General features: G+C 34.9%; 13 protein-coding genes and 1 long non-coding RNA gene across 27 annotated transcripts in view; 8 read left to right on the top strand and 6 right to left on the bottom strand.

Annotated features, from left to right (window-relative positions):
* Positions 1–6,982, bottom strand: part of LOC130818257 (DNA mismatch repair protein MSH5) — a 17,497-nt gene extending 10,515 nt beyond the window's left edge. For 4 of the 10 annotated variants that reach the window (XR_009043946.1, XR_009043945.1, XR_009043944.1 and 1 more), the window contains exons 1-15: positions 6,726–6,982; positions 5,959–5,990; positions 5,206–5,297; positions 4,923–5,003; positions 4,777–4,849; positions 3,865–3,928; positions 2,832–2,986; positions 2,596–2,697; positions 2,489–2,516; positions 2,373–2,404; positions 2,230–2,287; positions 1,600–1,686; positions 1,313–1,369; positions 822–923; positions 679–723 (exon numbers count right to left, since the gene is read on the bottom strand). Coding sequence is in view for 7 of the 10 variants with exons in the window: in XM_057684358.1 (XP_057540341.1) it covers positions 679–723; positions 822–923; positions 1,313–1,369; positions 1,600–1,686; positions 2,230–2,287; positions 2,373–2,404; positions 2,489–2,516; positions 2,596–2,697; positions 2,832–2,986; positions 3,865–3,928; positions 4,777–4,849; positions 4,923–5,003; positions 5,206–5,297; positions 5,959–5,990; positions 6,726–6,770 (1,053 nt within the window). In the remaining 3 variants the exon portion in view is untranslated. The remainder of the gene's footprint in view (positions 1–678; positions 724–821; positions 924–1,312; positions 1,370–1,599; positions 1,687–2,229; positions 2,288–2,372; positions 2,405–2,488; positions 2,517–2,595; positions 2,698–2,831; positions 2,987–3,864; positions 3,929–4,776; positions 4,850–4,922; positions 5,004–5,205; positions 5,298–5,958; positions 5,991–6,725) is intronic. The other 6 variants (XM_057684359.1, XM_057684362.1, XM_057684363.1 and 3 more) reach the window with 6 other exon arrangements.
* Positions 6,983–12,727: 5,745 nt separating this feature from the next.
* LOC130818694 (uncharacterized) lies at positions 12,728–14,303 on the top strand. The gene is made up of 4 exons (XM_057684853.1): positions 12,728–13,013; positions 13,062–13,268; positions 13,413–14,074; positions 14,205–14,303. Exons 1-4 carry the CDS (start codon positions 12,728–12,730, stop codon positions 14,301–14,303), a joined length of 1,254 nt encoding a protein of 417 aa, XP_057540836.1.
* Positions 14,304–23,122: 8,819 nt separating this feature from the next.
* On the top strand, positions 23,123–33,023 carry LOC130818262 (uncharacterized). The gene is made up of 14 exons (XM_057684370.1): positions 23,123–23,414; positions 23,634–23,707; positions 25,105–25,305; positions 26,183–26,277; positions 26,567–26,760; positions 26,880–27,061; positions 27,527–27,871; positions 28,075–28,139; positions 28,893–28,941; positions 29,058–29,208; positions 30,078–30,162; positions 30,243–30,312; positions 30,407–30,547; positions 32,451–33,023. The coding sequence occupies exons 1-14, from the start codon at positions 23,315–23,317 to the stop codon at positions 32,772–32,774; spliced, it is 2,076 nt and encodes a 691-aa protein (XP_057540353.1). The 5' UTR covers positions 23,123–23,314; the 3' UTR covers positions 32,775–33,023.
* Positions 33,024–34,685: 1,662 nt separating this feature from the next.
* LOC130818695 (glycine-rich cell wall structural protein-like) lies at positions 34,686–35,369 on the top strand. The gene has a single exon (XM_057684854.1). It carries the CDS (start codon positions 34,686–34,688, stop codon positions 35,367–35,369), a length of 684 nt encoding a protein of 227 aa, XP_057540837.1.
* A 1,421-nt stretch (positions 35,370–36,790) lies between these two features.
* On the top strand, positions 36,791–43,381 carry LOC130818279 (dihydrolipoyllysine-residue succinyltransferase component of 2-oxoglutarate dehydrogenase complex 2, mitochondrial). Its single transcript, XM_057684394.1, has 15 exons — positions 36,791–36,977; positions 37,082–37,148; positions 37,258–37,323; positions 39,974–40,034; positions 40,121–40,148; positions 40,488–40,555; positions 40,640–40,714; positions 40,799–40,854; positions 40,951–40,995; positions 41,099–41,347; positions 41,458–41,552; positions 41,788–41,878; positions 41,994–42,104; positions 42,314–42,508; positions 42,814–43,381. The coding sequence occupies exons 2-15, from the start codon at positions 37,104–37,106 to the stop codon at positions 43,003–43,005; spliced, it is 1,377 nt and encodes a 458-aa protein (XP_057540377.1). The 5' UTR covers positions 36,791–36,977; positions 37,082–37,103; the 3' UTR covers positions 43,006–43,381.
* A 5,940-nt stretch (positions 43,382–49,321) lies between these two features.
* Positions 49,322–62,946, bottom strand: LOC130818308 (uncharacterized). Of its 2 annotated transcripts, XR_009043947.1 has the most exons (10): positions 62,617–62,946; positions 62,456–62,527; positions 60,906–60,995; positions 54,405–54,447; positions 53,231–53,337; positions 51,507–51,602; positions 50,920–51,110; positions 50,762–50,831; positions 50,549–50,667; positions 49,322–49,789 (listed from the first exon to the last, which is right to left on the bottom strand). XR_009043947.1 is itself a non-coding variant. In XM_057684433.1 (9 exons), exons 1-9 carry the CDS (start codon positions 62,800–62,802, stop codon positions 49,679–49,681), a joined length of 966 nt encoding a protein of 321 aa, XP_057540416.1. In that variant the 5' UTR covers positions 62,803–62,944; the 3' UTR covers positions 49,322–49,678. The 2 variants fall into 2 exon arrangements, 1 of the variants encoding a protein (XP_057540416.1); XM_057684433.1 differs by lacking the exon at positions 50,549–50,667 and having other exon boundaries at positions 62,617–62,944.
* Positions 62,947–63,533: 587 nt separating this feature from the next.
* On the bottom strand, positions 63,534–74,046 carry LOC130818255 (1,4-alpha-glucan-branching enzyme 3, chloroplastic/amyloplastic). Of its 3 annotated transcripts, none has more exons than XM_057684354.1 (21): positions 73,602–74,046; positions 73,423–73,494; positions 72,760–72,824; positions 71,546–72,220; positions 70,479–70,651; positions 70,277–70,366; positions 69,802–69,877; positions 69,579–69,686; positions 68,314–68,404; positions 68,101–68,202; positions 67,629–67,731; positions 66,994–67,131; positions 66,820–66,891; positions 66,601–66,705; positions 66,393–66,470; positions 66,205–66,315; positions 66,028–66,108; positions 65,495–65,599; positions 64,459–64,544; positions 64,305–64,359; positions 63,534–64,010 (listed from the first exon to the last, which is right to left on the bottom strand). In XM_057684354.1, the coding sequence occupies exons 1-21, from the start codon at positions 73,871–73,873 to the stop codon at positions 63,978–63,980; spliced, it is 2,691 nt and encodes an 896-aa protein (XP_057540337.1). In that variant the 5' UTR covers positions 73,874–74,046; the 3' UTR covers positions 63,534–63,977. The 3 variants fall into 3 exon arrangements, with proteins under 3 accessions (XP_057540337.1, XP_057540339.1, XP_057540338.1); XM_057684356.1 differs by having other exon boundaries at positions 73,642–73,782; XM_057684355.1 differs by lacking the exon at positions 66,028–66,108 and having other exon boundaries at positions 73,602–74,014.
* A 367-nt stretch (positions 74,047–74,413) lies between these two features.
* Positions 74,414–79,530, bottom strand: LOC130818315 (uncharacterized). The gene is made up of 7 exons (XM_057684442.1): positions 79,270–79,530; positions 79,116–79,182; positions 77,237–77,283; positions 77,069–77,156; positions 75,400–75,533; positions 74,869–74,967; positions 74,414–74,694 (listed from the first exon to the last, which is right to left on the bottom strand). Exons 1-7 carry the CDS (start codon positions 79,489–79,491, stop codon positions 74,617–74,619), a joined length of 735 nt encoding a protein of 244 aa, XP_057540425.1. The 5' UTR covers positions 79,492–79,530; the 3' UTR covers positions 74,414–74,616.
* Positions 79,531–85,993: 6,463 nt separating this feature from the next.
* Positions 85,994–88,731, bottom strand: LOC130818338 (uncharacterized). Its single transcript, XR_009043949.1, has 3 exons — positions 88,059–88,731; positions 87,176–87,249; positions 85,994–86,756 (listed from the first exon to the last, which is right to left on the bottom strand). It is a non-coding gene; the product is annotated as an uncharacterized LOC130818338 (long non-coding RNA).
* A 2,529-nt stretch (positions 88,732–91,260) lies between these two features.
* LOC130818696 (stigma-specific STIG1-like protein 4) lies at positions 91,261–91,791 on the top strand. Its single transcript, XM_057684855.1, has one exon. It carries the CDS (start codon positions 91,261–91,263, stop codon positions 91,789–91,791), a length of 531 nt encoding a protein of 176 aa, XP_057540838.1.
* A 2,105-nt stretch (positions 91,792–93,896) lies between these two features.
* Positions 93,897–98,197, top strand: LOC130818697 (endoglucanase 11-like; the record flags this gene model as incomplete). The annotated part of the gene is made up of 5 exons (XM_057684856.1): positions 93,897–94,067; positions 95,484–95,696; positions 96,407–96,607; positions 96,708–96,962; positions 97,556–98,197. Coding segments are annotated over 5 exons (1,482 nt in total), but the record flags the coding sequence as incomplete, so codon positions are not given.
* Positions 98,198–98,985: 788 nt separating this feature from the next.
* LOC130818283 (chaperone protein dnaJ GFA2, mitochondrial) lies at positions 98,986–111,184 on the top strand. The gene is made up of 17 exons (XM_057684399.1): positions 98,986–99,305; positions 99,604–99,697; positions 99,807–99,881; positions 101,411–101,493; positions 101,701–101,784; positions 101,873–101,911; positions 103,057–103,158; positions 104,866–104,995; positions 105,082–105,146; positions 105,234–105,308; positions 105,399–105,471; positions 107,839–107,930; positions 108,013–108,084; positions 109,523–109,579; positions 109,666–109,714; positions 110,619–110,685; positions 110,826–111,184. Exons 1-17 carry the CDS (start codon positions 99,213–99,215, stop codon positions 110,920–110,922), a joined length of 1,347 nt encoding a protein of 448 aa, XP_057540382.1. The 5' UTR covers positions 98,986–99,212; the 3' UTR covers positions 110,923–111,184.
* Positions 111,185–112,265: 1,081 nt separating this feature from the next.
* On the top strand, positions 112,266–116,577 carry LOC130818273 (uncharacterized). The gene is made up of 16 exons (XM_057684388.1): positions 112,266–112,486; positions 112,591–112,721; positions 112,934–113,042; positions 113,164–113,228; positions 113,446–113,484; positions 113,731–113,827; positions 113,907–113,991; positions 114,079–114,142; positions 114,217–114,293; positions 114,510–114,591; positions 114,736–114,812; positions 114,896–114,980; positions 115,076–115,144; positions 115,243–115,310; positions 115,400–115,448; positions 116,052–116,577. Exons 1-16 carry the CDS (start codon positions 112,420–112,422, stop codon positions 116,403–116,405), a joined length of 1,518 nt encoding a protein of 505 aa, XP_057540371.1. The 5' UTR covers positions 112,266–112,419; the 3' UTR covers positions 116,406–116,577.
* Positions 116,578–117,157: 580 nt separating this feature from the next.
* LOC130818267 (mitogen-activated protein kinase kinase 3) lies at positions 117,158–122,791 on the bottom strand. Of its 2 annotated transcripts, none has more exons than XM_057684380.1 (10): positions 122,649–122,791; positions 121,288–121,441; positions 120,952–121,206; positions 120,566–120,784; positions 120,154–120,291; positions 119,902–120,069; positions 119,602–119,715; positions 118,544–118,651; positions 118,096–118,190; positions 117,158–118,000 (listed from the first exon to the last, which is right to left on the bottom strand). In XM_057684380.1, the coding sequence occupies exons 1-10, from the start codon at positions 122,711–122,713 to the stop codon at positions 117,631–117,633; spliced, it is 1,686 nt and encodes a 561-aa protein (XP_057540363.1). In that variant the 5' UTR covers positions 122,714–122,791; the 3' UTR covers positions 117,158–117,630. The 2 variants fall into 2 exon arrangements, with proteins under 2 accessions (XP_057540363.1, XP_057540364.1); XM_057684381.1 differs by having other exon boundaries at positions 117,162–118,000; positions 121,288–121,475; positions 122,649–122,788.
* Between the last annotated feature and the right edge of the window lie 7,225 nt (positions 122,792–130,016).

The following is a 130,016-nucleotide window of genomic DNA, read 5'->3' on the forward strand; positions in this document are numbered from 1 at the left end:
AAACTTCAGATAGTATCTAAGTTGATGATCTTCAACAATAATAAACTTGATTCAGATGATAAAACAATCATATCAAAACTAAGGACCATAAGCAACACTTTAAAATGAATTACACTCAAGTAGAGCATGTAGGACAGCATATTTTTGCAGCTTTAGCCCCTAAATTGAAAGTGATAATTAATAATTCAGGGGTCACTTATTTGAAGATAAAATAGTAAGGAATGCTGATAGCTCCCATCAGCTTATTGCTTATTAGAGTACTCAATTGCGATGAAATGAGTATCCCAATGATGTTGTAGACCAGTTCTAGGCAAGGAGCAATTAGCAATTGTAGAAAAAGTGTGTAAGATTAGCGTGATTTGTAATTGCATGTAATGTGAAACTGCATTAATAGTAACCTAAAATGATTGCAATAACATGCTTTCAAAAGGCTTGTCGCTTTCCAAAAATGAGTCAAAGAACTATCCAATGTCTTTAAATAATTTTCTGATTCCTTTTCTCATTTCCTCATCCTTTTATTTATACTAATTTCCTCGGCTTATTAATTTTCCAAGCTAACTAATTACTATAAATACCCCTTCAATGCCTGCCTTACAAGTTACATCAGAATGAATTGGCTAGATCTGTGGTTAAATAATAAATAAGCATGAAGTTAGGAAGGAACTATGACAGTATAACCAGCTCATCAATATAGGAGAGCTCCGTTGTAATGCATAAAGCCACCTGAAACAAGTGAGACCAATAAAAAAGGATAAGACTTGTCACATCTGGTCAGCATCTAATGCACAAAAGAGAACATAAAAAACACAAGGATTTGGTACCTTATCAATGAAATCCAAATTAAAATAATTGACATGATCCTTTAAACTTTCAGACACGCCTACTTCAAATACCGTCTTCAGGTGGAGGAGGGAAGAAAGACTCTGGAGCAGAATGTAAACGAATATGCTATTCACAATAGGCTTGATACACGTACACACAAGATGTGGAAAAAAGGTTAAGAGAAACCGCAAAAGATAATCAGGTGTTTCATGTGGACAAAATTGAGTAAAAATACTTCACCACTCCAATAAGCCAGAGCTGTATATTGCTGCATTTGTAAAATTTGTAACAGACTAGAGCACTATCAAACATGATTTTGATACGAAAGAACAGCCTACTTAGTGGACACAGAAACTCTGAATTGTTTTGCAGTCAGAGAAATAACGTCAAAATCATATACCTCAAGTTTGTAAAACGTTAGCGTCTGACTAGACTCTTAGATAGTATGTACAAGTGATAAAAGCATGACAGAAATTTTAAATGAACTGACCTTTAGAAAAGCTGTCCAGTCACTGGTTGTGCATACAGAGCTTGGGGAATTGAATTTCTTCCATTAATCAAACATAATATGCATTATTACAACGATAAATTGATGAAAATATTTTTGAAGTAAACACTACAATGAATAATGGATATTGATAACACAGCAGTTGAAGTTATTATATATGCATGCGACTCTCTTTGGCCACTGCAACAATTGTTAGACACATAAATGGACTAAAAGTAAAGTTACAATATAGCAATGAAAAGCAACAAAAGAGGATTACATAGCATTACCTTGAGTATGTAAGGTACATCTTTTATGAATTTAAGTGTTCCACGTAAAGATGCCATAAGTTCTCCCGAATATAAGAAAAATGATATCTTTACACATTAAGAAACATCAAAAAGCTGTGTAGTTAATGCAATACAATGGTTAGAAAGTTCCCTGGCAACTTTTGGACTTAAGGAAGTTTTGTTGAACCAAAAAAAGCAACAATTTATCTATGATTTCAACAGAAAGAAATTACAAAAATATTCTCCCACGACTTCTCCCCATTATCTGAAGGATGACGATGAAGATCACAATTCAATTATACCACTCTTTGTTTCCCTTCTGAAATGCAAGTGGAAGCAAGGAATCAAGTATGCTATTTCTCATCACTCCTACATCATACTAATGCAGTGCACATATATTGATTAACATAGGAGCTCAATATTTTGTTTTAAAACCAAATTCACTAAAGTTGTTCTATCTGCAAGTATGTCAAAAAGAATTTCAATCTATAAAAAAGGAGCCAAAAAGAAGATAAATATTGTAAGCTTTTATTCAATATTTGCACTTAGAAGAACATAGACAAGAATAAGTAAAAAGGCATGATATTAACAGTCTAAAGTGCATTCAAATGTCAGGTAGCAGTAGGATACAGCATCAAGCCGACTGTTAAGGGTTTCCAGGTCGAGTATGGGTCGGATGAACCAGGTTCTGCACATTCATACCCAGCTTACATGAGTTTTTTAGTAACAAAGCATTGCAGTCGGTGAGTCACAAAATTATCAGCGTACATTACCTCAGAAGGCGTCGACCCATTGGCGTGACACACTGAGAAGAAAAAACAATCAAACCAAAAGGCAAAATACACTGCTCAAGGAAAAAAGAGGCTGAAGAAAAGATGATATTATGTACCTTGTTCATCATTCCAAAGACAGAGAACCTATAATCAAAGAAGACTGCTTAAAAGCTTAAGAAGCCAAAAAGGTACAAAAATAAATGATGCAACCGGAGAAACACACCCTTCTTTCGCTCGACCGATTCCCATATGGCTGGGATGTTTGTCTACATGGAAAATTTGTAATGCCTCATGTGCTGCGGCATCCAGTTTCAGAAATTTGTTTCTATCCTTGTTAAGTAAACATTTGGGCAAAGAACTCCAACATAGGTAGACACCAAATTATCCTCTAATATATAGCACAGGAAAGGACCATGACTTTGGCCCTTAGGATCCTCTTCTCAACAAGTTGAAGGATACAATGAAACCTCAGTTAGACAATCGATAGAAATTGATGCATCACCATACTCTTTTGGTTCAATGGTATCTATAATTCTTTCGTTCTCCAAAATTGCGAGAAGGCTCCCACTAGCACGAACTTGGACTTCGCTTGCAATATCCATCATAGAACTAAGCTGAAACGAACCGAAAATGAAATTCTCAAAACAAGAAAGACTATTTCCAAACCAATGTACTTTACAAATTCCATAAATTTCATGGAAGAAAAGCAACCGAGAGTTAATAAAAAAAAAAGTAATAAAATGAAAAATACAGCACAAAAGTTTTGAAATTTTTACTGGTCAAACAGTAATGCACAAAACAGAAATATAATTTCAGAGAAGGGAAGAAAAAGAAAATGAAGGGAAAGAAAGAATTGTGCATTATTGCAAAAATAAATATGAAAATGAGAACAAGACAAAGATGATCTTTAGAAAAGTAGGGAGATATCTGGTGAAGTACACATTTTGCTTGTGACTTATAATTTATAAGAAACCTATAGACACTATCGGATCCAGCTAATGGATTTTCCCTCTAAATAGTATGATCATTGACAAAAATTTTCTTAGTTGTAGATTAGTACCCCCTTTGTCCCCCTGATTTTACCCCCTCTCCTTTTTTGGCAATGGTCCCTCTCCTTTTAATCTCATCCAGAAACTTATACTCTATCTCCATCTTAACCACGCATTTCTATCATCTACTTGTTTTTGTCTCATTCTCCAACTCAATATTCCTTTTTACTAAATTTCACCCATTTTACAACTTGTGCAAATGGGAGGGACGGAGGGAGTATTAGATAAAGCCGTAAAGTTGGGTCTTTATTAACGACGATCTCCACATTGATTTGTTTTGGTCCATTTAGTCGACTCCATATTGTTAGAATTAAGGTTTTTGTGTTGTTGACTGTTGAGTCTCAATACTTCAGAAATTTCTTCAATAATGCATTCTTACTACCACTTTAAATTGATCTGAAAAAACATTGTGCCACGTGTAACTGCCAGAAGGGGGGACTTACAAAGGCAATCCTCTCCTTTACGTTTAAACCATCATCCATCTCTGAAACTCTCAGATACATCAATCTGCAAATTTCATAAGACACATCAAGTTTAGTGGGTAAAGGGGTGGATTGAAAAGAAATATAACTCCTCGCTTATCACCTTATCGTTGACCTCAATAATAGTACATTTAATATCTAAGACCCTCATATTCTATAAGCTTCTATAATAACAAACCAATAATCTATTTGTAAAGCCTGAAGTTCCAAGCATCTGTTATAAATGCGTCTTTTTTTCTTTTGTTCTTTTTTGTTTTTGTCTCTTGTGATAGATGCTTCTTACTCCTAGACATATCACTTAACTGGGACATGCTGATTAACAAACCACAACCACAGACTCCCTTCAAATCAGTAATAAGATACATATTTTGCTTAATCTTCGCTTGGCATTTCATATTCATCTCAGCAAGACATCCACTAGAATTGCATGGAGATGGAAAGAACAGAACTCCCCAGGACCCCTATTCACACTATGTCTGAAGAAGCGAGAATATCATATTAGATTAACTTTATTTTCACTATAGGAAAAATAACATCCCAAAATTTGCACAGCATAAGTTTCACTCTTCCCATTTTAGATTGTGCATTAACCCCTAGTCGTTAAGTGAAAAAACCCCCTTTCCATATCAAAGTAAAGATAATTTCTTGGACAGGGCCTGTTCGATAAAATTCAATCAACTAAAGGTCAGAAAAAAAGATTTATAGTTTACCATACCCTCACAAAGTTTAAGCACCAAAGCCAATTGTCACTAGTGCAAGAAGATAGCTAAGCATATTCATGATGATTTCTTACTCTGGACTCTGAAGATAATTCAAAATTCAATAACCCAAAAGTATCCAAGAAGTGTGCAACTATAACGAGAGATTACACACCTATGCCAAGCTTGTTCATAGCTAAATATTGAACTTTTCATAACTTTCACTGTAGGAGAAAAGTTTATTCCATCTACAATATATCAAAGACAAAATGAGCTCAAATGCTTGACAGCTTTATGTGAATTAAGAGTTACGCCGTATACCACTTCGCTGTAATGCAGATAAAAGTGATTCTTCAGTTTTTGTGCTGGTGTAAATAATCAATGGTTGTGCTTGATATTTCACTGAAAGATTAACACAAATCGATTAGCACATACTAGAGTTACATTGAACTCAAAGATCCAGCAATGACATGATAATTTAAAAAGTAAAGGCAGAGGTGTATCTGCATGTTCCGACTTACAGTACCTCAGTAGACCCTTTAGATAATAAAAATTCACAAAAACATGTAAATATTAGCTAAGAAGATTATATTATAATTCATACCTAGATCAATTAATGGATAATCTGCACCATCCTCCCAAATTTCTAGCACACTAAGTTGACGAATGCTACAATCATAATACGAAACTCCAACTCTGCCATAAAATGATAACCATCAATAAGTTATAAAAAAATTGCTCTTATTTACAATCTTCTAGATTCCTTCAATGAGTGATCATCACTCACTACCAGTCCCACGCCCGAATAAAGGAGGCGGTGAGCAATGGGTTTGTGTAACACCTCGGCATCTCAGCCGCATCGGACCATCAATGACTATCCATAAAGGCTGTAGACTGGCCCCACAGGCCAAAACATTCCTTTCAGCGCACTTTGACCTCACCCGTGCGTACCCAAGAAAACTTACCAAGAGGTCACCCATCCTAAGATCGCTCCCCACCTAGCACACTTAACTTTGGAGTTCTTATCAAAAGAGTAATTTCCCAGGGAAGTTTTCTCGGGATTGCGCTGAAAGGACTTGTGTTAATCTATGGAGCCAGTCTACAACTTCCGTGGGTAGTCGCCAGTGATCCGATGGGGTCGGGGTGTTACATTTTGTGGCAACGAATTCCGTAAAACCAAGTCACATATCATGATTCATGATTCATGAACAGTAGCTTGGCCCCAATCCTTTGGATTTAAGGATTTGGCATTGTTGTTTTTGTTGTAGGCATAAAAAACTACACCAAAACTACAAAATGCAATATCCACTTTTCTTTAGCAAAACGAAAAAATGGATAGAAACTAAAGGATGTGTACCTATGACCATGCATGACACAGGCCATGTACACCTGCATTGAAAATTGATTTGTTCAGAACATCACAGTTCATAAAAGAACAAAAGAATAAAAGAATTGACTGCACAGCTACTCAATTTATATATTTGATATCGTTATATTGCTATTTATAGCAATCCTTGTGTTCTATAATTTCTTTTCTGCAAACTGTGTTTAAAAATTTTCAAGGTAGTTTCTCCTAAACTTATTGTTGAAGGCCTCACACCACGAAAGATACTTCTCATGAAAAAAATAAAAGGTAATTTTACCAGACAACACTGAAGTTCTCCAGAAGTAACTTCTGTCAAATTGTCACATTCCTCAAGTTCAAACACCAAATTATAAACAAATAAATAGATACAGCCAACACTCGATTAATGAGAAAATCTTCTTTTATAAACGGTTCTTAGTATATCACTGTATTTTAGTTACTTCATCCGTTTGGTTTATCAAAGAAGCCACAATTTACAACCAAATTTCAACATCTTCTTATAACATAAAGTAAAATACACAAATAGATAGATTACAGGAACCACTTGATTCTGAGCAAATCTTTCTTGCAACGAATGAAGAATCTCACTATATATGAGTTACTACATTCGTTTGGTTGATAAAAAATTCCACGATTTCGCAATTATATGAAAATAGAAGTCACGGTAAATTTGAGTCCGACAATCGTAAAATTTGAACTATATGATACAATTAATTGTTTGTAATAACATCTCAGAAAATGAATTTGGAGCTATTAACTGAAACCTGAGATTCAAATTCAGTTTCGTCGACTTCCTCTTCCATTGTAGAGTGCGATGAAGATGAATATACTAAGACAACGAGTGAAGAACAGTACAACTCAGAGAGAACCGACTAAACTCTTCAAATAAATTGTAGAAGCAGTTAAAAAAAAAGGTCAGTGGCCTAAGCTCGCATTCGTTGAAAACTTCATAGCATTAGGTGCACCATGTGGGTGTTGTTAGACGGCCATCTACATGAGCGAGGATGTGGCATTTGAACGTAAAAATAAATTCGAGATCAAAATAATTTGACGGGTGAGAATGAGAATTGACTGGTATTTGATAGTTGTCAGCTGATTGAATGAATTGATATGACTAATTAAATTTATTAGTTGGTTTGACCAGCTGATTGTAAATAGTATTTAAGAGCAGCTTATTTAAAATTAGGTTATTCATGATAATAAGTTGTTTAAATCAACTTATTCATTTGCCTGACACTTGATTGAATGAATTGATTTGATTAATTGAATTTGTCAGCTGGTTTGACCAGCTGATTTTGAATACGCAGTTTAAAACAGCTTGTTCAAATTAGCTTATTCATAATAATAAGTTATTTCAATTAGCTAATTACTAAACACTCGAATAAAATGGTTGGACCACGCAATTATCTATCTATTTATTTTAAAATAAGCTAAAATTATCTCTAAACTCTTTTGCCAACACCTATAAGATCTATCAAGATGGTGAGACCTCTTTATTGCTTAAAAACCACGCTCAACATCCAAGAGGAAATGTTTTCATTGCATGATTTGCTTTTTTATAAATAACTAACATGATTTGCTAAACATTGACATCTATATATGGAACTTTTTACCAAAGTAATGTGGAAATCATTAACGACATTGTCTATGTAACACTAGTGAGTGGTTTATTTATTTATTTTTATTTTATTTATCATTGTCTACAATTGTTGATAGTATGAACAATTCTATTTAATGAACCGCCCACATAGTTAAAGGTCAAGTGTTTATGATATTATATTGATATGATTTATTTTCTTTTGATTTAAATATGTGTTGGTACTTTTATTTACTATATATTTTCATTTAAATACGGACACAAATCATTATTGATTACTTAAATGGTATTAAAAATCATCAAAATTCATGATACTTGATCACAATCCTCGCCTTGATGGCGCTTCCAATGGCACGGCCGCACAGAAGTCAATGAGCAGCGTCATTGGCTCCCAACCCAACAACTTGATCTTAGTTGGGAGGTTTCATATGTAGGAGTCTATTTTCCATTACCTGAACGGCTAAACATGAGAAAATATAATTTTACAATTGCAGTTACTCTTATGAGAGACCATTTTAAAATAAGAAGTTTAATTTTTTTTTAATTTGTATTAATTGGGCTATTTAGCCCATATATTTAATGCATCTCTCAGAGACCATCTCTTACAAAAATTTGTGTTATAATTGACTTATCATTAAAAATTTAGTTTCGCAATTAGCCACTTTCACAAGAATGTTATTTGCAGACATTTTGAGGTTTTCTCATCATAGTATGATGATCTTGGGACAATAATGTTGTGAATTGTTACAATTAGAGGTGTTCAATTTGGTGAAATAGGAGCAAGTCTTTCCATGTTACGATTTAGTTAAAATAAATATCTTAACATGGGAGAGGATTGGGGATGGTAATAAATCTCGGCCCCGCCCTGTATTCAAGGATCTAGATCTATTTTGACAAGTTGGATACCTATATTTTTTATACCTTGTCGGATCTGAATTCGAGTTCATATTAAATATACGAATCTGAGTTTGAATCTCAAAACCAAATGAGACATTTAGAGGGAATAAGAGAAAGTATAATAATCTATTATGTCAAGATTAGGGGTGTCCAATAGGCCGGAAAAAGGTCGGGTCAAGCTAAGACAAATATGGGTTGAGTTGGATAAAGGCCTTTAAACTTAATACGGGCTTTACCCGGCTCAAGCCGGTCACTTTTTATTACTAAAAATTATTAAAATCTATATGGATCAATTTGTAATAATTAAATTATCACCTGTAATAAATAAATTGTAGAAAAGTTAATAATCCTCTTTAAAATAATTAAATTATCTATCTGCTATTTATAAAGACTTGTTTTCGACCCTAGCTAAGCTCCTTTATAGTTCGCTTCATTTTTATTATAGTAGAACTCGTTTTCGATTCAACTCATTTTCAATTCAACCCTTCCAAAATTTTTTCTGTCATGGTACTGTTTTTTAATTAATTTATTTATTTAATAATTAGCATCATGTTACCAAAATACCCTTTGACCTTTTCTGTTGACCTTGACTTTCGGTTAATGGGCTTTTTGTTGAATGTCCCATCCTCCTTGAATGGCCCATGAGCTACTCACTTCCAGATGCCCTAATTTCCCTCCAGAATAATAACCACCTGTTTGACTCAACTTCCCACTCACCCACATTCTTTGATAATCCTTCTTCCAAGGTAGATAACTGCCCACTATCTTCCACTTTCCTTCATAACCACCAGCTGCTGCCCATTACTCCCATGATCTTCCACCTTTCCTCTCTGAAGTAACTTCCTCCTTCACACATTATAAATAGGGACAACCATCAGAGGGGAGAGGACATCTGAAATAGCTTTCCTAGTATCCTTGCTTACATTACTTCCTTAGCCTTCCCAAACACTAGCATTAGCACTAATAATCCCAATCCCGACCTTCCTTCTTGCATTCATTCTACAATCTGTCATTCATTAATTTCCGATTTACGTTCTGACTTGAGCGTCGGAGGGGTTTTCCGGGAGATCACCCCCCGGACAAGGCTAACGTGTTGTGTTGCAGGAATTCAGGTCGCTTCCTCTCATAAGTCTCTTCTCTTGATCACACTTCTACTTATCTCCAGGTATTTCAAGTGTATCCCACTTCCTCGTTTCATCACCGAAACAGTTTGGCGCCGTCTGTGGGGAGCGTACAAGAAGTCATGGCTCCCAAGAAAAACCCGACTCAAACCGCCACCGTGCATAGCACAGATGCAAACACTTTAGCGGGTCACGCTAATAATCAAGCCGTGACTCGCCGTGATCTGGACATGCTAGCGCGAAATCTCACGGCCGCGTTCTCTGAACAACTCCGCGCCGTCATAAACAATACCCCTACTCAACAACGAGTACTGGAAGACATGGCGAACCAAATAAAGAACTTAGAGGAACGAATCGAGCCCCGTCAAGAGATACCAAAATCTCATGAATCTCAAGATGGGAACTCGAGGACTTCCCATTCCAGTAGACGCAATAAAAATAGGCGGGAAAGGTCCAGAACTTACCCGCACCATAGCAAGACAGATACACGAGATGACGAATCCAAAACCGCCACTCCAGATGCCCGAACCTTTCTAGAGAGCAAAAAGCGAAAGACGTCTGAGAGCGTCCAATCCCTGGTAGATAAAAGAAGGGAGGAAAGGAAGAAGGCGCAACTCGCCGGGTCTAGCCGTCCCCTCACTCCCACTTCCATACCGCGGAATGAGGCCGACAAGAGTGTCCTTCCTGAAGAGCCCATATCATTAGTCTCTCCCCTGGCCATGGAGATACTGAATACTCCCAATCCCGGGAAAATAAAGGTACCGAATATGGCTGCTTTCGATGGCACGTCATGCCCGCAGGAGCACCTGACGGCGTATAAGAATCTTATGTTGTTGTACACCACCAACTCATCGTTATGGTGTAAGTTCTTTCCAACTACTCTTACAGGAGTAGCTTTGACATGGTACACCTCCCTTCCCGGAGGAAGCATCCACAACTTTGCCCAACTAGAGGGCAAGTTCTTGGGCCACTTTATAGCCTCAAGAAGGCAGGAGAAATCAAACTTCCACCTGCTTAGTGTCACTCAATTGGAAGGAGAGTCCATATCCTCATATCTTAAGAAGTTCCATGAGGCAGTGCTGGAAGTGACTGATTTGGAGGAGTCAGTTGCCCTAAACGCCCTAATCAACGGAATGAAGGCCCAACGGCTGAAGTTCCAGTTGGTTGAAAGTCAAGTAAAGACGTACGCAGAGGCCATGAAACAATGCCAAAGTTATGTCACGGCCTCAGAGATATGTCAAGCACATGATCCGAAAAGGCGAAAATTTGAGAAAAAAGATGTCGGGCCCCCCCATCAATCCTCACGAAACAGGGAGGAGCATTCTTCGAGGAGAGAGAAGAATTACATGCCGCGTCGTCCTATACCGCCATCTGATATGGGACCTCCACGAGCCCGACACGTATATGTTACAGAAGGAGAAACTAGGACACGGAATCTGGGAGATGGAGGAAACGACCCCATATTCAATCGAAACAGGAGGGACATTTTCTTCGCTGTTCGAGATCAATTGCCAGCTCCACCTCCAGTTACCACCCCCTCTGATAGGCGCAACTATAATCTGTGGTGTGATTACCACAAAGAGCACGGCCATACTCTGGCACAATGCCGCGAACTAAAGCGCATCTTGCATCAGTTGGTTGACGAGGGAAAACTGTCCAGGTTCCTCAACAGGAGGGGTTATGATGCTGGATGAGAAGGGGAAAGGAGGCCATGGCAACAGAAACGCCGATCCCCCAAGAGGAACGAAGCCAGACGCGAAAGTTCCGACACTCAAGGAACTATCAACATGATTTTTGGGGGATACACTGAGGAATATCCCACTATCCGCGCGGCAAAAAACAGCGTCCACACTTTGCTGAAAGGACCTCCCATGGCCGCATCTAAGGGACCGGTCATGAAGTTCGATGCCACGACCTCCCAACCGCTGCAACAACCCCATACCGACCCCCTGGTGGTCACTCTTAAAATCGGGCAAATGAAAGTCAGACGGGTGCTGGTAGATACGGGAAGCACGGCTGATCTTATTACAATGGAGTGCTTGAGAAAGATGAAGTTCGAGGAAAAGCACTTACAACCTCTAGACAAACCATTGATTGGGTTTGGAGGGAGTCAGGTCATTCCGTTGGGCACGATCATTCTCCCCGTACGGGTAGGGGAAAGAAGTGAAAGCCGGACCATGCCCATACGGTTCACAGTGGTCGATCTCAACTTCCCCTACAATGCTATCATGGGGCTCCCACTCATTAATAAGATCAAGGCAGCAATCTTTCCCCATCAACTCTTGCTGCAATTCGAGACAGATAATGGACAAGTTGGCATTCTCAAGGGAGACCAAGTGACGGCTCGCCAATGCCTCGTCAACACCCTGAAGCGCGGGTCTTCCGAGACATCTGCAAAAAGAAAAAGGGAAGACAATGTCCCAGCTGTCATGAGCGTGTACAAGGAAAATCTCAGCACGCATGAAAGGCCTCGCCCCATAGAACGATACGAGGAAGTAGACATGTTCGAGGGGAAACAAATCAAGGTAGGGAAAGATCTTCCTAGCACGGTCAAACAGGACATAGTGGCCACCATTGTTGAGTTCCGCGACGTCTTTGCTTTTTGCACGGAAGAAATGCCTGGCATCCCTACCGGTGTTGCGTATCATAAACTTGACATCAAACCAGGCTATAAACCCATAAAACAAAAGCTACGACATCAAGGAAGAGAGCGGACTGAGGCCGCCAAGGAGGAAGTCGAGAAGTTGTTGAGAGCCGGATTTATTAAAGAATGCAAATACTCTGAGTGGCTATCCAACGTTGTCCTGGTGAAAAAACCGAATGGCAAGTGGAGGATGTGCGTCGACTTCACGGACCTGAATAAGGCGTGCCCTAAAGACGATTACCCACTTCCAAAGATAGATCATCTGGTAGATTCTACAGCAGGCCATGCGTTATTAAGCTTCATGGATGCCAATGCCGGCTATCATTAGATTCCGTTGGCAATGGAAGACCAACCTCACACGGCCTTCATTACCAGCATGGGAGTCTATTGCTACAAGGTTATGCCCTTCGGATTAAAAAACGCGGGGGCAACTTATCAAAGGATGGTCAACAAGGTCTTCCAATCTCAGATTGGACGGAATTAGAAGTATATGTAGACGACATGATCACAAAAAGCAAACAAGAAAGTCAGCACGCCGCAGACTTACGAGAGACGTTCCTTACCCTTCGAAAGCACCAAATGAAACTCAATCCTGACAAGTGTGTGTTTGGAGTTACCGGAGGGAAGTGCCTTGGCTTTCTGGTAGACGAGCGAGGCATTGAAGCAAATCCTGATAAGATCCGGGCTATACAGAACATGAGATCCCCCACCTCAGTAAAAGAAGTACAAAAGCTCACGGGGTGCGTCGCTGCTCTTGGAAGATTCCTTTCCAAGTCCGCGGATAAATGTTCACCCTTCTTTAAAACAATAAAACAACAGAAGTTCGAGTGGACAGCAGAAGCAGAAGAGTCCTTCCGCCAACTTAAAGAGCACCTGTCCACCTTGCCAAAAATAGTTTCGCCCATCAAAGGGGAGAAGCTAGTCCTATATGTCTCTGTCTCCGAATACTCGTTATCCGGAGTACTGGTTGCGGAAAGGGAAAAGAAACAGCTTCCTATATACTATGTAAGTCATGCATTCCGTGGCTCGGAGGGAAACTACGGTGAAGTCGAAAAAGTCATATTCGCAATCATCATGGCTAGCAGGAAATTGAAGCCCTACTTTCAATCCCACCAGATCATCGTCCGGACTGATCAACCTTTGAAAAAGATTCTGGAAGGGAAAAACAAGTCAAGCCGCGTCACAGATTGGGCAAACCAGCTGGCGGATTTCGGCATCGAATATGAGCCTCGAACGGCAATCAAAGCCCAAGCTCTGGCTGACTTCATTGCTGAAAGCACTCTCCCCTATCATCCTGAACCCAATCAGGAATGGAAGCTGTATGTAGATGGGTCCTCTACCCAATCAGCAAGTGGGGCTGGACTCCTCATCGTGTCTTCCGCCGGGGTCCGTATGGAAAGGGCGGTCAGGTTCGAGTTCGCAGCATCCAACAACGAGGCCGAATATGAAGCATTATTGATGGGACTGAGAATTTGCTACGAAACGGGAGCCAAAAAATTGTCCGCCTTCTCTGACTCCCAATTGATTGTTGGACAAGTGAACGGGGAATTCGAAGCTAAAGATGACAATATGAAAATGTACCTGCAGCAAGTAAAGAAATTTGTTCAAAAATTCGACAAGTTCACGTTGGAACACATTTCAAGATCCCAGAACGCCCAGGCTGATTCCCTGGCAAAGCTTGCCAGCTCAGCAGAAACATCCGCGGCTCGAGACATAATCTGGGAAGTGCTTCCTAACCCCAGCATCAACTTCATGGTCGATACCATCGACAGATCAGAAACATGGATGGAGCCATACATCGAATATTTGCGGAATCAGACGCTTCCCCAAGATGAAAGTCAGGCCAAAGTGCTCCGGAAGAAAGCCAGATGGTTCGAACTCCACGAAGGAACGCTCTACAAGAAGTCATATACACACCCCCTCCTGAAATGCGTATCCCCTGAAGAAGGAAACTATATCCTCCGCGAAATACACGAAGGTGGATGCGGTATACACCAAGGAGTACGAACTGTCATTGGGAAAGTTCTTAGAAGTGGATATTATTGGCCCTCACTCCGAGAAGACACGGAGTATTTGATCAAAAGATGTCATGAATGTCAGTACCACTCAAAGATAGGAAGGAAGCCATCTAATTACTTGACCGCCATGCAAGCCGTCCTGCCTTTCGACAAGTGGGGCATGGACCTCCTTGGCCCCTTCCCTCCGGCAAAAGGGCAACGCAAATTCATCATTGTGGCAATTGATTATTTCACAAAATATGTAGAAGCGGAAGCCCTTAGCTCAATCACGGACAAACAAGTCTGTCAGTTTATATGGAGGAATATCATCACAAGGTACGGCATCCCCCGGGTGATCATAACAGATAATGGAAGGCAGTTCGTCAGCAAGAACACCATCGAGTACTGCAACAAGTTTAACATCCAAATCAGATTCAGTTCAGTGTCCAGGCCGCAAACTAATGGTCAAGTAGAGTCCGCGAACAAAGAGATCCTGAATGGCATTAAGAAGAAGATAGAGGGGGTCAAAGGTAATTGGGATGAAGAACTACCAGGCATCTTATGGGCAAGTCGAACAACCATCAAGGACGCAACGGGGCATACACCTTTCTCTTTAGTATACGGATCTGAAGCCGTGCTCCCAGTTGAAATAGGCGTACCCTCTACAAGGGTCACCTACTACTCACACGACGAAAATGAGGAAGGAAAAAGAGCAAACTTAGATCTGCTGCCAGAGACAAGAGGAAACGTGATGCTAAGATCAATAGCACAAAAACAAAAGATGATCCGTAGCTTCAATCGCCACGTCAAAACCAGACGCATTCAAATTGGTGATTTGGTCCTCCGAAAAATAGAAGCTACGGGAAAGATCGTGGAGAAAGGAAAGTTAGGGGCCAACTGGGACGGACCTTTCAGAGTCACCCACGTCGTCAAACCAGGAACCTTCGAACTAGAAGACATGAAAGGGAAAAAACTATCCCGACCATGGAATGGAGACCATTTGAAAAAATTCTTCATTTAATAAAATTTGCAAGGGGCAATCGACAAGCATCAGCATAAACAGCCTCATCAGTGACAGACTCATCAGTACCAATCCGCGACTACAGTCATTCCGCAACATAATTGCGTTGTAATTCAAAATTGCTTCAATCATCGCTTGTATCCTTAACAATCATTAATAAACAGGTTTTATTTTCAGATTATCCGGCTCTTATGTTCGCAAATATTTGGTAAAATTCTTTTGCAAATCTTATTAAATCAGTAATATCCATAAGTCGGACCCTTGAGAGGGGTCCCATTATCAAATTATTTTGTCACTAACGAACTTGTGATACCTATAAGTCGGACCCTTAGGATAGGGTTCCAAGACCAAAAATCACTTGAAGTATCTGACATCCGTTCGTAGCATCGATAAGTCGGACCCCCAGATTGGGGTCCCTAGAGTTCAAAATATTCTAAGTTTTTCACAATGATGTTTCCCAACCGGGACATCGATAAGTCGGACCCCCAGATTGGGGTCCCTAGAGTTCAAAATATTCTAAGTTTTTTACAATGATGTTTCCCAACCGGGACATCGATAAGTCGGACCCCCAGTTTGGGGTCCCTAGAGTTCAAAATATTCTAAGTTTTTCACAATGATGTTTCCCAACCGGGACATCGATAAGTCGGACCCCCAGATTGGGGTCCCTAGAGTTCAAAATATTCTAAGTTTTTTACAATGATGTTTCCCAACCGGGACATCGATAAGTCGGACCCCCAGTTTGGGGTCCCTAGAGTTCAAAATATTCTAAGTTTTTCACAATGATGTTTCCCAACCGGGACATCGATAAGTCGGACCCCCAGTTTGGGGTCCCTAAAGTTCAAAATATTCCAAATGATGTTTCCCAACCGGGACATCGATAAGTCGGACCCCCAGTTTGGGGTCCCTGAGTTCAAAAGAAAATCCCAAGTCTCCCACTAAGGTAACCCGCAACCGGGACATCGACAAGTCGGACCCCCTTACTGGGGTCTAAAGGCTGAAAATATTCTAAGTACAAATTTCCTTGATGTCGCCTGCGCGTGACATCGAAAAATCACGTCCTCTAAGTAATATTCCGCGGCCTCAGAAGAGAGAAGCCACGGCTCAACGAATAAAAGCATGGATACCACGAATAAACTCCATAATCAGGGATATATACATCAAAATATTCAAAATACAGAGTTGAATGTTTGCAAAAATCAAAATTACAAAATTGCAAGACTATACATCTTCCAAAAAAGCCTCGACGTCTTGATCCGACGGCAGAGGAGGCTCGATCTTTCCCTCTTCAAGACTGGGAGTGAAGCTTACATAATCTTCAACATTAAACGGCTCCACCCCGATCTCGGACAGCTCTCGGGACAAGCCCTGGAGGTTCCTACCTTCGTCAATAATAAGATTCGATAGATCAAGGCACAAAACCTCCAGGTTGGAGAGCGTCAAGTTTTCCGGGACATCTGACGCCGGAGGAGAAGAGAGAGCCAGCTGATCCAAGTCGAGACATAAAGCCTCCCTCTCAGCCTCAGCATCCATCCTTTCGGACAAGGCTCTCCTTTCATCCGCATCCCAAGCAGCGTCGACCAGTACCGCCGACTCCCCGTCCAAGACAGGAGCAAGGTTGGACAAGGCTTCACTTCCCTTCTGATCAGCAGTTTGCTGAAGGGAGGTAAAATCCATGCCCAACTCTGCGGCAGCCAAACGATACTTTTCGTCACTGATCAGGGTTCCGGCTCTCACCATCTCCGCCGTCAGATCTCCAAGAAACTTCGACGCTTCCGGCTCATCCGAAAGAAGCCAATCTCGAGCCATCCGGGCCTTCCTGGTTAAACACAATTTATACACCTTAGCCGCGGATAGGATCATCTTGAAGTGGGCAGAATCAGTCGATACTTGCTGCATAAGTTGCTGGTTCTGATGAACGAGCTTGGCATGGGTATCCATCAGCAAGCCGACTTCATGGCCGAGGCTCGCAGACCAGGTGGAAGCAGCATCTAAGTTCTCGATGGTCTGGTCCAGCTGCTTCCTTGCCCTTTCCCGCCATTGTTCGGTCCTGACCAAGCGCTCTTTCAGCTCAGAACACTTGGCCAGTTTCTCTTTTAGGCCCGGCAGGTCCTCCCGCAATTTTGATAATTCGTCATTCAGCTCCTCACAGCGGGAGGTAAGGGCGGCAATGGTTTCCTGGTCCGCGGCACTTTGACGGTTTGCGTCGAGCTCAAAAGCCAACCGTATGAACGCCTGCAAAGGAACGGCAACTAAAGAAATCCGGAAACCAAGTAATCACACTACTAAGCATAAAAAAGTCATTACCTCTGCCGCCGAAGCTTGTGCCTGACGCACCCTATCACGGGGGGGCATGGACTCTAGTAGGTCGACGTCCACCTTGCTGATTAAGTTGGACGTCGCCCTGTTAAAACGAACAATTAAGCCCTTATGCCCCAACTCCGGAAAGGGTGTCTCGTGTCGAAAAGGGGAAACTTCCCGACGACGACTCAGCAAACTGCGATGAGGGAGCCGCGGAAGACTCCCCCACCTTCTCCTTCCCCTTGTTCGAAGCTGGCCGTGGAGAGTCCGAAGGGGGCGACGCCTCCTCATCAACCGACCTTATGCGGAGAGGTACGGCCGTAGGGATCGTACCCACAGAGGGCCTCTTGGCCGAGCTCTCCTTGTGGGAAGAAGAATCCCGCTTCCTCTTCTTCTTCCCACTCTTTTTCACCCCCCTTGTCTGTGGAGGAATCACCCTCTCAGATTCATCGGGGATGTGAATTTGTTTTCTCTCCTCGAGAAGTCGGAGAGCCTCTTGCTCTGAGGGCACGTCCTCCAGACCCTTCTCTACAGTCGCCGAGTCCTACAAAATAAAAAGTTAGGAAGAATCAACAGAAGTCTTTCATAATGAAGAATTTTGTGAAGCTATACCTTCGGAGGAAGGGGAAGAGGCTTATCCTCGGGTCGCTGGATGGCCCCTTGAGCAAGTCTTAGAACGCTGAATTTCTTCATCAGCTCCGGACTCTTTGCTCGAAGATTCTCCTTGGCTATCCCTGTAAAACCGCGAGTTAGAAACAGTTAAACATGTCACAGAAAAGAGAAGGAAGAAACCCGGCAACTCTTACTCCGATCGATAGCCAAGCTGATGCTGAATGATGAGAGGAGGTTCTCGTTCTCCAACTCAGGGCGACCAGGTATCCAATTAAGTTGGACGTTCATTGGTTTCCTTCCCAATTGAACGTCCATCTTTGCGTATTCAATGATCACCGCGTCACTAAAAGAACACTGCGGGATCCCATTATTAAAACCCGCGAGGTTGGGTTTAATGTCAAAAGAGGTCTTGATGTTCCATCCCTCTGAATTATACAAAAATGCAAATTTCGTCCTATACCCCTTCTGGTTATCGGGGAGGTCTTGGACTATCTTCAGTCCTCGACGGTGTGTAAAAGTAATCCAGCCACAGCCGTATGATTGCGAATTACATAGGCGGGCTCTGAATATATATCTAAAAGCTGTGAGTGTTGGTGGCACGGCCAAAACTTTGCATAGGATCAAAAAGGCCACCATACAACCCCAGGCGTTTGGGTATAACTCGGGCACTGAAATGTTCAAAAACTCTAACACCTCCCTAAAAAACGGGTGAAGAGGAAATCTGAGCCCTAATTCAAAAGAAGGAAAGTATACAGCTATACAATGTGGGGGAGGAAACCTAACAGTGTCATAATTCCCCGGGGTAATAATGTTTATATTATCCTTCAAACCCCATTTTTGAGAGATGGCCTCCCGGCGGTTGTCTAGATCTCTTTTGGTCTGTAAATCAATGAAGTAGTTTAGGGGCCCGCCGTTTGGAATGTAGAACGGAGGAGGAACTGGCGCTGCACTCTCCCTTCCAGAAGACTCGGCTGATCCTTCAAGGTTTTCCATATCTACATACAATAACCCTTCTAAGTCAGGATTTATTCGCGGCAAGTAATTTGGAAAGAAAGCAATGCTCACTTCCCAAGGAGCAGTTTTCATAATCTCCGGAGGGTATATAGGGGATACAGACGACTCATCCCCAGCTTTTATTGGTTCATAATGGGGGGTAATTCTCACCGAACTACTTTCATCCGAGTCATTCATTGGTAACCCCTTTTTATTAAGACGCCTACGTACTATCAAAGGAGTTTCCGGCAAGTTAGTAGGGTTGGTGTCTGAGTTAGCTATAGTCTCTTGAGTAGCCGCGACATCCATGTTAATAATAAAGTAGTAGTCGAAACTTGTAAAGAATAGAGACTAAATTCATAAACAAATTCAAAGTTCTAGGCTAACATTCAAGAACAGTTTGAAGAATAACTTGAAGAAATTCGAAAAATCTGGGAAAAGTTTGAATACCTTAAAGAAATTTGAAGATTTGTCAGAAACTTGATGAAGATCTGTCAGAAACCTTGAAGATCTTCGAAAGATTTGTCAGAAGTTTGAAGGAGGGATGAAGATTGTCCGAGCGTTTCTCTCTACTTTCTCTTTCTTGCAATTTGAAGATTTGAGGGAGTTAATGAAGATTAGGTGAAATGGAACTATTCCAACTACCCTATTTATAGCAGCAATAAATGCTTCACTTGGGACTTGAGCACTCGAACGAAAGGGTGGAATTCCGGAGGAAAGCTGGGAAGTCGATAAGTCGGACTCCCAATAAGGGGAAGACAGATTTTTCTTAAGTGTTTAGTAATGACCGTGAAGTCTATTAGTCGGACCCTAGTTGAAAGGTTATGTTGCGAAATTTTTCTAAGTGTTAATTCTTGAATATAGCCGGAAGGTCGAAAAGTCGGACCCCCAATTAGAGAGGAACGTCATAAATTTGTTTGAATGTCAAAGCCATCCAACCGGTGGGTCGACAAGTCAGACCCCCAGGGAGGGGTGGAGCAGATAATTATTCAAGTCCTTTAGCACTCGAATATGTCCGGAGAGTCGATAAGTCGGACCCTAAACTGAACCTCCAGAAAGGAAAATCATTTTAAGTATAGAGATTACCTATTCAACCGTCCGACTTATGGACACGGCGGGTGAAATGTGATGGAAGGAAATATGAAAATATCTCAAGGGCGAAGGAAATCCGTGTGGTCAATAAGTCGGACTCCTTGGTGCACTCAGTCATGATGTAGAAATTCTAAGTATGAGAGAAGTCCCATATTTCTGTATGATTGAAGACACGGGTCTGCGAGCTGGTTCCCCGTCATAAAAGAGGAGGGGTGAAAAGTAAAGTGGCTAATTCCCATATTTATCCGTGTGGTCGATAAGTCGGACCCCCAAATGACCCTAGTCCAGGTGAAAAATTCTAAGTATAGAACCTCTCATATGTGTCCGTGGGACTGAAGATGCGAGTTATGGGGCTCATTCCGTATCATGCTAGAATAAAGGGGGCTGCTTTGACGGAATACTAAACATTTTTATTTTTCCACAAATATCAAGGATATCCGTATGGTCGATAAGTCGGACCCCCAGGTGGTCCTTCTCTTTCTCAAAATATTCTAAGTGTTGAAGAGGGATTCTCGTGCTGAACTTGCGAATGAAGACGCAAACTATTAGTTTGCGACATAGTTCAACCATAAGTGTAGAAATATCTTGAAGAGAATGCTATGCCGCGTCCTTACTAAGGAGTCTTATCGTAAATACCCTTGGCGTTACGCGGCATCAGTTCAAAACAGACAGTTGATCTAATCCGCACGGTAGATAAGTCGGACCCTCCTTTGGTGTTTTGTTGAAAACATTTTAAGTGTGGGGATTTCCGCGATATCAGTGAAGCAAGGGCCGAGACATGATGTCACGGGATCAAGATCCCACATTCACTACTTCGTTGTTGTGTTATAACACGTCTGGGGCTACTCCGCGGCATACTTCAAGCCGCGGCTTCATATGCCCGTTTGACCCGTATTCAATATGTTCTTACCTGACAAGCTTAAAAGGTCATATCTTTTTTATTACAACTCGGAATTCAGCACATGAACTGTCGATTCAAAGCTTGCAAGCTCAATTTTCAAGATCCTTGAGGAGATTCGCCAGGGCACCTGTTTTTCCGCATAAAGGAGGATGTTTCTAGTCGTTGTGGCTCTCCCCTCACATCACCCTTCATGCGTGGGGCTAAATGTCATGGTACTGTTTTTTAATTAATTTATTTATTTAATAATTAGCATCATGTTACCAAAATACCCTTTGACCTTTTCTGTTGACCTTGACTTTCGGTTAATGGGCTTTTTGTTGAATGTCCCATCCTCCTTGAATGGCCCATGAGCTACTCACTTCCAGATGCCCTAATTTCCCTCCAGAATAATAACCACCTGTTTGACTCAACTTCCCACTCACCCACATTCTTTGATAATCCTTCTTCCAAGGTAGATAACTGCCCACTATCTTCCACTTTCCTTCATAACCACCAGCTGCTGCCCATTACTCCCATGATCTTCCACCTTTCCTCTCTGAAGTAACTTCCTCCTTCACACATTATAAATAGGGACAACCATCAGAGGGGAGAGGACATCTGAAATAGCTTTCCTAGTATCCTTGCTTACATTACTTCCTTAGCCTTCCCAAACACTAGCATTAGCACTAATAATCCCAATCCCGACCTTCCTTCTTGCATTCATTCTACAATCTGTCATTCATTAATTTCCGATTTACGTTCTGACTTGAGCGTCGGAGGGGTTTTCCGGGAGATCACCCCCCGGACAAGGCTAACGTGTTGTGTTGCAGGAATTCAGGTCGCTTCCTCTCATAAGTCTCTTCTCTTGATCACACTTCTACTTATCTCCAGGTATTTCAAGTGTATCCCACTTCCTCGTTTCATCACCGAAACATTTTCTAAAAACAAATCAAACAATAACTTTAAATGGGATCCGGCCCGTTAAACACCTAATCATGATATCCTAAACTCATTCTAATCGTAATCCAAAGTAGTTATCACTCACGTACCAACCCCACCCCTAATGGATCAAATTCGAGTACTTTGACAAATTTGTATTACGGCGAATCGCCGGAATTGTTTTTATTCGCAACTAAGAAGACCACGTCCTTCACTTCACAATCCACAACGCATTAACTCAAGTCATGCACACCATTGCCTCATCATCTCAATCGTAAAAGCATTTAAACATTTATGTCTTGCTACAAAATTCAACCAATCCCATTTTTTTTATGATGTATAATAGACTGTGAAGAAAAAGACTACTATATTAGAGTCGAATATATAAACTTACTTAAGAAAATAGTATTTGTTTTAATTGAGATAATACTCGATTTTAAAAATTATGTGTCATTATTTACTACGCTAAAAATTATATATATATATATATATATATATATATATATATATATATATATATAATCATAATAGAGTACTCCTATAATATAGTATTTTAAACTGACTCATTAGATTACGTATATATTATTTTAAAATTATTCGTTTTTATTAATCAATTATTTTTAAAGATTCAATATAATCATAAGCAGTAAAATCATGTTAAAAATGAAGATAATGAAAAATATGTAGAAAATATAAACATTAATAAAATATTAAAATGAAAATGAAAAAAATTAATCATTTTCAAAATAAAAAATTTTTTAGTCAAAAAACCAAATAACAACCCAAAATAGCAAATGAAGACAATAGTGATAAATTATGATTGTTTTGATTATAAAGTAAGTTAAAAAAAGAGAAAGACTTAATAATATAATCTTGTAGGATAAAAACAATATTTACCGTGATTAATACAAAATTTGATTCTCACGTAATAAGATAATGCAATATTAATAAACAATTAATTATCATCATCTTAAATAATTAGCTATCATACTTAACGTATCCCGCCAATAATATTTGTTTAAACAATTAAAGGTTGACTAAATAAAACTTAAAAAATAGAAAACCATTTCTTTTTCTTGTGCACCCCCGAAGAAAGACTCCATCCAACAATTGACATCTTCGCTTCTCCATTTTTTCTTTGTTCCTGTCAACTATCTCCCATCAGAATCACACTATAAAATGGAATCAAAATCCGTAAAAATGGCAGAAATCAGCGGAAATTGACAACAACAATCAGAAGAATAAGTGAGAGAATAATGGAGGGAGAATCATTAGTATCAAAGGCAAGGACAGCCTTTCATTCTGCTGCTGCTAAAGCGGAGAAAGTTTTCATTGATTTCAAATCCGATCTTCGAGGTTTGACCTCCATTTTTGATTCCTTACTATATTTTCTCGTCACTCTAGATTATTTGTTCCTTTTATAGAAACTTTGTTATTTTACTTCTTTGCTATAAGTACAGCATTTCATGAAGTTTAAATTTGATTGATTTTTGTTGGGTTTAGATTTTTGTCTGGGTTTTGATTGTTTTTTTTGGGTTTTGATTTTTTTAAAATAAAAATTGGTGAAAATTTTAGATTCAGATGAGCAGTGTAGGAAGAGTTCTGATTCTGCATTTGATGCTGTATCCCCTTCTGAAGCTGAAAAAAAGGTCAGTAATTATTATTTTTCGTCGCAAGTCGAGGAAATTGAAATGGGCATTTTTTTTGTTATTGATGGGTTATTTGAATTCAACCTGTTGATTAACCGAATTTACACTGGCGAATTGCTCTTGCTAGTTGAAATCTTTAGTTGTTATTTTGGTGTTAGAGATTGTCGAATTTGGATAATATGGTGTTAGATTATTTAGTGGCGAATCCCCTATATAAGTATAGGAAGGGCCTGAATAAACTCGGCTATCATTCTTTTATGTTATATGTTATTCAATTTTAGAGAGGCTTGATCAAATGACTTGGGCCATGCCTAGACACGATCGGGCCTTGATCCCCCTTAGAATGAATGTTTATCTGAATTCAGCAATGCAGAGTGGTAGCTATTGTGCATGATTGGGCAATTTGTTTTACTATCTACAATTTGGGCATTGTTTTTTGTGTGGGGTGGTGCACCAAATGGTTATATCTTGTAAGTTCATCCGACCCCAGACCCTTGGCATCAAGGGTCGGTTTATAAACTTGTGTTTTTGCTATTTGCAAGGGGTTGAAACAATGTGACAACTCAATGCATACAAGGGGAGCTTTTCAAGAGGGCATATATTTGATATATTTGATGTGGCTGAATAAAGGACAATGAAGTTCTTTATTAGTGGTTTATGCGGGAAATGTACTATTGTAGCTGTGTTTATGACGAAATATACATATTCTATGGCTAGAGGTGTGCAATGGGCCGGGGGCCTACCCCATGCCCGACCCTTTTTAGACGGGTTTTCAACGGGTCGGGCCTTAAATGGGCCGGATTTTTGAAGGGTTAACTTTTATTATATTTGGAGTGGGCTAAAAAGGGCTCTTGACGGGACCTAAACAGGCCTTCTTATTTCTATTAGTATAATATGTTCAATATGAAGCCAAATACGAAATTAAGAACAAAATTGAAAGCAAACTAGATTTACTTATTGTTCTGACAATAATATAATATGAGTACCAAAAAGCTATTTGTGTTAATATCAAAAGAAAACATTATACTATTAATCTAAGAATCTTTATTAGAATTCTTGATAGGGACAACAATAATTTAACCTTGAATTCGTATACTGATACACTGACAGGGAGTAATAAATATCTGATATTACTAATTACTAGTTTACTGCAAAATACCTTTGGTTTTATATTTTTAAACGGGTTGGGTGGGTCCGGGCCTGTAAAGCCTGACCCGTCTAAAGCCCATTTTCTGTTTTATTCTGGGCTGTTTAAAGTAGAGTCCGCGACCCGTATCCGGCCCGTTGCACAGGTCTAACTATGGCATTCTGTGTGTTCTTTTAAAACGTGTATTGTGTTTTACGTTCTTTTCTCACGTTTGCAAATACCCAATGTTTAAAACACTTCTTCATGACAGGATATCAATGAACCAAAGCAATTTCGATGGAAGCCGCCTAGTATAGGGACAAAGCAGGAATGGCATGACAGATTAAGAAATATTGGAAGAAGTAGAAAGGGAACTGAAGACACGGAGAATATTGAGAGTGTAAAGATGCCATTTCCTATGTATGATTCGCATTTATATTTGCAACATGAAAGATATGTTGCAGAAGCTACGGCAAGCTACTCTCTAATCTATGTTAAATATTGCTGACCTTCCTATTTTTAGACTTCTATACAGTTCTGATTCAACGTTAAGTGAAATGTTAAGTTTAAGTTTCATGCTATTGTTCGATCACATATAATTAGCCATGCTGATGAAATGAAAAGGAGCCAATGGAAAACCTGAGGCAGTAAAATTTTACTTTAAATTTTGTTTTCACAACTACTAGAAGAAAACTCCAAGATATCATATTGTATTATTTATGTACTAGCCAGTAGTCACTTTTGTTTTACACTTTTGCTAATAATATTTACAAAATTTTGTACGTTTTTGGCAGCAAAACTGAAATGCATACGTGACTTGTGAGTACTAATAGTGGACTATAGTTGCATTGACCTTCTTAGCATTAAATTTTAGCATTTTGAAGAAACATCTTTACATTTTTGGGCTATCAGGTTCAAAAAGCATCTTGCGACTTGCAAGGTCATTAGGTCAAACACAATTTAGTGGTGTTTTGGTGTTACATCGTCTTCCCATTTGCTTCATGAAGTCTTTCTGTCCCTGTCATGGTATACAACAGCAACAATTACATTTGATCGCAACAATGCCACTAAGTGGCTTCCACGCAGTTTGGAGGGGGTAGATTTATACAATCTTTTTTCTTGTAAAAACACAGAGGTTGTTCATGAATATTCCTTGATAGCAAACATCATTTGCAACTTCACTAAATAAGAAGTCAACATGATTAAACAAGTCATTTTACTTTAGTCTGTTATAACCCGAACCAAAGAACTAAATCTTTGGTTCAATTGAGAATGCACACTGCCCCTGCCATGGCACAATTCAATTTATTTTTCTGAATTCTCGGGTAACTTGTTGCTGATATGTTCAGGGTTTTGAGACATCTTCAGCAGCTGCTGATAGTTCTGAGGCCAGAGATATTATCCCACCTGCATCTGTGTTGAAGCAATTGGCTGTTGCCATTGAGTAAGTTCTCTTCTAATTTTCACCCATGCTTAGTCTTTTACCACCGTTCTTTTCGGACCTTCACTCTATGACATATACTTTAAGCAAAATGCATGCCATGTTCGTTGGGTATAATTAACATTTATTTAAACTAAAGATTTGATGTTCGTTTATTCTTTTTATAATTTATTTGTTGTATCTCATACTCTCCTCTAGTAGTTTAATCAAGCACTTCCTTTTCAATTTGGTTCATGCTAGCTATTTCAAGTCTTTTTTCCCTGTTATTCTAGCACTTTTTGATTCGTGGCAGATCAGAGAAGAACTACAAGTCGGTAAAAGATTTTTTAACATCATCTGCAAGCTCTTCCCCTGTCCGAGAAAGAGCAAGCTTGGGCATCTCTGCGGTGAAGTCCCTAGTGCTCCGGGGAAAGGAAGAAAAAGTTTCTTCTGAGCTATGTGATGATGAGGCTTGGGCTTTCATTCAGTCTATACTTGATGATGCTGGTAAGTTCTCAACTACCCACATAGTCAGACTTGTTGAGAAAAATCCTGCCAATCAAGATTTTGCCTATTGTCTCTTTTGATCTTTCCCTACCATTGTAATATCTGGAAGATGTTCGCAGAGGGACTTACTCTTGGTAGAAAAGTCGGCTTTAGCGTTGAAAGTCTACCTAGCTCAGTGACTTTACCGAGGGATGTTCATGGTGCACCATTACAAAGCTTAATTGTTAAACTTTCTGAAGTCTTGGGAAGCTTTAAAACACTGCGGAAGATCGCATTATTTTGGTGCAGGCTTATTGCTGAAGTAAGTTATTTACATAACTCCATAGTATCCCCTGCTAATGCCAGTGTCCTCAGTCCTCCTCCCAAAAATTAAAAATAAATCTTAATGCATGTTTGTGCTATATTTCAAGAATCAAATTAGATGAAACCAATGTGGGATGTAAATCTAGTACCCATATGAAACTAAGTAAAAAAATTTTTTCTATTTGATACCCACTTGTTAATTTTGAAAATTTTGAACTCTAAAAGAATGCTATATGTTACTAACTTTGATTATTAGAACTTCTTTGAATTACTTCTTTCAGTCCATTACTATCATGTGATGCTTTAAGTGTTTTTTTTAATATATTTTCTGTAGCTTAATACATGTTTAAGTATCCCTTTGCTTCTTCCTTTCTTTTTTCTTTTATCTCAAATTACCGGTGTAGCCTTTATTTCTAAATGATGTTAACTGAGAACAATATATGTTTATTTTCCATGTGTGCAGCTCAGAAGACTTTGGTTGGAAGAGCAATATATACCTGGGATTCCTGTTGATGATGTACCAGAATTGAGTTACTGCCTACTCTATCAGCAGATGCAACTTATGAATTGCTGTCTTTCTAGGAAAAAACGCCGTGCTATTGCTACTGAATCATTGGAATCATTAATTAATGAAGTTGAATGTGATGCTGAAGGCGTGCCTTCCTCAGTTGAAAAAATAACTTCAGGTTCTTTTCTGTATGCAAAAACAAGCACTGGGGATCTTGTCGTACGATTAGGAGTCAGTCACCAGGTTGACAGTTTGACACTGTTGGAAACTGGAGAGCCTGTCTATGCTCCCCTGACACAGGTTTGTTGAATAGTGCGCTGATTGATGCTTACCTCTAGTTTTATGGTTGAGTTATTAGCTGTTTAGCATCTTTATAGATGAAAGCTTTTGGATTTTTAAATGATGTTTCTCTGAGAGATCTTTATCGAAGTGAACTAAGGGTTATTTTGTAAGTAGCTTTATATTTTCTTTATCAAAAAAAGTTATTAGCTGTGTATCCACAGGAAGGACCATTGCTGACAGAGGATCTTGCCCGGGAAACAGAAGAGTTTGTGCTTCGAACAGGAAGGTTAGCTTTACAAAAACCTGTCACTTTTATTTTGTGATATTGTAATTTGGGTCTAGCAATCAAGCCTGGCGAGCATATTATGCTTACTAGTATTTGTGGATGATCTTAGTTGAACTGAACTGTTAATTTTCATGAATTCTGGAATTAATAGATTGGGAAATATTTTAATGGCCCGTTTGGTTGCTGTCACTAAATGATGGTAATGGAAATGATTTGTTGTGTAAATTTTCATGAAATGTATAATGTTATTTCCATGGTAATGAAACTTTGATCATAAAAAGTTTTTGTTCCCAATTTTTCATTACCACCTAATACCACATTTTCTTATGGTAATGCATTGAAATGGATTTTGTGAAGAATATAAAATGATTGGAGGAGAACAAGTATGACCATCTAACTTGTCATGTGATTTTCCTATCAAAATTACACTAATTTTTCATTACAATTCACAATATAGAATACCTACTACCAAACGGGCCGTTAAGTATTATCATTGCTTTTTAGATAAAAAAGAGGAAGTGTAAGATTTGCAGAGGCAATTTTTCCAGAAATGTCTTGCAGATTATAGTTTGATCTTCGTTGATATCCTGTTACTTGACCTCATTTTGATAATCATTGTAGTTCACAATCATTGATGAACCACTTTAGAAACAATCCGCTTTAACCTGTTTTTGTTATGGTCTAAATACGCCTTGGTCTGTGGTTAATTCTTGTTTCAGCTTTTGATAGCTTGTTATGTTTTCTATTTTGCAGTGTCGGAGCTGGTTGTTCCCAGCTTCTGTCCGATATGCAAGCTTTCAAGGTTTGTCCACTGCTTTTAATAGCTTGTTTATTTTCTATTTTCATCTCATATCTTATTGTACGAGCATAAATAGTGTTTTTGTTTAAGTTCTTATTTAGTTACCAATACTTTGCCAGGCTGCAAATCCTGGATGTATTCTTGAGGACTTCGTCCGATGGCACTCTCCTCCTGACTGGAACGAGTCTGGCCATGACTCTGATGCAAGTACATACGGAGAAGATTCTACATCTTCTAGAGGTCGATTAAGTAGACGTATGCAGAAAGAAGGTCAGCCTGACACCAGAACTTTTATTACTCATCTGCTGGTGATCACTGATCAGTTGATTGGTTGAGGGTTGCTGCTTGTTATCAATGTTCTCATGCTTTGTATGTTTTAGCAAGACTCACTACTAACACATCAAATGCACTAAATGCTGGCATTATTTAAAGTTTGTTTTGTATGATTGTTCACACTTGACAGAGCAAACCTCATTTGTCTTTGCACTCTATCTATGTGTAGTGGCATTTAAAAAAAAATTCCCCTTCTCGCAATTGACATCCCTGTTTCACTTGCGACATACTAGTATATTAAGTGGCAGCAGTATAGTCACTAGTATTTATAGTTGGAAAAATTATTCTGAATAATCCAACCTATTGCCCATTCTTTGCTAATAATCCCACCTTTTGAAAAATTTTAAATAATCCAACCTTTGCATACATTTTGTTGCGAATGAGCCTTTTTTGCAAAGAACCGGTTGTAACTAGTTTATTGCAATAAAGTCCATTCGCAACCAAATGTATGCAAAGGTTAGATTATTTAAAGATTTTCAAAAGGGGAGATTATTGGCAAATAATGGCAATTGGTTAGATTATTCGGAATAATTTTTCCATTATATTATAATGTTATTAGATTAGTCACATGACTGGATGAGGTGCGATATCATCATCTCCAGCTTCACAAAGTAAGAATTGCACATTTTAATATTTAGCCCCATCGAAATAAGGGACATACTCGATCTTTTTGACCATTGAGGATTTTAGGGAGGGAAATATGCAGTGTTTAATGTCTTTGTATTTGGCTTCGTTACTCCTAGAGGAATCTTTACCGGACGAATATTTTTTCCTTCAAATTCATTTTGATGGCTCTTTATGTCTAGGTAATTTATGGCTAGAACTCTGGGAAACTGCCAAGCCTGTGCCTGCGGTCAGACAAGCACCGCTGTTTGATGAAGATTTGGCGGTGTAAGTTGAAAAATAAGATTTTTATTTTGGATGGTACTCGAGACTATTTTGTGTACTAATTTGGAGAACATATGGTATAGAGAAGGCGTGCTGACAGCATTAGAAGACATTACTCCTTCGCAGCTATTTAACCAGCTATTTAAGTCATTGGTCAGTTAAACATTGTGTTTTATTTATCTCGATTCGCTTGAGGAAAAATATTGTGGACGAGCTTTCATTGATGCTTTTATTGCTTTCGTTTCAGCTTGGATTGGGATTTGCGATTGCTGAGTCTAAGCTTCCTACTGATGAGAATGTTGCGAAACTGTTCTACAAGTGTAAAGATTTTGTAGTTGCCTCTTGTCAAGGTGAGGTCTGGTTGGAGAAAATTGATGATATTTGCCAGGTAAATTTTATAACTGAATAGGTGATTCTGAAATTATGTGTTTTAGGCCGAATTTGATTATACATTAATTTCTTTTTTGGAAAAATTGACAATGATCCAACCTTTTTGTCGTCCGCCGTGAATAATCTCACCCTTAGATTATTTTCTAATAATCCATCATTTGCCCTTAGCGGTGAATAATTCAATCTTTGTTTTAGTTTGCTGGCAACATACCCTACTATTACCTATTATTAGTTATACGCAATGTAACTTAATTCGCTAGCTAATTCGCTTTTGGAATTCGTAATGCGCTCAAATTTGCCCAAAAATAGTCCAAACCGACCTAATTCGCTTTTTTTGATTCGCGATTCGCGAGGAGATCAGCGAATCATGTGAGTTATACGGTATTTTGTGGGTAGATGTATGGCAAAGTTTAGATTATTAGAAAATCCAAAAATAGGATTATTGATAGTGGATAGGTGAAAGGTTGGATTATTAATATCAATTTTTCTTTCTTTATTTTGAATTCAGATATCATTGATAGCTTTCTGTGTTTGTTTTACTTCTCTACTATGTACCACTTTAACATACTACAACCGTGAGAAAAAAGCTTTTGAGTTTTTACTAATGACATCATGTTGCGATTTAGGCTTTGGCAATGTTGTACTTAATGGGCAATATGGCATCGTTAGAATGGAGAAGTTATAATTTTGCCTTACTATATGTTAAAAGTGCGCTAATGTGGTCTATTATTGGTAAAAAATTTCACTTGACAATATTTTCCTTCACAACATGTAACCAAGTAGCAAAACTACTGACTATATAGACGGAGTAGATGGAAGTATTGCATTAACATTGTCGCTTATGCATTGTTTGGATAGAAGGAACCCTAGAGAAAGGAAGGGAAGGGAAATAAGGGGATGAGACTTGCTTCGGTTGGATTGAAAATGAAGAGAGGGAAATGAAAGGATGAGACTTGCTTCGTTTGGAATGCTAGTGATGAGAGGAAATTGGCAGGACAAGACTTGCTTTGTTGGATTGCAAACATTATCACATGATTAACTAATCTTCTTGTGAATCCTGAATCAAAATAAGCAAATTACAGTCGGTTTTGAAGTATTTTAGGGTCATTTTGAGCGAATCACAATTCACAAATTCAAAAAGCGAATTAGCTGGCGAATTATGTTACACAAATTGCAAAAAAAAAAGGAAAATTAAGGGATGGATTACTTGATTTTTCTAAGGGGTCGCTTGGATTGAGAGTGAACATTTAAGGTAGTACAAAAAGTCAAACTAATGTAACAAAGGTAATTAGAGATGTGAATGAAGTTATTGAAATAATTGTGATAGAGATAGAAAAGAGTAAATTAAAAAAGATGAATAGAAAAAGAGTTTGATTTCACTCATTTGGTGGTAAAAAATTCCTCCACCTCCCCCTGGGTAAATTTATACCAAAAAATAAGGAAACTTATTGTTATTTTCTCTATTTTTCATTACCTTCTAATTCATTCTTCCACCTCTCTGATAATCAAATTCCTTTAATTATCTACCTAACTTACTTTAAATTCCTACTTTGACTTTTATTACCCCTTAAATATTTGTTCTCAATTCAAGCGACTCCTAAGAATCTAATCCCTAAAACAATGAAAATATTTGGAGAGAAAATTGACCGCTGTACCCTCGTCCCCCTTTCCTTTTCGATCTCCTTTTCGCGTCCTTGCCCATCTTTTACTTCCTGAAATTTATCCAAAACACACCCTTAATACTTAGACATAAATCAAATCTAGGTAGCTCCTTTGTGTAGGAGATCTATATGTAAATGTTGACTAGTGTAAGGGGCACTTCTAAGTACTACCCTTAGTAAAAGTATGGAAGCATTATTTCCAATATCCAGCTATTTAGTAGCTTTTCACATTTCATGCAGGTTTACGAAACAGTCGAAGCAATGTTTGTACGACCAGACGATGTAATGAAAGCAGTGAGGCAGCCGGACGATGCAAATGCCACCCAGGAGGAGCCAAAATCTCGATTTAAGAAACTAAGCCAAGTATTTGGCCGCAAGAATAAGTCAAGAAAATCATCCTCGGAGGAGAACAATAGCTCGGAGGACTCTCCCAACCGTCAGCCATTTGCCAACTTTTTCGATAGCAGAGCATCCATGTTCGGAAAGAAACCTCCCAAGCCCGAGTACACACAATCGCCAACCAAGTCGTCTGTTCCAGACGAAAACGATTGGACAATAGTTTGATTGTACGAAGGCTCAATTAATTTTACCGTCAATTGTAAATTAGATAGAATTATTAGTCCGTCCACATTGATGAATTAATGAAATTGTAAATTAGAGCATTACAGAAGTGGAAAGAATTTTTAGAATTCAAGAAATGAATTACATTTTTTGTTCCTTATGTTTATTTTTCTGAATCTTTGAAGTTGTACAGAATCTCTTAATTATCTTTATTTATAGCTCTAATCTCCATTTATTAGGGGAGTTGTAAAATGAGGAAATTTGACTTGTTGAGTTGTCTAGCTGATTAACTGAAATCGAGTATGACTCAACTTGATCTAAAAATTATCCGTAAATGCAAATCCAATTAGATTGACATCATCATTATACCCGGTGTATATCCCGCTCATAGGAATTAATACCCATAAAGGAGAGTACGACCAAAGAGTCTCTCGGCTCGAGAAGATGCACAAACAAATCTTCAGAATAAAAGAATACTATGCAAAAAGACAAAGGCAAAAACAAAAACACCAACCAGTAAGCGAAAGAGTATTAATAGTCTAAGATATGGATAAGGCGTTTCCATTTACCCCATAAATTTATTAAACTAAAATAAGATACTATTTTCTTTAAGTATTATTTACTTAATTTATACAATTTTTTTTAAAAAATAAAGATATTTATTTCTCGAGATGTAAAAAGTATTACTAAAATTTAGCTGGTGAAACCAATGCATACATGCAAGCAATGGTATGTGCTGCAAAATTATACGAGGAGAAAAGGACATGCATCATGCATGCAGAAAGCCACCGGTCACTCTTATTATCAATTCATCACTTTAAACATTATGATGATAAGCCTCAAAATTGAGCTCTCAGATCTCATCTTCTTCGACTTCTCTTTTTCAGTGGAGTTATTACATCTTTATCTCTGTCCTTAAATTAACTACATTATTATTATTTACTTTTGTTGTTGCTGCACAATGTGTTATATACTCTGTTACACTTCTAGCTCTGTATTAAAAATGTGAATATACCACATATATACGTTTAATATTTAACTTGAAAGTAGATTTTAAAAGGACAATGAATCAACTCAACCAGATGCATTGGATCACACCATAGTGTAAAAATGAAGTAGAGAAACGGTAACGGTAACGTGAGTAATGCGATTATCATAACGCCTAAATATCGGTCGACGGTCGAAACCATAAGATCCCTTAATATGAACCAAAACACATTACACCTTTACAACGTGAAAAATAACGATTCATTGTTTTTAAAACCTTTACAACGCGGACGATCTAATGCGATGCAACCTTGTTTTTGGACTACATGCTTTCTTATCTTTTGGGCTAGAAGTATGAATGTAACACGTACATATTTTTAATATTTACCTTGAAAGTTGATTTGAAGTGGTCAAGTAACTCAACTAAAAGCTTAAGTTGATGGTTAAAATCCTTGAATATATATAACACATTTGATCAAGCTCTCTCACCTTTTGGACTAGAGGTATGGATGTAATACAAAATCGTCTCCCCTTATCTAGCGTTGAATATTCTAATTATATTGAGGGTGGATGGAATTTGAATGTGTAACCTTGTGTCACGTTAAATTTTAATATACCATGTTAATAAACTAACTGTACAAGATCGCTTAAACTGATGGTTGAACTCAATCGAAGCATCAATACATACTAAAATGAACTTACTTCAAACCCTTTTGGGTGGAATTACACTAGCATTTATACTTCTTATCTTCCCAACTGTACTACATATTTTCATGCAAATTTGGACTTTGGTTCCCTCTACCGTTCTATATGACTATATAAACCCTTTTATGCTTCCTCACATTTGTATGTTCATGATCACTTGCTAGCTTGCTTGTTTTTAATTATACACATTGCATTGATATTGGCAAAATAAAAAACACTATGATGAGTTCTGAATTTGTTATCTTTGTAGTTTTTTCCTATTTTTTTGTTTGTGTTATTGGTGCAAGAAAACTTGATCAAATAACCAATCCAAATTTTGGTTATGATGGATCAGTTGGTAGTGGGTTAGGAGGTAGTGTAATGGGTGGTGGTGGTATTCCGGGACTAGGTGGAAGTATTGGTAGTCCGATTGGTGGTATTCCGGGATTAGGCGGAGGTATTGGTAGTCCGATAGGTGGTATTCCAGGACTAGGAGGAGGTATTGGTAGTCCGGTTGGTGGTGCACCAGGTGGCACAGGCGGAGGTATAGGGGGTATGATTCCGGGGGGGCCTGGGCTTGGTGTAGGCCAAGGTGGGCCCGGACTTGGTGTTGGACGTGGTGGACCTAGTGGTGGAGTGGGAATTGGTGTTGGTAGTCCGAGTGGACCGGGTTTAGGAATGGGCTCGAGTTCAGGTGTTGGAGCAGGTATTGGTGCAGGCACCAGAATGGGTGGTAGCCTTGGTGGACCAATTGGTGGACAAACAGGTATTGGAGGCGGAATTGGTGGTGGAATGGGTGGGAATATTGGTGGTATTCCCGGGCTTGGATCAGGTGGTATTCCCGGGCTTGGTTCTAGTTCGGGTTTTGGGATAGGAGCTGGTGCTGGGACCAGAACTGGGCTAGGCCCTAACCCTGGAGGAAATTAGTGCACTGTAGTAAGTAGTACGTAACGTACCAAATATATTTGCATGCATTTTCAAGGGTTTATGTTGTTTAGTCTTTACTCTTACTAGGGTTACATATGTGTATTCAATTAGTGAGTATCTGTGTTCGTTAAGCATCTTGTAATTTTCTAAACTACTAACATTGTATCACAGCATAACTTTGCAATATGAGGATATATATGATTGTCAATAATCAGAGGTGCTTATTTGAATCGATTTTGAGTTAGGTGTTTTAGGTCAATTGAAAATCGGATCTTGTGTTTATGTCGATTTTCACACAATTGTAATCCATTTTCAAAGTCGGTCCAAATCGGATTTAATAACAAGGTCGGATAATATATATAATTGTCAGATCTGTTTTGAACACCTCTATCAATAATCATAAAATGAAAGTTAGTTTTCAATGAAAACAAGAGTTAGCTAGTGAGTAGAGTAATTAAAATTCATAAAACCAAAGTGTAATAATTATGTTGGTGTATTGCCATCTTCAACCAACCTCAAAATAATAATTTGTAAATTAAGTATTATTAAACCAAGAAACATCACATTACATGAACCATAAAAATTTGGATAGACCTAATTAGGTTACAATTAACACATATACACATGACATAGTGACATAGACAAAGTACAACTATAGAGCTTTCTTATATAGGGCTTGATCTGAATCATTTGAATATTTGGTATATGACTTTGAAAAATGGATGGTTTATTTGATTTTTTAAAACATTTGATTTTTAATCTAGATTCGGGTAAGACTTTTAGTAAAATTGGATATTCAGATATACGGTATCCGGTGCTGAACATCAATAGCTAAAGGAAAGGGAAGAATAGATGAGAATCAAATGCAAAATCTTACATGGAGAAGACGATACTTATTAGCTCAAAATTAAGACAAGATCTAATTCTTCGATTTTAATTTTAAATAACTTTTGTTTTAAGAGCAAATCAATCTATAGTTTTCTTGATTGACCTAATTATCATTAATTTCATTTATGAAATTAACTATCATTAAATTTTATATAAACACATTCTAAAGTGCTAAAATGAGTAAACACAAACTCTTAAAAAGAGGTCTCAAAACAAGAATTTTTTTTTATTTTTTATGTGTTGGATTACAAGAAGGCTTTAAGAAAAAAGACGAGAAACAAAAAGGCTATGTTTGATAGTTATTTGTTGTTTGACTTAGACAAAAGCTTATAGAATATTGTTTCAACTAAATAAACAAGTGTACGAAATAAGTCAGGGTAATTGTTTCGGAACAAAAAATTTATATTTGATTTTTTTTAGAATATGTATTAGTTAGATTAGTTGACATGACGAGTGAATATAAAATGCGTCTTATGATGAATCCGATTCAAACAACAGAAAACGACGTGATCATGAATCAAAGACTTAGTTCAAGTTGCCCGAAAAATGGTCAGTTGGTCAGCCCATGTGAGCGTCTCTAGAAGCTGGCTTAAAAGAATGTGCCATTTCTCCGAGAAAACCCTTTGAAATTTCAAACATTTCCTCTTCTTTTTCTTCCTATTTTCCTAACCCTACTATCCTCTGAATCTTCAATCAATCATCTTCTAGTCGATCAATCAGGTTTGAATACCTAAGTTTTTTTTCCTCTCAGCCATTCTCCCGCCATTAATCTAACTGAATGCTCTCAATTGTTAATTTCTTGATTATTTTTTCTTTGATTGTAGTGTTGAGAGATCAATCGCGATAATGTTAGGCGTCCGAAGAGTTGCTCATCAGAGCTCATCTACATCTGTAAGTTCATATTAACATCAATAATTACATTCTTAATCTTTTTGTTTTTCCTAAATTTTGTTGATTGTTTTTTTTTTTTTTTTTATTGTGTTGTTGCGAATTTGATCAGATTTTGAGGCAGTCAGTGCTGGCAAGTCGGTCTGCATCAAAGAGCGTTTTATCGTCTGCTGAAAAGGTGTTCTATTTCACTTCCTTTGATATCTGCGAATCAGAAGTGTAAAGTTGTGTAAATGGCAAATTTTAGTGTAATGTTAGGCTTTTTGGTGTAATGCGGATTTTGTTCCATTGAGCTGTTATTATTGGTCAAAATAAGTGAGCATGTTCTAAAGTTTGGTAATTTGTATGGAACGTTACATTGGAGTATGAGATTTAGGGTGTGTTTGGCCTATCAATTTAAGTAGTTGTAGTTGGGTTGATGTGGTCAAAATAATACTTTAAAAAAACTTTACTTCTATCCGATAAAGTAGCGGTTTAAGTGACTTTAGTGGTAGGGGTAGCTGTTGTAAGATCATTACAACTTATCTTTGCCAAACGATGATACTTTTCACATCACCCACTTAGCTAACATTCTCAGAGAGCTAACGATTACCCTCATAGCTACTTTGCGCTCAACCCTTAGTACTAGAATTGGAGGTTTAGGAATGGTTGATGCGTTATATGAGGTACTGTAATACAAAGACAGGTTTTGTATGAAACATTTGCTTGCAGCAGTGCGTGAACAATCATAGAAATTTCGTGTGTTATTAGGAAACAAGGTGTTTTTTTATTAAAGCACTAGAAAATTTAGTTCTATTAAAGCCAGAATGCTCAGGGGGAGTGCAAATTTAGTTTTGTGGGCAGCCAGTATCATCCTTTGATTATGTGTAAAGCAGAGTGTTTGTAATTTGGATAGAAGATTTTGAGGGGAAAGGAGAGGAAGAAGTTTAGTTTTCGTTTTATGGATAGACATCTAGTCGGACCAAGGAAAGGAAGAGAACTTTTGGTTTGTGGTCACTAGAGTAATGTCAATAATGGTGCGTGACTTTTTACCGCACTTCATGATTCATAGAAAATGTAAGTAAAGTACTGGTGAATTCATTTTATAATTTTTAGATGATTTCAATAAGAAGGAAGAAAAAAAATTCTCTTGCAATTGAAGGCCAAACTTCTTTGTTATTTATCTACATCTAACTAAGATAGTAATAAAAATTGTTAGGTGTGACTCCTTCACTTCGACAATTACAAGCTTAGTTTTAAAAGCGCGTCTCACTTTGCACCTTATACACCTCGAGCTCTGGTTTGGTTGAAAACTCAACTAGGTGAGGCAAAGCCTACTACAAGAGGCATGCACCTTGAGCGCCTCAATGTACTTAGCCTTGTGTGCCCTATGCACCCCCTTGTTGGGTTGGTTAATTAACTTGTTTGTTTGAACAAGAAATAAAACCCAAAACTCAAATTTACTTGAATATGAAGTTTGAGAAACCGTTAGATCTTTAAGAAAAACAAAAAGCGGGTGAAGAAGAAGAAAATACCTTTGGCTATTCTTCGTATTCTCATTATAATAGTTTTGTGCTTAAGTGGTGTTTATCGCAAGGATGTAGATTGTTTTGAAGCTGATTCTATTAATATATATATATATGTTATGTTGTTTTAAGTATTACATATGTCTCAAAATTGATTTTAAAATTCTATAGCAAAAATGCACCTCGTATATAAAAACGCTCGCGCCTTTGCCTTGTACTTTGCGCGTAAGCTCTAAGGATCTTTTACGCCCCGGTGTGCCTTGAGATTTTTAAAACTAAGATTACAAGAAATGTCTATCTAACAAGGTTATAATGGTTTGACACCCTCACTTTAGAAGCTGAAGTTTGAAAGTGCAACAAGATGTAAACAGAAGTGTTAGTATTAGCTGTCAATGCATTCATGGGTATGACTATTTGAGTTTAAATTCTCTAGTCATCCCTTTTCGGGAAGGAAGGAAAGAAAATGCTTCCTTTATTATTCTTCCTCTTCAACCTTGAATTTATTCTAACATTGGAAAATGGACCATTTCAAATTATTTTTCCTCATGTGTGATTTCCCTCCTCACTCTTGTTGTATTCTTCTCCAAAGTGATATTGTTTGAAATTGTTGTGTTGGGGGTTCTAAGTTGACAGTGAAGTTTTACTTCGGAAGGTGTTTGTTTTTTTGTCATAGCTTAATATGGCTTGTTGTTTGTATTCAGTGACTTTGTAGCCAATATTTTCATATGCTGAATTAAACTAGCACGTAGCAACATGGTATACAAGGAAGAGTAGGCCTAGACAGTACTTTAATGAGCTTTCGGGTGTTTGTGCTTCTATGTGTGCATATTTGCGACACATGAAATGATTATAAGCAGTCACACTTTAGCTTAAGAGCTAGAGTACTTAAAATGTGGAGTGAATATGAATTGTTCTCTGCTCCTTTCATGATAGATTATTGGAGGTGCTATATTTGGTAGTAGTGAATATCCTATTGTGGTTGCTTAGTTTACACAAAATAGTCTGTAAATAAGATGTATATGAGTATATTCATTAGAAGAGTTTTCTGTAGTCAAAATTGACTAAAAGGTACGTAATGTTGGTTCCTATTTCTAGTTATATAGTATCCTGTAGAAGAATTTGTTTAAAAAGTACTGTGATTGGCTCCTAGAGGTTCTTAGCTGTTGTTGGTGTTTCTAGTTGTATAGTATAACCTTTTTATAATGTGAGATTCATAATCTTTTGTCTTCTCTAGCATTGTATATTTTTGTGAGTTTTTCCTCTTTATCACGAGGGTGAGCTGAGCAATTGTCTAAATTTATGTGCTGTTAATTTTCTTATCAGATATTGCTGCTTCAAACTGAGGCTGGCTGCTCAAAGCGGTTACTTCATTTTCTTGCTTCCAGTGAGTTCTCTGTGCTGCCTCCTAGAAGATGTATAGATTTTTGTTGGTTATAGCTACATGAATCAACTACTGATTTCTTTGTGCAGGTCATTTAGTCCAAAGCCGGCCCATCAGGTTAGTCAGATTCATAGTTATAAACTAATCTGCTTGATTAAATTATTGAGGTTTTGGATATCATAAATCAAAGCTTGTATGGTTGGGTAAGAGTTTATGCTATTGACAAACTTAAGCTTTTATTAAAATCTGATTGTTGTTTAAGAAACTTCTGCTCATTACTAATTTTGTATTCTTAATTATGAATGGTAATATAAATAGCTGTTGAATTACACATATTATCCTGTGGAGTAGTGGGTTTTAATATCAACTTAACTATGTTTGCAAGTGAAATGAATCAACACTTGTGATTTCTTTAGCTCTTTAATTTACCAAAGTTTGTGCTTTGGTCTATTGCAGTGAAGCTATTAGACTAAATTCATTGATTGCTGATGCCAGAGTTATCCGGCAATTTTCATCTGAAAGTGGTAAATTATTGTATTGAGGTATATGTCTATGAAGTTTTGAACTCTATCTTATATGCAACTGAGTGTGCATGTACGGACATGTAGGTGACTTGGTTGATGCTGTTGTCCCATTTATGGGCGAGTCGGTTACTGATGGCACACTAGCAACATTTTTGAAAAGTAAGCTACTCTTCGTTCATTTGTTGCTTATGTTGTAAATAGAACCAAGTATGTTCTATGTTCTCATGGAGTTTCTGGTCGCAGAGCCTGGTGATAGAGTGGAAGTTGACGAGCCTATTGCTCAGATTGAGACTGATAAGGTGACTTATTGTTTCGAATAAATTATGCTATTTCTGTAGAAAAGATTTGAATTCAATATATGTGATCTGATGTTAAATTCCGATGTATTTCTTCAGGTGACAATTGACATTGCTAGTCCTGAAGCAGGAGTTATCCAAAAGGTAAAACGTTTGCAAGGTGTTTGGATATTTTTGTATATTGCTGTCAGATTTTGTGTTTGATCAAGAGTTATATGGAGTTCTTGCTAATATTTGTACTTGGTAGTTTGTAGCCAACATAGGAGATACAGTCGAACCTGGTAAAAAAGTAGCTGTAATCTTAAAAGGTGCTGAAGGAGTTGCCCAAGCATCTCCATCGGAGAAAGTTTCATCAGAGAAACCTAAAACCGAGGAAATGCCTAAGGTTGAAACTTCTACTATTAAGGAGAAACCTAAACCTTCGACTCCACCGCCACCTCCTCCCAAGCACACTCCTACAGAACCTCAACTTCCTCCGAAGGAGAGGGAGAGACGTGTAAGTTTATTCCTTGTCTAATGGCACAATTAAGATAAGAAAACCATTACACAAAAATCAAAATGGAAAATGATATGTTTTAATTTGTAAGACATTTATGATTCTTGCAGGTTCCCATGACCAGGCTTAGAAAGAGGGTAGCCACTCGTTTGAAAGATTCCCAAAACACATTTGCATTGCTGACTACATTTAATGAAGTTGATATGTGAGTTGTGTCTTGCTTGTTTTCTGTTTACTTGTATGACCATAAAGTCATTTGTTATTTTATCTTTTAAATTTTAAAAGGGAAGATTGATTTGTTTATAGTTTAAACTGTGAGTTAGCATCTTTGTTGTTCTCTTGTCTTTGATTTTGATTAAACTAGGCCATGAATGCTAATTGTAAGAATGGTTTTATTGATAAAGCCCTTGACCTCAATTATTCAACTTCCAATGTTGTAGGACTAATTTGATGAAGCTTCGCTCAGACTACAAGGATGCATTTGTTGAGAAACATGGTGTCAAGCTAGGTTACATGTCTGGGTTCGTAAAAGTATGTCTTATACACAACCTTTAATTCACTTAACATCTTGATAAATGGTTTGATCAGTTTCTCTTGTACGTCTTTCCTATCATAATAGGTTTTTATTATTTCTGATTTCATTTAGGCTGCTGTTAGCGCCCTCCAGCAACAGCCTGTTGTCAATGCCGTGATTGACGGAGATGATATTATCTACAGAGATTACATTGATATTAGTATTGCTGTTGGGACTCCAAAGGTTTGTGTTATCTTTTTTCATTCAATCGGTCAGCTTGCATGTTGCATGCTTTACATCAGTTGTATATTTCGTCTAAAAGTAGAATAATGCTACCATCATTCTATTTCTCACATTAGGTTTCTAATGAACTACTATCATAAATATGAACATCTATTTTGCTTTCACGTTGCTTTCTTTTTCTTAATTCTCTTTTGGCTGGTCTCATGTAGGGTTTAGTCGTCCCTGTCGTCCGCAACGCCGATAAAATGAATTTTGCAGAGATTGAGAAGGAGATTAATACTCTCGCTAAAAAAGCGGTTGACGGATCTATATCTATCGATGAAATGGCTGGAGGTTCATTCACCATATCTAATGGTGGTGTCTATGGAAGTCTTCTAAGCACTCCCATTATAAACCCTCCTCAGGTACATCAACTGCATCTCATTCTAGAATCAGTATCACATGATTCACTAATATATCCCAAATCGGAAAAAGGGAAAGTTGGTCGGCTTTCAAAATTTTTTTGGTCAATTGATTGAGTCGTGAATTCATAAATCGAATTAGTTAGTGATTTATGTTATACTACTAGAACCTAATCAGCTAACAATTTTCTTTCCTTGTTACCAACCCCTCTCTGTAGAGTCAGTTACAACGTTTCTTTCTGCTGCACGAAAATTCTTTGAGATGCATGAACTGATTGATGTTTTATCTTGACTTTTATCTTCTGCAGTCTGCTATTCTGGGGATGCATTCTATTGTGAATCGGCCGATGGTGGTTCAAGGAAATATTGTTGCAAGGCCAATGATGAACCTTGCACTAACCTATGATCATAGGCTGATCGATGGGAGAGAGGCTGTTTACTTCTTACGCCGCATCAAAGAAGTGGTGGAGGATCCTCGCAGGCTTCTTCTTGATGTCTGATACATTCGCCGTTATTGCTGTTTTGCACCGTTTTGGTTATAATCGGAACAGGTAAATGAGCTAGATGATGAAACGGATTAAACCTAATCGCTTTTTCTAAATAAAACATTCATACCAATTCAGATAGGGTTGTTTTGCTGTTAAAAACCCTTGAGCTAAAGTTCATTACTTTACGGCCTCTTCAAAAATTGATTTTTAAGTTTAGACTTAATAGGGACTAGGGAGCATAGTCCATTGTCCAATACACTATTTATTGGAAGTGATTTTCTTGGTATTTTTTGACCTTGTAAATTCTTGTGATCAATTTGACATAAATGAACATCTCATATTGCGTGGAAGAATTCTTTTTTCAAAATATGCTTCGTAGTTGCTCAAACTTTGAGAATATATCCCAAGGATCTATATTGGACCTCTTACACTCGGATATTGGTGATATAATGTTTTGAGTTTGGTTTTGATGTTTAATAGCAGATAACTGATTAGGGTTTAACTATTTGATTTTGAACACGCTATTGGAAACAACTTGTAAATTAGTTGATTTGTAATAATTTGTTTCAACCAGATAATTTACGTAACACTAGCATTAATATTAGTTGGTTTAATTATTCAACCATCTTTTAAAATTGTCCCAATAAATTATTTTGTCAAACATCTACAAAGGCTTCCATATCAAGTACTACTTTTTAAGTTAAGAGTTTTTAACCTAGTAGGTTGGAATGGCTTTATGTTGAGTTGTTTTTGGTTGGTTCTAAAATCAATTTCATGATCGGATTACTCTTGTATGGTCAGACTCATAATTCTTTTATACTCCTTCTAATTTAGCATTAATGTTTCATTTGCTTTTTGGACACTATTTATCTTACTCTTAATTTGTATTTTATTATTAATGTATAAGTTAAAACATAGTCATGTGGGATCTTGTTTGATTCGTCTCAATGCAAGAATTATTTATATCAACTTTCTATAATTTTTAATTATGCTCAATTAGAAATATTAAGGATTGAATAAGTACATTGGATAGAGTGCATAAAGTAAATGGAACATTAGTAGTGAATTGGAGGAAGTATAATACGTTATAGTGTCCAAATGTCATTAATATTTTAGTAGCTTATGTCTAGGAGTTTATAAAGGTCAGACATATGTATTATTTTCCTTGTAAAATAAAGAGATTGTTCTCGATTAACTTTGATTAAAAAATATCATTTGTAGGTATACGTAAATAAGAACCTCATAGTTTAGCTAGTTATTTACTTATAGTCTATTATAATTATTTTTTCACCATTCTTTAATACTCTTATTTTTCTCGTCTCAGAATATTCTATTTCAAATAGAGAAATTTAATTTAGGTTTTAAGAGATATATAAATTAAATATATTCATATGAAATTTTGTTAGATTTTTTATTGTTCATTTTCTTAATTTTTATAATCCGTATTTAGATATATTGGGACTTAAAAATTATTTAAAAATTATAGAAAAGTAAACGGGAAGATAAAAAACAAATTGAGAGAATAATTTGATTCCAAAAATTGAGATATATATTTTTTTTCTCTAATTAAGACATGTATCCTTATCTATGTATCTATTATATTCACTACAAAAAATTTGTGAAGCTGGGGACGTACGAATGGCGAGGGCAACGAGGTCATCTCCAATGGCGAGAAAAACGACAATTTGGCAATGAACAAATAGGGCCATAGGGGCGACGGCATGGTGCCGTCGTCAAATCATCGCCGTAGAGTAATCTGGTCGTGGCGACATATTTTTTTGAAATTTTTTTGAGCAAATAATGTCCAAACTCTGTTGCCCGGTCCACTTTTTCATTTTAGCTATCAAAAGACGAGGGTAAATATTGTGGCCTTTTTGAAATTTATCTATAGTGATTTATTCAAGATTTGACCATCTTCTTAATCCCTTATATTAATAATTCCCCTAAGGCTGGTTTGTGTTTTTCCTCTCAAGTTTATGACATATAATATATATTATAATAATATGAAATTTTTATTTAAAGTTGTCTCACCGTGAAAGTCACAAAAATAGCTCTATATTAATATATAGAGTCAAATACAGAAAACAAATCAGTAAGTTAGAAGAGATTTATATAAAACCCTTAAAAATCTTATATGTAAAATCAAATAAGAAGAATTTTAAAATTAGAAGGGTGACAAGAATTTTTATTTGATTTTGTTTGGTTATTATATATACAAAAAATGATACTATGTTATAAATTAAGAACATTTTAAAAATTATTTCATAGTTACTTTTCTGCGTAACATAGTTACTTTTACAATTATGAGTTTTTGGCTCAATCGTGACCATAAATTTTTTTTATTTTAGTGAAATCAAGGGTGTAGAGTACTTCTAACCCTTCTCATTTTCAACCTATTCTCAATGGATTCGTCCCATATATATATATATATATATATATATATATATATATATATATATATATATATATATGTATATATATATATATATATGTAGAATCAAATAAGAAGGATTTTAAAATGAGAGGGTGAGAAAAATTTTTATTTGATTTTGTTTGGTTATTATATATACAAAAAATGATACTATGTTATAAATTAAGAACATTTTAAAAATTATTTCATAGTTACCTTTCTGCGTAACATAGTTACTTTTACAATTATGAGTTTTTGGCTCAATCGTGACCATAGATTTTTTTTTATTTTAGTGAAATCAAGGGTGTAGAGTACTTCTAACCCTTCTCATTTTCAACCTCTTCTCAATGGATTCTTCCTATATATATATATATATATATATATATATATATATATATATATATATATATATATATATATATATATATATATATATATATATATATATATGTGGAATCAAATAAGAAAGATTTTAAAATGAGAGGGTGAGAAGGATTTTTATTTCATTTTGTTTGGTTACTATATATACAAAAAATGATACTACGTTATAAATTAAGAACATTTTAAAAATTATTTCATAGTTACCTTTCTGCGTAATATAATTACTTTTACAATTATGAGTTTTTGGCTCAATCGTGACCATAGATTTTTTTTATTTTAGTGAAATCAAGGGTGTAGAGTCCTTCTAACCCTTCTCATTTTCAACCTCTTCTCAATGGATTCTTTCTATATATATATATATATATATATATATATATATATATATAAAAGATTCTGAAACATAAACATCTGCAAATTAGCAAGTACATTAATATAGAACTCATATATCACATTTTCTTTTCTTTGTATGCGTATATTAAACGTAAATATAGAGAGAATATTTTGTAAATTCAAAGTTTATACTAGTAATTAGAATTTTAAACTAATAAATAAAAAATCAATCTGTCTTGTATGAGACTGTCTCACGGTGGGATGACCTCTGAAGAAATGCCCATACGCTAAAAACTTTTATCATTGGGCTATTTAACTCTAGTATGAGACATATGTCATGGAAAATCCGTCTTCCACGGTAAATTTTTTCAATCGGAAAAATTGAATTCCGTTTTTCTCTTGTAAAACTAGGGTTTATGTAAGTTGAATTTATAATTAGGGTGTGTTTACAATTAAACCTGAAATTGTTGTTATGCGAAATATAGCAAGAAGTTGAAGGTGTTAGTGTTGATGTTGTTTTAGGGTTTCTCTTTGTTGTTGATGTTGCCGTTTTATTCTCTACTACTCCTCTGTGTTTTTGTTGCATTGTATAATTGAAAAGGGAAAATAGTTAGAAAGTACCTAGAAAAATCTTACTTTTGTGAAAAACTACCTAGAATAATTTTTAAAAATTTGGAACAAACAAGTAATTTTAGTAAAAGAAATAAAAAAATGAGCTTCGGATAAACTTAATTCCAAAATAAGTGTTTTCATATCCGAGCCTAAAGTCATGTATGTTCGCAGTTACTAACAACGAACAAAAAAAATTGGTAAGAAAAGCCAAAATTGTTTGTTCGCAGTTATTAATTGCGAATAAAAGTGAGACAATATCATAACGTTAGATGAGACAAAAAAATGAAAATCATATTTGTTCACAGTTAGTAATACAATCAAGTCGCTGTGTTGCTATTACTGCTTTGCGTGTTGATGTAGCTGCTATCGTTGTGCTTTCGCTTGTTGCTGTCACGTGCTGCAGCTTCGTGATGCTGTCGCTTGCTGCTGCCGTGTGCTGCTGTGTGCTGCTGTCGAGGCTGCTGCTGGTGTGCGACACAGTTCGCTGATGATTATATTAATACAATCAGTGAACTGTGTGCTCACACACTTGCTCAACGACCTCACACCTGCTCACATTGGTTTTGAAATGGGAGAGTTTGTTTGTTGTTTTTGCTTCATGTGTGCTTATTCTTATTAACCTTGACTTGTTGTAATTAGTTAGTAGCCTTGTTTGATTTGATTAATTTCCTTACGTTCGATTTTGTCTTGCTTGACTTGGTATTTTATATTCAACTTTACTTAAAGCCCTGAAACATGTTAAATCTTACGGTTGGTGTTGTGTTTCTTGTTTTAAAATCACAACTCATTAAGCTTGCTCTAATTGGCCTACTTTGATTTTAGACTACAATTTTCTATGTTTAATTGAATCATTAAATTAAATGCCCGTTTTTCTGTTTTGAAGTTACATAAAATGTTTCCTACCATGATCAATCTAAAACAATGTCATTGTGAATGTTATAATTGAGGTTGCTTTCTAGCTTATTTGTGATCACAAAGTTCTGTATTGTTGAAGTTTTCAACCTCATGACCTACTAAAATAATAATTTAATAACCTAACTCAATTCTAAATATATATAATTGAATAACCTAACTTAATTCTATATTTTAAAAATAAAATAAAAAAACGACCTAAAAATATAAAAAGTACGGTGCTAGTGTGCTACCAATAATCTACCTTAGTGAGATATGTTCATTTTGCTTATGTCTTTGCTAATTTTGCAGAATGAAAAGACTAAGGTCGGTGAACACCGTATTTCTTCCTCTTCTTTTCCCAATGGACTGTCTTTTTGGATGTTGTAGTTTGTTCACCATAAATTGTTGTCAACTTTAGTTATAATTTTTTCTCAAAGAATCTATTGGTCTATTAATTCTAATAAATCTAAATGTGTTTTATCTTTTAGTGTATAGTTATTAATTTAGGAAACATATAATTTTTAAAACATTTTTTTAAAATTTGAAACAGGAATGTGAGCATAGTACAGAGGGTGCACATCGTCAATTAATTATTTTGTAATTATTATACAATTTGAATATATTAATTCTTAATATTTAAATTATTTTATAATTTGAAGTGGTTTTTATGTTATTATTAGTGAATTAAAGAGAAATTTGTGATTGAATGAAGCATCACAAACTGAAGATAATCACGTCAAAAAGCTATTGCAGATAATGACAATATAATGTGTCGCAAAAAATGATTAGTGATGGAAAGAAAACACTGCTAAGAAAAATAGTGACATTGAATTCTGAATATAAAAAATGACACAAGCGCAGATAACGATGTTAAAAAGTGTCGTAAGAAGTCAAGTAGTGGTGCCATATTAAAACAACCAGCTCGTCTTGTATAAAATTGTCTCACCATAAGAAAGATCCATTTTAATTAGCTAATTTCATATTGATAGATGATATAAGTAAGTAAAAAATAGGGAAAAAATCAAGAAAAGCCAACCAATTTAATAAAAGTGCTGTGTTGAATTACATCAAGCACATAATTATAGGTTAAGAAAAAATGAAAAATTAGTGACTATTTTCTTGAAACAAAAGGGTGAGCTATTTTTATTAATTATAATTCGTCTTGTATTAGATCAACTTATTATTAAACAAGTCCATATAATTAATTTATTTCTTTACTTACAACTCGTTTTGTATGAAATAGTCTCACCAAGAGACGGTCTCTCATAAGAATGTCTCTCGATTTCGCCTACAACTCATATATAAAAGCACAAACAAACCAAACTAATAGAAGTACAACAGCTTGGTGCCATTTTGTTCGTTTTGGGTGTATCAGATATGTAAGAACTTTTCGGTTAAGTGGGGAGGAGCAAAAAGAACATTCAACTAAGGTTTGGGGCAGTCCGATCTCATCATCATCATACCCAGTGTATCTCCACCCATAGAAAACTATGATCAGGGCTGAGGAGAGAAGGAAGGAGGCAACTCATACCAATAAAGGAGAACGCGACCAAAGAGTTTCTCAACTTGAGAAAAACAAACATCAAACATCTCATCTCACTCATCATCACAACCAATATATCTAGCTCGTAGAAGTTATAATTAAAATATGAGGGTTGAATGACGGTAAACCAATCCTTTATCAAATATACACCAAGCATCTAAGATCAGATAATCACAATTCACAACACAACATCAAAACAGAGTCAACTGAAAACTCGATCACAATTCTTTTATGTACATCAACCGAAATTACACACAATGACTTGTTCATGCACATAACTAATCAATCAAATGAACGTAAAGTCGACAAGGTTTGTACATACTAACTACATTTCGAGAGATAACTAACTTTGGATCTTATACTCTAGCTCCTAGCTTAATTTAGCATTTCCGGCCTATTCATAATTATTTGTATGGTCTTTGAAAACTAGACTTGACAGCATACTGGAGGTCAGAAGCTACCACTTGATTTGCAAGATTGAAGATATTATGCTTGTCATATAATTGGTTGTTCACCTAGTTTACCAGCATATGTTCAAAACCAGTTCCGGGTTGAAAGGCAACTCGGGGCCCTCCTCCAACATTGTGAAGCAACTGTTGAAGCCACTTTCTTGTCGTTGGATCTTCCTGAAATCATAAACATGGAAAGAGTGTCAAAATGTAAGACAACTTGAAAAAGCAACCCTTAAAACATGAGCTAAAATTGGAATGAGAAAAATTAATCTAGTGAATCCAAAATACAAAACATGTTTCCCATCCCATGGCATTTCATGTAAAATTGCAGTCCTACTCAACAGAGGATGGGAATATGAGCATAATTTAGCAAGGATAAAACGAAGCCCAAACTTAAAAGTGTTGCACCCCCTTTAAATTAGTGCATGTACTTCACAACTCCAATGGACGGTCGTTGGCTCGTTGCCAAAACTTTCAGTGAACCCAAAATAAGCCACGGACTTGATCTAGCAAGTGAAAATGGATTAAACCTCGCAAAAAAAAAGTGAACAATTTGCTGAGATTTTCTTCAAACCCTCAATGCACTCTTGGTTGCCTATAGTAATGGGTATCGATTGAGTTCCCTTCCTTCAACTACTCGATTGGTTTTGTCCGCTAAGCTCTTGCTAAACTCTTCATTTGATATTGAAGCATGCAAAAAAATTTCATTCCAGGCAACAAATCCCCTCAAACACTGCAAGCTTTCAGTTAAAACGACTTAAAAGTGAATTGTGGCAAATCTGTGGTATCAAGAAAGAAAGAAAAAGTTTCTGCAGCTGTCTGAAAGGTATCCATAAAATATATATTTGAATTGCAATACAATCTTCACATGCTTGATAGAAGGAACCAAATAAATCTATGCCTACAATATTATGTGCATAGTAGAAATGGTACCAGTAATCAGACACAGAACAATCAACATCATGCTGTAAGTTTCTTGAAAAGATTTCTCACATCTCAGCACAATAGATCATGAAAGTTACTTGCATCCAGCAACATTTAACCTGACAGAACTGAAATTACGGAATCTCCTATGTCTACATTACGAAATTTCTCCATCAAAACACAGGAACGAAAAAAGGCATCAAACAAAGAGAATGAACTTACACGAAGGCAGCTAGCGAAGGTGGCATCTCTCAACATTTCTGGCAGGCAGCTTCTCAGAGCATCACAAGCTCTGTAGGGAAATTAAAGGGTAATACTAAAAGTAAGCATATATACAAGAAACTTTAGATAAGAACCAAAAGTTCAATCACTTCACAAACCTTGGGTTATCTGAAAGCCGGAGGTAACATCTAATAATATGTTTCAGCAGCCGGGAAGAAGGCTGTTCAGCCAATGCACCCACCATGTTGGCTAAAACTCTTCCAACAGCAAAAAAGCGCTCAGCAGTAGTACATATGTAATCCAAGCCCACATCATCGAGAAGAATCTTTTGGACAATAAATGTAGCTACCTATCAACAACCAGAAAGCTAAATGAGACATGAGTATATTTTGCAACAGGATATGACCTCTCAGTAAGAGGTGATTTCACTCTCTGTATGCTTCACTAAGATCGTGATTCATATGCAGTCATACACAGAAGATAAGACATAATGTACATTAGAGCCCAGACAATGTGACAGAAATCCATTACATAAGGAATGTGTGTTTTCAAACGGAAGGCTGTATTTAGGTAAGTTCACTAAACTAAAAGAAATCAATTTCAAAAGGTAAAAGATCATTAAATATTAAATTCAGTTTCCATGCTAAGCCATGCTATATATGCTTGTTTTCAAGAGTGAATTTGACATTTGGGGGGGGGGGGGGGGGGGAGCACAAAAGGGGAGACCTAGGTAACGAAGACATACAGTTTTTGACAATTCACTCCCCATTTCCATGGTACGAAGACACAAAGGAATTATCTCCGTTTGAAGAAGGAAACTGATGACTTCAGTATCATCAACCTGAAAAAGAAAAACCATTAATCAGAAAAGCACATGCAAAAAAGAAAAATTTTGCACAAAACTAAACTAATTGAAGGTCAAACGATCAGATAATAAGATGTAGTTTATGTAAGCAGACAAAAGCATAAAATTGCTCAAACTATACTTAAATGAATGAGTGATACGGTAACAGAAAACCTGCCGAGAAAAAACCCAAGAAAGTTGCTCACTACAGGAACTATCTAGCATGGCAGTGTAAACCTGAGTGAAGATTTCTTTCATTGAATTGCAGAAGGAAGAAATCCTTCAGGCACCTCCCTTTACGGGTAGACACTCTAAACACTCAACACTTGCAGTGATACGTGAGGCCTATCTACGCAGGAGCTTTTAAGATGGTTTCATTCCGTATCTAACACTGCCAAAATCCTATTCCCAAAAAGAATGGGGTAAGTTGCAGGAACCCAAATTCCTGTGTCCATCCAAAAATATCCTCCTCTTTCCTTCAATTCTATGGACTATCATATGCTCTAGAAAAACCAAGTTCTTCGTATAATCATATCCCATTTGATCCATCACACAAGTCATCTTAGGTCACCCTCTTCTTCGAAGCTCCTCTGTGTTCTAAATTCTAACCTTCCCCTCTTCTTACTCGCAACACTAGCAAGAGGTGTTGCTTTGTCCAAACCAACAGAATTGGTATTTTGTCGTGTCAATTCTATGAACTACCATGTGCTCTAGCAAATCAAAGTTCTTCATATGATCATATCCCATTTGGTCCATCACACAAGTCATCTTAGGTCACCCTCTTCTTCGAAGCTCCTCTGTGTTCTAACCTTCCCACTCTTCTTACTCGCACCTCTAGCAAGTGATATTGCACGTTTCCAAACCAACAGCATTAGTATTCTGTCCTCTTCCTCGGTGCTCTCCACTCCAAATTCTCTTTCAATATCCTCGACTCCTCGTTTCAAGCTTTGTCTCTCAAAATATGTATGCACATCCATCTTAAGCATATGCATTTTTGCTACCTCAATCTTCTTATTATGACCCTTTCTAAATATTTTTTTGGACGTATCCATATAATGATTTTGGTCTTGTGATCGTATCTCCAAATATTTTTTTTTTCCGGACTATAAGCTACTATTCTTGAAAGACTAGAAAATACTCCATGAAATTTGCAAAAGGGCCCACTCAGTCTCAGACAAGATGTTGAAAAAGAAGGCACTTTGTCAACTTATCAGGAATGCAATAGAAAACTTGAAACTAGTAGAGGCTAAAGGGGATACTATTGCAGATCTTAAATTGGCCTTCATCAGAGGGCACGACAGAGGGTGGACTGTGAAGTAACTACACATGAAAAGAGAAGCTCACTTTATTCTCTCAGCACAACAAATCATTCCCGAAGGACTGGGAGGCATGCAAGATTGGTACAATTTTTCAGCCGTAAGAAAAATCAGTGCAATAAGGTAAAATGTGAAGTTTCAATGTTGGAGTCAGATGCACGTTTGGCAGTGTTTTTATGACAAGGGAAAACCAGTCCATCTATAGCTTTTTTCTATTCCAATTAATGATGAATATAAACACTAATACATTGTTATGCACGGAAACAATTAATAGTAAAATCAGATAAAAGACTTCTAGAAAATTCAAACCTTTACGAGGGCACCAATGACACCCAAGCTAGTCAGCCGCAAGTACTCAAAAGGCCTAGTTTTGCTCGTTGTATTAAGAAAAGGATACAGATAGAAAGGAATGTGGGCTGCAAAAAAAAATGGATCCGTTTAAATTAAAAACAAACTGATTCAATGTATTTAAAATTTCAACATGCTTCAATTTTAAATTTTACAGCCACTAGACATACCCTTCAGGAAATATTAGCCTCCTTCAGAATTTCTGACTATTTGTTGTAATTCATGAAAACACATATTGGTATTTATTAATCAATTTTGACAGCCCTTAATTTATTGGAATTTATCAACATATCTCAAATGAAAGTTTTTGAGCATGTACATCAATGGTGAAAATAACAAGGTCAATTCAACTCATCAAAAAAAAGGCCAAGGTGTCAAATCATAACAAGCATCTTATATGCACATCTATTAAGATATTGTTAGGACTCAGGGTAGCTATACAAGTACAAAAACTCTAGAAATAGGAGATATAAATAGAAAACTACACATTCCAAGAGAATATTATTCTCTAAATCTAATATCTAGTACAAGCATCTTTACTCCTATGTTACTGGTTGATGAACATGAACGGATATTGCTTTTGAAGCAATAATGGACGTTTCAAAATTATGTCTCTCGTAGCTGAGTACTAAGAACACACAAGGTAATTCCTAATTACATAGAAACGTTGCCAATTTCTCAAAAGTTACACTGAAAAAGGCTTGGAAAGAGAAAGTGGCAGGGAAACTTCTCAGTACTAGCCACACTCCTCAATTACTGAATACATCAACCGGCCGCAAGCATGTGTAATTGTCTAGCACATGTATTTTGGTACAGGGTTGCATAACAAGATTGGAAAAAAGATGTGAAGACTGAAGATGCGCTACAGCATATACGAAGGCTTGCTTAAGGTAGATAAACCACCAACAATAGGTAGTCAAATTACTTGATTCAAATAATACATCAAGCAAAAGGCTACCACTGAATATCAAGAGAAGGGTAAACAATTATAATCAACAAAAATTTGTCTAAAAAAGTTTGACACTTGAACACAAAATGATCTTTTTGGTTTATATTGCAAAATATATGGTTACTGTTAAATCCACCAATAATAAAGTAAAACAATCTTTATTTTCCACTTATTTTGAGTACTCACCATTTAAGAACAGCATTCGAGTATCAGGGTGAGATGCAACACACTGTACAACAGAGAAATACATGTTATCAACAACAAAAGTTTAGAGCTATGTAATTAAGCACAAGTGAATACCCAATTTCTATTAAAACAAAGATTAGCAAAAGAATTGAGAAGGGCAGTCAGTGAAAATAAGCAATCTCAATCAGTTGGTTCAAGCCTCAAACATATTTTTCTAATCTTAGACCCATAAACCATTTGCAGTTGCAACTGTAATATTTGGCGTTTTAAACTAACTTCTACGAATAGATTATCCATGGAGAAGATTCCATTCTAAAAAAATAACAACATTACATTGCCTCAATGCCACTGAGTTGCTCAAAAGAGGTTCAATGTACACATCCTTACTTTTGCAATAACAAAGGCCTTTTTTAGCCATTCCAGATTTCAGACTATCAGCTTTACATAGATATTAAGTGTACATAACTTAATGAGCCAATTTGCCATTAAATTTTAGTCAATTTACCAAACCATAAAACTACAAATCTTTGGAACCATATGGGCATCATTCCAAAAAATAAACAGAAATATCTTTGTGAAATAAAAGGTATGTTCCTCTTCAGCAACTCTGCTGCAAATGAATGGTTGGCGACAAAGCATATTGAGTGGCAATTGAGACTACAACCTTTTTAAGGGCTTGCTACAGCACTTCGCTGGGACGGCTTTATAATGTTTTAGGAGGATAAGTAATACACATTATATAAAAGGACATTTATAAATAAAATCAAAAACCATAGCTCGACATAACTTTTCAGAGGTCAAGTTCTATCTCCTTAGCAAAAACTTACAAAAGTATTGAGCGCTCAGTAAAATTTGCACAAGTGAACACACATCGTGAAGAAGATAAAACTAGAATAAAAAGATGCGGAGAGAAATAATAGGCATAAATGGATTAAAATAGTAAATGAAATGTTAAATGGATAAACAGGAAATTGTATTATGATAATGATGATCAAAGGAAGATTACAATCCTAAGAAGTAAAATAATAAAAGATAGATAAAGCTATTTGAGACGCTTGAAATCTCCTAATGAGTTTAAACTAACCCATCAAATGTTTACCAATTTTTCTTGAATGATTATGACCCTCTAACGCCCCTTATTTATAATAAATCTAACACTTAATACTAACTTATTCCCCAAGTTACGACTAACATAGTAATTACTAAATTACCTCTTCGTAAACCAATTATTCCAAATATCAGTTCATTGTTGGTTATGAAAATTGATGATGTCATCCTTGCGAAGGCACTAGTGGTCCTTGTTATATGGGAACTGTGTCTGAATATCCATTGTGGGTACAATCATGTCCCGAAAGTTCTGTTTCCTCTAATTGTTCATCACAAAACTAACAAATTCCTTTTCCCCATTTTTCATAAATCTCATTTGTAGAAGTTAGTTTGAATGAGTGGATGATTCTACTTTGGACAGCCCTTTTGAGCAAATCTAAGGGTGAAATATTAGTTCCAAAACCCCAAAAAATGTATCTAGATCAGTTACCTCAATGTATTCTCTGAATTTATACCATCTCTAGCGATTTTCGGTCACAGGAATCGTACCGCTCTAATACCATGTTTGTTATAAACTGATAGTTTCAAGAAAACAGTAAATTTGGAATTGAAAGACTAAAAGAACAAGTGAAATTATATCATAAAGTGTATAATTAAAGGATGATTACAACTAGGGATGGCCACGGAGCGGATTACCCGGAACCGAACCGCTTGAAACCGTCTCGAAACCGGAACCGTTCGCGACAGGTTCCGAACCGTGAAACCGCCGGAAAAAATTGCTTGAACCAGACCTAAGAACCGCGGGCCGAAACCGGAACCGGCCCAACGGTTCCATGAAACCGGAACCGGAACCGGTCCGGGTGAACCGGCCCAGCGGTTCCATGGAACCGGAACCAGAAAATAGCCGTTACTAGCCGTTGCAATTTTTTCTATAAATACACATCACTTTCAATCATTTTCATTCACAACTCTATCTCTTCTCCTATTCTCTCTACTTACTCTCTCGACTTAATTACGCAATTATTCTCTTAATTACATAATTAGTCTTTTAATTATTTCTTAATTTAGTTAATTACATAATTAGTCTATTAATTATTTATTTATTTCTTAATTCTATTATTATTTCAATATTATCATGTCTTCTTTTTTTAAAAAAGCTTCTAAAAAAGGTACTAAAGTGGCAAAATCATTGGGAGGTTCTAGCTTCAAAAGAAAGGCCACTTCAACTCCGTCGGTATCAACAACACCTTCGATTAGTAATTATAATTATGAACCAAATTATCCAGAAGGGTACGACCAAGAATTACACAATTATGCAGAAGAAGTGGAAAGAGAAATACAAATTGATGAAAAAGAAAAAGAACAAGAAGAAGAACCAACGACCCCTATTGGGATACATAGATCTCGACAGTCATCAACAAGATCACATGAAGAACAACTACAAAAACAACAACAAAGACAAGCTCGTGGTAAACGAGTTAATTTCCAAACTATCGGTTAGTTTTATAATTTTATTCTTCAAATTGATTAAATTTTAAATTATTATTTATTTATATATTGTGGTATTTGAGTATGTCTTTATATTTAAATTTAGATGAAGATGAACCAGTAAGATAACCTTTTCCGACAATGCCACCTCCTAGTGGTAGAGCTGTTTTACATGTGTGGTCGTATTTTACAAAAGAACCAACCGACAATCCAGATGTTTTCTTATGCACTTGTCAAATTTGTGAAAGTCAAGGAGTAAAGCCTTTAGTTTCATACAATTTCACCAATGGTAAATACTTTTTAAGTTTTTTATACATACATTTTATATTCATATTTTATAAATCAAGAATGTATTAAAAATTCATTTATTGTGTTTTGTGAATACGTGTTAGGTGGTGGTACGAGATCTTTTAACAAACATTTGGCAAAGAAGCATGGAATCACAAAAGAAACTCATGCAGCAAGCGACAGCGGGACCACAAGTGAAAGCCGACAGTGGGACATTCCCAGCACAGGTATGCCTTTTAAATATATAATCGTAACGATATGATTGATGAATTTTCTAAATATGTAATTTGTGATGAATTGACATTTAACCATGGTGAAAGTAGGGCATACGAGCATTACACTAGAAAAACTTTGCAACCACGTTATAGAGCAATCCCTAGGAACACTCTTAAATGACGCACAATTAAATTATATGAATCAATGCGCTATGAATTAGTAGAAATGTTTAAATCTTTTAATGGTAGGGTTAGCATAACAACTGATATTTGGTCTGCTCTCCCACATTTAGAAGCTTATATGTGTATAACAACACATTGGATAGATCAAAATTGGATTATTCAAAAAAGAATAATTGCTTTTGAGGCAATGCTTGAAAGACATACGGGTGAAAGCATAAAATACAGATCAATAGTAAACTTATGTAAAGACATATGTAAAGAATGGAACTTATTAGATAAGATATTTTGTTGTTCTACCGATAATGCAACCGCCAACATTAAATGCATCGAACTTTTGTATAACGAACCTGCATTTAGTTTTATCCTTGGGGGCAGATTATTACACGTACGTTGTTGTGCTCATATAGTAAACTTATCTTGCCAAGCAGGTATAAAACAATTAAGTAATTTATTAGATCCCATTAGAGACATAGTGAAGTGGCTTAGAATTGGACAGATAAAGAGAAGATATAAGCAATTATGTGACCATTATCAACTAAAAAAAGTGTATTGGTCATTAGATACTCCTACACGTTGGGGCTCAACCAACGATTTATTAAGAAAAGCGATTGCTTATCGTCCAGTTATAACACAACTTTATAGTGAGTGTACAGATAGCTATATAAGTAATGACACATGGGAACTAGCTATATGTGTACAGAAAATATTAGAAGCGTATGACCACGCAACTAAGATTTTTTTCATATGTTTACGAACCAAACGTCCACTTAGTAATAAGTGAGTGTATTACTATTTTTTATCATCTTCTTAAACATTTGCATGATGATACTAACCCATATTTAAAACTGATTCTTGCAGATATGATGGATAAGTGGAAGACATATTTTACTGATTTTCCTTTTATTTATGAAATTACGACAATTTTAGACCCATGTTTTAAGACAGAAGTCCTTACTAAAGTAATTGGATTTTACTACCAATCATTAGATCGCCCGCCTAGTGATGTACATAATTATGTTGGAACTTGTAAAAAACTTTTAGCAGAACTTTATGATTACTATGCTAATGTATATAACCCAAGTCGCGATACGTCTAGGTGTGCTAGCGTCTCGGCACGTCCCTCTTATTAGAATTCCGTAATAGCTAACATAATAAGCCAAGATGATAGTTTTGTAGGATCATCTTCTTCTTCCCCCCACACTTCATATTTAGAATTAGATAATTATCTTAAACATCACTTTGAAATTGACCAAAGTAGCTATAATATTTTAGAATGGTGGAAAGAAAAATCTATAAAATTTCCCATATTATCGAGAATTGCAAAGGATATCCTTGCAATTCCTACTTCTACGATTGCGTCGGAGTCTGCTTTTAGTGCAGGTAGAAGAGTTTTAGACGAAAAGAGATCTCATCTTGCTCCACATAGTATTCAAATATGTGTTTGCGAGAAAGATTGGGATCAAGCGGAGCTTCGAACACAAGGACTAAAGAACGATGATGATCAAGCGATGATGATGATCCATGGATGATGATGGATACATCTGCATCATCATCAGGAGGAGAGTCAACGGAAGCATCTAACCAACTAGATGATGATGACGAAGACGAATAGGATCAATCGGACAACGATCAATCAACATTCAACAACTACAAATAAAAGGTATGACAAAGAACTACGTGGGGTTTGATTCCTTCGGGATACGTAGGCAGCATAGTATTCCTTTGGGTACTAGGTTCAAGACCATTTTCTCTCTCTTTTTTTATTAATCATTTTTATCGTTGATTCGTTTCTTATTAATTTATTTTTTTCATTCTTTTTAGTAAATATTTTAATAACAATGACAATTGACAAGCAATGAATTTCGCTAATAATCAAGTAATCATCAAAGGTACGTCCGCATTATTATAGTATTTTTATATTATATTTAAAGGAAAAATAAAAATGGAACCGATGGTCTGACCCACCCGACCCGCAAGTTGGAACCGCCGGAACCGCCTCATGAACTGCCAAGGAACCGTTTGGAACCGCCCGAAACCGGAACGTTCGAATCAGGTTCCAAATGGAACCGGAACGGAACCGGCCCAACCCGGATCGTGGCCATCACTAATTACAACCTTCTAAGTAAAATAACAAAACATAAATCAAGCTACTCAAGACGCTTGAAATCTCCCTAATGAGTATAAAACTCACCCACAATGTGTTTACAATTTTCTTGATAATCATGACTCTCTAATTCCCCTCATTTATAATAAAACTACCAGTTAGTACTAAATTATTCTCCAGGTTACCACTAACATACTAATTACCTAAATTACCTCTTCGTAATTAGTTCATTGCATTCATCTCCTCAAACAATATATTTTCTGGTCTTCCATGGTAGGATAGGTCTAAATTTTTCTAATATTTCACCAATATTATTAACCAAGTTGGAAAGGAATCTTCTATATAAACTGAGTTCTCCAACATGCCATTTATAGTGAAAATATCGAGAGTTAATGAGACAAGATTACATGGATGAAGAATAATTATTAAGTTTTCAAGTGACATATGTACTTTACACACTCCTAAGAAAATCTTATTGTAAAAGTAAGAAATAAATTATTCAACTCTCTAATGAATAATTCTCTACATCCATTCCTTTATTAAATTATATTGTGTAATCTACCAACACACCACCCTAAATGAAATAAACTAGTTTTACTCAAACATGCATCAATAAAACAATTTGGCTCAGGAAATCAACACATCAACAATAATTATGAATTAAATCACAAATTGAATTGTTAATAAATTGTAAAATAGCATAAAAATATTTCAAAATTAAGACTTTGGTGTTGTTGTAGAGTGTAAAACATAATATAACCGGATAACTAGAAGCACGACAATAAAAAAAAAATCTTTATGATGCATTTAGTAATCAAGAGAACCAAGAAAACAAATGATTCAACCCAAGAACAACATAACTAATAAGTAGCCAACATAATTCCTCATATTATCCCCTAACTCATATGTATTTTCAAAAACGTATCGATGTCAGATTGTTATTATCATCCAACTCGATCACTAGTAGGATCGATAACATTGTGCACGCATAAGGGAGGAGAAATAACCGATAATTTTGGGTTTTAAAAACATCTGACACTTCCACCTCAGTCAAGGTGGGAGCCACAATCGTGGCTTGAGGCAATTGAATGTTGTTCTAATGGTGGCTTCCACTTCTTATCCACACAAGTGCAAAGAAATAACAGTTCAATAAGCAAATAAGAGTTAAAGAAAGACCTGTAATAAAGCAAGGGCATTGCAGACACGATTTGATTGAGCAGGAGTCAGGGTAGGTGGTGACAGCACTTGGTATATTGATACAATTTCCTGAGACCAACAAAATTATCAAATTCAACAAAGCTCAAAATCATTTCCAAATATATAATAGCACACATGCAACACTGGTGACAACCAATGTAGACCGTAGACTGTCCACACAGACCAGCATAGGTATTTTCAGGGCACTTTGACCTCGGCATTCAGAAAAACTTCTCAGGTTTCTATCAATCATTTTTAAAGCTCAACTTAGAGTATCAAATTAACACTCATATGTAGTACGGTAATCGAAGTTACGAGGTCAAGAGCATAGTATTTAGAATTACAAATAATAAAGGAAAACAAATTTACATCTTTCATAGACATGTTCATAAAACACATTGCTATTGTTTATCCACTACCTTCACAAAACATGTAGCAAATGTAACCTCCATATCATTTTTGCCCCCATCCTCTTTCTCACCCTTATAATCACCACAATAAGCAGATAGCCAGAAAATTTCCATCATTCTAATCCTTATATTTCCCATCAGACAAGCAAACCACACTTCCAGAACTGAAGTTCGAGATTACTATTTATATCGTTTTTCAACTTCTGCAACAAATAAACTTGCAAAGCACAAAATAAGAATTTAAACTCTAAAACGGTATACACGATGCATTTCAAGTTCATTACAACATAAAGTTATTCCATCTCTTAATTGCAAAACAAAATGCCCAAATTTCTAAAACAGCTAACTCTACCACTTAAAATAAAAACCTTCATAACAATCCAGAACTGTGGTGATTAAGGTGTGACTTAGGTCCTTAATCCATGGTAAATTGTTGTGGTGAAAAGAGGTGAAAAAGGCGTAAAATTGATAAAAGATAAAAAGACTTGAAAAGGCAAAGTTGCATTTGGAGGCAGCAACAAAAGTCGAGTCAGCTTTCACATGGCCAGGGGAAAAGCCGACTTGGCTCTGGGCACTGTTTTCTTACCTTGGTCTTTTCTTCTTGTCTTTTCTTTTCTAGGATATCTTATGTACATAATTAGGTCCTATAAATTATAAATAGGCCTAATTACATAGATTATATGCTAATGCATTTCTTAACCCTCTCTCTGGATTACAAATTACTCTCTTCTCCCCTTATTCTCTAATTCTCTCAATTGTGATCTTCACCATTGTATCTCCATTGGAGATTCTTGAGGCAATAAAGACATCTAGGCTAGACCATGGACGTAGCTCAATTAGGGGTTAACCACGTAAATTATTGTGTTTGGTTTATTTGCTCTTTCATAGGCATCATAGCTTTGATTTAGTCTTCTTGTTTGTGTCGCATAAAATTCAGTTTTGGGTGTTGTTTGTGTAAGTCAATTTTTGAACCCTAAACCTTTTTTCCTTGGGTAGTGGGGCTTAATACTTTAAAAACAAACAAAGAGCAATCTACTAAAATAGACAAAAATACAATCAAATTTGAATTTATTAACTGAATCAAAAAAGAAAAAAAAAACAACTTGATGAATACTTTACCTGTAGAAGAGCAGCAATAGTTCCAAAAGAATTCCACAATAGAGGAGCCAAATCTTGAAACAATTCTCTTTTCTGAAAAACAAACAAGTACTCTTTAGTCAAATCAAAAAATTCAAGTTAAAGAAACTAAAAGGGAAACAGAAAAGGAAGATAAATGACACCTTGGAAAGTTCGAGCAGAGCATTTTCACGACGATCGGGATTACTTAGGTCAAGGACGAGAAGCTCAGCTGACTGCATCTGCCGATCGACGCTAGGGTTTGATTGAGGAATGGGAGATGAAGTGATACCTGGAATTGGACCGTAAGGTGCTGCGTTTAAGGAGAGTGATTGTGGCAGATTCGCCATCTTTACTTTGATTGAGCTTCAGATCAAACAGAGTATTAACCCTAAAAATGGTCTTGATTCTTGAATGTCTGAAATTCTAAATGATAATTTTATATACCCAAAGTCGATAATACCGGCTACAAACTTCAACAAATGTCAAATATTTAGTGAATACAAAAAATAGAGTTATCTCATAAAAAAAAATGCTAAATATATTCACGGTTTTAGGGTTAGAATCAGATTAATTACATTAATTTGATTTATGTATATTTGGCGTTTAAAATTCATTATTTATAATTAAAAGTAATCAATTATACATTTTGACTAATTAAAGAAATTGGCTCATGATAATGTTATAAATTCTTAAAAAAAATTGAATATTACAATTATTTTTCTACAAAATAATGTAATGAAACTTTCATCAACTAACCCCAACAATTTTTATTTTCTTTAATTCAATTTAAAATTTTCAAACCACTTCGTAGATCATGAAAAAAAATAGAACCACTATATTTTTGTTCTATTTTTTAGATTTATTTTAAAAAGTTACAAATTTTATTATCTTGTAGAAGTATTTGTTAAATTGGTACATTTTTGTTGATTGAAAAATGTATAAAACAACAAAAATAAAGGTTAACTCCTGCTAGAAATGTTAACGCAATCAAGATTGGGTGAGATGTAGATGAAATAAGCCTTGAATTGAACATATGAGATTCGGTATATACCAAAACAAATCAATATAAGTGAGAGCATTGATGACAAAGATTATACATTGATTGTGCAAAGATTACTTTCACCAATTTGCGTAAAAGTTGGATTGTTCAACAATCAATTACGTACAACACTACTACTTGACGGCGGCTGACGCCCAAGAGTCGAGAAAGCCGTCATCTTCTATCGCACGAGTTACTGATCAAGATTTAAACAAGTACATTTAATATTAGTTTGAACTCGAACAATTGCATCCCACGTAAGTCTCTTGTAGAAGCGGTAGTCGTCATGCATCATATGTACAGATAGCAATTGTTGAGAAGAGTCGCTGTAATATTTTGATGATGATTATTTCCGTTTCCTTAACCAAAAAACACATTGATGGCTGACTCTAAACTCCGTCATCCAGATTCTCGGTTGATGAGCTTGTACACAGTCACAACAGTCCGAGACGGAGGCTAATTATGATCCTGATCCGCCAAGCATCACATCCTTAATATCCGAGATAATTTGTAGACCTGCAGTTTCATCGTAAATTATTATAAGTATTAACTTCGTTTTGATCCGAGGGGAGAAAAATAGTGGTAGGGCTAAAACTCATGGGCGCGACAGTGTACAAGAACATTCACCCACCGACCATCAGCCATCGGCTAATGCATTTAAGTAATTCGATAGTCACAAAAAGCTCTAACAACACTTATAAGTTATAACTCCGTTACTTTTCTACTAACATATAATAACACCGATTATAAAAAAAAAAAACTCCCGAACACCAAAATTTTTATAAAGGAAAGGCTTGGAAAGTTACAGACCTGGGCTGTTCTACTAGGCAACGGAAGATGTAGACAATCTTGGAGACCATCGATTCTGCATCAGCACAATAGATGAGGTGAACGAGGAGGAACATAAGCAGCAAACCAGAAGTTCAGGCAATGCAACATTGTAAAAGGCACAAAAAGTACCGACCTCTTCCTAACGCTTCTTTGGAGATATTGCTTGCTGCTGATAGTGTTTCTTCCGCCATATTTCTCTTCATCGGTGTTGATTATGATCTGTATAATTAGCCCATTTATGTGAAAAATGTTTTGTCTTCAATAATCTTTATTAACAAAAAAAAATTTTAGAGTTGACCTCACTCTAACCTAAAACAATGATTTTCAAAAAAAAAAAAAAACAAGAAAGAAAATGACACTAGTGAACAACTTCAAACATTACAAAGCTATCTACCTACATTTTTTGGTTAGGGTGATTTATTGAGCATTGACTCAAAATGAGACTACTATGAGGCAGTCCCACCTAGGTTCCTCTTCAACTCCATCAACTTGACACACTGGCATAACTTAAGCTAATTTTGGTGGCTTAAATAAAGTGGTACAGAAATAGAGTAAAAAACAAGGCCGCATCGCATCAGACACAATGTAAAGGTTTTCAAGACAAGCGAACCGATATTTCGCGCGATGTAAAGGTGTAAAAAAACCGCGCTTTGGGCCGTATCATGGAAAATCTTATGATTCGACCGATAATTAGCCGTGACAGATGTGTATGCTAAGGTTCATGAATGATAAGGTCGTAAAAGGAAAGGGCAAAAAGCCAGTGTACAAGACAATCAATTCAAGTACTCCCTCCTAATCACCCTAATAATCTCATTTGACTTTTGACACTGTTCATCAATCACTCTTAACTAAAATTTTATTCATAATCTATGAGTCATAACATAGTCAACTGGAATCTTATTTGTTTCATTTTAATGCAAAGATCATTAATATCAACTTTTTATAATTAGGCACAATTAGATATATTAATGATAGAATAATTGCATTGGCAAACGTACCCAGTTAAATGGGACTATTAGGGTGAATAGGAGGGAGTACATGATATAGCCAACTGACATGGCAGAAAGAAAACTCAGAACAGTAAGTAACGCGGAATTCCTTGTCTATAATTGCAGAGACAACTTTCTATAGATGTGAGAAATTTGGGAGACTACAAAGATAGGACTTACTTGATACTCCCCTGCTTCTTCAACTCCGACACTATACGTCTCATATGATTTAGTCGGATGAAAATTAAATACAAATAGAAGTGGGCCCCTCATGTATGAAACCACCTGTAAAAGCAAGAGAGATGCATATAATTACTTGTTCTATTCACAATAGAGTATGGACGACAAAAAAAAATAATACAAAAACTCTTTACTTCCTTGAAGAGGTTCCCATTGTACTAATTTTCCTTTGTTTCATGTAAAAAAGCATGATACTCGAGTATCTTATAGAAATATGAAAAAAAAAAAAAGAAAAACTATGTAAATCCCTTCGAGGACAAGGCAACGCAAAGATTGTAGCCTTAGCAGAAGAAACAAAAGCAAGTCGTGATGTGTTCATGCAAGCAATTCTCTTTTTTATACAATGAACTTTAATAGCTATTAAACAATCATATTAGTGCCTCTCCAACCGGAACAATAGACAGAGTGCAACCGAGATGGGACAGGATACTAAGATAAATTCCTAAAAAACCCGTCGGAATCACCATACATACCATGGTATCATCATTCACATGGTGAACATATGGTAAGCCTCTTGACAGGACCCTTTCTGTTTGATCCAATTTCATCATATCCTATGAACGAAAAGAAATTCTGAGTTTAAAAAACTCTCACCTCGACAAGATAAAAATGAAAGCAAATGGAAGAGAAAATTAGGGACAAAATTGAACCTTGTCAAAGGAAAGTAAATCATAATGAAGTCCTTGGTCTTTTAACAAATCCCAACTACGATTTGCTAGTTCCGATGAGAAGTTATTGCTTGCAGTCGGGAACTCAACTCTCTGTCGCAAGTTTAAAGGGCAGCTTACATAAGAAGATGCTACACGGATTCAAGAATTAAAAAGAATTAAAAATTCACCTTGGGATGACCAAATTCATTGCCCATGAAATTGAGATAAGCATGGCCACCAATAGTAAAGGTAATCAATCGGATAAGCTGAGGCAGGAAAATATCAAACTTCTTGAGATAAGCTTCTTAAACTTCGAAACATCACATAATAAAATTAAAACTTTTAGAGACATAAACGTGAATATTTGGACCGCATACGGGTATCTCAAAGACATACTTTGTGCAATGATAACCCTCTCAACAATAAGTCCGTTGATTCAGGTGATTGTCCGTCCCTTTCACCAAACAATATCTCTGCAAAAGACCGACCTCCAGATATCGACTGAACAAAAAAGCAGAAATGAGAGCTTATAAAATTATAAATAGAATAAAAACTTTGTAAATTTCTGAAAGGATCAAAAAGTATATTTCTGGTAAATAGAAAAAAGCAAATTACCTGATTGTGATTTTCAGCATACAAAAGCATCTTATCAGCGTGCAGTTTGTTTCCCGTTAATGTTCTCACAATCTACAATATATGAACATTTTTACAAGAAAAAATTAGTCCAAATTAACGACCATATATAAATATAAAACTTATAAAAAAGTAGATAATATCAAAATGAACAACCTTACTCATGCTCCATTTGTCGTCGGGAATATTTTCAAGAAAGTTCAACCACATTTCTGAAGCAGAAAGATTCACATAGTAATCAAATCCTAGACCACCTTGAGAAGTAGGTTCACACAACCCAGGATAATACGTCACCTGAACAATATAGCAATTAGAAACTCCTATCAATCCAAGTTCAACAGCCACAACTCAATACCTCCACCAACTTTATTTGTTGTTGCATGGCCTTACTAGTCTTTAGAGTCTATGTTACTCGAACTTTTCGTTTTGCTTCACTTACCCGTGTCCGATCCTTGATGCTAGGACACTGGTATGACACTTAGAAACTTCATTTATGCATAAAATTGAATATTTAGACGTATCCGACACTTGGACACGTACCAGTATCCGACATCAGTACCTGAGTCCAAGTGACATAGTCTAGAGCAATGTACTAACTAGAAAAAAACAGATGAAGTATTTTGAAAAATTTAATGTGTTCTTTAATCTCATAACCAGTTAACTAGCCTCAATTTAAAATTCTACAAGGTATATATGCATTCACATAATTAAGTAACAGTACACATGACTGAAATATGAGAATGAAAAGGTAGTACCAATATACAGTGACAATACAAAAATAATGGACTTACATCTTCCGCAATAGTTATAAGATGGGGGTGAAGGGCATGCAGGATGTCATTGGCCATAATGAGATACATTAGGGCATCCCTATCCACATACTGATTGCAGTATCTGTAATTATATTAGATTCCAAAAAAATAAGTTTGTATACTAAGCTATTGCCTCCCTTATGAGATGAATAAATCTGATAAAGATTGAAAACAGCAACAGCAAATTAGATTCAGAGAACAATTGCTAGAGGAAAATACATGCTATCGATATCACAAACCAATTGAGATTGGGAAGATGATATTGTATCTAATCTGTGAGAAGAAAATGCCTTATGGATATTTTTATCATTTCAAAAAGAGTCTAGAAACATGGGTTACAAATTAGTGGATTACTAAGCAATCAGTAACTTTTTTGAATAATATTCAGGAAAATTCATATCAAGAAACAAGATACAAATAAAGAATCAACATTGAAGTTCATGGTACATACTCTTCAAAATCACCGGTAAAAGTAGCAAATCCGTTGTGTGTATAAATCATTGAGGAGAGCGAATGAAACTGAAAGCCATCAATTTGGTATTCTTCGGCCCACCTGCTCAAATGTCGTACACAATCAAGTTAGTTGATCATCAAACTAATAAACAAGGTCAATATTGAGGCAAATATAATTTAGAGTCAAATAAATGATATTCATATCACTAACCAATTCAGATTGGAAAGCAGATACTGTAGCACATCAACATCACCATACTTGAACATTCTAGTCCCCCAATATTTGTGGTGTCCTCGTTTTCCTAATCTCAAAGAAAACCCAAAACCTAGTTTAAGCAAAAGTGCTCAAAAGAAATCTTTATTACAATATCAAAGAATAAGAGCGTCAATGTAAAGGAAAGAAGCATATCAGTCTAATGGGGTAGCCGGGTAGGATCAAGTGAAATCAATTAAAGTGGTGAACTATGTCACCTGCAACGCAATATGGTTTGGGACGTGATATAGGAACAGGAACGCAGGACATCACTTTAAGTGACTTCGGATCGATGGGGAACGATAGTTAAAATTTATTATAATTAGTTACAAGAAGATTTAGAAAAATAAATAAATAAATAAATAAATAAAAAGAGGATAAAAAGAAAATGAAAGAAAAAAACAGAAAAAAAAAGTACCCCAATACCACGGGAGAAGCAGCATGAAAATATGGGATAAAAGAAAAATAAAGAAGAAAGAAAAAAAGAAAAACATACTAAGAAATATGGGCCAAAGCCCAATACTTAAACCTATTCATAAAAAGAAATGGAACAACTCACATTTCTGACCTAGATTTTGTGGCAGCTGACTCCTACAAAAAAAGGGTATGCTTTTCTCTTCCTTTTTCCCTCTTCATTTTACATACTTCAAATATTCACCATTTTTTTCTTTTCACTCTTATTTTATCTTTTCTTTCAGTATTATTTTATTTTTTCTTTTCGTTTATTGGTCAATTACCAGATTTTCATGGAGAGATAAGGAATTCTGGGTTGACCGTTCCCGATTGGTCAATTACCAAACTAAGATACACATATTGTGGCAAAAGGTGTACATACTATTTTTAGGATGTACATATTTTTGTGAAGGAAAAAGTTTATACTATTTATAGAATTGTCATCCGAATATATACACCTTTTAAGCATGTATATACTCTTTTTAGAAAATTTCCAATTATTTACAAAATTGTCACCGAAATATGTATGCTATTTAAGCTTTTATGTACTCTTGTTTTTAGTTTTCACCACTTTAATTGGTTTTCACATTATCCAAAACCTCAGTCTAATAATGTCACTTTATTATGCATTTTTATTGTATTTTCCTGAAGACATCTCAAGGAAGCATGTGGTACAAAAGACACAGAAGATAGATGGAGCAAGTGAAAAGATAGGCATTAAGTGAAGCAAAAACCCACTGGAAAACAGACATTATAAAAAATGAGATTACCAGTATGAAAGTAGCAGTCATTTGTTCCATCAAAATGCAATAATCCAACCATCTCATCTGCTGCTGAGTATGAATGTACGATGTCCAAGAAGACTAGCAGTCCTAGACCTGTAATATATCAATTGTAAGCAAAATCATTTTTTTTTTCCTATCCTTTCTAAGGAAACAATTAAAAACTATCAGAACACCCTGAGCTTTTACTACATAGGACAAGGGAAACAACCATGAGCTTCATCAACCAGGCGCTTAAAGTCATCTGGAGTGCCGTATCGGCTGCTTACAGCATACATGTTTGTAACCTGTATCAGTAATTTGTTTGTCACTACTTAAACATTAAAATAAGTAAAGCAATGCTTAGCACATCTTTCATTACTTAGAATTCTCAAAATTTTTGTGCAGAAGTGAAAAAAATGCCAACAGAATTTTAAAAGCTCAAGACATTTTCTGTGAGGTGTCTTGCCACTGATCCATGGAGTAACCCAACATTCTCCTTAAGATTTTTTGAGTTTAGTTGGTGACTGGCCAAAAATATTGATCCGCGTTACCACAGCCCCATGATAAGGAAGCAAAAATGTACATACACAGCATTGAAGTACAAGCATGAGCATGATGTCAAGTAATTGAACAACTATGAACTCATTCTATAACCACGACATTAAATCAAGGCAATTAAAAGTAAGAAAAAACTGTGAACTCACTCTATAACCAGCTGTGAAGTAATCTTTGTGCTCAATAACCCCAAAAAGTTGGATAGCATTGTATCCAAGCTCCTTTATGTGAGGAAGGGTCTGGGATAATAAACAATAGAAAGTAAAGCGTGAGCGTGATGCCTTGCTAAAGAAATGAAAAGATATCCAAACTCAAACGCAGAGAATTAAAGGTGTCATTATTGTTGAAAACCTTCTCAGTAAACTCATTAAAGGAGGTTATCTTTGACTCTAACCCACTAATTCCGACATGACATTCATAAATGCGCAAAGCCTTTGGGGTCTTTGGGTGCTTGTTCTTCCACTTGTAAGCACTCTCAGGTGGTGGCTCCCAATGAACAGCACAAGGTTGGTTTCCTTCCTCATCTATATCATGCATCCGTCAAGAGAAACAGATTATCATTGAATGACAAGATCGTTGTTGCAACAAGCTCAAAGAAACACCAACAATGTCAGCAAAGCTATAGAAAACTAGAAGGTGATGAGACCATTAAGGGTGATGACAATAAAGTTATTCTTGAAATTACTTGATCAGCACCCTGAGTTCTAGATCTTGTCTATAGAATAGTCATATGCTTCCACAAAATCTTCTAATCCAGTATCATGAATAACATCATAGCATGAAACGAAATGTCAGGTTGATCATTTTTTAGCGTACATCCCAAGTCCTACATCGGAAAAATAAGAAAGTCTTGACAAGCATATAAGTGATCCAACTCCAAATCAGTATGAGGCCTTTGGAAAGGTGCCTTAAAACAAATCCGTGTGGGCTAGATCATTCACGGCTAGTGGGCCAACAATTATGACAAAGAAGGGGATAAATACATGCCACGATAACCACAAGTGTTAAGGACTTTTGTTTGTGTCATGGGTAAGCATGTGGATAAATGTTCATTTAGCCTATAGTTAAGCATAACATTGAAAGCAGCAATAATCAACTGAACAAGCAACACTAACAGACAAAACGCAACAAGTTCTGCCTAAAGTGAGTTTGAAGCAGCAAAACACACAGCTTCTCTAGCAGAAATCATAGAAAAATGACAACGTATACAAGAAATGGCTGAAAATAACAATAACTGGGACGGTTTTCTTTTCTTAGAAGGTAGCACAAGCAAACAAGACAAATTGGCTAAAATCATATTCCAACCACAGATTCTATGAGCTATTAGCTCGGGGCGCTGCTCATGCAACTATACTTAAAGGTCTAAAAGAAGGAAATTCATAATTGCAATAAAAACAAAGCAGGGAAGTTGAATTTACCTGGAAGAACATAAGTCGCCCATGCTGGAACTCTCTCCAAAGGCCCATCAGGAGTGTTGAAATAGACCCTGTACTTGCTTCCATGAGGAAGGCAAGGAGAATACTTTTTCATCCAAGCTTTTCTTCCTTTTCGTGTCTCAAACCAGTAAGCAAGAGGAGGCTTCTTCTTACGAAATTTCTCTCGGGATATAGGATCATCTACAACATTATAAATGTCATATTCCTTCCCACTATCAACCACATCATAACGAAAAAATTCAGGAGGCTTATCTTTATGTTGTTCTCTATAAGCTTTATATCTTGTTTCAGCATCTGGTATTTCTTCCAATTCCTCCATTGTTTGTGGACCATTAGGGCCAAATATTTTTTCATACAATTTAAACGCAACTTCATATCGAGATTTAAGGGTCCTTTCTTCCCCTGGTTCCCAGTACTCATCATTTGCTCTCTGAAAAACTTCTTCGGCAGAAACCCCACCATCACCTTTGTCAAAGTCATCAGCATAATTGTATTGCTGGAAATAGAGATCATCTTGCTCTTCTCCATCCCGCAACTTATCATCAAGAACTATAAACCAGTACCCATAATCATCATGCCCAAGGTGACCTTCTCTAGCAGAATTTTCAGTAGGAGACCAATCATTGAAGTCACCAACCAAGGCACAATATCGTGCGCCTGTAATCAAATTATGTGAGGATACAATACAAGCAACTTTTAGACACAAAAAGTGTACAAAATGAACATGCACATGATCCCAAAAAAATATTCAGCTATAAAAGTGACATATTAGAACAAACTCATTTGTTGAATACTTTTTGCTTCCTTCTAACAAACCATCCATTACTACATGACATTTCATCAATGAAAATACATGAGCAAGTAGCGCAAAAAAGTAGAATTAAAAGCTAATTAATCATTTATAACTTTTTGCGCTGTAATATATGACAACTAAATAAAGTTATGACACTTTTTATCTGCTTCTTTTGCAAAAAGCGATGTAATTGCTGAATTATTTTTTCCAATTACGCTATCAACATTTACATGACTACTAGTTTTACCAAAGAGAGTAAAAATAAAGCTTAGGCTTTTTAAATGTGCCCTGCAACACTTTCAGAAACAATTCACCTAGATAAGAACCTTAAAAATAACAATTCACTCAAAGTAGATAACCTGTTAAAAAAGTAACATAATTAAGATTATGCATTAGGGAAAACCTGGAGCCCATTCAATGAAATCTATACGATGTTGCGGGTGGCGATGCATACCCAACAATTCATGCCTAAATAAACACAAACAACAAAAATATCATATCAGTGCAAAAAGGAAATATCTGTGTTGATAGCTGTTATTGATTAGGAAATAACTATCAAGATACAAGATCGAAAATGTCTAAACAAATTAGCGGATTGATTCATGGGGTTCACTAGACATAATCATATCGTTTATTTAAGCATTTAAGCTTCTTATTTATGTGAAGTTACACATGTTTGCATCAAGGGTCAATCACAAACATCTCTGTCTTCACATGAGCGAGGTTGTACACATTTGACCCCCAAAAACTTGCCTCGGCAGAAGCCACTCGGCATGAATGTGATGGCATGTTGTTGTAACATTCATTAATTGCAAAGAAATTCACCATAATCACATTGTCACCCAAAATGTTTTTCTTTTTTACTTTTCTATGATTTTTAGGAGGAAAATAAGGATTGTTCTTTTCAACTTAAATTACTTTTGCTTCACTTCAGGACTTAAAATAATTTAATTACTAATAAGTATATAAATATTAGTTCAATTCAATCCAACATAAGTTTAGTTCAATCAAATTAATATATTCAAGTTAAAGAAACCAGGTCCTAAATCAGATAGAGAAAACTTACCCGGAAGCCAATTCTTTGAGATTCATAAACCTCTCAAAAATTTCATCTTTACGCTCTTTCAAAGCCTTATGCCTGAAAAAATTACATTTTTTTAAGAACCTATTACTCTAAAATAAACAAAAATCATGCTTGCAATTAAAAAACGTAAAAAAAATGCTAAAATATTGGAAATTAAAGACCTTTCACGCAAAAATTGAGAAAAAGCTTTGTGGGTAATACCAAGTCGAGTAAGAAAACCAACTGGGTCAACTCGTTTATCATTCGTTGATGAATTATCACTTTGTCTGGGTTCATTTTGCTGTTTCTGGGGTTGTTTTGAAGCTGAACACTTCAATTTATTTGGGGATTTAATTGTTTGAAATTGAGTTTTGATTTGAAAGTGAAAAGAAGGGTATTTATCGTTTAACACCAAGGATAAACAATGAGTTGGTAGTGTTAAATTGAAGATCATTTTTGTGATTCAAGTTGGGGTTTTGATGAATGTTTTCGGTTAAGGTTTTAGATAAGAAAGAGTGTTTGAGAGGGTCTTAGAGGGAATTAGAGAGAGGTTTATGAGTTGGCGGAGGTTTATGAGTTGGCAGAGGTTTTGAGTTAGCTCGGTGGGAATAATGACCAACTCTCGAGTTAACTCGCCATTACTAAAAAAATTTTGAGTGATATTTTACAAAAAAAACAATATTAGAACTTTTAGTTTCTTGCAAATTTTTAAATTTTAATATTGCTGTATTGATATCCCTTATAATTTAGGATAAATTGATATCCCTTATAATTTAGGGTAAATTGTTAATAAATCAATCTTTAATTGATTCGCTGAAAATATATCAATCTATTATTTATATTTTTAAATAAACTCACCTATCAGATATATTTGCTAAAAATAAACCGATCTATTGTTTATAACAATCTTCAAAGCTTCTTGGTAAGACAAGAATTGAAAATAAATATTAGTTGAGTTTATTTTCAACAATTATACCGAATAGATGGGTTTATTTAAGCTCCAAACCCCATTATAATCTCCTATGCTTCATAAAATGATCAAAAAATTATCACATTATTAATGTAAATTGTTTTTTTAACATGTATTATTCTCTTAACAAAATGTAAAGCTTGAACAAAAAAAATAAGAATACAAATAATAATAGTAATAATAACAATTATAGTATATTGAAATGATTTTCGATCACAGCGTTGTTGCTAACATTGTTTCTTCGAGTAATCCCTTGGGCCAAATATGGTAGATCCGATTCTTACATTAGTACTACCCATCTCTATCTGCAAAATTTCGAATACAAGTACGTTTAGACATCATTTACTTATAAACGCTGATCATAGCTTCTATGAGGATTGAAGGGATATACAGTATATAATGATGATAACGATAATGACGATTTATGTATATCACAAATCGCTATACATTCAATATAATCACTAGAAAAGAGTTTTTACCGCTTGCTCAAAGTCGCCAGACATTCCCATCGATAGTTCACACTGCTCCTCCGCAATTCCCAGTGATTTGCAAACAGCGCTTCGGCAGTTCAAAAGTGTCTGTCGCATCCAAGGAAAACAATGAAGAACATGAATAGAACAGCTAGTAAATGAGCTCTTTCAAACAAACATTAAAGGGAAAAGAAAACGCAAGAACATTGTCACATGATTCACTAATCTTCTTACGAATCGCACCTCAAAAAAAAGCGAATTATGGTCAGTTTTGGGCTATTTTAGGGTCATTTTGAGCGAATCGTAAATTCAAAAAGCAAATTAACTGGCGAATTATGTTACGCTAGGCAAGAACCAACTGATAACACACTAAACCAATATACAAGTTGGGATAAGTTTTGTTTCAAAATATCAAGATACAGCATTTCACCCTCATCAATATAGAAAGTGAATATATACGTTCGATGAATTTAAAACGACATTACACAACTAAACATGGATCACGAGTAAAAGTATTTACAGTGGGTGAGATATTATCACCTTAAAATTCTCGGGAGTAGAAGTGTAGTCCGGCATCCCTATTGTCATCAAGCCCGAAAACTCGAGATTTGGACATTCTGCTTTGACATGTTTCACTAGATCAACACAAGCTGGTGGATCGACTCCAGATTTTGCTGTAGCAATGTTAGAATAAATATGTCCTCCATGAGCAATCCCGCTGTATAAGTATATCATTTTATCAGGAGTAAATTCAAGTGCATGAGCTACACTTAAGTTACAAGTCAAAAGCAAGATCATATCTGAATGATATCTTGCTTGATGCTCATGCTAGCGAACAGTTCCCAAAGACACAAACTAAAGAGTTTCAGAATCTTTAAGATAGAAATAGTATCAGACAGTAAGCAGGGTCGGCCCTGAAATTTGTGAGGCCCGAGTGAAGCATAAATTATAGAGCCCGAATTACAAAATATACTAATATAGGCCCCTAACTATTAACTATTAAAGTGTCGTATTTCTAATATTTTTGGATGGGCCCGAGGCACAAGCCCCTCTTGCCCCCTTATAGGGCCTGCCCTGACAGTTAAATATCTTTAGTGGATTTGTATTACTCCATGAAAATCATAGTAAGAAATGGTAGTATTGAAGGAAATGTTTAAGATGGGAAGATTTGGAATAAGAGCAACAGAACCTTGTAACCAACTTGCTACTTTTCGATAAAATGATTTAGCGCCACCAAATTTATCTCAACTCCGAAGACTAGCTCTTTGCCAGTTCGCAATAAACTTTCCAAAGTGCACAAAGCAAGTTTTAGAGGAGCTAGAAATCCGTCCCATTGGAGACCCAAAGATTCTAGATGCACCAAATGTAAAATATCAGAGTCGAAAGCTTATATGCACTTTTCCTCTGATTCAATCCACGAAGTGTAAAATATTAAGGCTAATTGGGTCTTTCAAAGCTCCTATGTACTTATTTCTCTAATTCGTTTCACAACTTTCTTACACAACGAAGAAATTGTTGAACTCTCCAAAGACGCTTAAAAACAGGACATCAAAGAATAAAACTGCTTATGCTCAATGTAACCCCACAAAGCCAAGGTTCATAACTCATAAGTACTAGGTCTCTAAACCATTTCACAAAAAACTAGCTAATACACAAAGAAACTGTCTATAGCTTCAAAGCTTACCACAAAATAACCCCATAAAAAACTATCTTTATAATGTTATACACAGCTCATAAGCTTCACCCTCAAATGCAACCAATATACAGTACTTCCTCTGTCCCTATGAGATTGCACCATTTGACTCAAATATGTGAGAGCTTTTTGAGTCAAATAGTGTTATTTCAGAGGGACAGAGGGATTATATGACAGCACTGACTGTGCCTCTAAAATCTAGATGAGTAAACATTTAGTGAGAACGTATGACTACACCAAAAGACGGGGCAAGAAAGAGGAGCCAAATCAAATTAAAGTTGGCCTGGTTGTAAGCATCCATCATTAGCATAGTCATAGCCTCATATGTTCAAAATGAAGCTAACCTAGTTTATTTCTAACTATATTTTCCTTCTCTAATAACAGTAATCACATATATTTTTTCTTTTTGCTTGGTTCACAATATAACAACTGAACAAGAAGTGACTATACTACATAATAAGATACTTAGTACATTGTAATAGCAAACAAATGTAATATATAATCCCATTTACTTACAAGTTTCTCCGCTGGTATTCACTTGCACCAAGACCTTAAGAGGCTTTCTACCTATAGCCGACACTGCACGATCAAGATGCTTGGCTAGCTGTAAATCATCAAACTAATTAGTCAGTTCAAAAATTTCATCAGAAAAACATCAGCTCATATTAACAAATGGAGAGTCACCTTTTGGCTATCAACACCCTCAACCATAGCAAGATTTGGAACTGAGGCTGCTCAACAAAAGACCACTGATACTTCAACATACCATTAAAAAGTTTATAAAGAACATCGAGCAGGCGTGCACTACAAAACATGCATCTTCAGATGATCCGTAAGAAATGAGTTAAGATGAATTCAAAACATTCCTTAAATGTTCACATTCATGAAGGGAAGATTATGCCATAAGCCAAAGCTTTTATAACTATTCTCAAAGTGACAATGAGTTGTAACTAGAGGTGTTCATTCGGGTCAACTAGTTGATTTCGGATTAGATGTTTTGGGTCGGTTTGAAATTGGATTTTGTGTTCATACTGTTTTTTCATAAATGTAAATCATTTTTGAAGTCGGGTCAAATCGTATTCGGTTATAAGGTCGGGCAAATTTCGAGTCATTAGATCTATTTTGTACACCTCTAGTTGTAACTCAGAAAAGAAAACATATTAGAAGTTCCATTTATCATACAACATACCGTTCTTTCTATTATGAAATTATAACATGAAATAAAATTACTTGTTACAGTAAACTATTCCTTCAAGATTTTATTCCATTAATTTTTCAGAACCTAAATAAGTTAACGGGTAAAAGGGCAACATATGTATAAGAATTTTCGTTATAGCACGAAAAGTCCGACATACAAAATTGAACAAGGGAACTTACAAGCTACTAAGTCCTACTACTTATGAATTATGAGCATCATATGCCAACATTATACTAAGATGCTAATTAAATTATGTGCACTTCTGTTTACACAAGATATTATGAAGTATTATGTAGAACATTAAAAGATCCCACCGAATTGAATTGAGATATGAATTTAAGAAAACTGAGAATAGATGTCTTTTCATTGTACCTCCTAAATACCATTGATTTATTCTAAAGAATTCATATCAATTAGAATTGGTCATCATCATGTAGGAGGATACTGTTGAGCGTCAATAAAAAATACACAAATTCTTAAATGAAACAGCGTGAAACCATCACTATTGGGTTGCCCATGTACATTTTAGCGTGTTAAATTGATTATATACAATTTAAAAGTGATCAATTAGAGAAATAAGATGATATATGAGTCATCTTATAGTGAAAAAATCTCAATGAACTGAAAAAAAATAAGCTCTTAATTATTATAAGAGTGAGATTGCATATATCCACCCTTAAATCACACTTATGTAATAAAAATGGTATTTTCTTCTCCTTATACTAGTTAGTATAAGATATGATCAACTTTCAATATTCAAGAAATCAAACAGAATAAGCCTAGAAAATTGTTGGGTGTCCAGCCCATTTTGGGAGTAATAATATTCTTGGAAGCTTTAAGTTGTCAATTTTTTTTAGTCTTTGTACAGCAACAAAAGGGGGCAGCAGTTGCTAAAAATCAGCATACAAAAACAGTAGAAAAAGAGAGTAAAAGTGGGTTGTTCATTTAAAAATCAGACTGCACAGTTTCGATCAACACATCCGATGGAGGGGCAAACGTGATCCAATTTCGCTCGTTTTTGGGTATGTTGTAGGGGACACAAAAGGCTTCAATCTGAACGGTGGTGATCGGGTTTGGTGGTCCGGTGTGCCGGAAAACGTACCAGAACAGTAACTGTCCTGTTTTTGTGAAATTCTCTTCATTTTTCTTTGACTTAGGTGGACTCTCTTGACTAGAGTTGTTATTGGCTATTGTTTATTCGCTTATTGTTGGTTATTATTGGTGATTGAAGTGAGTTGGGGTTTAGTCTTGGTTTGATCGATTGTTTTGCCTAAATTGATCTTGGTGTGGGTGTTGTTAGAGTTGTTATCAACCCTTTGTGCCCAACAAAAATAACACATTAAATTGGAAAAACGACGAACTTACCCAGCAGAGATTTGACTTTATTAGTCTGCAAATGCCCAATAAAATGCCATTTTATATCTTCCGGAAGCTGCAAAAAACAAAAATCCAATTCAACCACATAAAAATCAAAAATTAATAAAACCCTATTTTTAAAAAATTGAAAGAAGAGACAAACTTGAGGAGCTTTGTCAAGAAATTCTTGAACATAATTTTCCCCGAAACAGCGGTGACCGGCATCATAGAGTTGACGGATAACAGAAACCGGCTTTGTTTTGGACACAGCAACCACGCTAATTCGATCCGAATCACGACCCACTTTCTCCGCCGCTTGACGAACACGAACCATTACTGATCTCCATGCCACCACTGCCATGCCTTCCATCGCCGGAGCAGCCATATCTTTTTTTCAGTGTTTGATTTGATTAGCTGAGTTACTAAATTTCACCGCCTTTTTATTTTATCGCTGCTCCTCTAAATGAAATTACAAATTTATCCTTATTTTTTAAAAAATTACAATTTTACTACTTCCTATAAATTTCTTATTTATAATAATAATATTATTATTATTATTTTTATTATTAATATCAATAACAACAATAATAATAATAATAATTAACTTTTTTATATTTTTCAAAAAGAATATAAATAAAATTAATAATAATAACAGTAATAATAATAATAATAATAACAACAATAATAAAATTAAAATAATAATTATTATTCAAAAAGAACAAAAAATAAAAATAAAAATGAATCGCCCAGAACCGAGCGATTGAATCGGGGTCCAATCGCCCGGTTCTGGGCGATTCTTTTTTTTTGGAAAATTTATAATAATAATAATAATAATAATCTAATATTAATAACAACAATAATAATACAATTAAAAATAAATTAAATATAATAATTAAAACAAAAATATAAATTTAATAATAATAATAACAATCACAATAATAATATATATCAACATAATCCAATCTTCAACAATCAGTAGTGAAAAATCAAAGCAAAAATAAAAAAAAAAAAAAGAAAAATGGAAGATCAAGAGAATTAAACGGTAATTTTAAAGCTTTTGATTGATTTTTTATTTTTATTTTATTATTATTATTATTATTATTATTATTATTATTAATAATTCATTTATATTATTATTATTATTATTATTATTATTATTATTATTATTATTATTATTATTATTATTATTATTATTACTATTATTTAAAAGAATATAAAAAAGTTAATAATATTATTATTGTTGTTATTAATATTATTATTATTATTATTATTATTATTATTATTATTATTATTATTATTATTATTATTATTATTATTATTATTATTATTATTATTATTATTATAAATTTTCCAAAAATAAATAAATAAATAAAAGCATTGATGTAAACATGAAATAAATTTAATGTAAAAAGCGTTGATGTAAATAAATAAACGCATTAAAGTAAATTAGTTTAAATACAGACTATGAAGGGTCATGCCCCTTAAAAACTTGTCATTCGATAAATAAATCTTTAACACCATTAAGGTAGACATCTAAAGCATGTCTTTTCCGGGGGTTCATTTCCGCAATAGGAGGCAGTCTCGCCAATGGAGCGACTCGACTTGGCCATTCATTCAATAATTGAAAAAAAAAAAGAAAAAAGGGTGTGAATAAGATATTAAACAACATCTAAATAACACAACGACATAATAGAAAACAAATAAATTCAAAAAACTTACGTATTCCAATCTGCTTTCAGCTGGACCAAAACCGGCACTCGGTCCTTCGCCGGGGACGACATATGGGTGGGAGCACACTCTGAACCAGTCAACGTAACTAAGATCAGCACACTCTGAACCTGATCACCAAGGCGGGCACTATAGAGGAACCTACTCCATGCCTCCAAGTACATAGGCGGAGAAGCAAAGGTCACGGAGTAGGTATCGTGTGCCGGTCGTACAGCCTTGGCTGGTCTCAGAGAAAGGGGGGGGGGAATAGCTTGAACAAAGCCGACCTGTGGCACTGTCAACTCCGACAAATACACCTTGATGATATCAAAGCAAGTGATACCCCCGATGAAGGTGGTGCGTGGGTGCTCATTCAGCAATGCCCTTGGAGCAGTCATGTACGGAGTCCATTTTACCTGCATACAAGCCAAGTTAACATATAAAAATAATCTAAAAAAAACATGCATAAGAAATTGTGTTGTGATGTACAATACCTAAGTTTCCGTCATGGAGTCCAGTATACTACGGCAGTCCCTCAGCCTGTTGATCTCACGACCTGGCTTGGGCGTGGACCACATCTCCGCCCTAGTCTTATTAGGTACATCTGCTCGGCGAGGATGAGGGCGAAAGGTGGGAAAGTACTCGTAGATCCATGACTGGAGCAATGTCAGGCAACCCGCAATGGTCTTGCAACCAGTCCTAGATTCCATTCGCAGCTTCCGATACATGTAGGCCAGTGTAACCGCACCCCAAGCGATCTCATCCTGATCGACGTTCACGACAAGTATCGGGTGAGGTCGCATGACGGTTCTGGTCTTATCCGCCAGCAAGGTAGAGCTGACAATAGCCATGTAGTAGGCTGTCGACTGGGTATCCATGGCCTGGGACCTATGACACAGCTACATCACTTCAGCAACGTTGACGCAGCCACTGGTGAATATCCCTTTTCGCCGTAGCTCGGGCATGGGCTCCCCAAACAGATTGGTAATACCGACCTGCCACTCCCCCTCAGAAGGCTTAGCCGGTAGTGAACCTTCAATAACAATGCCTAATATGTGTTGCACGTCGTGCAACATAATCGTCATCTCCCCCATGGCATGTGGAGGTGTTTGTATCCGGCTGCCACCTCTCCACGAAGGCCGATATCAAAGCACAGTCGATGTGCTGGTACATAATGTACGGTAGACGGCCGAGGGGAGTGGCAGGTAGAACATCATACAGCGCATCGGTCATATCCCACAGTCTGATGATCGCCTCCAACGACCTCTTCTTACTACGACATTCTAGAACCGGAGGCGTACGCTCAGAGCCGTCAAAAATAAGTTTAGCTATATGCCCGCCATAGTTGGGTATCAGGCGCGTGTATGTGGACCCCCGAGCTGAGGCGATGTGACTAACCAGTTCGTTCCAGCGGACTGTGAGCGCCTGCTCCCCCGTGGCGGCTCATTATCGACGAGACTACGTCCGGCGCGCTCAGATGCGCCTGAAGAACTAGGGCCGGAACGTGCGAATCTCCCGTCGAACCCCGGACAACAGTCCAGTCCACTGGGTGAACAACATCGCCTAGGTACTCAACATCATCAGCATCATCATCATCACTAGAAACCCCCCAACTACTCTGGAGGCTGCTAGCCTGATCATCAAAAAGGAGTACGCACTTGGTTCAGCGTACTCGACCATTGGGCCTCACTGTGTCTGGCAGCCTCTTCCTACGTAGCCTTCCTAGCAGAACCCGTTACCTCCCTCTCATGAGGGTCCCCTCTGAGCAGGGTAGGCCTAGAACTATTACCGCTCAACAAGTGTCTAAAAAAACCCTTTCCTTTTCCTTAATTACCAGTCATTTACTACAATTTTTGATAATTTAATGAACTATTATTAATAAATAAACATAATAAAACGTTACGTTAAATTAACCACATGACCAAAAGACAATAATTAATTAGCAACAACAATATTTAACTAATCATTATCAACAAATATATTTATTATTATTATTATTATTATTATTATTATTATTATTATTATTATTATTATTGTAATTAATTTTCTAAATTGACAATAATCATAATAATAATAACAATATTAACAAAAATAATAACATTAATAATAATCATAACAATAATAACACAAACAATAATAGTAATCATAACACTAATAACAAACACAATATTTAAAAATAAAATTAAAGAAAAATTTACTAACAATAACAATAACAACAACAACAACATCACCAACAAAAATAATAAAAATAATATTCAAAAGAATATAAAAAAGTTAATAATAATAATAATAATAATAATAATAATAATAATAATAATAATAATAATAATAATAATAATAATAATAATAATAATAAATATTTAAAAAAATAAATTAAATATAATAATTAAAACAAAAATAAAAATTTAATAATAATAATAATAATAATAATAATAATAATAATAATAATAATAACAATCACAATAATAATAATAATAATAATAATAATAATAATAATAATAATAATAATAATAATAATAATAATAATAATAATAATAGTAATAATAATAATAATAATAATAATAATAATAATAATAATAATAATAATAATAATAACAATAATAATAATAGTAATAACAATAATAATATAAATAAAATTAATAATAATTATTCATAAAAAAACTGTAACACCCAGAGATTTTAATAATGAAATTATTTAATATTTTAACAACTTTTAAAGATTTTACAATTTTATTAATTATTTCTGAATTAGTTTTAATAAATTTCTTTCATATACGGATTTAAATGTTAACATATATATATATATTAAAAATATAGTTACGACTTCTCAAATAAAGAGGTTCGAATAAAAATGATTATTTTATTAAAATGTGTTAACCCACGAAGGTGAGTCTTTTAGTTGGGTCTCGTAAGAAAATGAATCGAGATAAAAATAAATAAAATAAGCCTAATAATAATAATAATAATAATAATAATTAAAAAAAACAGTATAAAAACACATGAAACCCTAAACGCTCACAAGACCATGCCGTCACTCCTTCCTCCTCTTCTCCTTCTCTTCTCTATTCTCCCTTCTCCCTCACTCACGGATGAAACCGTGCACCACCGCCACAGCAGCAGCCTCCCTCACGCACAGTCACGCTCTACCGCAGCCGGCCCTTTCTCTTCCCTTCCACGAGCAGCCCCAGGCAGCAGCATAGCAAACTGCGCGCTCTCCAATAGCAGCCGGCTGATCTGTGTACCGCCAGCAAGTCAGCAGCCACGTGGTGGTTGCTCCACCACCCCACACGACCATCAATTGTTATCCACCACTACAACCTCTACTTACCCCCTTCATCCCTTTTGCTAGTCCCATCTTTGTAAGCCATCTTCTTTCCCTAATTGATTTTCATTGTTTGGAATGGGAATTTGTATCAAGTTTATGGATTTTGTGTTGATTTTTGTTTTATTTCTATTAAATCATATGATGGGTAAGAGTTTAAGTGATGATTTGAATATAGCTATGAATTAGAGTTAAAGTATGAATAGAAGTGATAATAATTGTACTACTTTTGTGCTTGGGGATGTTTTAAAACTTGAATAGATTGGTATGAGATTTGAATATATGATTTGATTGTGAATAGGTGATAATAGTTGTTATAATTGAGAGTATTAGTCACAAAAGTGGTGTTAATTGTCACTTGTATTGTAAAGATGATGGTGGATATTGTTATGTTATTGAGTATTATTGTTAGTCAATTGTGGTATGGTCGTGGTAATTAAAGTTGAATACTATCATTGTTGAAGTAGGAAGAAACCATTGTTGCCATTTTTGTTTCGAATTATTTGGGGAAGTGTTTCTTTTGATGCCTTCTTGTCATCATGAGTAATCTTGTACATTGTAGTAAACGATATCACAACTTGAGGCTATCACTAACATCAATATCATCATAAGTTGCTAGTGTTGATCTTGTTATACAAGTGCTAGTAGCCTAGGACATTTCATAGTGACGAGGCCTTATACTTTGAGCCTCATTGGTTTGTAGAAATTGTCATAAAATGCACTTTATTGTTGTGAAAGCTTACTTGATTGTTGATTTAGTAGATGGAAAGACTTATGTTGTGTTGAGCTAATGATTTTGACTTGTATTGAATGAGTTGTGTGCGTGTTAGAGTAATTGAAAACTCATGTTGAATGGGTGATAGCGGTTACTTTCGTATTTAGTTTGGTATGGCAAAGTAGTTAAGGGAACTTATTAGTTCTGCTCATAACTTGTATAGGTTCCCAGTTCATAAGAGGAATGTAGAACTTAATTGGGTGATTTTTGTAACTCTTGGTTGTGCAGTGACGCTTGCAGGTACATACACGCAGTAAATTATTATCATGTTTATCGTTACAAAGTATTATCAATATTTCACGATTATGTACATCGTATTAGAATTATAGAGCGCCACAAAGTTAATTATGCTGGCGTATAGTCATAATAGAGATATAGGCAAGTAGAATGAAAGCATTAAGAGACTGTGAGAACATATTTCTATATAGTAGAGAACGCGCCATGGTTGTGTGTAGTATCGAAGTGTTTTTCCTAATTATTGAGCCTTGATTTATGATTAGTTGGCGTGACTCAGCTGGATTATGTCTAGTTGATTTAATAGTCCCCTAGGTAGGTTCGACGGGACCACTGTAAGGGGGGTATGAGCATGCTTGGGTCATTGGGCGCCGGGAGGCCGATAACGCCCCTTGACTGAGGTGTTACCACGTGGGCCTTGCAAACCCCAATATGGTGGCCTCTTCACTGGTTTAGTACCCCAATGTGTTAGTTTTTCCCGAAGGTAGGACCCGAGAGGGTCAGCTGGAGGGGGCATGAGCTCATACTTTGCCAATGGTGCTGGGAGGCCGATAACGCCCATGGCCGTGTCACTATGCCATGAATAGAGAGAGGATCCACTACCTTGAATATACCTCGAAAGATTAGTAGTTTGAAAGAGAAATTATGAATAAATAGAGGTGTTTAGACAGAAATGAGTAGACTCGTTATTGCCATACTATATCGTTGCCTACAGTTTTGTTCGATGACTTTAATTGTTGTAAGTTCATTAATTACTGACGTGTATGTGTTTGTTGTTGTTTGTTCATGACTCTCTATGATGTTCCTGCTATGACACATCTGACTATGGTCATTATGTTGAGCAGCAGGAGGATTATAGCTTGACATGACAGGTATAAGAGCTCTTTTTGCTATGCATTGGGGGAAAGAGTGGAGTACGATCGTAACAATTTTATACAAATAGTCCAATGCTTATAGCAGCTATATTACTTGTAAAGTTTTCTTTTGGGAATGTGTAAATTTCTTTTGTATGGAGCCATGTGACTCCTTGTATAATCCATAGTTCCGCTGCGTAATTTTTGGATGTATAGTAGTGAAAATACACCTTGAGTACCCGTCAGATCGATGCGTTAACACTGGAACCACGATCCTCGTTAGAGTTGATGATTTGAGGAGCCGACGATGATTCTTTCCGTCGTGACGTATTTTTGAAAGCATTAAAGGCCTTAGATTATTTTAGTTATGTTATCCATATATATATTCTCATCACATCCTCAGTTTTTAGCAGAGATGCTGTAACAACCCGACTTACCGTTGACTGGGTAAACAGGGTCATCACTGGATTCGTTTCCCAAGAAACTGAAATCACACTTCCAAAACTCAAGCAAAGGGTCACAAGCTCTTTAACGTGACTAACTCAGCTAATTTTCAAACAGCACATCTAACTAAAACAGCTAATCATACAATTCTTACAAGTTCGATATAACCAACACAACCAAAACAAATATACATTTATCCAAAATCCTAATACAAAACTACAAATTCCTAAGTGCTCAGCTCAATATACATCCTTGGAACCACTAATCACCTCCGCTAATCCATTATTCCCGTCTGGTTCCGATCTGTAGACAAACTAAAAGTTGGAAACAACAGAAAGTCAGATTAAACTGAATGAGAAGTAACAATCCAAAACAACATAACACAGTAATTCAAATCATAGGTTTAAAAGTAACATCAGTTCCCTAGATCTATGTGCGCACAGGGAGTCTAGTTGAGAGGAACATCCATAGCTCTAAGGCTATGTCACTCTCGGGTGAAGCTAATCAATATCTCAATGACAATTTGCTTCAAACAGGGAGCTGGGAACAATGTTTCTCAACTCCGTCAATGACCAGCTCGCAAGCCCGATCCATTGACCATATCATAATATCAGCATAAGCATTCACAACAACATTTGCCTTAATAATTTCCAATTCAAAGAGCTTTAGTAAAAAGGATTTATTTTCAAGAAAGTAGTCTGATCAGACCCTCTAAGGGACTGCTACTACTCACCAAAGACGACGCTTCAAAGAGCCGTGATCGATTCGCAGCTATCAACTAGAAAGAGCGCGCAGAGAAATCGTTTCCTGAAGAATAACAAGATCATAACATCACTCAAGAGCGTTCGATACAACTTTACTAACACATAACTTATTACATCTCCTCTATGACTATAGATAAAACTAAGGTCATATTTTAGAATTCCTATTTACCTTAACAGTACATGTTTTAATCCTCAATACTTTATAATAAAGTAAAGTTCATAACCATATCTAGATTTTTCAACATTCTAGGTTTAGCACATTCATAATCCTCCATTAATTCATCTAATTAACACCAATTTAAACATTTAACTCCTCAATTAACAAGATTCAAAAGAAACATCCAAGATTACTAAACTAATGAAAATTAAATCATTAGAGTAGTCTTCTACTAAAATTATAATCCACAATAAGTTCTCATCTTCACATTGATCTATATTTATCAATAACAAATGTTTCTTAACCAATCTTAAATCTCCATATCCATTAATCTAATCTCAGCCCACAAGTCCATCTAATTCAATATGAACAAGCATACCCATACTAATTCTTGAAATTTTCATATCACTTTCATGAGGCTACAAGATCTTGATGAGCACTAATAATAGGTATCATAATGAAATGGAATTTACAAGAATCAGAAGCAAAATAAGGATTTTGGTGCACAATTAAAAACAGAAGCAAAATTGAATTTGGTTTCATCATTTTTGGCAGAATTCGAAGACAATGGGTTCGAAATTTCGAAATCCCACCCAAGGTGTTGATTACCGCCTGTTTTGAGAAGCAAATCGAAAGGTTTGTGTTGTTTAGGGTCTTTCGAAAGTCATGGGAATGAATAAGGAAGGAGATTGCACCTGTTGTGACTGTTTTGAAAAGACACCAAAGAACAGATAATTGATGTTGCTTCGAATTTCAGAGGAAGGAGCAAGAAAGATCAATTAGCCATTTTCGCACACACGCAGGTCCTTCGAAGATCAGAGGAAAGAAGAACGGTCATGCCCTCGCAGCCATTGACGTTTTCTTCATAGAAATTTAGAGAAATACGGGTTTGAAGATTCAAAGAGAATGTCATGAAGGGAAGGAGATCGACTATTAGTTGACGAAGTTCAGTGTGATACTGCCATTTTCAGAGGGAATGGCGAGAGAAAGGAGGAAGATAAGGGTTCTTGAGATTCCAATGTGTTTAATGGAGTGATGCTGCTGATTCTTTTGAGTTCATTTGAGTGTGAGAGAGAAAGAGGAGGGTTTTATTATTATTATTTTTTATATTAAGAGAAAAGGAAAAGACGTGAGAAATTAAATTGAGAATGTTTCATGTCATGTGTATTTAAAATCACTGATAATTATCTTAAACTTACTCGTCTTAAAATATTAATTTTCCTGAATGTTACAGATGCTGCCGAAATTTCCACTTACTCACCCTTTTTAATTAATCTTTAGCGTTTATTCTAATTATTTTCCCTTTTCTTTTTATGTAACACCCGAATTTCCTCCCTTCCTTCACGATTCTGGTTTCGTTTAAGGGGTTGGAAATTCAAGGGTGTTACAAAAACGAAAAAAAAAAAAAGCAATCGCAGGAAAACCACGAGCCAACCGTGGTTCAGTCGCAGGAAAACCATGGCTGGACCACGGCTCAGTCGCACGTTTGCGACTGCATATATTTTTTTTTCTATAAAAAATTTAAAATAATACGATTCGAATAAAAATTACCTCGATTAATTTTTTGCGGATTGAATTTCTTAGTTTTTGCTCCAAAAATTTTATGTTGTAATTTTGTTTTTTGAGTGTCATAAAGGAGTTGTTTAGTTAAATTGGACTATATATAGGAAATTTTAAATCCAGTGGCAAAATCATAATTTTTAAAAGTCCATGGGTAAATTCGTAATTTCATTGGGGGTGGCGATAAAATGAAAAAGATGGCGATGTTTAAGGATTGCGGTATTTGTTATAATAATATAATTGACAAAGGGAAGAAATAAGATAGTTTACAATTATATTAAAACATATATGTTAAAAAATAGACAAAAAACTACCATCAATCAAAAAAATTTTAAATTGATTATCGTTAATCTATATTATATTGATGAAAACACCCAAGTAAGTCGAAAAATGTCGATCAACAGTTTTTATTAAATTTCACTACAATTTTAACATGCAATAGAATACTTTGTTTGTTATAAAAAAACCAATTCTTTTTCAATGATCCCATCATTGAAAGATTTTAGATTTTTCATCAATATATTATATTTTAATCTGATTTCTAGATTTTATCATGTATGAATATATAAAAAAATAAAAAGAATAATAAAATATATAAAACTAAATATAAAAATATAATATAAATTTAGAGCTTAAGACTTAAGATTGTGTATATAAAAATAAAAAATTTAAATATTTTATTTTTGTCTTTTTATTGTTGGATCACTTCTTAATGAAGCAAACATAAATTTTAGTTCAGATTTGGGATAAAAAATTTATAGGTTTTTATAAGGATATATATATATATATATATATATATATATATATATATATATATATATATATATATATATATATATATATATATATATATATATATATATATATATATATATATATACACATATACATATATATATATATATATATATATATATATATATATATATATATATATATATATATATATATATATATATACATATATATATATATATATATATATATATATATATATTTATAATCAATCAAAAATATTATATTTTTTAATGAGCTTATTATTTCCTTAAATATCAAGTCAAACATTAAAAGATTTCATCTCAACAGTAGAAAAAAGGCGAAATTTTTTTTACTGATAACGTGATACGTGTCCCAAGTTGTTTCTTCATTGACATATTTTATTTTATTGATTATTGATTGATTAATGGTTGATTATTAATTGATAATATTTACTGTGAGCCTTGTCTATTGTTATCATTTTAGAGCCAAGATTTTGTGAAAATTAGAAAAAAAAAGTTTTTTATAATAAAAAATTATCAAAGTAAGCATTTAACAAATATATTTTCCAAAATACGATTTTTTTTTTACCCAAAATTGTGATAATGAATGATCCGCTGTTACTAATATCGGGCGATGAATAAAATTTATAGGTTTACACAAAGGAAATATATTTATATTCAATCAAAAAATATTATATTTTTAATGAGCTAATTATTTCTTTAAAGATCAAGTCAATCATCGAAAGTGTTCATGTCAAGAGTAGAAAAAATGGGGAAGTTTTTTTAATGAGAACGTAATACGCGTCCCAAATCGTTTCTTTATTAGTATGTTTTATTGATGATTGATTGATTGATTATTGATTATTTGATTAGAAATTTCCGCCTAGAGACTAGAGAGTATAGATTATCTACAACTTATGTATCATTTGATAACGAAAAGTTGAATATAATAATTTTTTAACAAAAAAATTTCATGAAAATTAGATGCTACCATGTAAAATTTCCTTTTTGATTAATAAGAATTTCTAATATCAAAGCAATACTCAAACTCATTAAGTTTTCAAACTTTTAGATTACTAATTAACAAAACCAAATTCATCAAAGCTATAGCTTTTTGGAAAAAATAATAGCATACTATCTATCTTATTATTACTCTCATACAAAAGTCCTTTACTTAATATCTCCGAATATTCAACATAAAAAAATAAAACCAAAACAGAAAAAATATAATGCAAAATATTCTTTACACAGTCACATTTATTATTATATTTAAGTCATCGACTAATTTTATTTATACCTTAAAATTTGTGTAGAAAATAAGAAAAAAGACCCTTAAAAAGGCATAGACTTCTAATTTAATACTTTCAATCTAGCAAGATAATAATTTCAATTTCAATTAGATCACATGATTAGTTAGTTACTTTATAAACCCTAATGTCACTCACTACAACATCACGAGAATATAAGTTAATCATGTAAGAAAAACATGAATGCCTCAAATTTAGTTGCTTATAAAATTCTATATAAGTCACAAGAAAATCATTTAAGCAAATGATGCAAAATAATTATACAACTTAACATGAAGCAGATAGCTTGTACTATTTATCTATTTTTAGTAACAATAATAGCACAAGTAGATGCAGAATTTAATAGTATTGAATCAGGTTTAAACATTACCAAAAACTCTACGTCTTCTCCATGGCTTAAACGGGTTTTTAACCCACGAGCTCAAGCGCAAGGATGTTGGAATAGGCCTTGGATTTGTTCGTTCGGGCAAGTTCCTCCTCGAAGATTATGTTGTATGAATCGTTGTGTTGAGATCATATCGGATCCTCTAAATTGCGGTTTTTGTGGCATAAGATGCCCATTTACATGGCAATGTTGTAATGGTTTATGTATGAATGTAAACATTAATCCTTTTCATTGTGGTAAATGTTGGAATAGGTGTGCAATAGGAAGACCATGTGTTTTTGGGTTGTGTGGTTATGCTCAACCCTTTCCTCCATTTCCTTTCCCACCAACTTTGCCTGGCCCACCTTTCCCTTTCCCTTTCCCATTACCTTCCCCTCCTGGATCTCCAACTACTCAAAAAAAATTGAAGAAGGAATGATAAAGATTGAAGGCATTAATTTAAGCAAGACCATTTTCATATATTGCATCATACTAATGTTTTATTTTTGGTGATTAATGTTGTTTTGGATCATAATTTCTATCAATGAAATACACTAGATATGATAATGATAATAGTGTTCTTTTAAATAATGGTAATTTGACTCAAGTCAATTATTATTATTCAAATTTTATTGTTCTGTAACTTAATTTTATTCTTTTTAGCTATTTTATGGTTATAATTGTTGTGTACTGTTATTCAAGTAATAGTGAATTTTTTAATAATTTTTGTTTTTGGTTGTGAGATATTAACAAGGTTTAGATGATGATAGTACGTTTGTAATCATCTTTAATTAACTATTATACTCTCTCCATTTTTTTTTATTTGCACCTAAACTCCTTTTTATGCTTTTTTCAATTGATTATATTTCGAGTTATACACAACTAAACTATATAAATTTGATATTATGAAAATATGCGTCGAGAGGAATAAAACAAGATATTACATGACTATGTTTTTTTTCGTTTACTGGCCGCAAAATGTAAAATAAGAAAGTGGAGAAATAATGTTGGGTGAGACTAAAAAATCGGTGGAAGTATATCATTCTTATTTATTTCTAATGCATTAACTATTCATCATTTAGAAATATTTTTGTCAATAAGAAAAAAATTATTATATTGAAATAAATACTTGGTTAATTAAAGTAATGACTTTTTGTTTTAATTGTCATGTTCAAAAACTTAAATTTAATTTTAAGTACTCCTAATTGAACTTCAAACAACATTATAAAGGAACTTGATAGTAAAAAACATCATATAAGAATTTCATTCAAAAATCAATAGATAGATATAATAGATATACAAGGAAAATGTTTTATTATTTTCCTTGTAAATCATTATATACTTACATCACTTTAAATTAAATTTTTTATATCTCTACATTTATATACTTGTGCACTACACGGACATCTATACTAGTAATATAGTAAAATAAAAAAAATGGAAAATTTCACATAGTAGCATTAAACATTCATAAAACGCCAGTGACAGAACTTTTGTAAGATTTTTCCACATGGTAGCATCTAGTTTATGCCTTATCTAACTACCGTAGCATTTTCCGTTAAATTCTTGTCAATTTCCGTTTAATTCACCATTTTGACATTTTCACCCTTATTAAGTGTTGGTTGTTTTTATAATTTTTCCTAAACATTCGATAGCGTTGATGAATTAAACGGTGAATTAAACGTCAAAATGGCGAAATAAACATTTGAGAGCATAAAATTGGTTTAGAGCAAATTACAAAAACAACAACCAACACTTAATAAGGGTAAAAACATAAAAAATGTGAATTAAACGGAAATTGATAAGAATTAAACGGAAAATACATAAGAATTTAACGGAAAATGCTACGATAGATAAATAAGGCATAAATAGGATACTATGTGGAAAAATCTTACAAAATTGCTACCACGGCGTTTCATAAAAGTTCGATGCTACCATGTGAAATTTACCAAAAAAATAAATATAAAAATTTATGTTGCAAATAATTTTAAATAGAGAAAGTTAATTTTTTTTTGAGTTATAAAATAGACTCAGAGAAGGGAGGGTTATCTAAGAATCGAACTTAGGACCTTGCGTAAAAAAAGGCAAAACTTGATACTACAACTGAAACAAGACCTAATTTTCTAGAGAAAGTAATTTAGATTATTAAAGGAAGGTATAACCTTATGTAATAAGGCGTAAATAAAATTATTATGTAAAAAAAGGAATTAAATCATATTTTCTTCCATATCAAATTTAATCCACCAAGTGTTAACAAATTAAGGAATAATATTGCCTTAATGGTAAAACATCCAGTATCTTAATCTATATATACCACGCTTTAATTTATATATTTCTATATACTAAAGTAAATTCAACCAAATTTGGATTAGATGAACCTTATATTATTTTTATTACATAAAAGAGTTGGTAATTGTCTTTTCTACTCCATCAACATGTTGATTAAACAATCTCCTTAATAAATAGTTCATGTATAATACAATTAGAGAACTTTTAAATCAAAATAAAATGGAAGATATAATGTTGATTATTTTTAATTTATTTATATTTGCAACTATACCCTTTTCTTTCTCTGAATTTACTTCAAAAAATTATGGGGAAGCTCTTTCTAAGAGTTTATTGTACTTTGAAGCGCAGCGTTCAGGGCATTTACCTTATAACCAAAGAGTTGCTTGGAGATCTCATTCTGGTCTCCTTGATGGCCTTCAACAAGGGGTAAGTCATATGTACATGGGATCGTGTCTCTTAAAGGGGGAATTTAGACCCGGGTTTACCTGAGTTATTTGATTAAAAATCTTATTAATATTAAATTGTATGACATAAAATTAAATAAATTAATAACAATAAAGTTGGTTTTGTATAGATGTTGAGATAAATATTTAATATTATTATTCTGAATTTTTCTGTGAGCACGAGTAAAATTGAATAGTCGTGTATCGGTTTAGAGATGTGATTCTGAATTTTTCCGTGAGCACGAGTAAAATTGAATAGTCGTGTATCGGTTTAGAGATGTGACAAATTTAAAATGTCTTGACTATATATCTTTATTATATGTTTATACTTTATATTGATGGTGTCTTTATTACACATTATAAATTTATTAGTGAAGTATTTTTAAGAACGTATTTGATTGTTTTTTCAACTAAGTATATGGTGGATATAACAAGCAATTTAAACATATATGCTTATAATCAAAATAATAATTTTTAAATTTTGTATACTTCATCGTCATCCTACCCAGTATATCCTGCTCATAGAAACTAAGGCCAGGGTCTGGGGAGGGAAAGACAGCGGCAACTTATACCCATAAAGGAGAGCGCAGCCAAAGGAGTCCTCCGGCTCGAAGAAGATAAAGAGACGTGATTACACGTGAAAGATAACTTAAATGCCTATAAAAATAAGAACCACTACAAAAGAAAACAAAGCGTTAATAGAAAGGAGACGTTAAAAGCAGGAGGTTAAGGACACTAAAAAGGTAAACTAAGAGGACATCAATAATCTAAGACATGGATATGGCGTCTCCAATTGCTCCTATTCCTAGTCAGATCCGCATAGAGGTTTAACTCATACAAATCAACTCTTATTTGCTCACCCCAAGTTCTCCTGAGTCTTCCTCGACTCCTCTTACCCTCTACAATAATGCTTTCTACCCTTCTTACCGGTGCGCCGAAAGTCTTTCTCTGCATATGGCCAAACCACCTCAATCTATTTTCGCGCATTTTTCCAGATATAGGGGTTACCCCTAGTTTGTCCCTAAACTCTTGTTTCCTAATTCGATCTATCAAAGTGTGCCCATACATCCACCTCAGCATACACCTTTCTATAACTTCCATCTTATGTTCAAAAATTTTCTTTACGGACTAACATTCGGTCCCACATATACAACGAACTATTTATCTATTTTTCTGAAGTTTTTAAAAAGTTAAGAAAAATACTAAATAAATCATTATGCATGTTACATTTTATGTAAGTTTACATTAATATATACATAATATAAATAACTGAGTGTGCGCATTTCTCATTGTCTTTTCCTTGGAGGGACACGAGTATGATCTGTTCACCACTCTCCTCCCTCCGTACTCTGACTTGTCCGGAACACTGAGATGTTGACTCTAACTTTGACTCTGATAGGTTGATTTGGTTGGTGGGTATTATGATGCGGGTGATAATGTGAAATTCGGACTACCCATGGCTTTCACAATGACAATGCTATCATGGAGTGTTCTTGAAAACGGGAAAGACATTATGAATGCTGGAGAATATGTTCATGCCCTTGAAGCAATTAAATGGGGAACTGATTATTTCATCAAAGCTCATACTCATCCTACTCTCTTGTGGGTCCAGGTTTGCATACTTTACTGTATTACTCGTCTAAGATAAAAAATTTTATTTTTTTAATTTTGAATTATAATCTAATTAACTCATTAGATCAACTGTGTTTTTTATTTACGTGTAATTTTATATGATACTGACTAGCTAATATGATCAAGGATCTATAAAATACAAGAGTATATACATTTGACCCCCTTAAACTCTCTTTTTTTAACTATTTTTCGAGTTTTAACACAATTTCATATATATGTTCTTTCCATTAGTTTAATATCATCTCTTCATTCTTGAATCTTGATAGAGCCAAATATTAATAGTTCTCTTTATTTTGAATTATAATTAACAATAATATGATAATGTATTTAATTAGTTGAAAAATCACGCTAATACACATCATTACTATTAGAATTTAGAACTACAAGATAAAGTTGTGTTACATTCAACGCCTCATACCCTACTTTTGGACTTTTGGCTCTTAGCAAAAGATAAAAGAATCCTCTAAAAATTTAATGGGTAATAAATAATATTTTTTTTGTTCTAACTATTTTATAAAAAAATACTAATAACTCATGATACTTAGCAAAAAAATATAAATTATATTATAAATTTAATTCAAGTTAATATCAGTCTTGTACATAAAATTGCATTTTTTAGACCCAAAAAAAAATTGAAACCCTAGGTGGTAGTCGACTTTGCCTTTGCTAATCGATGGTCATGTAGATTAGGTAGGTGATGGCTACACCGATCACTATTGTTGGCAACGACCAGAAGATATGACAACATCACGACGAGCTTACAAGATCGACGAGAAAAATCCGGGATCGGAAGTAGCCGGAGAGACGGCGGCAGCAATGGCAGCTGCGTCCTTAGTGTTTAGGACAACTAACCCACATTACTCTAACATGCTTTTGGACCATGCTCAACAAGTAAGCACTAAGAAATATGTATTTTATGTCAAATATAAATAATTTTGTTTTTATTATTAATGTTTAATTGGGTTATTTTTTGCTTTTTTTTTTTTTACAGTTATTTAAGTTTGGTGACAATTATAGAGGGAAATATGATGAAAGTATAAAAGAAGTAAAGGGTTATTACCCTTCATATAGTGGGTATAAAGATGAGTTGTTATGGGGAGCTTTGTGGTTATACATGGCCACAAAAAATGTGAATTATTTGGAATATGTCATCAATAATGCTGCTTTATTTGGAGGAGTTACTTGGGCTGTAAATGAATTTAGTTGGGATATCAAATATGCTGGTGTTCAAATTATTGCTTCCATGGTAATGTTTTATAAGTATCATATGGGTATACTTTTATGATTTGGGTCAGACTTAGTTAAAATTATAATAAAAATTCAAAAATATAATGTCTAACTTTGGACTAAAACCCTTTGTCCACTATTTTTACAATTTTAAAGTTCAGAGTCGATGAAAAAGATTTCAAAGTGGATTTTGGTTAGATATAATTTCATGGTTTGAGTTGGGTAAAAAGTTCTCAAAATGATTATAAGTCACGTATATATATGGGTATATATGTGGGCTAAAAAGCGGTAAACCCTTGTTTATTTATTTTGAATACAAATTTTTGTGAGAGACGGTCTTTTTGAGAGACCATTTATGATCGGGTCGGCTCATAAAAGAAAATGTAGAATAAAAATAGGCGTAAAGTTTTAATGGACTGGGCCTGTTGTCTCTCAGGAGACTGGTTGTATTTTGAATAAGATCTAGACTTATTGAATCTCTAATGATAAGAAATAAACTCTTAATTAGAATTTGAAAGCGAGTCCAACTAAATCATAATCAACCCTAATTGTTATCTTAATATTATCCATCTATACTATAACTAAATAAACTCTCTTTTTTTTTTGTTATAGTTGGTAAATGATGGGAAGAATGATAAACACAAGCAAATATTAAATCAATACAAATCAAAAGCAGAACACTACATTTGTGGCTTTCTCAACAAAAACAAAGTCAACAATGTAAAGCGCACCCCAGGAGGTTTACTATACACCCGTAAATGGAATAATATGCAATATGTATCAAACGCAGCGTTTCTTCTTTCAGTCTATTCTCATTACCTTCAAACGACGCGTCAAACTCTAAATTGCGCCCTTGGAGAAGTGAACTCGCAACAAATGTTCTCCCTTGTCAAATCACAAGTAGACTATATTTTGGGCTCTAACCCAATGGGCATTAGCTATTTGGTCGGGCTTGGGCCCAAATACCCATTAAGAGTCCATCATAGGGGTGCATCAGTCCCATCCTTTAGAGTCAATAAGGAATTTATTGGGTGTACTGAGGGATACAATAATTGGTATGGACATCCAAATCCAAATCATAATGTTTTGAATGGAGCACTCGTTGGTGGGCCCAATGATCAAGATGAGTTTGTTGATAAGAGGAGCAATTATCCTCAAACTGAGGCTTGTACATATAATGTTGCCCCTTTAGTTGGGGTTCTTGCTAAATTACATAGTTTATATACTCTTCCTATTAATCATTCTTATGTTTAGTGAAATTTAATTGGAGGGACTTTAATTTGAAAAAATTAAGATTATTTATTTTTAAATTTATTTTTTTTATAAATTATATAAGATGGGTATGGGTGGGTATAACATGGGTGGGTAATCAGTTGAGTAGGTATGAAGCGAGCAAGTATGAGGCTGATGGATATTGAGTAGGTAAGTCCTCATAGAATCATAGTTATACTTGCAGTACGAAACCCTCGTCTGTCATCTCTAAATTCACATACTCTTTTTCTTTTTTTTTGTTTATTCACTTTAAGTTTTCACTTTAGGAGAGAAAATTTTAAATTTGATTTTTGAAGTATATATTGAAGATAAAATATATTCACGTGGGATCTTGTTAGATTTGTCTTGATGGAAAGTTTTTTAATATATAATTTTTACAATTTTTTATGATACGTACTTAAAGATATTGAAACTCAAAGTTTACTTTGAAAACTGTTCAAAAAGTTAAATGGACAAAAAGAAAAGGAACCAAAGGGAGTATTTTATATTTCAGCTTGTTTGAATTTTAATTAATTGGATTAAGGTAATTAAAGTGAGCTAAATATATTTTAAATAACAAAATAATTTATTTACTTATTATAGTAGATTCAATTGGAGGTGCGTAATATTTGCACAAACAAAGTACTTTATTTTAGAAAAAGAAATAAAAAAACATCGCAGACTAAACTAAACCAGAATGGTCCGTCTCATCCAATTTGATTTAGTTTAGTGTGTTATATGGTCTAGTGTAAAGAATTTCTAAGAAATATCTAGTGTGATCTAAATTTAATGTTAGATCGGACTAAACGGGACTGTTTTGGACCTCCAATTGCAACCCACTTCAACTAGTGGTCATTTACCAAACATTATAAGCCACCCAAAAGAAGTCAGCCAACAAGCCATTGGTAAGCCGAGAGACTTCTCGACGGGGAAAAACCCTTGTTTTTGCTTTCCTGTTCTTCCCTCTCTAACACTTATAATCTAGAACACTGCAGAATTCGGCCAACAAACTTAAAAAATGGCAATGAGTCAACGAATTAGATTAAGCCTTCCTCTTTTCCATAAATTATTAGCATCTGAAAAGATAAACCCTAGTTTCATAAAGGCTGAGGTATATTTTTTTTTTGCGATTGATTCATTTGATTAAATTGCTCATTATATGACATTGATTTCTGTTTTTTTTAAAAATTGCTCAATATCATCTTGTACATATAATGTTTCCCCTTTAGTTTATGATAAGTGGAGTAATAATCCTCAAATTGAGGCTTGTACCATGTTGTTGCTTTCCCCATTGGGGAATGTTGTTGCTTCCCTCATCTATTCCTGATACTTGAGTTTTTTTTATGGTTTGCACTATATGGGATTGAATTTCAACTTTTTATATTTATCGTAATGTTTTTTATCTGTAGGTCTTCAATTTGTTTTCTGCTCATGGTCATCATTCGTATTTTACGTCTACTAGTGGATTAGCTAGGGCTTTTCAGAGCCCTTGCATAAATAATGGTACCATTAGCCTTGGATATTAATGTTAGCTCCTTTTGAATTATTATTTTTGTGTGCTTTTAAAGAAGTATTAATTGTAGCCTTTTTTGGGGTTTGTCTCATGTTAAAGTCTACAATGGTAGTTGGTTGCTGTACGAGGGTTTAAATAAAACGTTTTGTGCTAAAAGATTGTTTCATGGCTCAGGTATTCCTATGTCCTTCAGATTCATGTTTTTGTTTTTGTTTTTGTTTTTTGTCTTCTTTTGCCTTAAACTTCATATGCAAATACTTTATTTTCCAGTCCTGTCATGACTTGTAAGTGAATGAGGAAATTTATCTTTTCTAGTAAAGTTTAATTTTCTTCCAACTAATTATTGTTGGTTTGAGGGGCTAGACGATCATTTGCACTTTACATGCGATTTGCATCTTTGATTTTTTTACGGGAGTATTTTATTTGATTTTTTGGTTTTAGGGGTTTCCTTTGTCTTTGAAGAGTCGAGAATCGAGATCATTCCCTAAAATCGTTTAGCTGCAAGTGTAAGCGAGAGTCACCTAATGGCATTGGACAATATAATGTTGTGAATGTTTTAAGAGTCAAGACCATCATTTTGTTTAAGAAACATATCTTCTAGAATAGATGATTTTCTTCTCTTTGGGGTTTATAGCTCTTTAAATTCATTTTATTATGGATCATGGTAAAGTGGCTTAGTAAATCACGTGAACCTTTTATATATGTGAATTTGCAAATGATGTTTTCCACACATGTCATTCGAAATAAAAAATGACCTCTGTTATTAAAAGGATAAGGTCACATCAACTCTTAAAATTTTGACTAGGTGGGAACCACTTAATTATATCGGGGTAATGACATGTTAATGAAATTAGTTATAATTCATAAACAAACATGTTGAGATATAGTATCATGACGAAGGTTTGCCTCCTTTTTGCCTTCTTTTGGTGAATTCACCTAGATGTAAGAAAGTCTATGTGGTAGAGATTTAGGGATGTTGAAAATGGGATCTTTGTATGATGAGAGAGATAGAGAAATTGGACATGCTATAGAAGATACGTTTCAACTTATTCAGATTAACCCAAAAGGAAGGTGCTCATATAAATGAAATAAGGGAGGGCGAATCTGTGGTCAACATAGTTGCAGTTATATTTGCCAACAAGTTAGCAATTGTTGAAATGATGTGTCATGATACTCATGAATGGCTTAAAAGGGGTACTATAGGAATTACGTAGTTAATAATATCTAGTAATTAGTTAATTAGAGGTTTAAGATTTAGAGAGAAAGTCGTATAAATAAGGTGAGAAGGGTAAGTGAATGGGGGATTCATTTTGCAATAGATGTGAGATGAATTCTTGACTCATATTGGAGTGCCACAAGCCTCTCAAATGCTTGTATTATCACTGTAATCTTTTTGGTTACAATTCATCTATGATTTACGTTTATCTTCATTATACATACGTACAAATAGTCATCTACATTTTACTTAGAAATTGATATATTCATACACATTTCTCAGCAATTTACTAGAATATTCTATCAGATTCTGCCTAGATTAATATCATATCTATATATATGTCGATCCATAACATGATGTTTCTTTATTATGTGGCTATTAGATAAAAGGTTTTAATATCTTGAGATGGTTTGATGTTAAAAATCATTTCCCATGTAAATTATGTTTTTGCTACTGATTTAGAGTGTTTGTGATCCTATGTTGATAGCTGCTTTGTCAAAAAATTATTATGACGTCCTTGGCGTGGGCAAGAATGCTACTCAATCTGAACTCAAGAAAGCTTTCTATGCGGTATGCTTTCAACTAACATCTTTATAGAAGCAACAATATTAATCATTATCAAATTATCATATGACCTAGTTTTGTGCTTTGTGAAAAATTGGGAATCTAGATTAGTGTTCCTACCCCCATTAATGTATTTTGTGTACAAACTAGAATAATTAAATTTGGTGGCAAAGAACCTCGTCTGATTTATGGTCTTTTCAAATTGTGGTACAGTTGGCAAAGAAACATCATCCAGATATGAATAAAGATGATCCCGATGCTGAAAAAACATTTCAGGAGATTAACAAGGCTTATGAGGTACGTTCCTCGAGTTCCCTAACTAGTTATCTTTCTTCTGGGCATTTACTATATATATTAAGAGACTTCTTGTTCTGTTTTGCTTTAGGTTTTGAAAGATGAGCAAGAACGTGCAGTTTATGATCAGGTATGCTGGAGTGCAGTTCATGATTACAATTTTTAATTACATAATTTTTGTTGTGTCACTTAGAAACTGTGAGGTGTTTGGTTGTGTTGTGAGCTAAATTTGATAGGAGTATATGGTCAAGAATTGTGTTGTTTGAAGAGTTGGATAATGTTATGTGCAAAATTGTTGTTCATTGTATGATTTGTATCCCACAATGTTGAGCGACCACTGGTATTTCTCTGGCTATGGTGTAAGTAGGGAGGGGTGGATAGGCAGTACCAACCAAGAAAAAGAGAGAAAGAGCATAAAGAGCTAGGTAGAGAGACAATGGAGGAGGAAAATGTGTTTTATTTTATTTTCTTTTTTCCCTCTCTTGCCTTTTCTTTTCTTTTTAATTAGGTATACTCTTTGGTTTTAAAAGCTCCCCTAGGTCCACCTAAGGAGTGCGCGAAGGGTTGGGCACCTTGATAGGGTGGGCATCTTAGAGCTCTTTATTGTGCCTAAGTGAAGCCCCTTTAAGCATGTTAGAGCGGCTTTTGGTTGGGTGCTTTTACAGGATGGGTGCTTTAGAGCGCTTTATAGTGCCTAAGTGAAGCACCTTTAAGTGTGGTAGAATAAAGAGACTTGTATTTCCTATGTGTATCACGGACAACCCATAAACAACATTCTAATAATCTAATCTATATATTTTTTTTGCACATACAGTCATTCTCATAATTTGTCGTAGGGCTTGACTCTCATAAATCTCGATTCTCGAATATTGTCTTGTACAAGAATATAGAAGTATGTTTTATCTTGTATTAAGGAAGTACTTCTTTTAAACTTGTAACTGTTGAGCTTTTATTTATTATAACTAGAGATAAAGTGCATTGCATTTGTGTTTTTAGAAGTGTTGCAAGTAAGTGAAAGAAAGGAAGTATTTTTGTTCAAGTTTTCGTTGTGCTTGACGTGCTTGTGGCGCTTCTACTTCAGTGTAGGCACTGTTTTCGTTGTGTGTTACTTTGTATTTGAGATGGTATTCCACCTCAGTTTTTCAATCCTTTTTTTTTGCTCTCATACTGTTGCATAATTTTCTGCATCTTTTGATTGTTTATTGTCTTAAACTTAGTGAGCGCTTTTTTAAAACTACTGATGGTTTGCTGTTTTATTCTATTGTCTCAATGTAGATGGGCCATGAAGCATATGTACAAGGCAAAGAATCTGGTGGCTCTAGTTCTTATGAGACTAGCGGTTTTAATTTTGGTGATCTTTTTCGGAATCCTTTTAATGTAAGCAATTCTCACTTTTTTTAGTGTATGTTTGTATTCTACTAATAAAGCTAACTAGAGTTAACTGTTTGAATCATGAGTGTGTATTCTGGTTCATGTGAGTGTGAATTTGTGCTTCTACCAAATAAATGGTATGTACCCGGTTACTGCATCAAGGGATATGTTGGAGCTTTTTTTGCTATTTTTGTATGTTAATGTAATGTGTTTTTGTGTAATCAATTGCATCTTTTCTTGTTTTCGGTGCCTTGTAAGCGTGATACATTTTTCCGGTGGTTTTGTCCCACATCTAATACTTTGTTTTTGATTGGTAATTGTTAGGTATAATTCTACATCTGTTTTAGTTGGGTAATGGCAATCTGTGCTTGTATTTTTGTCTTTCTAGAAATGGTATCTTTGCAAACTTTGGAAATGATCACCATCATTATTTTGAATTAGGTTGGTTCAATGGGGGTGAAGTACATTTTGTTCGAATAGCTTGGAAAAAGAGGTTGAAGGGTAGTGGATTTTTAAAAAATTTTAGTTCCTTGACGGTTTGGATTTGCTCATGGAAGGAGATAAATAGATGCTCACTTTGGAATATACAAAATTATTCCATTCTCGATTTAATTGATGAATGAAAATAAGACCGTTCATGGTTTTATTTTATATACGATCTCAATCTTTTCAAGCCCGCCTTTTTTTGGTCTATATTTCATCCGCTCATGAATTTTTTTTCTGTTTGACCTATGACATTCTCCATACTTGAACACTTGTTGCTTCACTCTTCACTAATCCTCCATTTATTTTGTTATCTTTAAATCAAATAATTCCTTTTCTCTTCTCTTGATATCCATCTCACAAGCATGTGACATCACTGTTTTTTGTTACTAGAGTAACTCTGACTAACAGAAAAGGACGGAGGCATATGTATGTATGTATGTATGTATGTATGTATGTGCATGTGTATATGGCAAATTGCTTGTTGGCCTTTTTTTGAACTTCTAAAAAGTTAGAATAATTTATTAAAAATAGCCTTGTAGTTTAGGTCATTTATAATTTATAACCACAAAGTTCAGTATTTACGAGTTATAGTATAAATCAAAAAGTGCAAGCATTGTACTTATCTCATCGGTTCCCTGTCACCGGTTTATTAAATGACCTACTTAACTCAGTTATGACCTTTGACTCTCCCTAACTACCTTTGACCCTAACTTTTAACCCAACTCAATTTACCCAAGTTAACCCTGACAACCCTCACCTTTGCTTCTTCTCTCTCCTCCACTTTTGATCCGCCATTGCCTCCTTTCTTTCTTCTTCTTCTTCTTCTTCTTCTTCTTTTGCCTTTTCTCGCTTAGCTTTCATTTGCTTGGGTAGGATGAAAGGATATTAATTATAAGTTTTTAGTTTGATAGACTGATAAGCTTAACCTTAATCAGAACTTTCAAGGACAAGAATCTACTACTGTCCAAAAGATTCATGTTATATTTTAGGAAGTGGTTTTTTAATGTATGTTGAATGCCTGGTTTTGCATCTTCTCCCTTTATTATCATCAAGTCGAATGCCCCTATTAGTGCTGGGTGAATTTTTTTGTATTTAGATTTTAGAATCTAATAACATGTCTAATATATGAGGACTTGGTAATAGTGAGTATTTTATCTTCCATCTATGTAAGATGGCAATTTGTCTAATCCTAAGGTACCAATGACATGCCTTTTTTATGGAGTGTAGTTTGAGGACATTTTCACCCCAAGAAAGGGCCAAGACGTGGAGTTATCCTTAGAGCTGTCCTTCATGGAAGCTGTGCGGGGATGTTCTAAAACAGTGACATATCGAACAACCTTGCCCTGTGAATCTTGTGGTATGCTTGGTTTTTATATACTGTAATGTGATTTATATATCTCGCTCTAGCTCTTACATGTTTTTTCTTTTGGTTACTTTTTAAAGGTGGAACTGGTGTTCCGCCTGGAACCAAACCCGAGACATGTAGACGGTGTAAAGGAAAAGGCATGGTGAGTGAAAAAAGTGAACTTTTTTTCACTTGTTAATTCACAATATGTGGGTCACCTATGCTGACGTTTAGATTTTCTGAATTTCAGATGTTTATGGAAAAAGGTCCAATCGCCATCCAGACTACTTGTGTTAGTTGTGGTGGATCAGGGAAGATATATCAGGTGAAACTCTATTCACTTATATTTTTTCTATCAATTTTTCTTGTATGTGGTGAATACATCTAATATTTATTGGCCTTGAATCGCATATAGGCAACTTGCAAATCCTGTGGTGGATATCGAGTGGTACAGGGATCAAAGTCAGTCAAACTGGATATTGTTCCTGGTAACAGCTGCTTTATGTTAGATTCACTGTTTTGCTTGCAACTTTTATGCTTGTTTTTCCTCTTTGTTTTGTGCTCCTTTCCCTGGTTTCTCTTGCGCTAATTTCTTGTTTTTTATTCTTTACTTAGTATCTTGGGTTGGGGTCTTTCATAGCGTTTGTTTTCTTCTCTTAAAAAATATAAGTTTCTGTTTAATTAAGTTCAGATATGTTTTCAGAAGTTTTGACCTTTCTAGATAGCTCTACTTAGTGTATACAAGTTCAGGCAACGGTGACCCAAGGTTCATTAACTTTAACAAAAAAATGAACAGAAAAAGGTTTCTTTCAAAATTATAATGTCTAATAAGATCAGATAAGTTTTTATTAAGTCGAGTTTTATAAGATTAGTTTGGATAAGTGAATTTTAGATGAAGAATGTCACCTTATTTTTTGATTTCCAAGTTATTACTTATTAGTGTTCCAAATTGGCTTTGATTGGGAGAAAGCGAAAAACCCATTTTTTTAGTTTGAAGATCACTGATTCGTATCCAAATTCTACACACTTTTTCCAACTTTTGTTTTTCGATTGTCAAAATTCCACTTTAACGCGCCTCAAAACTCCAACCTTTGACTTTTTCTACTCGTGCATTTTTCGATGGTCTTTGCACAGGGCCAAACAACGCGATTTTCTCTGTTTTATCTTCACTATCGGGACTCCAAGAGTCTTTCTACTGCCTTCATTTTACTATCATTCTTTGGAGTATGCTCATTCATCCATTTTCACATGTAAATCTTAACTATCTCCATCTTCCTACAATTGTCTCATGTGAAATTCCAATATTATGATACATCCTTATAATAGTGGGGTCCAATTCCATTAGAGTAGAACCCCTCCTTTAATCTTAGTGGCACACCTTGTTAGCATAATATTGTGGTTGCACCTCTATTCTATCAACAATGAATCCTATGCTTAACATCTTATAATGTATCATTCTCGTGAAAAAATCGGTCTAAAATCTCACTTGGGAGGAGCTCCTTTGTATCTAACTTAACCAAAACCTCTTTTGATCCAACCTCCCAAAACGATATTCCATATAATTTTTCTTGCATCGATTTAGTTTGAATTCTTTTTATTCTAATGCTTGCCCACGCATTTCTAGCTTAAAATTGATCCCATCTTTAGTTTCATCCTTATTAATGTCATCAGTGAATAACATGTAGGTGTTAATTTACCTAGAATTACTGCAAACACCAAGGACAAAAGTATAGTTCCGTAGTGTAGAACAAATTTGATTGGAGAATATTGGTTTATACTTTCTAATGCATATCTAAGACTATACTTATGTGGCATACCTTTCTTTGCCATGCTCACCAAAGTACTTTCTTGGTATTTTATCATATGCCTTCTATTAAAATTATTTTGCGTATTCTTGTTGTTTTCCTTGTCCCTATAGTACTCCATTCATTGTTGTGTCTCTGTAGCTTCCATGGTAGATTGTCTTCGCTCAAAACCAAATTGGTTTTCGAAAACTCTTGTACATCTTACCACTCTTTCCCATTACTTTATGGTGTGATTCCTAAGCTAAATTACCTGAGGGTTAGAGTTATAGGAGTCTTGAGTTTTGCATCCCCTTGATTTTGTAAATAGGTATTAAAATTTATAGTATTTATCTATCTTTCTGGTATCTTGTTTGTTCGCCGTATCTTGTTATAGAGGCTAGTTAACCAATTCACTCCTATACACCTTAAAAATTTTCAGCTTGAATAGGAATAAGTTCCTATTCTCTTCCACCGGTTCCATTAAGATGTCTCCTATGTACATCCTTGACATCCATTGAAAAACTCATCGAAGTATACCTTCCATATTTTTTCATCTTGGACAAGAATGTTTTTGACATTCTTCACCTTACAAAGAGAAAAGGAGCCATTTTTGCGGAAGTTGCAATATTTTTGTAATTTTATGGTATCTAGAATTGGGATTTTTTGGGAATCGTGATGAGAATTCTCAAAATAGAAATGTTCAAGATGGATTGGGAGAGATAATTTGGAAGAATGGAGTTGGAGTTCAAAATTTATATCTGTTCTTTTGCCTATTTATGAGATGGGAATAGATATTTGAGAGTTTGACACGAGGAATGTTAATTTGTTATTTTGCGGATATATGTGAAATTTATGTGTAGTTCTTGTCCTTGAAGCTTCACGGCTGAAGAAAATTGTGCCTAAGTCTGTTTGTTTTCTTTTGTTTTTGGCTATTGTTTGTAGGGTGAATTGTTACCTTGTCTTTCCTATGTCTCTTTTTCATTTTGTAACTTCAGGTTATAAGAATACTGTTTACAATTAACTTCAGTAGAGCTATCTCTATCTTATTATTGGCGTTTTGCACTTTTTTAGGTGTGGATAATAATGAAAGTATCAAGGTGTCCAGAAGTGGTGGGGCTGATCCTGATGGATATGGTCCAGGTGATCTTTATGTTAAAATCAAGGTATCCTTGGCATTTCTCATTACTGGTTCTCATTGTTGGCTAGTTTTGGGGAAGGATTAATCTTTAGATATTGCATGCCTAGGTCAGAGAAGACCCAGTTTTCAGGAGAGAAGGCTCTGACATCCATGTTGATGCTATTTTAACTATTACCCAGGTACTGTAAGATACTTTTTAAAAATTTGTTTGCTATTGTGTATTATTTCTATTTGTTTATTTATTTGGGGAGGGCTGAATGTTCTAGTTTTTTGTTTGTTCTATCAAGTAGCAAGTATAGGACATGGGATTGGCTTAATGAACTTTAACATTTATTGCTTCATTTCAATCTTTAGTGCCAAAAAAGAAAGGAAGAAAAAACTAAATAGTCACATCATTGCACTGTAAGAACACTATAGGTTTTTGAGCTTACTACAATCGTTGCAAAAACATCTACATTGACTGTAAAAGTGGTTTCTTGACCACTATATCTAGATCAATCTTTGTTCTTGTGAAAAGTCATCATGTAGCTTTCACTTACGCTCCCACCTAGGATTAGGGTTTTGGGGTCCAAGGTACGGCATGTACCCAACTTTACCCTTGTAATAGCAAAGAGGTTTTTTCCAATCGATCTTAGATAGTAAACATCATATGCTTTTTTCAATTGACCTTTTATAATAAACATTATCCGCAACTGCTTATAACTAACCACCGCCACATATCCTTGGCTCAATGGAAACACTAAACCACCACCACCACCACCACCAAAACTTGTAACCAACTTTCTCAAATAGTCTAGCTCAACCATTGTAAACGACTACAAACCTCTTAATTTTGAAAGGGAAAGGTTAAAAATCCGAATAAAGGGAGAAAGATAATGACTTCAAGTTGTCAAATTCAACTACAAAAGCTCTGAATATGGAGTTTTTAGCGACGAAAATTACGTTGAATTGTGGCCTGATAGTGGGTGTTGAGATGTTAAAAAAATTGGGGTCGAGATTTTATTAGGTTAGGAATCTGAAAGTGGTGGAGTTGCAGTGTTCATCCTTCATCGAGAGTTGGAAGAACAGAAGTCCAAAATATCCAAACATGCCTAGGGAATTCGAAACCATTTCTAAAGTTTTACCATGAATGAAGGATAATGAGAGGGTTTTCATTTACTTCCTTTCTTATCCTTTTCTTGTTTCTTTTCTTTTCTAAACCCCTTAACCAAACGTCCATAAGCTCATGTTTCTATGTTGCTCCTACGTAACTAGACCATGGGGGATGATGCCTAAGGTGCCGCCCTATGGTTTGTGGGACCCCAAATTCTGACTACTTATCCTTTACAGAGGTGATCAAGGCAATCAGCTATTTCTCAAGAGTTATTTGAATGAGTTCAATTATAGTTTGAAGTTGTAAAGCTCAATTATTACTGTTAATTGATTTAACATCTCTTTGAACAGATTTGATTGCATTTGTTTTTCCGGACTCTTGGTTATTTAGTTGTTCCATATATCAAGCTTCAGTACATCACTGTTTTTAAAAAAAATTTGCACTGCTTTCTATAGCAATAATTATTTGCCCCTATAGTTTCTGTATTATCTAATTATTTAGAACCTGATCCATCCATGGTGCAGGCAATTTTGGGTGGTACGATCCAAGTTCCAACCCTTACTGGAGATGTTGTCCTTAAGGTTTGTGAAGTGTTTTCAGTTATGTATCTTATTAATAAGTTCAGTCATTGAAGATTCATTTCTTTAATTATTTTGGTTCTGTAAAGGTTCGTCCTGGGACCCAGCCAGGTCAGAAGGTTGTGCTGAAGAAAAAAGGTGAGCAGACACTATTGCATACTGCAATTTGCATGTTTTTTGCAATCTTATTTTATAAAGTCTTCCCCATTTCATGAATTCCTTATTTGTATGATCTAGTATTTCATTTTGATGCACATGGATCTAGATCTGGTTTGATAAAGAAGGTGGATAACAAGTTGGTTATGACTGGGGATGGTCCGACGAAATATAGCAAATTTCAACATTTAAAGATATGGGTACGGAATTGGGACTGTACAATAAATAACTCTTAAAGATTCCTTAATAGTTTTTGTAAGGAAAAATTAAATAGCTTACGAAATATAGAAATATATTGAGGCTTGATAGCTCCTCGTTTGATCATGTCTTGTACAGAATGACAGTCAACCTCTACATTTTTTGTTCTTTCACGAAAAGGAGCAATGGAAAGTGCAACTTGAGTATGACATCATTGTATTGTCACATTTTAAGGCTTGTTTAGTTGCTTGCATGTGGAGAGGGGTAGGCTTACAGTGTGTTAGGTGTAGGATACATCTGGTGATGGTTAGAATTGAGATCAGTTAATTAGATGGTGAGAACTGAGAACAGATCACCAAACTAAAGGCAAGTTTGATTTGGGAATTGGGAGTCCATCGAGAATTCAAGACGTTTGACATGGCTCATTTGGTGTTCTTTTAGGAGATCTAACATGTATATGTCTTGAAAGATGAAGATATCATCACATTTGCTATTAATCTCTATGCCTAAGAAGTAGCTCAATGGTCGTGGATATTTCATGTTCAAAATTTTTGCTAAAAATTTCTTGTTAGTTCGTTGTGGCTGAGAGTACTGAAGGATAGTGCCAAACGGATCTCACGCATTGGTATTTTTGAGAACTCTGCACATTTCATCTGTATTGAAAGCATGTTTTTATGATTTCTTGTAGGGATCAAAGCAAGGAACTCTTCCACTTTTGGTGATCAGTTTGTACACTTCAATGTTAGCATTCCAACGTAAGTTTTCCAACTTATTTCAATGCACGTATTTCCTTTCCTTTTAGAAGATCGTATGCAAGATGTTTTGAGTTTATTAAAGTTTATTATCTATTATTTCCTTCTAACAAGTCGGGATCCGATTAACATAAATCTGGCAGGAACTTGACCCGGCGGCAGCGAGAACTTATTGAAGAATTTGCAAAAGAAGAGCAAGGAGAATATGATAACCGGGCTGAAGCAGGGGCCTCTCGATAATTTTGATCAATCTGTATTTTCTTGGGCGGTCCAAAAAATGGATTCTCCAAACTCTTTCGTTTTGTGTACTTTTTGTTGAAATTTTACCATCACAATAAATTTGATAATTTTGCTCTTTTGTGGTAGTATACTTACTAGATTGTTAATATGTTAGGAAAGAATATTTAAACATAATAAATTCTAGCATTAGTAATTTGATTGTAGTGATACATGGAATTATTTATGACGAAGAATTAAGTCTACTTCTGAGACATTGATGTTAGATTCATATATAGTACTATTTATTGATAGATAAATTTTTTCTCTATTTATCTTTCAAAATAGACCTATTTATTCTTAGCTGTAATTTTTATTCGGAGGTAGGCTAGTGAAGTTTTAGGCAATGAAGAAAAAATTAATTGTTCATGTGATTTTGAATGTGCATACGTAACTTTTTTATTAGGTAGATTCTAACAACGTATTTGATTATGCTTGATGATTACTTTAATGGGTGTTTTCAGAAAGAGAGATCTTTAAGAGAACTGTGATAGGACTTTTGGTTTTGATGTCCCTCACCTGTTCTATTAACGGAGAGCTGATCTATTTATAGGAGAAAATTATTTGTTAATAGACTTGATATGTAGGCATGAACTTGGTCCAATAAACTTGAAAGTTCCACTTGTTTCATTAACTTTTAGGCGAAGGGCAGGTACGAGTACCCTCTATGACTCTATCCATACCATATGCACTTAAGATTTACGACCATCTACCTGTAAGAATCCGACTTATAAACTCAATAAGATAGGTCATTACGGAGTTTATTGAATTTCAAACTCATAACTAAATAAGTTTCCGAGTATACAATCCTTATATGCACAATACTTAAAAGAACTATGTTAACTAACCCACTCTTGCCCATGTGTGGGTATAAACCAAATACAACCCACTCTTACTGCCTCATACCCACCATTCCACTTACTTCATACACGCCCTATACCTATCCTCATACCCACTTGAATTATATTGTGAATAACTAAAACTGCAATATCCAATACTCACATTATTTAACTCCATCGAAAAATAAGATAAATCAATTTATAAATTTAATTTTTTTTATAAATTATATAAGATGAGTATGGATGTGTAGGTACAAAGCTGGTGAGCATTGGACAAATAGATATAAAACAAGTAAGTATAGAACAGACGGGTATAAAGTATATAAACTCTAAGTCATAATTATTGTTCAAAATCCTCAAAATTTTATTTTTCCTAAATATTTTAGAACAGAGAAAGTTAAAGAACTATCGAAGCTAGGAAATACTCTATAGTTGCGCGGCCATAGCACCAAAATGTCAAATTTCAAAAACTTTCCCGCTTTTTCTTCCTCCCGCCACCCACCAATTATTGTATACAATCCACCAAATTCCACTGCAAATTTCTTCTTTTTCACTCTTCTTAATTCTTAATTCACATTTTCTCCAAAAAAAACCTCAAAAATCTTTATTCGACCTTCCGTCAATGGAGATCTACAACTCCAAATCAATCCTCCACGACATTAAATCAAGAGAGCTTCATGGGTTTAAAGGTACTCCATTTTTTCTTGAATGCCCACTTTTTATTTTCAGCTTTAATAATCGTAATTATGATTAATAATTAATTTTATTCATTTTTTTGTCTTGAATTTTTCAGGAAGAAAACGACCATTGTTTACCTATAGTACATCAATAGAGGAACAAATTGATGAGCCTAGCTGTAGTAGAGGTGTTGCAACTTCCCATAATGGCGAATCGACTCCTCCTATGTCTATTTCTTTTGCTAAGGTTATTACCATTTTTCTTAATTTTTAAAATCTGGGTTTTTATATTTGTTTATTTATATTGTTTGAGCTTGTTTTTTCTTTTGTGTGAACTATTTTCACGTAGACGATTACTGAATTTAGGGTTTTTAAACAGTGGGTAACTTATTTGCTCATTTAATAAAGTTCAGCATTAAATTGATTTGGTTGTGGGTGCGTTTTATATTGATTTTGCAGACAATAAAAAATGCCCATATTCTGGGTTTTACCGATGAAGTAGGTTATATGAACTTGATTGATACCAGAATGAAGCTCAAATCTTCTGCAACCCACCAAGAAAATGCAGGTTTTTGAAAGAAAAATCCTCTTAACTTAAATTTTTTTAATTGTTTTGAATATGCCCCATTGTAATGAATTCATTTGGTGAGCTGAGAAGCTAAATTTTTATTTTCTTATGATGAATACAGAAAAGGCAATCGTATCGAGCTGGGTAACCCATGATAATTCTGTTTATGATTTTTGCTGGATTAAGGTGAACCCTCCTATTGGCTGTCCTATACATATCTTTCTATCTTGGGCTTTGATTAGTACTCCTTATTATGTATTATAATTATGATTTGTCATCTATTAGTGTCTAGATGTAAAGTACTCTAAAGATTTCATGTGGTTTTGTTTGGCGAGATCAATTCTATGTCCAAGAAGCTATGTTCATAAAATGATTTTTAACGTGCTACGATTGTTCATTGCAGGATGATACCCGTGTTTTGACAGCTTCAGCTGACCACACTGTAAGCTACTAAAACTTTTGAGCATATTCTTTCCAATCGTTAGACATTGAGAAGTAGCCAAGATTTTAGTGTAGCCCTTATTTGGAAAGGGTTTGGTTTGCCCTTGATCACACCTTTCTTTACAAGATTTTAGTTTTTAATGACATAGATTGTTATCAAACATGCATGGGCAAAGGGCAATGAGCAAGAAAGAGTATACTGATTTGGTTAAAAGTTTACTTAGAGTAGTGTTATTTGTCTTTGCAGATTAAGGTATGGGATGTCGATCAAAAAAAATGTTGTGCAGTGCTAAGAGGTCATTCCGGCAGTGTTAAATCTGTCTCTAATCACCCTACAAATTTTGGTGAGAAAATTATACTTTTGCTTCAATTGTTTTATTATTGTACATTAGTTGATATGTTGTTGTGTTTACCCCAAAATAGATCTTCTTGTATCTGGCTCAAGAGATGGTTCGTTTGCACTGTGGGACCTGAGGTGTAATACTCGCCAAGGGACGCATTGGATAATGTAAGTATATCACACATTGGTTGTTTTGAATCATATTTTCTATTACAAAAGATGTCAACTGATGGAAGGATTACTTGTTTGTTGAAGGCCAAATGAACTGGTTAATGAAGCTCATACAACAGCTAAACGAAAGCGGTCTGTAAAGGGAAAGGTTCGTATTATATTCAGTTATATAATCATTCTTCTTGTTGTTTCTTTCCACTTATCAGTACTGCATGTTTTCAGACTGCTTCGACGACTATAACATCAGTTCTCTATCTCAAAGATGAAGCCTCCATTGCCACCGCAGGAGCGGTAGACAGGTATGTGGTTTACCAATAATTAGGCCTGTCTTTGACGCAACCTCCTTATCTCTTTGGTAATTGTATGGTCTGCCGTCATCCAACCCTCCCCAAACTCTTGTCATTGCTTCCATGAGTGATATACTGGATGATTATAGTATGATGGCCTGTCTGTAACCCTTGAAAGTTCGATTTGAAATTAATTTAAAGTGCCTTTTATTTATTTGTTCAATTCAGTGTTGTAAAGATTTGGGACACGAGAAATCTTCGAGCCCCATTTGCGCATGCTTGTCCACTACAGGATTGTGGGACAGAGACGGTTAGTAAATTAGTGTTCTGCTCTTTATCTTCTATGTTTCCTATACAAAACCAAGAAATAAATCTCCAGTTCCAATATCCTTGATAAGCTAGACTTGATAAATCATGTAAAAGACTAACCTACCGAGTTGTGAAATTATTACAGAATGGGAGACATGGTATAACAAGTTTATCACAAGATCTTAATGGGGTGCTGCTTTCTGCATCTTGTACGGATAATAGGTACCGACACTTACAAGTTAGTTTATCAGGCTATGCTCTTGATATTTCCCGAATCTGATCAAAGTCTTTCTACTTCGTTTCAGAGTATATTTATATAATGTTCTTCAACTCAAAAAGGGTCCGATCAGTTCCTATACAGGCAGCCAAATCGGGTCATTTTTTATAAAGGTAATACAACCAGAATCAGTATGTTCGAATATATACACCCATATGCTTAAAGATTTGATCGGTCTCTAATATTGTTATCAATCTTTTTATTATAGTCATCGATTAGTCCAGATGCATCTCACATACTATGTGGATCAGGAGATGGAAATGCTTACATATGGCAGGTTTGAGTGTGATTTCAACTTAAACAAAAAATAGTTTCTTTTTACCAGTTTGCATGTTTTTTTAAGTCTTTTGCTCAATAATAATATGTGCAAAACAGGTAAATGATCCTGAGCAAGATCCCATTGCTTTAACAAGCCATGAAAAAGAAGTCACAACAGTTGATTGGTATATCTTTTAACTTATGATAGTTCATTCAATTACTTGGCTATTAAGCGAAAATAGAACTTCATACATCCAGTTCATTTCATGCTCAGGTGTCTACACGAACCGGGAAAGATTGCCACTGCTTCAGATGATTACACAGTAAGCATTAACGTGGCAAAGTTTTATCTCTTTAAATTATTGGTTATTTTATGGGTTTTAACTATATAGAAGTTGTGCGGGATATTGGGTTGCTGACTCTGACTCTGACTCTGGCTCTTAACTATATAGAAGTTGAGTCAAGACACTTACATTTTTGTATTGTTCATAATACTCTAATAGAGCTTTTTTTTGCAATACTCTAATAGAGCTTTTATGGAATTATATTCAAATTTTACATCATTAAAGCAATATGGTTTACTAAATTTTTGGCCCGTCATTTCGATAAGACAGATTTATAGTTTTTTGGTTTTGGATTATAATGTACTATTTGCAGTGACTTGTCAAATCATGTGTAATTTTCACTTGTGTGAAGCTGCAGATGATGTTTGTTACCAAATGTCAATAAGATAGCTATCTAATAAGGGTAAAGGTTGTGAACATTTGACCCTCAAACCTATCAGGTGGGACTTGGGAAACCATTTTATGGCATTAGGGTAATGGAATGGAACGTCGTGGGTTACTAAATTTAGAAAGTGGCAAACTATTTGGGACAGCTTTTACCTTCTTTGTACCTTTTTCTGATCACCCGCCTTGTTTTCCCAGGTTCGCTTTTGGAATGTCGAAAACAGACAATGTCTTTTACCAAGAAATTGCATCCGGAAGAGAGTGAGTGCATTTCCAAGAACCGACTGCAAAGAGCTGTCCCAGCAGAGGGATCATCCGAGTAGTTCAACTCAGGACGAAACAGTTATACAAGATCAAAGCTTAGTCGAGTTAGTGAAGACACCTGATGCCACGCCTAGTCTATTCAGTAGAAACAGGTCACTGACAGGACTAAATTTGAATGAGGCCTTCGATAAAACATCTGAATCTGCAGCGATGAGCCCTTCTTCCGTTCTAAGTCCTCCATCTTCCATTAAGAAAAAAACTATTCGAGATTATTTTGTAGTGTATTAGGAATCTGAATAATATGTACAGGTCTTTTCAGAATGCTGCTATATAGTAGTAGTACATTAATACTCTTGTTGATTCTTACAACATCCATTTCTCACTATTAAGGCTGTGGAAGCTTGACGGTTATCATTGTTAAGGATATATTACAGGCAGTATACTCTTCTTTTTGTTTCAATACCAGCAGCCCAAATTTTGTTAGTGTCTTAAGTTATTGCATTACATAAATCTTATTAGGTCATATTTACGGATGGCAATTTAGTCTAAATATAACCCTAATACGATCCAAGAAAAATAACATAATTCGAGTTTGAAGAAAAGTCATGTACTCCAAATACAAGTCGGATCTCATAAAAATTTTGACAATCCAACTCAACTGCGATTTTGATACAATTTGACATCTAATCTTGACTTTATTCAAATATTTAAATTTCTAGTTCATGTTGGGCAAATTTGTATTTTTTAAGATTAATATAGACTATAAAATTGATTGTTATTTTTGCTTTCATTATCATTGGTGGTTGAGTTATGGGACTATATCATAGAAGATTTTTCCTAGATTTCAACATTGTTGTAATTTTAAAGTGCATATTCAAAAGACGTTAAGTAGAAATTTAGGCAAATTGTAGCTTTTTTGAGTTATTAAGTAGGATTATTCGAACTATTTTTTCTATTAAGTAGCATTGAAGAAAATTGTAGTTTATTTGAAAGAAATTATAGTTGTGAGTTAGCATAATAATATAAAGTTAATTTTAAAAAAAAAAACAATATAATTTTACAGAGATTAAAGAGTTCAAGATAAAGCGAAGTGGAAGCACATAAATCCGAATCTAAGTTGATTTTGAAAAAAAATCTGATTTTATACGAGGAAAGTCAGAGGTGCACAAAATCCGTTCTAAATTCCACTCTTTGCCATCAACTAAAGAATCAATGCAGATGAATGAACATACAAGAGTGAAACTGTGTAAATGATGCTGAAATTAATATTGATTTTGGAATGAAGTGGAAATAAAAATACTATATATTAGAATATATTCATTATTCGGTAACTAAAAAAACAATTACAACATGTAATTGTTGGAAACATAAGCAACTAATAATCCTATTACTACTGTACAAATTAGATAAATATCGTTAGAATATGATCACAAATTAGAATGGCGGCTCATCAAACACTCAAACTAAAGGGTTAGAAGTTAGAGCAGGAAAAACACGGGCTAGTACGAAAATCCTAAGTGTTCGGAGACATAATGTAAAGTTCTTGATCAACTATTTGGTAACATCCGATGGCATCACTTGCTTCGATGACAAATTGCTCCTTAAACGTTCCCATTCGCTTGTCTGCGATATTGATGTCGAGATCTCTGAAATTTGGCAAGCCTTCGACTTGCATTCCATCACCACAAATAATGAATTGGTTCCCTACGATAAAAGAACCGGATACACGGATTGCAACACCACCTTCACCATGAGCACGACATTGCAGTTTCTCAACAACATGAATCAGCTTTTCTGGAGGCCATTTTCCGGCTAATTTTCTTCGAATATCCGATAAATTAGAGAAGATGTCATTTGGGCCTTTATATTGCTTCCCAGAAAAGCTGAACAAAAAAGTAATGTCATTTATGTTTCATTTGAAAACGAGGTAGTGTTTTATTGTTCGTTTTCTTTAACGTAAAAATAAGGTTCTACAAACCTGAAAACAGATTTTTCGTTGTAGATAGACTTCATATGCTGCCACTCTTCATCGTCAGATCCATCAAAGAGCAAGTAATAGTGAATAGTAAGCATCTGCATTAAAAAAAATTCCAAGTGAATAATATAATGCAAACCGAATTTTCCCTTTGATTTTTAAATAACAGCTATATGTTTTTGCATCAGTGCTTGAGATCGCCAATCTACATATAAGAATGACAATCAAATTCCTAAAAGATTTGGAGATTGCTAAGAATAAAGGATTTGAAAGGGTATCCTAAATCTTATGTTTCCTCAATGGCTTTTTCTCTACGAAGTTTTTTTATGCCGGAGAGGTGCATCAGATGTCCCTTTTAATGTTTTTGGTCTCTTCTTAGAGACTTTTTATTAATAAAATAAAATTACCCAATTTGCAAAAAAGAAAAGGTTTGAAAGTGCCAGAAACTTACATCAGCCAAATCCTTCAACCTTTGTACAGGATCAAAAACACTTTGGACGAAAGCTCCTAAGTTAACTCGAGAATCCTGGTACTTGGTGATAAATGGGTGTGACAGAAGCTGCAAATAAGCAAACAAGAAAATAAATCAGTCGATACTCGACATTTGACATACATCTGGCTATAAACCCAAGGGATTGCTCATAGAGAAGCATACTTGTCCATGCACCTAATAATTTTCAGTCCGGTTTTGGAAAATCAGCTTATACAAAGGCCATTTCTACAATCCCTATAAAACATTCATGCCCCATAAATCGTTCAGAAAAATTTGGAAGTCATACAGATAGAATTTCTTAAGTTTTGGTGTAAAGTATCAATAGCGTTTCCAAAGGTAATACTTAGAACAACTGTACGATAATTGTATTCAAAAGCTATGGTAATTTAAGAAGCATCATATGCACCAAACAGAACTATCTAATATATACATTTAGGCCATTGCATACCAATCACATTATGAAGAGGTAAATGCCTAAGAGTCCTGGACTTATGGGTATAGGAAGGTAAGGAGCTTCATTATATGGTCAGAAACTAAAATACACAGCAACACAGGCTCACTAAAAAGGCTCTTCCTCCACTTACCAATAATCCAAATCCAAGTCCTAGACTTGAGTACATAGGTCCACTGTTGAAGCCTTCGTCACCGGGACTCTTCATTTTGGACCAAAAATATAGTATTTTTCCATAATTTATCTGAGTTGGACTCTTCGATGCGTACCCTTTCCGATATAAGTTCCCGATATTGAAGCAAATAACCAGTCTAACAACTAACATAATCATCTAGGTGTGTTGATATTTAAGTCCAAACAAATTAAGTTTTAAGTGTTTGTCATCTCAAACATTGCAAGGGGCTAGGGCAATGCCAACTTTAAGAGTTTGAGTGCTCTTAGGAATAGGCTAATAGTTCTCTAAAGGAAAATCTTATTAATTCAAGACAGTTTCAAGTGGAAGCATATTACGCGCAAGTCAAATCAAAAGTGACTGTCAAAGGAAAACAAAAGTGACATAGCTCACCTGTTCAGCTGTGGGCCTTGCCTCTGCATCTTTTAGTAGACAAGCATCAATAAACGAGCAGAACTCTGACGAAAACTTTTGCTTGGATGGTGAGGGAGAAGGATCATCCAAGATCTATTAAAATGAATGCGAAAAGAATACTGTTAGAAACATGATTCTGTACGCTATCATAAGTTAAAGACTCAGAAAAGCTACCCCATTTTAAAAAAATCTACAATTGAATCATTTAAAAAGAACTCAAGGGTGAAACAAGCATTAGAGAAAACAAAAGATTGAATAAACATTTACAAAATAAATAACCTGAAGCATAAGATTAACAGGTCCATCATTCGCAGTGTATGGAAACTCTCCTGTGCCACACTCAAAAAGTGCCAGGCCAAGGCTCCAAATATCAGCAGGATATGAATATGATTCGTTACGGATTCTCTCGGGAGACATATATGTAACAGTTCCAATGAAGGTTGCACACTGAAACAAAATATTCACAAAATGAGTTACATGTTAACTATTAAGCAATTTCATCTTACGTAGAAATAGGAACCTGGTACCTACCATCGCCACTGAGTTCTCCAATCCAGCACTTATACCAAAATCTGTTATCTTTGGTTCTCCCTTAAGATTAATAAGCAAATTTGCTGGCTTTATATCTCTATGTACCAAGTGTCGAACTCCATGCAAGTAGCTTAATCCCTTCAAGAAAATACAAAAATACAAAATTATAGAAAAAAACAACACCTTACTGCTATAATCATATCAGTGTATAAGTAGGACTAAGGCAAAAACATTCCATTACCCAACGACATTAGATGGCTCCCACCTAGGGTGGGGTTTGGGGGATCGGATTTACACAACCTTACCCTTGGTAGTGATAACAAAGAGCATATTTCTTATTGACCTTCAGTAGTAAACATTATATGCAACTTTACATAATAAGTAAAACTAAGAGGGAGGAGGAGAAATAAACCAGCAGAAGCTTTCTGACTATGGCAGAGAGAATAGATTCTGGTAAACACTTCTGAACTCGTATTATATCTGCAAGTGATCCACCATCCATATACTCCAAAGCAATACTTATTTGTCCAGAGTCGGGAATATAAAATGCCCCATAAAATTCTACAAGACCTTCATTGCAAGGTGCCTCACAAAGTGTTCTTATCTCGGTCAAAAGCTGTTGTCGTTTCTCCTAAGCAACACAAATAGTTCATCGAAAATTTAAGATTTGCATCACACAAGCTTCAGACATTATAATAAGCTGTCATACAAGCATCGATAATGTTTAAACACAAACAAAACATTAATGGATGTACAAGACCATGAAACTTCGTCAAAACATCTAGAAAGCTACCTTACCTTCTCAAAAATATTAATCTTCTTCAAGGCTATGATTCTGTGAGTGGGTATGTGGACAGCTCTTTGAACAATACTACTTGCACCACTGCCAATAGCTCCAAATACCCTCATCTCACGTGATGCAATTCGATATGTTTTTTCGCTTGGACTATTTTCATCGACAGGGGATGAAGTGCATTTTTGCAATCCTGACTCGTTGAAATTGTACATGCCATATGACCTACTCAACAGATTAATGGTACCGCTATTTGACAGCTGAAAAAAAAAAAGATCAATTAACAAAACTTAATAAACAGCACCAAAAAACTAAGCGACAAGAGGAAAAAGTGTGCTTACCAAGTCAGAATCACTACATTCAAGAGTATTATTAGGCGAGAAGCCTTTCTCAGCATCAAAAAGCGGAGTAAGCTTCTTCTTCAGCTCCTCGAGGGCGGCCATATCAAATTCAACTTCTAGGATCTTTTGGCAATAAAGAATTTCTCGCAGCAAACTAGTTTAAACACACCCTATGAGCGCGCACACACCTAAATGGTGGTAAATAGAATGGATTATAGTGTAAATTTTCATGAAACGTACCATGTCATTCCTATTTGTTCACAGTTTTGTATCACCACTTAATAACACATCTTTAAATGGTAATGCAGTAACAAATGAGATGTTTAAAGTACAATTAACATGACCATTAAACTAATTAAGAGATTTTCCTAACATAATTGATCTAAATTTTCATTATCAATATGTCGTTCCCTCCATTTAATTCCAACAACCAAACAAATTGTTATTGTTCTGAATTTAGCATATTAGGTAAAGTCTAACCGTAGAATATGCAATATTCTATGTAGGGCGTTTATAACCGGGTATCACAAGTATTCCCAACACCCGAATACTCGAGCAGACCTCAATAATCGGGTAATTAATTTAAAGGCTCATGTCCCAGCCCAATTATGGCTTCTCCTATTCGGATTACAGAGCAGCAACTACACCAATTTCTACACAGATCAAAAAGTTCAGACAGCCAGACGACAGTTGACAGCATATAACAAAATTAGGTTTCCAGTTTTAAGTTTTGAACAGATTTCAGTTTTTATCTTTTGCATTGTTAGAACAAAATCAAAACTATTCAAAGTGTCATATTCATTCCTAACTCCATTAGGAAATAACCCTTCTATTTCATTTTGTTGGTTCCATTTTCAAAGTATAATGCAAGCCTCAACATTTTAAAACAAGTTTCATAAAATATCATATAAACGTATATATTGAAATTTTAAAACTCAATTTTTTTAATTTCTTTCAATTGAATTTTTTAATTTTCTCTCAAAAATTTTTTTTTAACTCAATTCAACAACATAGACAAACCTTCTTTATACTACAGTTGTAGAATAGTACTAGTTATAATCATCTAGTTCTTCAGCGATCAAAAAATTCATCCAATTCCCAATCTTTTGTTAATTTTCCACGAGTATACAGAAGTTGAAAATTGGTTGATTAAATCTTAGCAATCATGATTGACAAAATTTTTTTAGTATTAATTGAAATCATGTAGGATAGATCATCGAATGACTAAACTATTAAACTGCGATTAATTGAATTAGGTATTTTTCTGAAGACAAATATTTGAAATAACGGCTTTTAAAATTACAGATTAGGTTTTATGTTGAAGAATATTACGTAAACGAAAGGAGGAAAAATAGAGAAACCTTGATTTTGATTGTTGTTGAAGAATCTTAAAGCAACCGAAGAAGAGTATCGTGATGTTGTGCATGTGAAGTGTGAACACACTCAACTGCGAAAACTGAAAACTGAAAACTGAAGTGTAGTGATGACCGTAGAAGAGTACGAGATATGAAAGGTTTTCTTTTCATTTTTTTTTAATGAAATTGTTATAATTTTTTATACGGAAATTTCACATGGTTACCTTGACATTTTGGGTTTTCTACGTTATAATCGAAATTTTAAAAAATTTCGTACGGTAAAGGTTCACCAATTTGTTTTACTGTGTCCTTTTCGCACATAAAATATTATCAAACGTTAATTTCGACACTTTAAGACTGTTGTATGTCTATTTACATGACTCACCATTTCAAATGCTATGAATTGCATCTTTTTTCCCCCAAAACATAATCCCTAACACTACCATCATTCATCCAAATCATATTTTTTTCCCCAAATCCAATTATGGTAGAGTTAGGTTTAGGTTTTAGGGGAAAAAGTTGAAAATGATGGCGTACAACAACCTTAAAGCTTTGAAATTAACGTTTGCTAACGTTTTATGTGCAAAAAGGTCGTGTGGAGAATTTGGTAAACCTAAGGGTTACCGCATGGATTTTTTAAAAGTTTTGGTTACCATGTGGGAAACCCAAAACCTTTACGACGTGGAACTTCTCTAATTTATATTATCACTATCGGTCAAATAAGGTGAAAATAATTGAGGTAAAACTGAAAATCAGACATAATATATGTTATCCTAAAAGGTACACATATTGTCTTAAAAGGTGTTTTGTAAATGAAAAATTTTGAGTTATTTAGTACGTACACTTTTCAACAAATATCTAATTACTTATAAAATTGTCATCCAAATATGTACATCATTTAGATAATATGTATATATGTTTTCAAATTTCACCAATTTATTGATTTTCACATGGTCTAAAAACTTTATTACTATTATATAAAAGAAAACTTATAAAAAGTTGACTGAAAGTCGAGCAACAAGATGAGCACTAATGCCCTTCTTAGTGTAAAAATTTAAACTATGGATGTAACACTCTTGAATTTCCAACCCCTAAAACAAAACCAAAATCGTGAAGGATGTAAGGAAATTCAGGTGTTAATGAAAAGGAAAAGAATTTAAATAAGCGCTAAAGATTAATTTTAAAGAGGTGAGTGGAAGTTTCGGCAGCATCTCTGCTAACCATCGAACATGTGGTAGAGCATTAACACAATAAAACATTAAACTAATCTAAGGCATTATTGTCTTCAAAATCTCACACCATAGCGGAATGATTCATCACCGGCTTCTCAAATCAACACGCCAAGCATGGATCATGTATATGGTGTCAACGCTTGCGTTTTAAAATGACTTAATTCTTTAAAACCATACAAAATTATAAACTACGCAGCGGAAATACAAATATATAAGGGAGAACACGAGGCCTCATAACACAACGTATACAACTAAAGTTTACAAAAGATAAATAAGAACTACAAAATCAAAAGATAACGGTATGACACACGTTATGCTTCTCCCTCATCACTCTCCCCCAATGCAATGCAAGAGAAGCTCCAATACCTGCTACGTCTGTCTATGATCCTCCTGCTACTTGACATCAAACCAGAGGTCAATATGTCATAGCAGGACAATCATAAAAAGTCATCAAACAATCAAACATAAACACAAACACGTATACGTCAGTAAACGTCAGTAACTAGTATCAAATATAATAAAACCAACTACTAGATAACATTATGTTATACAACAACATAAGATGATTTCATAAGACACAAGCACAAATAATAACCGTTTATCGTCTACCTATACTTCTTAATCTCATTACGTCATTTCCAACCCGAACCATGTGTTCTTGGGTAGGATGCAGATCATCACACTCCTCTTCACAAAACATAAACTCTTGTAAAACACGCGCAGTATCAACTTAACCAAGGCATTAACAGACTACCTAACACATGACCCTATAGAGCTTGTCTATCTTAAAATAAGTTTGATCATAGTTTATCTTTGGAACTAGTAACTCCCTTGAGATAACTTAACTTAGGCGCACTTCTCACTAGCATAAACTACTCTATCATTGAATAAATTTTCTATCAATGAGTAAACGTTCTATCAATGTGTAAGCTTTCTATAAATGAATAAACTTTCTATCAATGAGTAACATTCTATTAGTGGATCTTTTCCCCACTTCATGGCATAGTGACACAGCCATGGGCGTTATCGGCCACCCGATGCCCATGGCAAAGTATGAGCTCATACCCCCTCCAGCTGACCCTCTCGGGTCCGACCTTTGGAAAAAACAAACACACTAGGGTACTAATCCAGCGAAGAGGCCACCATATTGGGGTTTGCAAGGCCTGCATGATAACACCTCGGTTAAGAGAAGGTATCGGCCACCCGACGCCCAATGACAAAAGTATGCTCATACCCCTCATACGGTGATCCCGTTGGATCTCACCTAGGGGACTATTAAATCAACCGGACATAATCCAATTGAGTCACGCCAGCTAATCGTAATCTAATACTTTATCAAATGGGAATAACTCCCACTTTCGACTATTAATGAGTGTCCTGGGATAGTAGAACGCCGAAACCCACTGAGTAACTCACACAAAATATGAAATTCACCTATAAAGGAGTCATTCTAACTCTAAGTAAGGCATAATCCAATTCTTAAATAAATAAGGGGGTGGTCCCCGCCTTCTACTAACACTCTCATTCTCTAAACTGTTCTAAGCTCAGGGATTTCATAATCGATGGCCCTTCATATATAACGTTTTCTCACTAGCACCTCATAGTTTCGATGCACTATATATTATCACAATAAACAATAATGTCTTAAGGAAAATTGCATATAAGGGTTAGTTACTGTGTGTACGTACCTGCAAGCGTCATTGTACGACCAAAAGCTACAAAAATCACCCAGCTAAGGTTCTACTTTCCTCTTATGAACTGGGAACCTATACAAATTAGGAATAAAACTAATAAGTTCCTTTAACTACTTTGTCATACCAACTAAGTGCCTAAGTAACCACTATCACCCCTTCAACATGAGTTTTTGATTACTCTAGCACGCACACAACTCATTCAATACAAGCCAAAATCATTAACTCAACACAACATAAGTCTTTTCACCAATTTAAAAGTAAAAGCATATGTGAATCGTTCCTTTTTCATCAACTAATTTTGAGTATATCGGTTCGCGTTACCCAAAAATAACTAATCACAACTAAGCCTTACAATTTTAATATAACACTTATATAACGATAAGACAAATCTTAGAGTTATCGAATCGCGATATCATTTGTTACATTCTTCAAAGCTAGAAAGAACTATAATCAAAACAATACGACAAGTAACTTTAGCAACCATCGACGATCAGTTGACATTGTACTTTTGGCTTACTAAAATTATGCATTACGACTTTAATAACAACCTAATAAGAGTACTTATAATTCGCAACAATCAAACCACACAATTAGCAACTATTATTCCCAATTTAATAACCACGCCACTTCTATATTCAACTCTAATCATAATCATTACCAACTAAATCTATCACAACAATATTTAGCCAAACTAAGTTTTAAAACAACTTGTAAGGTTATCCAATCAATCGTCACACCACCAATATATAGCATAGAACACACACATCATTAGTAATTTCATCTCTAACTCTAAATCCTAGTCATTTCATGTTCAAAGATAACACTTTTAACCATTATCCATATTAAGAATCAATTGTTATTAAACATCGCCACCCTTTTTCATTTTATCGCCACCCCCTCTCAAAATTACTAATTTGCCCCTGAAGTTTAAAAAATTACAAAATTGCCATTTGACTTAAAACTTAATTAACAAATGTAAATTACACTTAATAATACTATTAACACTTTAATGACGAAGATTTCTCTATATACATGGAATTCTCAGACGCGTTATTGTATGATATACGAATTCAAACACGGTACTATCTCTCTAAAAACTCTCTAAAAACGTTATTCGGTTTTAAACAAGCTGTTACTTGTAATCGTTTAACTATGGCTAACAAAAGTGACTACGAATCGGATCTGGTACGTAAATTTTTCGATTTGTTTCGGTGTAATTTTTTTTGGAAAAAAAAAATCGCACAAAACTGGGCGACTGGACCATGGTTCAGTCGCACAAAATTAGGCGACTGAACCATGGTCTAGTCGCCCAATTTTGTGCGACTGAACCATGGTCCAGTCGCCTAGTTTTGTGCGATTCAATTTAATTTTGTTTTTTTATTATTTTTTTAATTATTATATTTTTATTTGTTATTACAATTATTATTTTTGTTTTTTGTATTTATTATTATTATTATTATTATTATTATTATTATTATTATTATTATTGTTGTTGTTGTTGTTATTATTATTATTATTGTTATTATTATTATTATTATTATTATTATTATTATTATTATTATTATTATCATTATTATTATTATTATTATTATTATTATTATTATTATTATTAATGTTATTATTATTATTATTATTATTATTATTATTATTATTATTATTATTATTATTATTAATATTGTTATTATTATTATTATTCGTATTATTATTACTATTTTTTTTAGTATTAGTATTTTTATTAATTTTTGTTATTATTATTATTATTTATATATTCATTATTAATGTAATTAATTTATATTTATTTTATTTGAAATGTGCAGGAGATTGAAAACTTCGGAGACAACGTAGATTACTCCGGTAGCTTTGTTACGGATAGAGAATTTGTTTCCTTAGATGAATTACATAGTTGGGCCGATGCGATAACAATAACAATTGGTTTTCAATTTACACGTGCTTCTTATAAAAAAGAAGAAGGACGTTCTAGAGTTAGTGTTTATTTAAGATGTCACCGCTATGGTAATATTAGGGGTGATTTACATAATCTAGATAACCCTGCCCGACCTGGTTCCAAAAGTATAAGTTGCGGGTGTAAATTTTTGATTATAGCAAGTAGTTGTAAACCAGGACAAAGACCTTGGACGGTAAGGGTGTCTCCTGGTGAAAAAGGAAGACATAACCACCTATTCTTAGTGTACAGAGACGGTTATGTAAGGGCAATAGGATCAATGTAGATATTCGGGAGCACATACGACAACTTAGTGCAACCGGCATGCAACCGGCTTTTATTATGAATTCTATTAGAGAAAATTTTCCTGGTTTTTATACTAGTATGAATCAGATATATAATATTAGACAATCAATTAGGAGAGAAGAAATGGAGGGTAGGACTCCCCTTCAACACTGTCTTCATATGGCCACAGAACTTAATTATGTTGTCTGGACAAACTTGGATAGCGAAGGGCAATTGTGCAGATTATTAGTTGCAAATCCCATCTCTATTCAAATGATACGTAGGTGGCCCTATGTTGTGTTGATAGATACAACGTATAAAACGAATAAACAAAAGTGGCCACTGTGCGAAGTGATTGGAATGACGCCAAACAATCACAACTTCTTGGTTGCGTTTTGTTTGATGCGAGATGAGGCGGCTGTGTTGTATTCTTGGGTGTTGCAGGGATTGAGAGATATTTTCGGCACAGCTCAGACTCCTAGCATCATTGTAACCGATCGAGACGAAGGTTTATCTACAGCTATTCGTGACGTCTTCCCAGGTAAAAAGGTTTTGCTGATTAATTATTGTCGTTCTATCTATTGATTATGTATTAATTACGTTGAATGTTGTGTTTAATGTAGATGTGTGGCATTTGTTATGCATTTGGCATATTGCAAACGACGTAGAGAACATGGTGGACAAGTTGTGTGGCGGGAAAAAAAATCAACAAGGACAAATATTCAGGACAGGTAGATGGAACCCCCTGGTTGAAAGTTCTACTATCAGCGAATTTGAACAGAGATGGCAAGCGATCGTGAATACCTGGTCGGTTAGGAATATAAAGGTCGTTTGGTATCTGGCTAGAACATGGATTCCACTTAGAGAGAAATTTGTGCGTGCGTGGACGAATGATTGTTTGCACATGGGTAACTAGACTACTAGCAGAGTTGAAAGCCAACACTCGTCGTTCAAGTATTACCTTGGTAGCGGTAATAGCTCATTCGATACCCTATTTAAAAGGGCACACGCACAAATTACAAATCAACAAGCTAGGATCCGACAAGCGCTACAGGAATTCATGAATTCTGTAGCAAGGTCGATACGACAACATTTCTTTAGACCTTTATATCGCCACGTATAGGGGTGTCAAACAGGTCGGGTTGGGTCATTTTAAGGTTCGGGTCATATATAAATGGGTCAATAGACCCTTGACCTGAACCTGACCCATTTAATTAAATGGGTCAAAAATTGAAACCCCGACCTGATCTGTAGCAGGTCGGGTCAACCTGCTAATGACCCATTTAACCTGCTAATTAAATGGGTCATTAAACCCACATATTTCAGGTCATTTGACCCATTTGACCCATCTGACCCAAATATTATATATACATTTCATAATGAAATTAAACATGCTTCAAAGTCCAAAACGTATGAATCTTGCAAAAATTGGGTCAGGAAACCAAAAAATTGAGTAAATAAAGAGAATAAGTATAGAATAATAGGAAGAAAGAATTGAGATTTAATGAGGATATGAAATCAAAAACAAGATGCAAAGTACCAGTTTTGTGAAAATAAAACCCAAACAAAGTCGAAAAAATCGAACCCTAAATAACACAAAAATCAAAGATGGCATTAAGAACAATGAAAATAGCAGTAATAGCAATGAACATTAAAATTAAACACAAAAAAATCGAACACAATCCAAATCAGAAAAGTAAAATCGATAAAAAAAAATCAGAAAAATCGGACAACAAAGAATGTCGCAGAGAAGATGAAGGAGAAGGTGTAGGCGCTGAGGAACAGAGAATAGAAAAGGAAGGAGATGAGGAACAGTCACAGAGGAGCTGAGGAGGCGCACAAATTTTTAGGGTTTATGAGAATATGAGGAGGCGCACAAATGTCTGTATCAGCTTATGAGAATATGAGTCTTATCTCTTATGACTTTATTAGTTTATTTGGGTTAATAAATTTCTAGTCATCATCTTTATGATTTATGAGTTTATTAATTTATTTAAAATTTTCAATGGGTTATTAAATGGGTTAAATATGGGTCGACCTGACCTGATTGACCCATTTAATAAATGGGTTAAACAGGTTTTTTTCGGGTTCAAATATTCAACCTGAACCTAACCCATTTAATAAACAGATCAGGTCGGGTTGACCCATTTAATTAATTGGGTCAAAAATCTAAACCCAAACCCGTTAATTTCGGGTCGGTTTCAGATCAGGTTAGCAGGTC

This window comes from Amaranthus tricolor, chromosome 7, assembly GCF_026212465.1.
Source record: "Amaranthus tricolor cultivar Red isolate AtriRed21 chromosome 7, ASM2621246v1, whole genome shotgun sequence".
NCBI classification, from domain to species: Eukaryota; Viridiplantae; Streptophyta; class Magnoliopsida; order Caryophyllales; family Amaranthaceae; genus Amaranthus; species Amaranthus tricolor.

Bases quoted from the DNA above. Each gene is read 5' to 3' on its own strand.
- LOC130818308 (XM_057684433.1), bottom strand. From the start codon at position 62,802: ATGGCGAATCTGCCACAATCACTCTCCTTAAACGCAGCACCTTACGGT. The intron at 62,528-62,616 runs GTGTCATTTATC...TTTGTTTTTCAG, and splicing joins CTCTGCTCGAACTTTCCAAG to AAAAGAGAATTGTTTCAAGA. The intron at 54,448-60,905 runs GTCTTTCTTTAA...TCTGTTGTACAG, and splicing joins ATGCCCTTGCTTTATTACAG to TGTGTTGCATCTCACCCTGA.
- LOC130818315 (XM_057684442.1), bottom strand. From the start codon at position 79,491: ATGGCTGCTCCGGCGATGGAAGGCATGGCAGTGGTGGCATGGAGATCA. The intron at 75,534-77,068 runs GTAAGTAAATGG...ACATTGCTACAG, and splicing joins GAATACCAGCGGAGAAACTT to CAAAATCTGGAGTCGATCCA. The intron at 74,968-75,399 runs GTGATAATATCT...TGGATGCGACAG, and splicing joins CTACTCCCGAGAATTTTAAG to ACACTTTTGAACTGCCGAAG.
- LOC130818696 (XM_057684855.1), top strand. From the start codon at position 91,261: ATGAAGCAGATAGCTTGTACTATTTATCTATTTTTAGTAACAATAATA.
- LOC130818262 (XM_057684370.1), top strand. From the start codon at position 23,315: ATGGAGGGAGAATCATTAGTATCAAAGGCAAGGACAGCCTTTCATTCT. The intron at 26,278-26,566 runs GTAAGTTCTCTT...GATTCGTGGCAG, and splicing joins CAATTGGCTGTTGCCATTGA to ATCAGAGAAGAACTACAAGT. The intron at 26,761-26,879 runs GTAAGTTCTCAA...AGATGTTCGCAG, and splicing joins GTCTATACTTGATGATGCTG to AGGGACTTACTCTTGGTAGA.
- LOC130818283 (XM_057684399.1), top strand. From the start codon at position 99,213: ATGGCAATGAGTCAACGAATTAGATTAAGCCTTCCTCTTTTCCATAAA. The intron at 99,698-99,806 runs GTACCATTAGCC...CTCATGTTAAAG, and splicing joins GAGCCCTTGCATAAATAATG to TCTACAATGGTAGTTGGTTG. The intron at 105,472-107,838 runs GTAACAGCTGCT...GCACTTTTTTAG, and splicing joins CAAACTGGATATTGTTCCTG to GTGTGGATAATAATGAAAGT.
- LOC130818694 (XM_057684853.1), top strand. From the start codon at position 12,728: ATGATCACAAAAAGCAAACAAGAAAGTCAGCACGCCGCAGACTTACGA. The intron at 13,269-13,412 runs GTGAAGTCGAAA...GCCGCGTCACAG, and splicing joins TGGCTCGGAGGGAAACTACG to ATTGGGCAAACCAGCTGGCG. The intron at 14,075-14,204 runs GTGCTCCGGAAG...AAATACACGAAG, and splicing joins AAGATGAAAGTCAGGCCAAA to GTGGATGCGGTATACACCAA.
- LOC130818273 (XM_057684388.1), top strand. From the start codon at position 112,420: ATGGAGATCTACAACTCCAAATCAATCCTCCACGACATTAAATCAAGA. The intron at 114,592-114,735 runs GTTAGTAAATTA...AAATTATTACAG, and splicing joins AGGATTGTGGGACAGAGACG to AATGGGAGACATGGTATAAC. The intron at 114,981-115,075 runs GTAATACAACCA...TTTTTATTATAG, and splicing joins TCGGGTCATTTTTTATAAAG to TCATCGATTAGTCCAGATGC.
- LOC130818255 (XM_057684354.1), bottom strand. From the start codon at position 73,873: ATGATCTTCAATTTAACACTACCAACTCATTGTTTATCCTTGGTGTTA. The intron at 73,495-73,601 runs GTCTTTAATTTC...TAATTTTTTCAG, and splicing joins TCTCAATTTTTGCGTGAAAG to GCATAAGGCTTTGAAAGAGC. The intron at 69,878-70,276 runs GTGAGTTCACAG...TTACTGATACAG, and splicing joins ACTTCACAGCTGGTTATAGA to GTTACAAACATGTATGCTGT.
- LOC130818279 (XM_057684394.1), top strand. From the start codon at position 37,104: ATGTTAGGCGTCCGAAGAGTTGCTCATCAGAGCTCATCTACATCT. The intron at 37,324-39,973 runs GTGTTCTATTTC...TTTTCTTATCAG, and splicing joins TTTTATCGTCTGCTGAAAAG to ATATTGCTGCTTCAAACTGA. The intron at 40,996-41,098 runs GTAAAACGTTTG...TGTACTTGGTAG, and splicing joins AAGCAGGAGTTATCCAAAAG to TTTGTAGCCAACATAGGAGA.
- LOC130818695 (XM_057684854.1), top strand. From the start codon at position 34,686: ATGAGTTCTGAATTTGTTATCTTTGTAGTTTTTTCCTATTTTTTTGTT.
- LOC130818267 (XM_057684380.1), bottom strand. From the start codon at position 122,713: ATGCACAACATCACGATACTCTTCTTCGGTTGCTTTAAGATTCTTCAA. The intron at 121,207-121,287 runs GTAAGCACACTT...TTTTTTTTTCAG, and splicing joins AATGTAGTGATTCTGACTTG to CTGTCAAATAGCGGTACCAT. The intron at 120,070-120,153 runs GTAGGTACCAGG...ATTTTGTTTCAG, and splicing joins TGGAGAACTCAGTGGCGATG to TGTGCAACCTTCATTGGAAC.